This window comes from Borostomias antarcticus (assembly GCF_949987555.1).
Source record: "Borostomias antarcticus genome assembly, chromosome: 10".
Lineage (NCBI taxonomy): Eukaryota > Metazoa > Chordata > Actinopteri > Stomiiformes > Stomiidae > Borostomias > Borostomias antarcticus.
The window spans coordinates 13664626-13808804 of record NC_140243.1 but is presented as its reverse complement, the minus strand read 5'-3'; the positions used below and the strand labels follow the sequence as shown (position 1 = coordinate 13808804).

The 144179-nt window shown below is 45.0% G+C and overlaps 5 protein-coding genes across 5 annotated transcripts; 3 read left to right on the top strand and 2 right to left on the bottom strand.

Moving 5' to 3' along the window:
* Positions 1-6028: 6028 nt before the first annotated feature.
* gdf6a (growth differentiation factor 6a) lies at positions 6029-11686 on the bottom strand (the record flags this gene model as incomplete). The annotated part of the gene is made up of 2 exons (XM_084444042.1): positions 6029-6918; positions 11338-11686. The coding sequence occupies 2 exons, from the start codon at positions 11684-11686 to the stop codon at positions 6029-6031; spliced, it is 1239 nt and encodes a 412-aa protein (XP_084300168.1).
* A 15469-nt stretch (positions 11687-27155) lies between these two features.
* Positions 27156-34732, top strand: sybu (syntabulin (syntaxin-interacting); the record flags this gene model as incomplete). The annotated part of the gene is made up of 7 exons (XM_084444511.1): positions 27156-27179; positions 27415-27589; positions 28147-28365; positions 30974-31070; positions 31350-31505; positions 33023-33178; positions 33550-34732. 7 exons carry the CDS (start codon positions 27156-27158, stop codon positions 34730-34732), a joined length of 2010 nt encoding a protein of 669 aa, XP_084300637.1.
* A 4691-nt stretch (positions 34733-39423) lies between these two features.
* ebag9 (estrogen receptor binding site associated antigen 9) lies at positions 39424-44491 on the bottom strand. The gene is made up of 7 exons (XM_084443986.1): positions 44196-44491; positions 43733-43827; positions 43413-43491; positions 42997-43155; positions 42611-42718; positions 41871-41962; positions 39424-41384 (listed from the first exon to the last, which is right to left on the bottom strand). The coding sequence occupies exons 2-7, from the start codon at positions 43813-43815 to the stop codon at positions 41267-41269; spliced, it is 639 nt and encodes a 212-aa protein (XP_084300112.1). The 5' UTR covers positions 43816-43827; positions 44196-44491; the 3' UTR covers positions 39424-41266.
* Positions 44492-44863: 372 nt separating this feature from the next.
* ttk (ttk protein kinase) lies at positions 44864-58813 on the top strand. Its single transcript, XM_084444510.1, has 25 exons — positions 44864-44975; positions 45453-45554; positions 46053-46275; positions 46403-46509; positions 46637-46780; positions 46915-47032; positions 48660-48741; positions 49873-49934; positions 50471-50618; positions 50838-50937; positions 51205-51427; positions 51568-51674; positions 52382-52528; positions 52692-52867; positions 53089-53312; positions 53476-53605; positions 53849-53941; positions 54108-54265; positions 54809-54960; positions 55229-55353; positions 55475-55549; positions 55643-55819; positions 58182-58278; positions 58428-58513; positions 58716-58813. The coding sequence occupies exons 2-25, from the start codon at positions 45467-45469 to the stop codon at positions 58800-58802; spliced, it is 3129 nt and encodes a 1042-aa protein (XP_084300636.1). The 5' UTR covers positions 44864-44975; positions 45453-45466; the 3' UTR covers positions 58803-58813.
* Positions 58814-61382: 2569 nt separating this feature from the next.
* bckdhb (branched chain keto acid dehydrogenase E1 subunit beta) lies at positions 61383-108249 on the top strand (the record flags this gene model as incomplete). Its single annotated transcript, XM_084445086.1, has 11 exons — positions 61383-61578; positions 62206-62283; positions 62675-62743; positions 64566-64699; positions 65160-65315; positions 66718-66826; positions 67971-68068; positions 69210-69320; positions 96899-96985; positions 104639-104789; positions 105232-108249. The coding sequence occupies 10 exons, from the start codon at positions 61383-61385 to the stop codon at positions 104777-104779; spliced, it is 1179 nt and encodes a 392-aa protein (XP_084301212.1). The 3' UTR covers positions 104780-104789; positions 105232-108249.
* Positions 108250-144179: the final 35930 nt, after the last annotated feature.

Below are 144179 nucleotides of genomic sequence, written 5' to 3'. Positions count from 1 at the left end.
TTAACTGCAAGAAAAGAGAGCTCATGATTGTGGCACCCAAGGCGCTGCTCCCGAAGGTTGGAGATTTTCTCCTCTAAGTAGGCGATTGCTCCATCTCCCCATCTCCTGAAGTTTGTAACCTGAACTTAGCTGCCAGGGCTCTCAATCAGACCAAGCCCTGGCAGCACATCCCCCCTACCCTCATCCAACTCCAATGGCTTCCGATCAAGTCCTGCATCTCCTACAAACTCCTCCTCCTCACTTACAAACCCTCCATGCCCTTGCCCCCCAGTACCTATCTGACCTTCTCCACCAACATACCCCATCCCAGAACCTGCGGTCCTCAGAACAGAGGACAGAGCTTTCAGTGTGGCAGCCTCCACCCTCTGAAACTCTCTCTCCACAGAGATTCATAATGCCCCAACCCTGGACATCTTCAAATCAGCCCTCAAAACTCACCTGTTCACCAAGTCTTCTGCCTGTAGCTAGTCAGGTGTTAGTCATTTAGCTAATTAGTTAATCAGTTGTTCGTTAGTAGGTTTATGTGCTCCTTTTGGTTCTGGTCTGTCTTTGTTGTCTGTCTGACTTCTCTCCCTGTAAAGCGTCCTTAGGTGTTTAGAAAGGCACCATATCATTTCAATTTATGATTATTATGATTATGATTGATATTAATATTGTTGTTGTTGTTATTATTATTATTATTATTATTATTGTTGTTGTTGTTGTTGTTATTGTTATTATTAGGCCGTGGTAGGCTGTGGTAGGCTAGGGTAGGTTATGGTAGGCTATGGTAGACTGGGGTAGACTATAGTAGGCTGTGGTAGGGTAGGGTAGGCTAGGGTAGGGTAGGCTATGCTTGGCTGTGGTAGGCTGTGGTAGACTGGCGTTAGCTAGGGTAGGCTGTGATAGGTCAGGGAAGGCTAGGGTATGCTGGGCTAGACTGGAGTATGCTGGAGTAGACTAAGCTGTGGTAGGAATAGGGTAGGGCAGGCTATGGTAGACTGTGGTAGACTGGGGTAGGCTATGGTAGACTGTGGTAGGCTGTGGTAGGCTAGGGACAGAGCTATGTGTAGACAGGGTTAGGGTCAGAGCCGTGTGGAGAACACTGACCTCTGGCTCTGAGGCACAGACCAGTGTATGATGGGACCTGCCCCTGTCTTTGTGTCCAGGCCAGGGGCTGCACTGCAGGGTGGCAGGAGGGGTCAGCCCAGGCATCTGCTGCTGCTTTGCAACACTCCGCTGCCCATCTGTGTACGCTGCTGTCCTTCTGTCCCCCAGCGCACGCATACATACACATGTGTGCACACACACACACACACACACACACACACGCACACACTCACTGATACATCATAATACTCATGTATGTGCATGATAGTGCATATATTTGTATGTGTGTATATGTGTATATGTGTATGTGTGTTTGTGTTTGTGTGTGTGTGTGTGTGTGTGTGTGTGTGTGTGTGTGTGTGTGTGTGTGTGTACTCTGGGGTTCTGAGGTACTCTGTTCTCTGTCATGTAAAGGGAACACACCTAGCTCTGGCCAGTAGGATGGAGGAGAGTGACCGTCCTCACGCTGGGGGGAACAAACCTTAACACTGACTCTGAGATGGAGGAGGAGAGGAGGATGGAGGGAGGAGAGAGGAGGGGAGGGGTGGAAGGATCTCTCCAGAGATAAATAGAGCTCTCTGAGAGGAGAAACAGACACTGGAAATCCTTGATAAAGAAATTCCAATTTGATGTCATCTGCAGCGTCCTGGTCAGTCCGAGTTCATGGTTAGGTGGGTTCGGGTGTCCGGGACATCCCTGCACCCGGTCCTCAGTCACTCAGAACATCCCTCCATCCTCCTCACCATAAATCTCACAGGGCTTTCTTCTCATGCTCCATTTTCACTTTCTGCTGCTTGCCGAGGAGCCCTGGCTTCCTGAGGGATCAGTTTGATTTATCTCCCGGCCGCAGCTGATGAGGACATCCCCGATAACAACCGGGGTTAAGTATGAGAAGGGTTCCTGTCTGTGCAGGAGCCAAGTAGTGTTTCTAAACTTTGGAGAGACTCCCGGCCCTTCCTCTTGGAGAGACATGTCGTAGATCTTGACTAACTAAGTGCTGAATCTGGGGGGGGGGGTGGGGGTGGTAAGAATGGGAGGGGGCACCCAGAAACCCAGATGAGGGGTGTCACGACTGTTTGTCTTAAACATTGTCCACATTTCTGATGAGAGGGACCTGTCCCTTTGCCAAGAGAAGTTTGATTAGGCAAAACCTTTAGAGAGAAGTTTCAAATAAACAGAAAGACCCTCAGAAGGACTGATGGAGAGACATCCAGGCTCATTCTACTGCAGGTTGCGATCGAGGCTCATAAAACATAACATTCCTTCTTTTTTGTCAGCTGGCTGCATTCCACGTCAAACCCTGTGTCCACTCCAACTGACATATTGCCATATACACCTACATCAAATATAGGAATGTATAAAGTTCGCTTAAAATCACCTCAGATCTTCCTTCATCACTTCAGTCCACCTGCAGGGACACAATATGTACCTGTCTTTCCTGTTGGAGCTGACCACTTTAGCTGGTACATAGGCTGCCCTGGAGAGGGCTGGTTAGCTAGCATTAGTGTGAAGCTGCAACAGCCATAGACACAGCCTGGAGGGCCATTTAGCTAGACTCAGGGGACCGCTTGTTGTGTCAATCATTTGGGAGGGCGGCTAAAGAGTGCACTTAGCATCCTGTGTTTCCCCCAGCAAACATGTGGGGAGTGACATGATACTGTACCGGAGCCTGGACAGCATATAACATTTCAAAGCCATTTTCCTAATTGTTTCCAGGCCAAGGTCGATGGTCTATATGGAAGCAATCCCTGCTTTCAATCTGCCTCTCCAGCCCCAGATTGGGAAACATTAAAGTGTTAAATCAACTTGACCCGGGCGGGCTAATTCATTGGGAAATAGCTGTGGTTCCTCTACACGCAGTACCATATCACTGACAGCCTGGCTCTCTCTCCTCCTCCTGCTGGGATGGCCACCATATGTTTACATATTTCCAAGCATGACTGAGGCAGCCATGTCGGGAACAATGACACTCATTGTCTGTGATGGGAGGGAGTCTGAGCTGGTTACATGCGGTAAGAACATAGCAGCTCAAAGCCCCAAAGGCTGTGGAGCCTGGCTGGCATCTCCTAACCATTCACCCATACCAGACCCTATGGTACATCACTACAGCTACACAAGTGGAGGGGTCTTTACTTTGCATACCCTCCTGTTAAACCCTTAGGATTCTATATTACTCACAGAGCTGGGGTAGAGGAGTAGTCATGTGAACAGAAGGGTTTTATGTGCAGTTTACACACTAATTTGTGAATACACACTGAGTATGCTCACTTTGTTAGCAGCCCTGACGCACATACCCTTGGATGTGGCTGCTTTGGCCCCCATGCTGCAGTTATCTGTGTGAATCGGACCAAAGAGATCCAATAGAACATTCTACAACAGCAGCTTGACTTCAGCAGCTGTAAATGTGTGTGTAGTCATACATGTATTATAGTGCTATATAGAACCATGTGTAACAGCTGTGCTAGCCTCTGAAAAAGGTTCCAGATAGAGCCCTTTTTAGTTCCTGCTGTTTGGAACCCAAAATGGTTCTGTTTGCCCTGGAAAGGTTCCATTGGGAACCTTTTTACAGAGGTTCCTTCAGTTGTTACAAATGATTCTAAACATTGTTTTTTTCTACAAATGTATATGTATGATATTTGTATTATGTTATATATGTGTGCCATACACACACATGTGGGCTGTGGTCATCATTACAAGGGCCTGCTGTGTACCTGTGTGTGTGCAGCGTGCAGGGCCGGCTCTGGGAAGGTGCAGGGTAGGGCGCTGTCCATCCACAATGTCATGATGCCCACCCAAACCCATCATGTTTGAGTCTTGTGGAACTGCAGTAAATGTGTTTCCAAGCAGACCTGAGGTTTTCTTGACCACACACCCAATAAATATCCCCAGTACACCCTACTGCACGACCATGACAGGAAGAGGAAAACACTGTGGTGTGCTAACAGCTTATGTTGTATTTCAAGCGCATTTAATGGTTAAGATTGGGAAATGTATGATTAAGATTCATTATGATCTGGCAAGGCTGGTATTAAATATGCATAGAATGGATTGATAAATAGCAATAGCACAAACAAGATCTTGCACACTCACATATACAGGCTTTGGGGGATATTAGAAAACAAGTTATTATTTTCCCACAGTTAATCCACAGATGAAAGGAAGCATTCTTGGCTTCTTATTCGGCATCACCATGAGGAGAATGCAGAGGGCTGGTTGAAAGGTAAACCACTGTAGTCCCCACTCAAATCTAACCCTAGCCTAGTAACTGCCACACCAACCACTGGTGTTGCATCCACTAACACCAGGCTGCCCTATCTCCATCTTAAACCAACTTGTATAACTGTTAGCCTCTCCATCTCTCCCTTTTTTTTCTCTCTATGTCTCACTCTATCCCACCCCTTTCTCTCTTTCTCTCTCTCTCTCTCTCTCTCTCACATTTCGGGAAGTGTACCAGGTTTAGTCACGAGAAGAACAAAAGAGGAGGATTTGTTTGCATTTTATTAGTACAGTAATGGTGTGGAATATTATCCATTAATATAATATGTATAAACGTATGATTTTATATATCATTGTAAAAGAACTTAACACTAATTGAATTTACCTCAAAACTCAGAACCTATATGTAATTATGAGGTAGACAACAATAATGGTATTTCCACCCTCTGCAAAAATATTGAATACAGCTTAAATTACTCTTATCAATGTAAGAAATATATGATTATCATGAAACTCTGTACATCACAAATAATACAATAATCATAGAATAGAAATTATAACGATTTGAGTGCATTTGTATATTTACAAAGAAATGCCTTTTCTCATTTCTCCATTCCTTGCACCTGTAGAGTTTTTGACTATACAAATATTTACATCTCAAATAACGAACAGCAGTGCATTCCAAGCTAATGTGCATTTAAATATCATCTCGTTTGCGAGTCTTTTCTGGTCAGTCGATTTAACATGGAAATAAAACAACTTTCTTCCTGACTACGTGTCACTGGCGCAGTCAGTTGTGAAGTGCATTTCGTAAAGATGCAGACGTTGAGCACAAGCTCGCCTTGATAATTAATAATGAGACCTCGTGTGTCCCCGAGTGCTCCGTGCCACCGGGTCCAAGACCGTCCGGGTTCACGGGCAGACACGACGTGGCCTACGGTCGATACAGTCAACGTTTATTCATAAGAATTGTCTCCACTCCTTAGGACCACGCCACACACAACCTGACTTGAGCGCGCACTGAGAAAGCAGCTCATGCTTGGGAAATGTCCTTGGCATCCCATCACGCTCTCTCTCTCTCTGTCTCTCTCTCTCTCTCTCTCTCCTCTTCAGACCACTGTGTGTGAGTTGGTAGATTACATTCACCTTTTGGACGGAGGGCCTTGAGGCGGGGCCTATTGATAACGCATCAGGAGAGCGCAATAGCCCCAGCTGGGCTCGAGCAATTATAGCATGGAGACACCCAAATGAGACCTCGTGTGAAATCACATGGGGGGAAGCAACAATGCACAACAGGCTGGCCGGTGTGTCCGCGAGCCACGGTCTCAACAGGTGCTTCTCTCAACTCCTCATAGGCCACCGGGCTCTTGTCTATGGCCCAGCAAACAGGACTGGCAAACAGACCGTAGGCTCATATAAGTTGATAAATAATAACTGTTGGATGGTGGAATATGTAAGCGTATCCGTTTTTACGCACACATTGAAGACAGTTGATGTCACTGTGCTGTGATTGTTGAGTCTGAAATGATAAAATAAATATCAAAGTATCAAATATTGACTCTTGGATCCCTTTTGAAAAGATTTTGCGCCCCATTTTAGGCCACGAGACTATGTGCATTAGAAATGCTTTACCAAACTCTCGTTTTTTCCGACCAGGACTCACTGACTCATCTTTGATTTGACAGAGTTCAGATACTTTACAGCGCGACATCGAAACGGGCCGCTACCTGCAGCCGCACTGCTCCACCACCATGTCCTCATACTGTTTGTACACCACGTTGTTCCCGGAGTCGATGTAGAGGATGCTGATGGGACTGAGCTTAGTGGGGACGCAGCAGCTGGGCGGGGTGCTGTTGGGGTCCATGGAGTTCATGAGAGTTTGAATGATGGCGTGGTTGGTCGGCTCTAGATGGGACCTCAAGGGGAAGTCACACACGCCCTCGCAGTGGTAGGCCTCATAATCCAAGGGCGCGATGATCCAGTCGTCCCAGCCCAGCTGTTTGAAGTTAACGTGCAGTGCCTTTTTGCTGCATCTTGATTTGGACTTTTTACCGTGTCTCTTACCGTGCCGGTTGTTGAGCGCGGTCCTCCGTCTACGGCGCGCTTTGAACTGCAGACCCCTCTCCTCCTCCGAGCGGCCTGAGCCACGCGCCTTAATCTTCTCCTTCATTTCGTTGAACAGGTTCTCCCTTTTCTTGGACCTCGTATACACCACCAGGATAGCCTTCTCCTGTTGGGTTCGACCGGTTCTGTCAAATCCCAACTGTTTCAAGTCGATTTCCGTTTCTGATTTGCCCAGCGTGACCTTGAGCTGGACACAGAGCTGGCCGTCCTGGCCGGAGGGGTGGCGGCTCTTAAACATTTCCCACACATCCAAAACCTCCCATCCTGCTTTGCTGGAATCCAGGGGATCCAGTGATCTGGAATCCAGCAGGCTCTCTGATCGACAGGGGGATAATTGGATGTCATAGAGACCTGTCGGGGACGTTTGGAAATCCCCGGGCACTTTCCTAAATATCCTTAACTCCGCTCCGACCAGCTCCTCTTTGTCTGAGAGGGTTGAGACATCAAACAGATACTTTTGTCTTCGCAAAGGAGAGTGCAAGAGATCGTCTGCAAGATAAACAGAAATAATTGCAGTCAGATTCACTTAGTGTGTACAGTGTTCAACGGGGAGAGGGGGGAGGGGGGCTCACATTCTCCCTGAGAGGCCAGATCCGCTGGCCTTCTTTCTTGTTGTTCAGTGGTCACTCACACACTAGGCCTGAGACAAACCATGTCTGACATGTCTTCAAATTAGATAAAAGGATGTAGTGGTCAACATCATGCTTTATATGTAAGGCTATTAAGATTAGGTAAAAAAATAAAATAATATACTATAATTCCACCATAGTAATGCGCAACATCCACAACTGCATGTTGCTTGGCTAAGTGTTGATAAAAGTAGTCTGCATAATTAATAAGATATAGACTCGTCCTTGTTGGTTTTGAATAAGCTGCCTGCGTCTGTTTTTAAAGTTGCGTCTGTGGTTAAAGCTGTGTCTATTTAATATTTTATTTGAATTTGTATCAATACATATTTGATTTACGAGCGATTGTCATCGTTATTTGTTAAGTTATTTTCACACTGGAGGAATGTGAAATTAGAAGTCCCTATGTAGTCCCATAGGCTACTATCAGGCATCGTTCCCCTGCGTAGTGGTGCATGCTGAGCGCTCCCATCGCTACCCCACTTAGACCGATTGAGGCTTTACATTTGTAGGCTTTTAGTTGCCAGATATTATTATTGCTGTTAAATATATGGAGCCGTATTTTTTAGGTTATAGTTTGTGCACCATTACAGCACAGATATTGCTTCCTATGCCGATGTCGTTCTGTTGTTTTCTTTCAAACGAAGAACTAAATGAAACTCGTTCACTCTTCATTTTAGTTGTTGACAGATAAATGGCTAATTTCCACCTCCCTGACAGAAAGCATTGTTCGGTTCTATTTTCCAGTCTCTACTTCCGTTTGGGAACAGGTTAAACCCATTCAAACAAGATATTCTTCTTCTATTGCTACTTGCTGTTTTAGTTATTTGTCATCTAAAACGATCGAAATCGAAGTTGTGAGGCAGAAAAACAAGAGCCCTCAGTCTCGGCTGGAGGCTGCAGACACAACGGGGCAGAGGCGACACACGGTAGCCTGGCCTTCACTCTTCTGAACAATACACAATTAAGGCATTCCCTGTCGAGTCCAACACATAATTCATTACAGAGAATGAATGATGGCCTAATATTTGTTATAATACTGAGCATTTCTGGTCCAGATGAGTGATATATATATCATTTATTTTATTTGTTTTACATACAAGGCGATATTACACGTTATTTTGTCCCAGACTTTGCAGAGGTCTCTGAAAACACAATTGTTTTAGACAGTTTTCGATTAGCCTTGGCTATTAATTTGTTTTAATTTCCTTTTTCTATTTTTGAGAAGGAGGGGCATTAGATTATTACTGTCGTTATACAAATATCTTTACATAGGCCTAGATAGAATCGGATACGAAAATAGGCTATTAAAACAAATCACTTAATTTTACTTAACTCATTGCATTACGGTTAATATTAAATCTACACGGGAGTAGGCCTTCCGTTTATCAATTAAATCCCAATAATAATGTAGGCCTATCCTATAAATAAATAATAACTTTAATAAATGTACAACACAATTTCATTTCTCTGTGTGTTTTTAGGCAATTTAAGTCGTCCAAAACTATTATATGATTTCTAATAAAATGTTATTCGAAATAGATATTAGGATGTGTACGCCAGTTCTCTTCCCTCGGGGAACCCTGCGGAGTTTAATAGTAAAACCAGATTGAAACCGTGTGTTTGTTTCACAAACCTTGCACGTATGGTCTGCATTAGGGTTTTTTATAAGACCTCAAACAAATCGAATACAAGGTTACCAAATAATTAACAGTTCTGAATTCCCGTCTTCCTCATTAAAATACTTCGCCGCTTATATTTCATCTCCCCCTGCCAACGACAACATTCCCGGTTCAAAAGTGCTCGGCCTGATTACGCTCACTTTTTAAGTTATAGTGAGAATCTCTCGCATGGAATATGAGAATTGTAATACATCAACAAATTATGCTGAGGTATAACACTTTTGATTTGCCACAAGTTCTTGTAAGTTAGGCCACATGAGGAAATGGTGAAGCCTGTGCGTAATTACAAAGGTATTCGCCCCCACAAAAAGTGATAACGCCTCATTCTCTTTCACGTTTTGGCCTAGGCTACTAGTTGTCTATATCTGAATCGGAACTATTGCAAAACATGGGCTTTACGCTGTCATCTGTATATGACAACCTTCTAGAGAGCGAGAGCGCGCGGGCCAGAGAGAGAGAGAGAGAGAGAGAGAGAGAGGGAGAGAGAGAGAGAGAGAGAGAAAGAGAGAGAGAAAGAGACTTATGCTGTGGCCAGCGAGCACCATCTGCGTTTTAATGAGTTACTTCAAGTGCCAAAAGTAATTTTCATACATTCGGTTTGTTCTTGTCTGATCTCGCGACTCTAACGAACCTAAGAGGCTCCCTGGCTGTTCCACTGACTCTGTTCATTTTACCTGCAGAGGGGGAACATTATCACAGTCTGTGCGGGATCTAAAGCATTTCATTATACATCTAAAGTATTTCAACAATTTCCCCTCGGGGATAAATAAAGTCCATTTCTATCTATCTATCTATCTATCTATCTATCTATCTATCTATCTATCTATCTATCTATCTATCTATCTATCTGTCTGTCTGTCTGTCTGTCTGTCTGTCTGTCTGTCTATCTGTCTGTCTGTCTGTCTGTCTGTCTGTCTGTCTGTCTGTCTATCTAAGGTGCAGTGTTTTGGTAAGCATACAGTGTAGTAGGCCTACTGACTATATGCATCCAAAAAATGATGCCCAAATACGCTGGCCAAATACGTTCAATTCAGCCTATAACCTACTTTACGCATGAAAGTTGTCGCACGTGTTTTGGTAAAGTGAAAGAACGTCTGGTTCTATTCTGTGATGCCGGTCAACACTCAGGGTCTTGTTGGAGCCGTAACAGAGCCCACCACTGCGCGGGGAGAACGGAAGAAAAATAATTTTCCGCAATTAAAGTGGCGGTCGCACAGGGAGGTGCGCAGTAAAATACTAACCACTTCTTAGTGAAGGAAGTGCTCATTCATTTTTTTCCTCCCGTTGTGTTTGGTGATGTGCCATTGGCTGTGCTGGGTCGCTCTGGGAGAATAGACAGTGTTTGATTATGACAAGAACACTCAATTAGATCACTGGGTTGAAATCCTCCGATTTGCGTCGCAATGCTAAGCAACCCTTGGAGAGTCCAGCGAGAGGTCAGAGCCAGTGACCTATCAAATCAAACTCAGAGTGGAGAAAGTGAGGCTTTCTCATGAGAGCAGTCAGTCTGTCTCTTTCAGCTGGGCGTCTTGATTGGAAGGGAATGCCAACAATGGCTTCAACAGACCACTTTTATTTCTTCACCAAAGATTAGCCTAACTTCCTTGTTGGTTTTGTCTGTGTTCGGTTTTGTGTTTATCTTGTTTGTCTTCTTAACTCCGTCCACCCAGCTAGTTACACAGTGAACTGAGCCAGACACCTGCTGTCCACACCAGCCCATTCTGTTAGGCCCCATCTTAGCTTGCTAACTGAGGTGACCATGTCTCGGCACAATCAACTAAAACAAACTGTTCATGGATAGCCTACCTTTATCTCCACTAAAGTCTACAAACGACACTCTTTTGTAACTGCAAGTAAGTATCCCCTGATGCAGGTAAGATAATTAGGCTATATTTAATTGTAACTCAACGCAAAATATTCTAAAATAGGGTCCTTAACCGTGTGAACTTTTGCTGAACGTATTTCAGTTGGCAGTGTATTGTGATAGTCTCCCCGCGCGGCGAGGCTGGGAGCAGGATGGAGATGGTGCACGCGGGGACCCGGAGAGAAGGATTTATAGCCTTCATTTAGAGACCGCCTCAATTAGTGTTTTACTGTTATGTTACCTGGGGGTCAATTTAAGTCCAATATAACTTAATACTTTGCAAAACTGACGTACTTCCACGGCTCTTTAAAATGTGTCCCAAGGGTTCAAATGAACCTGAATGCGACAGCAAACCTTAATGCGTCTCTAAAAAGAAACGATACAGTTAGACTGCACCTAGTGCAGGCCTAACTTTAGAGCTTTTCACATCACCATATATTTTCTCGTGCTTCTAAGTTGTATTATAGCTACGATGATAAATTGAACATCGGATTATATTATTTTTATTGCAGTATCCTATTTTGGAATATTGAGAGGTTAATGGAACAAGCCTAAAACTATTCCTACATTTAGACTAGGCTTTCCACCAAGTGAACCATGAAAAATGCATGTGCAGACACAACAATCGACAATTTTCTAAGATACAAAATAAGATATATTATAGAACATATTTGTATGCAAATCCAATAGGCCTACATCATGATTCTTAGGGAAGGGCGCTCTAGCTGACACCAACCTGTTCCTCTGTCCACAAAACTTGTTATGGTGTTGGCGGACTTGGAGGAGCGGAACAAACTGGCGTTTAGTCCGAGTCTCTCCGCTGCCGAGTACGTCCTGTATATGGAAAGCATATAATCGTGTGGCACAATAGCGTCCTTAAAGTCCTCTCGCTGATGGCTTAACACGGGAGAAGATGAGAATATCTCTCTGAGCAACTTGGTTGACCTTTGTCCGTCATGATGGATCCGGGTTCCCTTGTGCCTCCACGGCTCAGAGGGAGATATGATAGCAGCAGACTGAAAACATGGTACATTCCAAAGAAAGATGAATAGCAGATACAGCGTTAGTGCTCGAAATGCGTCCATTGTGGTAGCGTCCCGGAGTTGTCTCGAAGCCCTCTCCACTTGCGTAGCCGATTTGAGCTGCAATAGCCACAGATCCACGGCGCGTCAGAGCAAGACTTCAGTGCGTTCGCGCTCTCGACTTCACACAAGAGCGGAGACTGTTGAATCAACAGGGAAACACGCCCACTCAGACGCGGCAGTAGCCTACTTATTGGAGAACTTTTACCGAGTCTTTCTGTGGCCGCTGAGGCCGAGGAGATATTTGTGAGGGGCGAAAAGTCGTTTCTCCAAGCCATAAGTAACGCCACAGGACGCCAAGTTTAAAGCCAAAATAACATGTTGACAAAGGTCATCAGGTCGACGTAGAGTGGAGGTCACGGGACCAGTCTGATGTGAGGTTCCAAGCAGAGAAGTTTTCCCGTGAATTATGTAAAATGCAAAGTAGGCCTACACACACGCGCGCGCGCGCGCGCGCACAGACACACACGCACAAAGGCCTTGGTGTTGCTGGGCTATAGATATAGTAGGCTAACGACATACCCAAACATAGGGCCTGGCATATAATTATATAGTTTACTTAACATATATATATATAATATTGCTAATTTCTTATAACTTTTTAGGCAGCCTCAGGCAGAATAAAAACCACCAAGAGCTCTATGTCTCAACCCTGTGTGACTGTAGGACATATAGGTCTACAGTATGTTTTAGTGTGTAGCCTAAATCCAAGAGGTCCTACGGTGGACTGTACTTGAAGAGCTCCTCTGTTGAACTCCTAGACAGACCAAGCCTCTGCCTTTGCTCTATCTCACAAAGGGAACTACAGGGATTCTGTCACTGCATAGTGACAATAGTGTCTTTTTGTTGGACTCTACTGCTCCCCAATGGTATTGGCGTGGACTGCAAGTGAGACCCATGTAGGCTACCTCTCATGTGAAGGTTTAGGCCCTAGCCTACAATGCAGGTCTCCAAATCAAACCAAATCCAACTTTATCAATAAAGCACCGTTTGTGCAAATTACAATATAAAGTGCTTTGGTAGAAAAAGATAATAACAAAAGGCTCATTAGCATAACTAACTAACTAAATAACACAGGGTAATATAATGTGAATAATAAAAAAATAAAAAATGTATAACAAGTATAAATAAATAAACAGAATAAAGTATAATACAAAGTATAATAAAACAGCTAAAAGGTGTATATTAAGGTTCCACTTAAAAATGTCAACAGACAGGACCAGAAGGGCGGCTATAGCCTAATATAGGATACAGATGGTCCTAGAGTCGGGTCTTATAGTTTGAGTGACAGTGATAATGAGGCTGACTTTCCCGCACCATTAAAAATGTTGATTATTTATTATCTTTATTTAAAAGCATCATGCTGTTTCAGCCCACACAAAGTCCCTTATAGTGACAAGGATACAACAGCACCTGTATCTTTGATGAATCTGACCAGCGGACGTCTTTTCATTGTCATGTGTAAACTCCTTTCTCAATTGAATGTGTAAAATATCAGCCTCATTGACTGGCACACAATATTGTCTTGACTGTTGATGAGATTAAAAAGAAAACATCCTTACCATTCTTACCATTCTTGCCATCCTAACATGACCAGGTTGAAGTGGTGTTGCCAGGCTTTACTGGGAACCCAGGCCCAGCATTTGGGCTAAGAAGATATTTACTGGGTATGCAGTCAGACATTTTTGGCTGTTCTTGAGTAAATTCCTTTTACATCCTTTTACAATTGCAGTCCTAATTATTTGTGTGAGGAACATGCCCCAACCGTATGCAATGCCTCAATCCCTAGCACCTTAGCCCTTTGACGCATGTGTGATCGTTCGAGAGTTGTCCATGCAGCGTATGATCACACGTGTGATTGGAACACTGACAATAGAACCATCACAGATAACGCAACAAATGTGTCTGGTAGGTCAAGCTTGACTATTAAAAGGTTTGGACAAGTCGAGCTGACCACCCATGATGTAATATTCAAACTAGATGTAGGCGACTCCTCATATTTCCAGATTTATGGCTTTACTTACTTTAACAATGCAGTTCTTCTCGGTGTATACGGATAAGTTCACTATTTTGGACTTAGGGGCCTATTCTCATTGGCCTCATTGACTTCCATTTTAAGGGCCTATTCTCATTGGCCCCATTGACTTCCATTTTAGCCAAGTGTGCACCTGCAGAACTCAGTACTGAAGCAATCGCAATCAGGGAAATGATAGTCTCTACATGTCCGGTTCATTTAAGACCCTTAAGGCCCTAAAGTCCCAAATAGTGAACTTATCATTCAATCTATTTATTTCACAAGTGTTCAAACATCTATGTAGCCCGGATTCATGTCATAAAACAGTCTGAACTACTGGAGAAGGGCACGTGGAGAGCGTAGACCTTTGCCCATGATGCAGGACGTCAGTACAGTTGTTGAATGTGTATGTGGGCTTTTCTAGTTTAGAGAAGGACTTCTCACAATATCAAAAATAAACACCAGATGTCACTGTGGTGCATAAATATAACAAAGTGTATGCCATATTTGGCAATGTTACTGTAAGGAAAGTGAATAAATAATTTGTGGATCCGCCCCATGATTCGGATCTGTTCCAGGTAAAGGGTTCTTCCTCGGACCATGCTACACCCCTTCACCGAGTTTCATGAAAATGGTTTGGTAGTTCTTGCATGGGAAGGGAAGAAATAACCTCTGACATAGAAAAGTGCAATAGAACATCATTCAAATCAAAATTCCTAGTCGGCAACTTGGGCAAGATTCACCAACCCCAAGTTTGCAAACATAAACACACCTGACGCCACAGCATGTGAAACGTGCTGCAACAACTATGTAGTTAACATTATTTGTGTTTGATAGAAGTCTTTGCAAGCATGTGGTACTAGCCTACAACTCCTGTCTCTTTTTAAAAGTGTGCTAAATCTGTTAAATCAGCTCCTGTAGTGTTGGTTTAGAATGAAACCCTGCATGTACATCAAACATGATTGCCCATGCATGCTCTAGGTGGATAGAGCAATCTTCCTGAATAAAATCTCATTGTGTTCACACGGAACACACTGCCATTCAAATGGCTACACTTACATGGCCAAGCCTGTTGTGAAAATTACATAAGTAAGGGATAACATATGGCCAGCTAGTCATTATCCAAACACAAGAGCCCGGCAGTGCTCTCGGAACCAGGAGGTGAAGCCAAGGGTTTTGTAACACACTGAAGGGCTCTTATTTTTCAATAATGACCGTCTGGCCAAACGTTATCCCACTAATTACAAGGCTACTTACCAACAACATTAATACTAATAGACCTACACTTTTTATTTTGCCAACGCAATTCCGTGTGCTTGGGTAAAGGGTGTTTTCAGAGATTGGCTTGATGAGAATGGGTTCACATACAACAAACAGGTAAAACCGTTAATGGCCAGGTTTCCCGATAAAGAACCTTCTTAAGGAACCCTTCTTAAGCAACCCTTTGCATGGGAGTTAAGAAGTACTTTGGAGTTAAGTGCTCCTTAACTCGTTCGGGAAACCCGGCCATTAACTGTTTAGAATATTCACCAACTTTCAGACAACTTTCAACTCTCGCCCATAGACATAATGTGTTGCCCTTAGCAACAGTCAATATTGCTCGGTTGCCTTGACGTTGGTCGATTATCGAGAAATAAATTACCAGTAGAATGCACGATTGTCCAATCAGAATCGAGTATTTCAGAGAGCTTTGTAACAATACGTGCAAAATGAATAACTAATAAGAAACAAATAAAGCTTGTATTAATGTTCTTAAGCAGTTTATACTGTAAACTGTTAACACATTTCTTATAATGTAACATTTCTAAATGTCCTATAATCTAACAGTAAAATATGTTTATAATGCTATTGACACTAAATGTCTTATTAACACATATGAATGTTGATAAGCATCTTATAAGGACCTTATTATCTATTAACTAATGCTTAATAAGAGGACCTTAATATAAAGTGTTACCGTTCTGCATTTCTACCTGTCACAGAGCACTACCATGACAAAACGGTCTAAACTCTAAAACTCAATCAATCAAGGTCCACTACAGTCAACATTGGCTGGCTAGTATGCTCTTCTTTTTTACTACAGGCTGTAATAACAATCAAACATTCACACTCTGAGATAGCGTGGGCTGGGAGGACCATTGGAACATACACTTTTACAAGTCGAAAGGCTAGAGGCCCTGATGGTGATTCTGTGATTTGTCCAGCAGAGGGCAGTAGTTTCCCATGGCCCTGTTAGTGGCACTGATGCATTCTACAGTTCTCATGAGGACACCACTCTATCACTCTGATGTTTCCCTCTTTGGGCAGCTAGACTACTAGGCTGTAGGCACTTTTTGCACCCCCAACCCTCGGGAAGATGTTTTATCTCATCTATTACAACTAAAGCTGAACATGCTAAGTATCAGTACAGGGTTACTCGGAAAATAGTCTGGCCCCTGTCTAGAGGGGCACGTTAAACAACTGGAGAATTTCTGCTGGCGAATCGGTAGAGGTCGGTCTCCACTCGCATTCGCACGCACTGACGCCCTGCCCTGTCGCTTTTCTCATGGTAAAACTCATGTGGACCTCTGGTGGGATACCGTCGGAAGCCCGCTTGCATGGCACACCCTCCCCTGTCCCTTTCCCCATTACATGGTGGAACTCGGTTGGGATACCGTCAAAATTCCGCTTGCAACCGTCACTGGAGGGTAGTCTTGAACAACCTAGTCACTGGAGGGTAGTCTTGAACAACCTAGTCACTGGAGGGTAGTCTTGAACAACCTAGTCACTGGAGGGTAGTCTTGAACAACCTAGTCACTGGAGGGTAGTCTTGAACAACCTAGTCACTGGAGGGTAGTCGAGTCACTGGAGGGTAGTCTTGAACAACCTAGTCACTGACGACCAGCTCAACACGACGCCCCAGACAGGTCAGGTAAATTCTGGTTCAAAATGTAAAGCTGTATACAAACATCACATAAACCATGTTTTAAAAAATGTCCGGTGTATTGAGGGAACATTTGCTACTCAAATGTTATAACGCTACTTCACGTTACGGCAGCTATCTTAGCTAGCTGACACATTTAGGTTAGCTAGCTAGCGTTACGTAACTTTAGCCTATCCGCCATCTACGGTGTTGTAGCTTTTTAGTTCTAAATATTGTATGAGTATAGAGGTGGATAACTGTGAGGGATGATTATATTTGAACAAGGTGGTGAAAGTGTACTGGTTCATGAGATTCTACCACAATGTTTTATCATTGCTTAGAAATGGTAGATTAGTGTTAACTCTATATTGCTAGCTATATTAGTGTTATCCCTATGTTGCTAGCTATGGCTTCGGTAGGGATTTTGATAGCTTCTTCATACTATTATTATAATGTAATCTCTGGTTGTAGGCTATTGGTAGCTAAGAGTAACTGTACTTTGTTTGATTTTTATGTTCATTGCGTTCTGTTGTCCAAGTATGATTTAGTCATGGATGTATTAATAGATTTAGTCCACGTTCTTGTCAGTTGGCTACAAACGTGTATTACCGGTGATAGACTGCATACCGTTTTCGGCCACAGGAGGGCAGCAACCAGTGTTGCCAACTCTTCAGTAAGGGAAGTAGCTGGCTGTCACAGAAGTCGCTAGAAGTAGCTAGATGGCGGGGGGGTTAAAATACAAACAAACTATTTTAATATTTACAGACTTTATTATTTTATTTTTTTTGCTGTATAACAGTAGCTTTTTTCTCTCTTTTTTTACAGTGCAACACTAGTAGTCTACATCAGCCATGTGATGATGATGGGCATGGAAAAAACAATCTAACTATTTACCTATTTACAAACTTGTTTTTTTGTTGCTGTATAACATTAGCTTTTCTCTTTTACACAACGTAGGTCTGTCAACCTAAAGAATAACAGAAACATAATATAGCCTACAATTTCCTTAATTATAAAGTAGGCTATTTACAAACATGTAATATGATTATCTAGGTAAACTAGCCGTTTCTCACAATACGATTGGTTGTTGCGGGAGGGATCCCAGCGCATGTGGTGTGTGTGTGGGTGAGCGAGGGAGAGAGGATGACAGGACGTGAAGGCATCAAAAAAAGTTCTCTCTCGTCGTGACTCGTGAGCTGAGCTCGCTTCCTTGTCAACACAATAATTCCCCAAATGACCAGAAAAAGTAGCTAGATTTGTCACTAGTCGCTTTTCATGAAATAAGTCGCCAGGGGGGTCTGGAAAGTCGCTAAATCTAGCGACAAAGTCGCTAAGTTGGCATCACTGGCAGCAACAGGCTTAGATAGCACTGTGTTCCTTGTTCAGTTTCAGCAATTCAATGAGTATTTGAATTAGGCTATTTAGTTATTTGTGTAAGTATTTCTGTTAGTTATATATTATATTTCTTTATTATTTCAGAGACCACACACACTGTATATTTATGTAAGTGAAGATAATTGAAATGTCAAATAATGCTTAAAGGTTTCAAAAGTAGTAATATTGTCACAATACTGAGGAAAGCTTGTGTGCAATGAGCGCAAGTATGCTCTCCTCTCACTTAAAGGTACCCCGAGGAGTTTATTTTTGGTTACAAAACAGTCTTATTTTAATGTGGGTGAATCTACATTACCCACACTTGTTTATGTGTCCATTTTCTACAAATGTCATTTCTTCTATGTAGTTTATTTTTAGATTATTTCGTGGTCGGGTCGTCCAGAACTTCCTTGGAATGACTAAACAATTTACTGCAGTAGCCTACGCCGCCGACAAGTGACAGCGCGAGCAAATATGACCGTTATATAATGTCAAAAGTAACGTTACTACTAAGACCTATGTAATTACCTCGTCGGTGGCCATCGTTCCGTCTTCAAAACACCCGGCTCAGGTAGCTAAGGTTTACGACAGTGCGCGGGGAGGCTCATGGGAAATGTGGTCTTTTTGGGCAGAAAACACTTCTGCTTCCCGAAACTCCTCGTAGGGCCTTTAAGAAACTGGGCTCAGCATCATGATCATGATCACAAGTTTATACAGTTAACATATTTTTAAGCAATGGTAGTGTACTTTTCATGCGAGTGAGTCTAACAAAATTGTTAACGCATGGGCTGTGTCTTTTGTCTTTTCCCACATGTGACCTTCATTCCTGTCTGGGCTGATCATCGACCACTATGTTCCTGTGATCTGGAATAAAACAAGTGCAGAGGTAGTGTTGTTTTCTCTTTCAATGTCTAGTTAATGGAGTAAACAGTGAAAAATTCACCAAGGGGTGGATCAGGATCTGCTTCAATTAGGTCCTCAGAATTTTAACAATCAGAAGTGGGCCTTACAAAAGGTTGAGAATCCCTGGTGTAATAGTCTGTTGTAAATAAATCATGTTTAGAATTTAAAGCATGAAGCATGAATTAATGGGTACCTTGGAGCATGAAGGTGTCAGTCCCCTCCTCTCCCAACTTTCCTGTCCTTTTCTACTGTCGCTGTGCCAATAAAGGCCTTACCCTAATAACCCTAAAACCCAGTCATGAGGGGAACCACTGAGGAGACACTGCAGCAGGAGGCTACCAAGTACCTGAAGGGGGCGTCAGACAGGGAGGGTGGCTGGAGGCAGCGCAACAGGCTAGCAGAATCACTCCTAGCCCCACAGCAACTCAAAATACTGAACTGCTTAGGAGCACCTGGTTCCATGGCCCCAGACACTGGGCTGACTGTGATGTAAAACAAGTCTGCAAGTTTTTTTATTTTTAAGAAAATGTACAGTCTGTTTTTCAGATGAATTAACTGTGTCAAACTGATTGCAGAAACTGGGTAACCAATTTAGTGATCAATTACTAGTCCCATTGATATACTAGACTTAAGCAATTGACCACTCAAGGCAGTGGGTTACACAGGATTTTACAACAGCTACGGGGGTTTTAGTCCCTCCGCTATCGCGTCGGGCCTAACAACGCCCTGTAGCTGTTGTAAAATCCTACATAACCCACTGCCTCGAGTGGTCAATTGCTTTTCTACAAAGGTTACTACATATATATATTCACAAAAAACACACAGAAGTAACATTCAATCATTTATTTACCGATCATTCTTATAATTTTTGTATTTAGCCTACATAATCGTCTGCGATCTGAATTAAATGGTTGCCAGGCAACATAGGCTATCTCGCCTATTTGGGTAGGCCTTGTTCACATAAGCCTGTATACAGTAGGCATAATTGGGGTGGTTCACGTTTATTTGAACATTTCCAGCTATGGTGGAGTTATTAAAACAGTTTTTGCTGGTAGGGGTGTGGAAGTGTTGGAGTCGGACTGATGAGTGCATTTTTGAAATAGGATACCTACATTAGGTAAACACAGGTGTAATTATTAAAAAGGCGAGGTTGCTGTGAGTGGTTGTTACGCAAAGCATAGTAGCCTACCGCTAGATCTTATCAATAGCCTCGTCAATTAGATTGACGGCGCATTAATTCTAATTGTTATGTGGTCGCAGCCGTGGGTTACAGAGTATTTTACAACGGCTGCTGGCCAATCAGAATCAAGTATTCAAACTCTACGTTGTAGAATTGTGCTTACTGTTATGTTTCTCTGTGTATGCAACTCTGTGTTTTGTTTTCTGCTCCTCCTGTTCTCTGTCCCACTCCCAGATCCAGTTATAATTCATACTGTATAATTCAGGCATTTTAATAAATATGAGCATTGTGATTTGTCATTTCTGTTTGTCACTGGATGTTATAGAAGTTATGTAAAAATGTGGTTACCTGGTGGTGCTATGTCAGTTATTGCATTAATGTGCAGTAATTGAACATTTGAAATACTCCTGTTTTGAAATTATACCTACAGTATAGTTGTCTCATTATTTACCCATTATATTTTAGGCTATACTGTACTTTGCATGTATTTACCAGGTAAATGTTTAGTAATTGGGGGACTATCAAAGGATGGGTTACCAAACAAATATTCAGAGTAAGTGAATTTAGCAATAGAAATCCATTAGCCTAGGACCAATGGGCCGAGGATATAGACAATAAACTACCGGTGGAAGGGTGGTGGAGCAATAGCGGGAGCATTTCGGATTACTAGCGGACCGCTGTCCCTGACGCTTATAATCCGCCAGAGGTCCGCTTGCCATTCGATGTGCAAATGGCCAGGAACTCGCCAGAGGTCCGCCAGCTCATCCTCGGGGACCCGCTGTAGGTCCGCTAGCCTTGTGTTATCTGGGTTTATCCCTTTTTTCCAGAAATCTCACTCTTATTGTGCTGGATTAGCATTGGAACTGATGTGTTTCCTCTTGAAATAAAGTTTGCCACTAGAGTGCCGATTTGTACACCTGTAGACGCAACAGCCAGACATCTTGATGGTATATAAAATACAAGTTTTTCTCACAATCTTCGCGGTGCTAGGCAGAGATTCCTGCCACTCAGCCACCGCTGACCTGGGAAATCTGTGGAGTCTTTTTGTTTTGATGTTCTGGGACCACGGTCTCTTGTGGTAGCGACATAGAACTGCAGGTCAACAACGCCAGGACATACTTACAACCCGACATTGGCTCTTCTAGGTGCGCTGGCTTAAAGCCAACGCACAAAAATAAGTATCAGTACTGGACTTAGCCATTACAAAGGCTACATATTTAAGAAGGTTTTGTCACAAAATGAACCATTTATTTTTTAGAATTTCAAACCACTTATTTACAGATGCAGAAATGCTCATACACTGACACTATGCTTACCGCAGAAGAAAACATGTCACCACTAAGCCATGTTTAAGACCTCCCCTCAGGCCCTGTGTCTTCCTCCTCTCAATCCTACTGCTGCCTTCCTGCTCCTAAAAATATAACATGGCTGCAGTGATGCATGTCTAAGGTAAAGCTCCAGGTAGCCCATTTTATGAAGGCCCAAGTCATGGAATCAGAGAATTGGGTCCCTGCCACTAAGATCACAGAGTTGAATAGCTATTCCTTGTCTGTTCTCCTTTCTGGTTTTAACGGATCCATTTTAAAACCTCACCTCACACCCTGCAGCTCCACCTGCCTCCTCTCCTCCTGTTTCTTCCATTGCATCATCAGGGTTCTCCTGATAAGATAACATTTGTATTCTACCTACAGTAATCTGTAGGCCTATGTGCAAATGCTTGATAAAATAATTTGGCTGTTTCAGATAAGGGGTATGTCTAAATAAATCTCATTTACAGTACTATATTTCAGTATTTGTAGGTAAATTACATTCTGAGTATTTGGTATGCATACTAGTAAAATATACTACATGTACTGTAGGGCAGACACATGGTTCTTACCACAGCAAATCTGCTGATGAAGATAAGAATGAGCATTCTCAAGTTATGGGCTTTTTTGTCAACATTTCCCTGTTCGGACTGGTCTAATTTGGCTCTTTTCAGAGATTAGGTCAAAAGAATAACCCACAAAAATAAAAGTCCACAACAATCCATTTCATCAATGGGAGACATATGGGATATGTATTTTGTTCTAACTCAGGTAGGGGTATCTCGAAAACTAAAGCCTTTTTTGAGGACTTGTCGCTAGACTAAAGGGTTAAACAACATGCTGCGTTATGTAACGCACTACAAGACCGCTCGCTGTAGTCTGTCATGTGTGAGAGCTTCATCGTTTGTTCCGCCCGCGCACTTGAATAGCAACACATGCGAGGTCTGTCTCGTCAGAACAGCCAGGCACACGGAGGAGAACGGACCCTTTGTGCTTCACTCAACACGCTCATCTTTCGACTGGAGGAATCAACACTTAACATCCAGGCAAGCATATTTTATATAAAACATATAGTTAGATAGCCTATATATGCAGCTTACAATTATAAGCGATGTACAATGAAAGCCTATAGGGACCGGTTAGGAATCAGCTACCTATGCTATTGCATAACACTGAATATTGATTGTAGCTAAATTTGTTCTTCAAAACAAAATATAACGTGGCAAATAAAAAAAAAAGAATATAGTCAAATGTTGAGCTAGGATATTTGTTTAGATGCTGCGTATACAGCCTGCTAGGTGGGGCCGGTTGAAAGGCGGGTGAACTGAAGTTTGAGCACGGCTCATTTCAGCACCAGGGGTCATTGGACAGCGCCACTGATTTCTAGCTTTATAAACAACAATCTAGTCGACTGTCTTCAGGATGCTGTGATCTTGAGGTTGGAGAGAGGACTCAGTATCTATGACAATATCGAGAGTGGAGCCTGTCACGAGCAGATGTGAAGGACTACAAGACGACGCAAAACAAAAACATTAGTCTACTAGATAGAGGTAGAATATGTGTATTCTGTAGTTGCAGGAGTCTACATACATCGAAAGGAAACGGTGCGCTCTTATTTTTGGCATAACCTGATTTTGATAAACTCAAGCGTTGCGTAGGCTATCGGAATCCAGAAGGTCGTTGCCTACTGTTTACAACAACATATGTATTCAAATCAATGTCACTTCTTAAGAAATGATGCATGTGATAGGCTACATTATACAGCACACGTTAAATACCCTGATATATAATAGCTAGATCTAGATCGAGGCATATGAGCATGATTAAAGGGAATCTCTGTAGCCTGAATAGAGCCTATGAATTACTATAACGTACACATGCTGTAATGACGTTATGGACAGCTGAAGCACCCTGTAGTTAATAAGTTACCACCTCAACACACAGCAGTGTCACCAGAGACACTCAAACTTCAACACAGTGGTCTCCCCAGACACAAGCACCTACATGGACTGCACTGGCACTCACACACACACACACACACACATTGGCGATTTTATAGGGGGGGCAGGGGGGGCAAGTGCCCCCCCTGATTGGACAGCCCAACTCTGCTCAGATTCTTAAAAAAACAAAAACCAATTGTTGCTCCAACAATTTTACTAATAAACACAATTATTAAATACATAATTGTGGTTTGTACCAGTTTGTGTTAGATCATCATTAATTTTAAAAGTGTATTTATTACTTAAACTAGGCTACCTTTAAAAATATATATATATTCATAATCCACTAATGGCACAACTCGTCCATCGAAAAAAATGAGATCTGACTGTACTGCTCAGTGCTCAACAAGCTACAACTAGCCATCCTGCTCATAATGGCAAAAAGAGCTATAAAAACAATTTACCACTTCTTCATAAAATAAAATCTGGCAATGCTAATAAAAAAGCTACCACTCGAAATGACAGCGCAGCAGGTGCAATCGAATGCAGAAGTGCTCCAGAGGCTATCGAAGCAAACTAGCAACATCACCATCGGCGAGGAAGCTAGCACCAGCAGGCAGTTGCAGTTTGATGTTGTGATGTTGGGTATGGCCTAGTGCTCGGTCATAAAGTCATATTGACATGCTCGTGGTGTCTAGATGAAGTTTGATGCGTTGTACATATTGAATTGTCATACGGATTTCTTATTAGCATACTGTTCACAACTGGTATTCTTTGTAAATTGATGGGACCAGACGACAGAACAGTTTTGTTTTTTTTCTTACGTCAAAATGTTGCCCCCTCTACTCTCAGAGGGTAAAATCGCCTATGCACACACACACACACACACACACACACACACACACACACAAAACAGAGCATAGCACACAGGCTTAGGCCTACTGAAAATACCACATCACAGATTAGTCACTGACATGCAAATCTTGACAGGTGGACAGTAAATTGTCTGTTTGAAGACCAGCTTCCCAGCAGATGAACACCATCCAGGTGGAGGTTCTGCCAGAATGTTCTGAATCACAGCAGGTTCCAGGGGTCAGACTGGTTGGATATGAACATGTGGGTTCTGGGACCAGAACCGAAGCCTTAAGCTTGACAGATTAGCAACACAGTGTGGAGTCATGCAGACACAGCGGAATACCTGGGTTGGATCCCCAACCAGTTTCTTCAGTGTTCTGTGGGTTCAAACTAGTGACGGTGTGAACCTCAGCCACAACAGATTAGAGAAGCAACGCCAGCAGCCCCAACAGCTGGAGCACCTTGTAGTTCATAAATTGCCACTACAATGCATAGTAGTGTCACCAGATAAACAATAACCTATAGGCTATTATGTCTCAGTAGTATTTCCTCTCATCAATCATCATTCAGTAGACTTCCAAGCAGCACTGGCACATAAATGCACACACATGTACTGTATACACACACACACACGCACAAACACACACACACACGGACGCACACGAATACACCAATGTGCGTGTGTCTACAGTACTTCATGTCACAGCAAAATACATACATGACGTTCAATAACTTCTGATGTGTATAACGTCATCATCACAGAGATTACATAACCTTCCATATGGTTCAGTACCCTTAAGTGCACACTTAAGCCTAACGCACACACACAAACAGATGCACACAGGCGCGCACACAGAGACTTATTGAATTAGTTACGGATACAGAGTATTTACATGCAAATCCTGACATATTATACAAACGGTCTGGTTGAAGACCAGAACAGCTTCCTACTCAGCAGATGGATACCATCCAGGTGGAGTTTCTGCCAGAATGTTCTCTCTCTAACACACAGCTTTGAAAATGAGCCTCTTTGTTATCTGAAGGCATCTGTTGTTGTTGTTGTTGTTGTTGTTGATGTTGTTGTTGCACTAACCTCCGCAATTGGCCGAGTGGTTATGCAAATTGCTGGAGTTAACCGTAATCGGTCTGCTTCATTCAGTCTCTCGGGTGTACATGTTATGCAGACCTTTTTGATCACATGGCCACACGCTCCACCATACTGTCTCACTCTGGAGGTGCAGGAGTACAGAGTAGCTCAGCCATGCAGCCCAGCACCACCACCGCCATCACCACTCCAGGCTCTCTCTGAGGCCAACAGACCTCCACAGCACCAGGGGGTGTGCCACTCAGGGGCCGTCAAGTGGAGGAAACTCCCAGACACTGGAACAGGTGATGGTACAGGTGCAGGCAGTGGTTCTGGTGCTGGTACTGGCCTTGGTGCTAGTAGTGGTTCTGGTGGACCAGCATTGAGAAAGCTGTCTCTATGATTCTAATCCTGCCCCCTCCTCCCAGATGGCAACGACAGCTTTTCATATCAAATCCAACTTTATTTGTATAGCGGATTTCATACACAGAGGCAACACAATGCGCATAAGGCCTGTCTTATGAGAGCATGTTCCTTCTGCAGTTGACAGTACATGAATACTGCGGTGGTATTGCTAATACTCTCACCCCATCTCAGCTCACCTCCCGGTTTCCCAGTAAAGCACACTGGCAGGGTTGTGTTGCTGCGACGCACTCCCAGGAAGCCGAAGGCAGGAAGCCTGTTGTCTGTGCATATAATTGGTCCCACATAGCCACAGCGGTTTGTGCAGTTCTTTCCTCTGTTGCTAAGTCTGTTGCTAGGGCATGGGTGGTTCGGTGTCTGTGCTCTGCCAGTGCCTGATCTGGCCTAGCTCTGGGGTTGTGTACCAGCCTGCCAGGGACGAGGGCAGAGACAGGAGAGGCCTCAGTGTACTGTGATAGTATTGTGAGTATAGGTAGTATTGTGTTGGCTGTAATGCATGCTGATAGAACTGTTGGATGCTTATCTATCGGGTCTTACTGTACTGTGGGGATATGCTATGATAGAGGGTACCAGGGCTGGGCTACATTATATATTCTGGTCTTGGTCTGTACTGCTCTCAAAACTGTGGTTATTGTGTGTTCTGTGGTGGTTACCTAGCCGGACACATCCGTTTAAGGGTGGCATGGTAGCGTGACGGCATAGTACAGAAACAGGTAGTCTCTGTGTGCGGACAAGTGTGTGTGTGTGTGTGTGTTCAGGGACAGGAGGATGCACAGGCTATATCTACCAACATCCTGGGTTCCACAGAGACACCATCTGTTGTGCGTGAGAGGGAATAGATGCCTGGGTGCTCGGAACAACAGCTCAGAGCTCAGGGGTCACTTACGTCATCCCCATGAAAAAAAGATAGAAAGAGAGAGAGATAGAGAAGCCCAAACACATACACACTTACATAACCAGCCCCTTGAACCGACACAGGAAATTGAGAGATTGTGTAAAACGCAGTTGAGCATAATGGGAACTTTGAATTATTCAGCCATCAAACATCAGTACAACACACCAGGGTTGTATGAGGAGACACAAAGAGGCAGGACATATTCAACACACAGCAGCTGAAGACACCCAGGCTGACAGTTTGATGCACTGTATCTGGTTTGAAATCTGTCAGGTTTAGTCTCTGTACAGTACATAGTGTGTATGGGCTATATTTAAGATTACTTTATGTGAGGTTCTTTACCGTTGCTGTATTATACTATGACATGTCAGTTATTTCAGAACGAGGGTTCACAGGACCGCTCATTGGCAGACGGAGTCAGCAAGGGGTGCCAGCTGGCGCTGCTGTTTAGGACAGAGACTCCCTTGTTAGAAGAGGTTAGAGCGTCACGTCAGGATGCCTAGCACAGAAACACAGCTCACCTAGCCTCTCTCTCTCTCTCTCTCTCTCTCTCTCTCTCTCTCTACCCACAGGAGGAGACGCCGCGTGAAGCACAATGGGACCATTCCAGGAATATGAGGTGAGTCGCTCTCTCTCTGAACAAAAAAACAGTAGATTATCTAGCACATTAGAGTTGGCTCTGTTACGAAGGGCAGGCCAGGCCTAGATGTTCATCTATATTTAGCTTGCCTCGCAGCAGTGACAGGAAACCGTGGTCTTTTCCGAGGATGCTAAAAAAAATGAATCCAAATTGGAGGGGCAGCAACGGGAGAGTGAGTTATCCCCTCTACTGTAACTGTAACTACGGCTCACAGGAGAAGAAGTCTCCGGAGAAGGGCAGCCCCCGCAGCCGCATCCCTCGCCTGGTGCTCCATCCCTTCCAGCCCAAGGAGAAGGGATCGCCACCGTCCGAGTCACCGCTCTCCGAGGAGGAGGGGGTCAGCTCTGACCACTCCAAAAGGACCATCAGCACCAACAGCTTCTGTTCAGGTAGGCATGTGCTCAGCAGTAGAGGCCTAACAGGCCTGCATCACTGAGACTGTAGGCCTACAGTACTTACATTGTCTATGTAAGTACATAGGTTCATACAGTTTAAGCATCTACTCTAGACTATAAAGTTATGCCAGCAGACTGGCATGTAGACCTATTAAACATGATTGTGTACAAGATTGTAGGTCAAATCCAGGTACAATCCACATTGTAATACGCTATAATAATTATCAGATGGATTAGCTTATACGTGTGTGTGTGTGTGTGTGTGTGTGTCTGTCTGTATGTGTGTCTGTCTGTCTGTCTGTCTGTGTGTGTGTGTGTGTGTGTCTGTCTGTGTGTGTGTGTGTGTGTGTGTGTGTGTGCGTGTGTGCCTGTGTGCGTGTGATGAGCACTGAAACAATAGACGTCCCTCCTATCTACTGCTACAATAACAAAGCGCTGTTAGAGAGAAAGCTGTTGGAGGACCTGCTGGTTCCAGAGAACAATCCTTGAACCTTGAACTGTGTTCCCCGTCCGCCTGCCCGCCTTCCTGACCTCTGTACCTCTCTACGTAGATGACACCGGCTGCCCCACTAGTCAGTCTGTGTCCCCCTCCAAAACCCCAGCAGGCTCCGACCACAGCCCACACACCTCCCCCCCGCCCTGCACCTCCCCCCAGCCGCCCAATCACAGGACCAAGGTGAAGAGGGTGCGGGTGATGGCTGAGAGGGACCCAGAGCACGCCCTCCCGCCCAGGAACAAGAGGGAGCAGCGACCAAGCACACTGCCCAGGGGTAAGCACACTGTATGAAATGACTGACTGTATGTATGATCTCAGATCATGCTCATAGGGGCAGAATGTAGCTCAGGAGGTAGATAGAGCGTCTGGCTGGGGATCGTAAGGTCCCCAGTTCGATCCCAGTTTCCGGAATGTGCCAAATTGTCCTTGAGCAAGACACTGAATACCAAAAACGCTCATGTGCAGCATGGAAGCGCAGTGCCTAGTACTGTCGCTTCACAGCAAGGTCTTTGGGCCTTTCTGTGCTGGGTTTGCATGTTCTCCCTGTGTTCACTAGGGTTTCTCCCATAAAGAACCCAATACAAAAATGGACAGGAGTACTTGGTTGGTCCCCAGGTGCGTCCCATGCACACAGCCTACTGTTTGCTCCCAGCTGCCCTGGGAGAAGAACCACGGGATGGGTTAAAGGCAGAGAGAAGTTTCATCAATGGACACTCCAGTCATTTGTGTGTGTGTGTGTCCCTGCACCATGTGTGATGTGTGTTTCACTGCGTGATAAATACAAAAAATCTTCTACTATAAAGTTATGCCAGCAGAAGTCTCCGTGTTTGTGTGTGTTCCACTCATGTGTGTTCTGGTGAATGCCATATCTCCCAGAGGAACAAAGTGTGTGTTAGTCTGTGTTATTGCATGTGTGCGTGTTTGTGTGTCTGTGTGTGTGTGTGTGTGTGTGTGTGCGTGTTTGTGTGTCTGTGCGTGTGTGTGTGTGTGTGTGTGTGTGCGTGTGTGTGTGTATCAGAGTGTGCTAATGTGTGTTAGTCAGCTGCCAGCAGACACTCAGCCATGCTGGACTAAACAGCCTCTGGTTGGCAAGCAGCTGGTCAGATGATGGAGGGATAGCTAGACTGAGAGGTTAGGATGAGACAAGAAGGACTGTGCAGTGATGACTTTTCGGGATGCCTATCCTGTGTTAACATACAGTTCTTCTAACTCTAATCTCATAGGGGAGTGGTCTGCTTAAACAGCACACTCCTGCCTCTTCTCACCTGGGAAGTACAAGTCATATTGCAGGTGTGCAGACTCCACCTTCATCAAGAGAAATGCTTAACATCCTTGGCATAGTCTCGCAGTCTCTCCTTGGCTGCGCTCCGAATCGCATACTTTCATACTATATAGTATGCCAAAAATGGATGTAGTATGTCCCAATACATACAGTAGTATGCCACATGCAGTATGGCACAAATACCAGGATGTCCTACTACATCCGGTCGTATTTTGCAGTATTCAAGCCAGCACACTTTTCTGGCTATTCTGACCTACAGTTCTTTGCTCAGCAGAGATTATGTCACATGTGCGAGTCGCGCAGGAGGCGTTTTGATGAATCCCAGCTGGGACGAATGTCGCTTTATAGATGACGGATGTGGAAAAATTTCAAGGTGCAATGGTATGACAAGGTAGTATATCCCAATCGGATGCATACTGTGTGCAAATTACGTACTTTCTATGAGTAGTTGTAGTACATATTGGTAGTAAAAAGTAGAAGTATGTGATTCAGAACGCAGCCCTCTCTACTCATTTGAGAGTAACAGCATGCCTCTCCTTCCCTCAAATCTGAGTGCTGATTGGCTGATGAGCAGGACCTGGAGTTTACCAATTAGTGTGATTGGCAGGCAGGTGTGTACATCCCTGATGGCATGTAGCCAGCAGCAGTATGACTCAAGAGTTGAATGGTCAGTTAGGAGATGAAACACAGTTTGTTCTATTGTTAGTCACATGCACAGCCGATCACTGGAGAAATATGGTTTTATCAAATGGAAAGAGATGCTTCTCAGGTAGGCTCTGGGTTTACAGAACACATCTGTAACATCCCAGACTTCTCATGCATGCTGTTCAGACACATTTGGACTGCCCTGCTGGCCTCCGTTGAGTTTCATTACACTGGTTTGGAAATAGATTATGGTGGAATTAAATGTGGTTCCTAATCTGTCTGCTGTAGGTGATAGAGGCAGATTAGGGTAGGCTCCATTTGTCAGATTAAGCTCCTGTTGTGGAGGGCTGGATGACATCATGGTGTAAGTTGGGATGCCTCAGCTCGAAATGACCTCTCCTGCTGAGCTAGAGCTGGATCTGAATATTGACTGAGACGCTCTGTAAATCTCACCAGGGTTAGCTGATGTCGGTGTTTACCACTGGAGGGAGGGAGGGATAATTGATCGAGAGAGAGAGGAATGTGTTGGTTTTGGAGTGAGTGATGCAGAGGCTCAGAGAGACCGTGTTCATCAGGTCATGTGTCATGGAGGAGGAGGAGGAGGAGGTGGTCAGGGGGCTCCAGCCTACCCCCGTACTGTAATCTGATCTGACCACACAAGCATTATGGAAACACACACACACACACACACAGCCCTCTGAGGCTAACTAGGCAGGACTAGTCGGATGGAGTGAGGTGGTCGGTTCACTGCTCAGCGTTCTGTTTGGGTTTAGTTTTCTTGGTCTTGACTTGTGAAAGTGGAGGGGATCAGATCATGTGACGACTAGGAATACAAGCATGGACCATAGCTGCCCTGTGTGTAGCCATGCTGATCGTAAGTGTGCATGCGTGCGTGCGTGCGTGGGTGCGTGCGTGCGTGTCCTGCCATTAACTGTCTTGTCTGTGTGTCCTGCAGGTAGTGAGGCAGACTTCAGCTCATCCAGCAGCACCGGCAGCCTGAAGACCAGAGAGCTGCTGGGCCCCAGCTCCACAGGGAAGGTTTCCTCACGCAGGTACCTACTGTACTGTATAGGCCTCCTCACGCAGGTACATACTACTGTATAGGCCTCTTCACGCAGGTACATACTACTGTATAGGCCTCCTCACGCAGGTACAGTACATACTACTGTATAGGCCTCCTCACGCAGGTACAGTACATACTACTGTATAGGCCTCCTCACGCAGGTACATACTACTGTATAGGCCTCCTCACGCAGGTACATACTACTGTATAGGCCTCCTCACGCAGGTCGTTCCCTGATCCATTCTCATCTCTACATTCTCCCTCGTAGAGGTGGCACCCACATCAGGAGCCTCCCAGTGTTCAGGCCAGCCGGGATCCCCACAGCCAATCGCGACGCAGCGCTTTATGCCCCCTACAGGACCCCCCCGAAAGCGCCGCCCTCCTCCTCCACCAGCAGCAGCTGCAACAACAGCCCCTCCTCCAGGTACACATGCTCACTCTCTAAGGCGAGCGCACACACATACACACACACCTCCAGGTACTCCTGGTAGGTGTGGACACTGGGCAGAGATGTGGGACAAGGGCTTAGTGGCGGTCATGAGTGGGATGGATGGGTGGATGGATGGATGGATGGGGCTCTGTGCCCAGAGAGTTTAATAATTTCCCTCATTATCTAGGTCATGATTGGGCTATGCTGAGATTAGATTTGCGTCACATGAATTCATGCAGGAAGGTGTGTGTGTCGGGGGGGGGGGGGGGGATCTATGGGCTCACTCTTCAAGACCTTGGTTTGAAGTAGAGAGGGGTGGAATCATGAATATTTCAGCACAACTGGATGGATATCCTGGCAGCTCGCCCACTGGCCGGTCTCAAGCTGTTGTCTCATATTTCCTCGGTGGTTCTGTCCTCTTGTGTTGCTGAGTAGCAGCCTCTCTTGAGGGTAAATAGTGCGCCGCTATGTCTGCTGCTCATCACCAGAGCCCCAAACACAACTTGACCTTGTCTTCACGCTGACTGCAGAGCCACCCACACCCCCTTCATCCCCAGCCCACGGGGGGTGAGTCATAACACCCCCGTCACGACAACACGGCGGTCTCTCTGCTCCTGCATCGGATGAGAACACATCAATGATAACTGTATCAACGTTTCTCCTCATGGCCGTTTTGTTCTTCTGGCTTTTGTTTTTATATCCTTTCATTCCCCACTGCCCGGAAGGAAGTCACGTGACATGGCTGTTCTCTCACTGCCTGCCTGTTCTATTTCTGTCTGGGACACCGAGCTGGCTTCAAAGCTGGAGTCCTAGGTTGCTAGGATATAGTGTTATCTGTGAGGCAGGGTGGTGGGAGGTTTCTCTGCATATTGACCAAATCCTTTCCTCTCATCTCTGTCAGACACACACAGACGCGTTTCATCAAGCCTCTTAGAACATGATAAACACTTGACCAGCTTTCCTCAAATGCAATTGAAACGCAGGACTGTTTCGGTGTCTAACAAAGCATTTAGCATTACAGCGATTCAGATGTTTTTTATTGTAATCTATGGCATGCTGAGCACAAACATGTTTCCCTTTTTTAGAGGCAATTGTGGGAGATGTTTTTTATTGCCCGACTCAAATCATGTGCAGTCCAGGCTCAATCATGTGCAGTCCAGGCTCAATCATGTGCAGTCCAGGCTCTCTCCATAGTCAATAGGGTTTCTGTCCATCCCTGGAACAACCCTAAGGTTAGTGTTTTAGGTCCAGTCTCGCAGGCTGCTTATCCTAAAAGACAGAGACAGCACTGCCTGGCTTCACTGAGCAACTGCTCCTACAGCACTCTCTGTTCCTGCTAGGTCCAACTGACTCAGTGATCTCCTCCTCCTCTTTAGAAAGGCCTTTTAAGACTTTCACCACACAAACTTTGTCAAGCCAGTGTGGTGTGCCTATCTGCTGTATACAACATCACCTTACCTCATGTTCCTGTCTAACATTGTGAAACGTGTCACCCCCTCCCCCCCAACCAGGAGGGCGAGCCTGGGCAGGTACCACTCCTGCGGAGACAACCATGGCATCCACCCCCCCCACCCTGAGCAGTACCTCACCCCCCTGCAGCAGAAGGAGGTGGCCATCAGGCACCTGAAGAGCAAGCTGAGGGAGTCGGAGAACACCGTCCATGACAGGTACTGGGGCTGGGGTAGGAGCAGGGGCAGGACCAGAGGCTGGGGTAGGAGCAGGGGCAGGACCAGAGGCTGGGGCAGAGGTAGCGGTTGGGGCGGCAGGTGTAGAGGCAGCTCCGAGTGCACCATCAATGGCAGGTACTGGGTTCTGAGTTCATACCTCACATTGCTGAAGACTTCAGTGTTCAGTAAGTTACCTGAAGGGTGGGGTACACATGGTGTTACTGAGAGCGCACACAGCGCAGGATGGGCCAACAACAGTGGATTAGAGTCTATGAACAGTTCATGTGTCATGTTTCTAGACAGACATGCAGGAAGACGAGGCATGTCCATACAGCTATATCTGACCCCGCCTCCTCCATCTTCTCCCTCAGGGAGTCAGAGATCGAGGACCTGAAAGGCCAGCTGGGGAGGATGCGCGAGGACTGGATCGAGGAGGAGTGTCACCGCGTGGAGGCGCAGCTGTCCCTGAAGGAGGCGCGGAAGGAGATCAAGCAGCTCCGCCAGGTGGTGGAGACCATGAGGAGCAGCCTGATGGAGAAGGACAAGGGCATTCACAAGTACTTCATCGATATCAATATCCAGAACCGCAAGCTGGAGTCTCTGCTGCACAGCATGGAGCTGGCCCAGAGCGGGAGCGGGTCCACCCTGGACATCTGTGACGGCTCCCCCAGCCCGGACCAGAGCCCCAGCCCAGACCAGAGCTCCGGGCCTGGGGAGCAGCATGGTGGCCAAGCTGGGGGTCTTGGGCCTGGGGTTCTGGAGACGGGGGCTGGGATTCTGGAAGAGGACCATGGCGGAGAGGAGATGGCGGACAGTGGGCTGCTGGCGAGCGATGAGCTGGCCAGCCGCGCAGACGCCCTAGAGCAGGTCCTGATGTCTACCGCCATGGAAACCAGCAAGCTGGGGGCGCGGCTGGGGGCAGGAGTGTCCACGCTGCTGCTGCACAGCGGAGGAGAGGAGGAGGAGGAGGAGGAGAAGAAGCAAGAAGAGAAGACCACACCACCCAACTCCCTAGCCGCCACCACTAGCTTTTGCCCCAGCCCCCCCCCTCGCTCTGTGGCCACACCAGAAGAGAAGGGTGTGCAGACGGAGCTGCTGTCCATCCCTCCAGAGCTGAAGGCTCTGCTGCTGCAGCTGCTCAAGCTCCCCGGTGGAGACACGCTGCTCCCATCCTCCAGCGGCCTCCTGGGAGTCCCTGCTCCTGCCCCCGCTCCTGCCCCCGCTCCTACCCCTGCGCTGCGCTGTCTGGAGCCTCGGGAGCCTTCCTCTGGCCCCCAGGTCCCAGAGCCCCCCAGGTTCATGCAGGAGCTAGACTTCTGTGCAAGGGAGGGGGAGGAGTCCCACATGGCGCTGGGCGCGGTCGGCGAGCGCCACTGGAGCAGCAGCTTCCTGGTCGACCTGGTGGCGGTGGCCGCGCCGATGCTGCCCACGGTGGCGTGGCTGTACTCGCGTCACGGCGTGGACGGCGGCGCCCCCGTCTACAACATCGCCGCTCTGATCCGAGGATGCTGCGTCATGGGGCTGCACTCTCTCCGTCGCGTTGCTGACGCGTAACGACCGCCCACCCGCCAACAGGGTCGGCTACGGCCTCGACACCCCACCCCCACCACAACTACAGCACTTCAGCATCTGTTAAGAGAATATCTGTTAGTTTAGGTTCTGTGAAGATTGAGTTTCTCTACACTTACTGTAAAAATGCAGTTACTTTAGTCTCCCACGCTGTTGTTTTGCACTGTGTACAGTTGCCATGAGTTTAAGGCAGACGGGGTGATGTGAAAGGGATTCTATTAATTGATTGTTTATTTATTGTCTTTAGTTTTATTGCCATAATATTGTGTGTCTTATGTGTATATATGTGCTCTACATACACACTGATCATCGGTAGACGGTTATGTTCCATCGTTGTCCTGCGCTGGCATTAGCTACCCCTAATGTACGTTTAAAAAATCCACCATGTTTTCCTGGCAGTATTGGGATGTTTTGAGAGATTGGGGATGAGACTGTTTTGTTGAATGTTTTGAGTCAGGGTTTCTACTGGTTTGGGAGTTTTGTAATAGTTGGTTTGATAAGTTCACCTGCCCCCCCACCCAAAAAACAAAAAAAAAACAAATCTTCAGCCAAAGCTTTAACATTTGTTCACTGTCAATGTTTAGTGAAGATGTATTTTTCCCCTGGGGAGTAGAGCTTTTTACATGTCTGTGTTTTGACTTCATAGGAGTACAAAGTTGATGCTTGAGAACAACTGACACTTGTAATGTGCCTGAGCGATGTGCAATAACGTTAGTTTACACCAGATGTCTGTTATATTTATTATTAAAGCATGAGAACCCCCCTCCTTGGACAGGTTTGCATGATTGTTACTGGGTTTCAGGTGGGTCTCGGGGAGACCCTCTCATACACGAGGGTTGCTGAAATGTGAAATGATTTTGTGATATTCATTTAATGTGAATAGTACTTAATTGCAGAGACATCCAGACAATTTCAGCCATGCCCTGAGGTGTGGACAGCAGGACAGTCTGTCTGTCCCCCCACTTTCTCTAACAACACCCCATGTTCCTCCAGATCAAGCTCAAATGATTTTATAAACGGGGAGATGTCCCCATCTGGGCCCAGCTAGGGGTGATGTCTCCTGACGTCTTACATAGGCTTTCTCAGCCTGGCTCAGGGTCTCCTGGGCTGAGCTGAAAATAACAGTGCATTAGAGTCACTCAGGCCTGGCGTAGCTATCTAGAGCCACAGTCAGTGCGTTACCTACAGTAAAGTACTCACCACGCTGTGCCTGGGGCCCTAGTGACTATTAGTTACCGTTAAATCGGTAATATGCAGGCTTAGGAACAACATGATTGGTCCCAGTGTTGCGCCCATTAGCACACATTTGAGATACTTCATCACAGCAACACAAACTCTGAGTCCCTCACCTAGAGCTGGCTGTGCCCACAGTACCAGGGCTCGTCTATGGCTGCCTGAGACTCCCCTGGCTCGAACGCAGGACTGGAATCAGGGTGTCAGCAGTATGGCTGCTCACCAACACCCCACCAATGTTTAAACTCTCGTCACATAACATCTAGCTTTAATCAGAGGATTAGAGTGGAGCCAACCAACACACTCACTAGGAGCCCCTAACCCTAATGCTGTTCCACCACTGCACTAAGACTGTGGAAGGGAGCTACTCTATGCAGAGTAAGGACGCCTTCCCCCCTTTCCACCCCCCAACCCAGGCCATATGGAGGGGATGGGTTACATAAGCACCAAGGGTTGGCAGACTGATGAGTCTCTGCAGCTGCTGTTATCTCAGCCGTCCAGGCTGGCCTGACCGGCTACCAGGCAGACAGACAGACAGACAGGCAGGCAGACAGACCACTGTCAGAGAGACAGATAGCCTGCTATCTGACAGACAGACCAGAGGATGAGAGGATGAGAAGGGAGCTGGGATAAGCTGATATAATCATCGGGAGGCCAGCTGATGCAGTGTTAGGTCAACGTGACTCTTCACTCTCACACAGACCAGACATCTCATTTAGAAAATGGAAAAATAAATCAGTAGAGAGCAGATTATCCCTCTGAGATGGCTAGTCTGGTACCCCTTCTCCCGAACCTCCACAGGGGGAGAGGTTCGCCCCAATAAGTGGATCAGGAGTGTGGGCGTGCTCAAACACAGATGGTGACGTTATGTGTTCCATCCAGAGAGGAGGTGAGAGGAAGGACAGTCTGAGCTTGGGTCTGTGAGCGTGTTTGACCTGGGTCTGTGTGGGACATTTAGAGGTACACAACAAAGGTCACATGACTCATCATTCCATTCCATTCCATTACAGTCATTTAGCTGATGCTTTTATCCAAAGCAACTAACAATAATTGCATTTAATATAGGAAAAGCCAATGTACTACTACTTGCCAGAACTCACAAGTGCATCTCCTTTCTAAAACAAGTGACTAAGAGCATAATCTAGCACTGAAGGCAAAGTGCAAGAATAGCAATCTAAAATACAATAGGTGCTTAAGAGGGAGGATCATTGTAGTACTTCTTGAAGAGATGAGTTTTGAGCCTGCGACAAAAGATGGGTAGCAACTCTTGCGACGCTGTCCTGACGTCAGTGGGCAGTTTGTTCCACCACTGCGGGACCAGGACAGAGAAGAGCCGTGACCGTGTCGATCGACCGTAGGGGCCTCGGAGTGAGGGGGCGACCACTCACCCCGAGGTAGCAGAGCGTAGCAGTCAGGAGGGGATATAGGGTTTGATCATGGCCTGGAGGTAGGAGGGGGCTGTTCCTTTCATTGCCCTGTAGACTAGTGCCAGAGTTTTAAACTGGATGCAAGCCGCTACAGGGAGCCAGTGTGGGGAACGGAGAAGGGAAGTTGTGTGGGAGAACTTGGGGTGGTTGAACACCAGGCGAGCAGCAGCTTTCTCGACAAGTTCCAGGGGTTTAATGGCTGACGCCAGGGCCCCAGCAAGAAGGGAGTTGCAGTAGTCCAGGCGGGAGATGACCAGGGCCTGGATGAGCACCTGCACCGTTTCATCAGTGAGAAAAGGGCTAATCCTCCTGATGTTGTAGAGCATGAATCTGCAGGAGCATGTGACGGATGTGATGTGTGCAGAGAACGACAGTTGGTCATTCAGGGTCACACCCAGATTCCTCGCAGTCCGAGTGGGCATCACCACTGTGTCTTCAATGATGATATCCAGGTCCTGGTGCGGGCAGCCCTTCCCCGGGTGGAACAGCAGCTCAGTCTTGTCCAGGTTGAGCTTGAGGTGATGTGTCGTCATCCACTCCGAGATCTCAGCCAAGCACCCAGCTACTGTATGCATGTCTCCACTTGTGTATCAGAAGGAGGAAATGAAAGGACCAGTTGGGTGTCATCAGCATAGCAGTGATAGGAGAAGCCATGCAAGTGAATGACAGAGCCCAGGGATGTCCTGTTTGAAAACAAGAAGGTGAACTGTGATCTCTTTCCCAGGGATTCTGTTTACAGTCTTACTGTATCTTGGCATATTGGCATTGAAAACGATGCAACCAAACCGGAAAAAGTGAATATTGTTGTGAATAATTATACAGAGTGGAGCACACTTGAAATTTTCAGATGTGAGATGTGAACCAGGTTGAACTTTGGGCACTGTGCCCCATGACCAGCGGTGAGGGACGCTCAAATCGTGTCCTGTCTGAATAGCCCTTCAGTCTCCCAGCCCCAGCCCTAGTCAGCTGTTTGGCAGCCAAGTTGGCCTACGTACATCCTCAGGATGACCTATGCCCTATGACCTATATATTGTAAGCCTATATTGTGCTTAATTCATGGGTAGTGCATCCTGTCAGGTAAGAGATGTCTATCAGAATACCCTACTACACATTATATTGTGCTTAATTGATAGACCACGATGGCTCCACTAGTCTAGTCAATTTGGTACACAAACTGTTAACAGGTCTCCCAGTACTCTTGCTTGTGAAGTTTATAATGCAAAATGGAATGAACATATTAACCTAAGTCATATAGACCATATTAGGTATATTTCATTAACTTTAAGTAGTCTATAAGTTAACTAAATAAATATAACAAACGATGTATTAGGCTAAATATGACTATTCCTTAGTCTAGACTGCCTAAGTGGAAGCAGGAATAGCCAACCCATGGGACCTTATTTCAGAAAAAATATGTACACTAGTCAACGGCGATAAACAGGCTATAATTTTTCGATCCTGTTTGAATTGTGCCATGAGTAGCTTAATATAGAAATAGTTGCTAAATAAATAAATAGCTAGCTGACAGCCCACATTATAAATAGTGAGATAACTAAGTGGCCGCCCACATAAAAAATCTGAAAGTCACACTCGTTCTCCTCTGCTGAGATTCTAATAGACAGTTTTGGCAAAGAGCCTTCGTCAGGGTGTTTTGAGACTTTTTTTTTTTTTACTGTGAATAATTAATTTTAGAAAATGCAATCAGCTTTCCGAGGAAGGCTTGATGTTGAAACGTGTCGGAGTTTGTTAATCATGCTGTGATAATAGAGGCATTTTGATTCTTCTAAAGAGAGTGGGGCCTTTGGAGCCTTGATTTGGGCTTTTTTTGTAATGTTTATGGATACGCTAATCAGTACAGATTATGCAAAGTAATTTATCTATAGTTTGTGTGATTCTACCCATCAACATGACAGATATTCTTCCAGACACACAATAAAGGGGATTATTGAAAATAAATGAATGTGGAAATATAAATCAAAATCATTTATTGACAAACAAAAAAATGATCATGCAACTTTTCTCCATCATGCTATCAGTGATAACAGTTGGCCCTAGAGCATTTCAAACAAACAAAAATGGACAGAAATGTGAAGGGCAGTATTGTCATAGACTCTTCTTTTGAACCCGTTTTGGAACGGGTTCAAGAAAAAGTTTTTGAACCCGTTCATGTAAAAAAAATCCCCAAATCTCTGGCTGTGAATGATTCCCTAAGCGGAAGACCTCCGTCTCAAAGGACCATCAAAGCAAGATACATCACTGGTATTTAACATTCAGTAAAAACCCTCGTCTTCCCCAGCATCCTCCCTGTTGGAACCTCAATGCTGGCAGAAGGCCAGTGTCTGATTGGTCCAGCAAATCTAATCAGGCTTAAGTCGAACTGGTCTGTTATTTTCTATAAAAGCCATCATGTCGGTCCAGCAGGTCTGTGCAACAGCCAACAACACATCTCCTCTCACAGCTTTTCTTCTGCACAATGACAATGTTGATGAATGTTTCCATGACAACTGGACACTTGTTTGACAATTTTCCTCCCTCTTCTTCCTTCTCTTCTGGGAATCTGCCACCACACCTAACCCAGTGCAAGCCCAGTGATGTATAACAGGTTGTCCTATATGTTCAGTCCCCCTGTGATCCAGTCAGAGCAGAACCTGATCAGAGCCATCTGTATGGTGCGGTTCTGACTATTTTAGGACATATCGAGCCTCTTGAGGTCATCAGAGGAGCAGGTCTGCATCTCCACAACAGCTTTCTCCACAGACTAGGCCTGTGGCTGGCTCTCCAAGCCTGGTCTTCAAGTAGTCACTGAGCTGGCCAGTGAGGCCACTAAAGGCGGGCGGGAGGGAGGGAGGGAGCGGGAGAGAGTGCGAGCGAGCATACATAGTGGAAGCTAAGAAAACAAATAACCAACAAAAAAGGACTGACATGGTCCACACCCATGAGACAGTCTGCAGTATTTTGGTTGTATTAAAAAGCCACAATCATTTAAGAAAGATGAAGTCATAGATGGAGACCAGCAGGCCACTAGCCATGAGGTTACCATAGGAACTCACAGCTAACTCTTAGGTAAGGCTGAACATCATTCTCAGAACCCTGGAACTAGTTTAAACACATGTTAAAGATCTCCTCAGGCCTTCCCTCTAGCTCAGATTACCAGTGTACTATGGCGTGAACAGTAGAGTACATGGGACATCAAGCAACATCGGTGACAAAATGTGGTTTAAGCCAGGAAGACAAATGAAATACAAATCAAAAGAAGCAATTGAACAAAGGGATTTCACTGATTTTACAGCGAAAGTTAACAATTAATTAATTCATTAATTACACTCTTCATACAGGCTGATATAAATAAGACAAAGCAGAAAGACCGCCCTTGTGTTTGTTCAGTCCTTGTGTTTTATACAGGAGGTACCAGTATATTTACACTAAATTAAAAATGTAAGGTTTCTTAGTATTCTACATCTACCATCTAGATCTACACAAATCTGAACCAGGAGGACAGATGAGGATCGATCTCTTAATTATCTCAACCACTGATGATGGCGACTAGAGCACAGCAGAGTAGGGCAGAGCAGACAGCCTCCAGAGAGCCAGCATGGTAGCCCAGGTGTCTGCCACACAGTCCCAGCTGTAATCTCCCACACTGCACCGCCATAAGAACTGCAGTGATTGCTGGTATTTAAGAGTTTAAGGAGAATGACTGTTGAGGACTGATGATGACGATGATGATAAAGATCAAGATGTGGAGAGGGTATCTGCAGGGGTATGGTGCTCGATTCAGTGTTTGTGTTTCCCTGGAGCTCACAGCAATCCACCCTGAGGTGGAAGCAGAGCTTGGCTGCCATCGTCTGCCCATGAGACGTTAGGAGAGCTTGACGGCCATCTTCTGGTCCTTCTTCATCATCCTCTGGACCTCCTTCTCCATCTTCTTCCTCTGCTGTTCCAAGGAACGCTTCTCTCTGTCCGCCAGCTTCTGCTGCCTGGTAGAGGGGGAGGGAGACAGGGCGAGGGGTTACCATCAAAGGTAGGGCTTTTAGCACTGGCCAGAGCCAGCTTCTCTGAACATCCCTCCCACTTCACAGGCTGGTCCGAAGTTTAACTAGCGGTTATCTAAATAAATAAATAAATAAATAAGGTTTATCTAAATAAATAAATAAATAAATAAATAATTAAAAGCAAGTCATCCTTTGAGAGAGGCTGGGGCAGTATGTTAATGCATGTGTAAACAAACTGTGCCTCCAGTTCATGAGTCATCAAAGTCAAAAGAGTGTATACCGCCACCTGCTGGAAATGTAGTGAAAATGCAGCAATGGACTTTAAAAGTATAATTTGACCAGCAGAAGGGCTTTATTTTTCTGTTATTAACACGTTTGCATTTTCCCTATGAGTCATAGTTTGATTGACTGATTGATTGATTGACTGATTGATTCAATATATATATATTGGAGCAGGTCCAGGTTCAGTACCTGAGCACCTCCTCTGCCTCCCAGGCAGCGTCAGACTCATCCTCCCAGGCACTGGGGTCCTCCTGCCAGGCATCCATGTCTCCCAGCTCAGACTGACAGGCAGAGAGGAGAAGAGGCAGGGGGCAGGGAGGAGGAGAAGACGCAGAGAGAAGAGAAGGAAGAGAGGACGACAGACGTCAAGGGTCATCTCAGGACAGTGACATGTCTTGGTGCTTTGTGGTCAAACTGATACATTACGTTCTAACCAGCTTTCAGATTTTTATTTTAGTTATCATGGCTTTCACATGTCTGGCATTCAGTGTGTGCTGAGCCTTGAGAGTATTGAAATTGCATCATGCCCATCATAAACAGCTAGGAGTAGGTTCACACTCAGCTCAAATTAGCCAATTGCACAACTCCAGTACTTCCTGAAATTAGACATGCTTCTCTATTTCCTGTCCTACACTATTGGATGAAGTGATTAATCAGATGTGCCTGACTGCAGCACAATGATCAGGCACACCTGAATAATCATTTCATCCAATAGTGTGAGACAGGAAATAGAGAATTTCAGGAAGTACTGGAGTTGTGCATATAGTGAATTGTGTAGTCAAAGATACTTATGCATACCGAACGAATGACAAATATTCTTCATACGCAAGACCTTTTTTTTGCCAAAAACCTGAATGATAAAGATATCTTCTGCATCAAGAATTTCCTGACTTTTGTGCAAGAAAGTGCTGCTGTGTGCAGTTACTCACAGAGGGCTGGATGAAGGATGTGTCCTGGGTGGCGGCCAGCCGACTGGAGAACCCTGCAGAGCCATCAGGAACCAGATAGTTCAGAGGTTCCCTCTTCTTCAAAACGATCTGCAGAGGAGAGGAGCGGAAAGCGAGCAAACGTGAACAGGTTGGATCCAAACCGCTTCAGACCTTCCACATGGGAACCCAATCATCAACCGTTAGACCCAAGGTGGACCTCAGAACCTCAAGGTCCAAGGCTGTCATGATATTTGAGACGTCGAAGGCTGCTAGAGTTCGATTTAGTTCAGGACACAGTTGGCTTCATCCACATCCACAAAGAAAAGGACAGACATGAAGGCCAAGGAGGGGAGGACAGAGGAGAAAGAGGAGACCGCCTAACGTACCTTCTGTGATTTCCTGATGGTAGGGGCCATGTCTTTGAAGTAGTCTGGCTCCTCCTCCTCCTGGTCAGCAGTGGGTGGGGCCACGTTGCCGTTCCCACCTTCGATCTTGATGCTGGTGGGGCCGTCCTCGTCCCAGGAGCTCCACTCCTCTATCTCCGGCTGCACGACCAGGGGGCACAGGGGGAGGGCAACATTGACACATCAAGCAACCCTCCGTCAGAGCAGAACTGTACATTTACAGAAAACATCTCTTGTGGATGAGTTTTCAGAAGATGTTTCCCTCCTTTATATTGCACCTAAATCTGCAGAATGTACCATGTTGTTTTATTCCATCTCTGGTGAGTGCTGCCTATAGCTCTTATCATGAGGCATGTCATATACTAATACTAGCATATACAGTAACTTATATCGCTGACCTGTTTGGCTACTGATGAGAAATCCACTGTAGTTGGCAGAGTAATCTGGTCACCGCTCAGCTTGCGCAACCTCCCTGTCCTGCAGACAGACCATGAGGATGCATAAAGCAGAATACTCGATAGTTAGAGAGACTGGCACACAGGCCCAGGCCAATGAATGTGGAGCTGAAAACAAATTAAAGAGCTACCAAGTTAGCACAAATTATTCAAATACTTTGATCCAGTACACATGGCCCAGTAATATCCCTGGGAGCATCACCATATGGTAAAGCACAGCTGGTACTGGACATCACATGCTGCTCGGCTTTACGTCCTCTCACCTGCATATCAGCCTCTTGAAGAATGACAGCAGAGTAGCAAGGCATGTGCAGATCTTGAACAGGCGGAACTGGGGGATGGCCATGGTGAAATTGACCTGAGGATAGATTATAACACAACCACGATGAGCAAACGTGACAATAAAGCATGCTTCCACTGGACTAGCTAACGTTATCAATAAGACATTGTTACTGATAAAAACTTGGAACAAAACTGGGACTTCGTAATAGCATTGGGCTAACGTACAACATTAGTGCCGTCTTTGTTGGTGTAACTGTAAATATTCCTGCAGCTAGTTAGCTTCCAAGCCAGTCAGCTAGATAGCTAGCAATTATCAAAGCGAACGTGAAAGCGTATTAATACTATAAGCAACAAACAGCTGTCTAACGTAAGTAGAGGTGCATATGTGGTAGCTGTCAGTAGATAGATCGTTATAGACAATTAAAAATATGACAAGATACTCACCGTACAGGTCAATAATGAACAGCTAGTTGTTTTAGCTTGCTAGCTAGCTAGCTACGGCAGGCAGATGCGCGGAAGTCAGGGATTCATTTATTTGACAAGCTAGCACTAGCCCACATAGCAAAGCATAGCTACAGAACGTAGATATTTCCCTTACACATATCCATACAGAAACAGTGCATTTGCAATGTTCCTACAGATCTTGTCGCAAAACGATGACTGACAGATGCTACCTCAAAGGTGATTTCATGATTTAATATCCTAAACCCGTCGTCGCTTCAGTGCCCCATCCCTGCCATCTTTACACCGAAGACAGGGGTAGACAGGATGTACAATCAAAGGTCTTGCAGAATCAAAACCGGAGCACGATCGAGCTGCTGCTGGTCTGCAACCGTCTCTGGAGTCTAATTAATCGTTTACCTCACTCAACATGACATCCAGTCAGGCATTGAAGCGATTCAAATCGCTCTTGTCATGTGTGGTTCTCTGCACAAAAGGGTCTGTGTTGTATCAGTGTTGTATCCATGGAGGTATAGGTTGTATCGGGTCGCTTTGACCTAGCTAAGCGCCGCTCCTATGGTAGGAGCCGACACCCAAAACGAGGATCTTACGGCGGACCAATCAACGCCCAACGTTATTGGGAGTGGTAGATTTGAACAGGGAAGAACAGGCAGAAGAACAGGGCTACACGGACCTTCACCACAGCCATATTAGCATGACTACGAAACAGCCAAGTTTCATAAAGAAAAGAAGAAGCTAATTCGAGTAAAAACGTGTGATACGGTTAGGGGCCTTTATTAATCTCGTGCATGTATTTTTAATTTTCCCTATGCATATCTATTAAGTTACGAGTGCCGTAGTTACAAAAACAGATAACGTAACGTTAGCTAGCAACAGTAATTTAGCTAGCGTTAGCTAATGTTAGCTAGAGGAATTTTCTGAATTGGAACGTCACGATTTTTTTTTTTTACTATTCTACGTATTGCTGATTTTGACGATAGTGTTAGCTAACTGTTAGCTAGTTAATGATTTTGTCTAACACCACCGTAATAACTATCTAACTTTGCTCTTATGCCTTATGTTATGGCTACTGCTGTGCAGAAAAACGGACTTGCACGGTTCAGTAATACAGTAACGTCACGTCTCTGAGATTGTCGATCTCAGATTTACAAATTGTTGTGTTAATAGCTTTAGCTTTCTCTGCGAGCGACCTTCCACCATAGTTGCCTACGTTAGCTGACAGTTGTGTGATTATTTCAGACGTCTGATCAAAGATGGAGGGAGAGGAGGATACGTCCCGAAAGCAGCAGTTTGCCATGCTGTATCAAAAGCTCAACAAAATCAATAGAGATCTCCACGAAGGTACACTACGAAAGAACTAACGTTAGCTACGTAACTTTGACATCAATGGATAGCAGCTAGAGCCTAGTCCCACAACGGGACACCTACTTCTATACTTTGACTTTTATCAGTACAGCCAAAGTATAAGAGATATGTTCCATTGAAGGGCTACTGTGACCCTACACTCACAATGTAAGGACTATTACAATCTGATCAGGATTGTACACTAATGTGAGCGATTTCAACTTGTCTGCATTGTGTAATTTTTATTGTCACCCCGCTAAACTCACTCCATATACTAGAGTGACCCCAGTGGGTCGAGCTGAGCCCAACTGTGTATCGGGGTCACAGCTTCAGTGTGACCGATTTCAACGTGTCTGCGTTGTGTTTTTTTATTGTCCAAGGGTGGATTTGAACCGGGGTCTCCTGCGGTCTAAACCACCGTTCTAACCAGGTACGCCACCGAAAAGCTAGCTATCTATCGTTATCCTGATTTTATTCATTCACTCTTTTCTACAGATAACACTGATGATATCAACCGGATCATTGGCTCAAACAATCCTGCAGTGTGCCTGTCCTACCTGATGGACCTGGAGAAGAAGGGGGACCCTCGGCAGGACCGTAACCATCTCAACAAGCTTGTGGACTTCTACACACGAGTGTTCGCCAATATGCCCCTGGGAAAGCACTGTCAGACTGAGAGCTATGCCAGGATGCTGGTCCGATTTGCAGAGCTGAAAGCGTGAGTCTGAAACAATGCTCACAATGTTCAGTCTTCAGCTCTTGCTCACATCAGTTTATAAATCTGACAGTATCAACTGTAGGTTTGTCATTGGTCCTGTAGCAGTTTTAGTTTTTCTTCCTCTCAGAACTCAGGATGTCAACGAAGCGGAGGCCAACTTCAACATAGCCAAATCACACTGCCAGGATTTTGCTTTCGTCCACATCGCACATGCTCAATTTGAATATTCTCAAGGTACAGATGCTCAAGAATATGTTGCACTTTTCTAGTTAGATAAGACTATTACTAGACTCTTTTGAGGCGATCTCATTTCTTTATAACTTCTTTATAATTTCTAATAACTTCTATTCCATCTTCCCAGGCCACACAAAGAAAAGTACTTCTATTCTGCAGGAGGCGTTGAAGCTTGGTGCCAGACCTACAGAGTTGTTGGAGGCTGCTATACAGAATCTGCAGTCAGGCAGAGGTCACCCCCTGTCCTCCGAGGACAAGGAAAACATTTCTGGTCAGTTTCCATGCATTTCAGATTAGCTGTTTTTACCAGGCTTGGCTGCTGTTGTAATGGTAACATCGCTCAACTATTTTTACATCGATCAAACACTGGTGAACAACTTATTTGTGTTGGATGTTGTGTTTCAGCACTGCCTCATAAAAATGAACACGATTCCGGCAAGAATATCGGCACTGAATATCGGAAAGTTTTCACAAGTTCAGACGGGACATGTGACCTGCAACTCTCCAATATCTCATGTCCAGGGTGAGACTGTACAGTACATTACAGGCATTTAGCAGACACTTCCAAAGCGATGTACATTAAGTAGTAATAGTAATAACCCATTATGCTTATAAAGTATGTAAGTAATTAAAATTAAAAATGCTTTTGGCCAGTGGACTCTAGGCTACAGAGAGCAGGCAGTACAGAATGAGCAGGCTAAGTGTACCTCAGAAAAATTGTCAAACTTTGCAGAATGAATTGCTATGGACTGCAGGTCAATTGCTATGGTAGAAAATAAGGGCTTAATGGAAGCATTGCAAATTACGTCCTCCATTGCAACAACAAGCTGCCGTCAATAGGCACAATCATTTAAAAAATTCACGGACATATTGGCACAAGCTGAATATGTTGCTCAGATTGATTTATAGCCTGACACAGCAAGATATTGCAAATAATCATTTAATAAAACAATATATTGACTTCTAAAGCCACCTTTTGTAATGTCTATTCAATGCTTTACTTGTCTGCCACAATAATGTAAAATCTTTTAATTTAAATATCTTCATTTGGGGACTTTTCCCAGCAAAATTGATATGTGATTAATTGCTATTGAGTTAATTTAATTAATATAAAATAAATTAATTATAGCTCATGTAATTAATTAGATTCATTTTTTTATCAATTGACAGCCCCATTATAAAGCACTTTTCATTGAGAGACAATCTCAAAGTGCTGACAAAATGGTTTAGCTACGTTATCTCTTTCCCGAATAGCTAATGTTAACATTTCCTAATTTCCTGAACTTAGCTTAGCTTAACCCAACCCATCTTAAAGGGGTAGTTCAGAATTTTGGGACATAGAGCCTCATTTACAACTTACCCATAATGTTGTTGATTAATGGAGAACATTTTCAGCGGATTCCATACTCTCTTTCCGGCATTAGCGGCATGCTATTGCTAGTGCAATGCAGTAGAAATGACTAGCATAAAAAAAAACTCACTTAAGCCCTCCACAGTGCACCAAAATCATGTGCACTATTGCGTCTATTGTTAATGGGGGCTCACTACCATCATTTTTGAAGCCTTAGTATCGTTGAGCTATTAGTTTGTTCAGACCTATCTGGCTCTCTAAATAGGGAGGCGGAGCGATGTGTAACTCGCCGACACTGTTGTCTTTACAACAACAAAGAACAGAAGAGTGGACTATTCTCTTACTATCAACACAACAACAAGTTGCAATGGCCACATTTGAAAGGGATATGTCTGACTTTGATGAGGAGTTTAGTTTATCTGGCGATTCTTACTTGTTTGGAGTATTTATAAAAGTTTTCTTTGATTGCACTAGCATTAGCATGCCGCTAATGCCTGAATGAGAGACAGCATGGAACCAGTTGAAAATGTTCTCCATCAATCAACAACATTATGGGTATAGTTGTAAATGAGTATATTATGTCCAAAATTCTGAACTACCTCTTTAACTTTAGCTTAACCTAATTTAACTAAACCTAGCTTCTCTAAACTATAACTAGTACTAGAAGTAGTCGTAGTAGTAGTACTAGTAGAAGTAGTCATGTTTGAACTCAATGATAGACTATGAGTTGTTTTATTGAGGTCCATTCCTTTTTCTCCGTGTTCTGATCCACTCTGCCTCTTTGCTGTCTCATTCTCAGAACGGACCAAAGGAGCGGACCCTTGGAGGACCAGCTTCCTGTCAGGCAGTCTGTGTTACAGCGCCAGAGGGCTATTGGCATGGTAATGGCTAGATTTGACCGCTCTATGTGTGTTGTTTCTGTTTGTGTGGACTGCAGTTCTCAGTATATGGTGATGTATATAGCAGCTTATACTGTAGGGCATATATACAAAACAGAGGCTTTTACACTTTTGGCTGAACCCCAGATGAACCCCTGACTAGAGGTCTTCACGGGTCCAAAATGATGGAGCTGAACCCTAATGGACCAGAGAAATTCATTCCGAGATCCGATTCAATCCGATGAAAAAAAAAAAAAAAAAAACTACATTTTATTTTATTTTCCATTTTCCAAAATTAATTAATTATTTTATTTATTTTTTTAATATATATATACCGATCCGATTTTGTCCAAGATATTACAGATCTTAACAATGCATGTCCGAAAGCAGGAATAGTACAGAGACCCAGGATCCGATACTGGTCGGGTATTTTACAGACCCGATAATTAAAATTGCTACTAAAAATGCCGTTCTAGGCTACTGCAGTGCTAAAAACCGTTAAGCATGCTGGATACAACATCGTAGTCTAATAAAAGGACATCAAAACGTGAATAGGCTATGGTCTGATGTTCCTAAGGGATAGCGTGACAAGGAAATTAAACTGCATGGGTGATTAAAACAATAGTTGCAGTAGCCTACATTGTTTCTATTGATTTCGCATTCCTGCAGTGATAAATTGGTTGTAATACCACGTATGGCTCCTCAAATAGTATGTTTGGAATGCATGCCCCTTTCCTGTGACTCAACTCGCCGGTACTGTACGTGCTGCTCAACGTTTCCCCCCCCCCTCCTGTGTTTGTTTCACTTCATGTATTTCCATTTACAATACACAGCACATATGCGTTTATCTCGTGATCAGCACCATTCACAGGTCTTCTCGGATCCACTCGGGTATTACACATAATGATAAACAGACCTGGGACCTGTGGTAATAGAATGGGACCCGACCCGAACCCTGTCACCATAATAAAATGTGGACCCAAACTGCTACAGGTCCCGGGCTGGGTCTTGGAGCTGTGATTCGGGTAGACCCATGAAGACTTCTACCCCTGACCCTAGTAGTGTTAGCTCTGCTCTACACATGACCAGCTGGGAGAGTGCCCATACTGACTGTGTGTTTTGCCCCCCCCCCAGCAAGGGAGAGGGCCCATAGTGCCAGTGAAGAGAAGTGATGCTTTCATCCCTAGCCTGTCCAGGTAGGTGTTGGTCTCTCTCATCCCACGCCTGCCTATTTACTGCTGAAGCTGGAACCACATGACCAGACAGTTGGGTTTATACTCATGGAGACAGTGGGGGATAACTACTAAGTACCCACTCTACAGCATTACTAATGCTGCCCTCAATGATCTTAAGTATAAATAAAGCAATGTATAACTTTCAAAGATGTACGGTACACCACCTCAATAGGCAAAGTGGAAACCCGAGTTTCAGCAAAACATTCCTGAGAGATTTTCTGTTTACTTGTAGCAACAAGAGGTTGTGGGTCTCTGGTGGAAATCTGTTACTGTACATACATTTTTAACAAGCACAGTGCTTACACTGGTCAAAGTCCCTTAGATCTCCAGAACTACACAGGACTGGGATGGTGTGTTGGTTTGGGACAGAGCTATAGTTTGCCCATATGAGTTACTCACACACAGGTTTTATCAGAGCAAAGAAAATTAATCATGAGCTTTGCTATTATATGAATGAACATTACAAAACGATCTGAAAGTTACGTGGCTTTTTCTAGGCAAACGCCTGGTTCATCTAAGTTCATCTTGTCATCGGCCAAGAAGAGTACTGGACATGGGGACTCTGGACATGGGGACTCTGGACATGGGGACTCTGGACATGGAGACTTCAAGAAAAATGCTGGAGATGGAGACTTCAATCTGAAGGTTCGTCTAAAAAAAAAATGCATCTGATTGTTTTAGTTTTTTATCAGATCACATCTAGGTAGAAGAGAACCTTCCTCAGTCATTTCTTATGCATAGTCCTTTATCAAGAGATCATAGGATGATTCTTGTCACAAAGTAATCTCCCCTGGGGAGTCAGAGAGCCTTTATGTGTTTGTCGTTGGTCATATGATAATTGTTGTTTGTTTTATGATCCCTCAGCCGCCGTCCATTAGCCCTGAGCCTCGCCCCTGGGAGGAGCTAGCCATGGTGGACTCCACCACCACTCTTATGAACAGGAGGGACGCCTCCAGGATGGAAGGTACCATTCTGAGACACCGATGGGGGTGGTCATATAGACTGCAGTCCAGTCAACACCCATGAGGACTTCGGTTCTGAAGAAAACTACTTAATTTGTATCTATAAAAGGCATAGCATGTCAGAGCACAACAACCACATTTAGACAGTAAGACTGCTGTGCTGAGTGAGGTTCAGATTCAGAAAACGTCATTTAAACTATTTTTTTTGTTTTTGTTTTGATGAATCTGATTGTGTTAATTGGTGTTTTCCTCTCCCGTCTCTGTGGCAGACACCACTTACAACTTTGACCAGGTCCTCAGCTCCAGCTCTCCAGAGGCCTGCCGGGTCTACCTGCTGAACATGGAGAGGAGAGGCGACCCCCACACCGACTACAGCCTGCTTGCCAAGCTCAAGCACTGCTACTTCCGGGTGTTCACCAGGATGCCGCTGGCCAATTACAGCAGGAATGAGAGCCATGCCAGGATGCTCATACGGTTGGCCGAGCTCAAGGGGTGAGCGGGCCCACGCCCCTTCTATGTCACATGTGGATTAGGATCAGGAATGTTGTTCTCTAGCCTAGTTCAGGTATCGCCTCCGGTTTGTAAGAGGGTTTGATGACTGTCCTAAAGCTGTGTTGACCTCTGACCCGCAGGATCGAGGATGCGGATGACGCCAGAGACCACTTCATCATGGCCAGATCCAACAGCAAGCTCTTCGCCTTCGTTCACATTGCTTATGCCCAGTTTGAGGTGTCCCAAGGTAGACAACTCCCTGTAACATAGTTATCTGTAACATACATACAACACCCTGATACTCATAAAGCATGGTCTTGAGACGCTCAACTAACTATCCACTAACCCTAAACCAGCTGTTCTTCATCCTCATCATCAGATGATACAAATAGTTTTAGTAGTTTGATCGTTTTTTTTACAGATCATCCATAGTGGCAACTAGGGTTGCAAAATTCCGGGAATAGTTTACAAAGTTGGACTTAAGTTGGACTTAATGGGAATAAAAAGTTCATTTTAGTCTCGTGAGTCTAGGGTTATTTATACCAACTGTATTTGTCATATACAGACATAAATATAAAAATTTTATTAGCAGACATGCAGGTAAACATTTCATGACATTTTTGACTGAGGATGCTAGGAATTATCTGTGCATGTGATGGAAGAATGCACTGCACATGTGATGGAGGAATGCGTAGCATGCATTGTGGCCTGTCCGTCTTTAAATGCCTTCTTCAAACCCACCTTTTTTCCCTGGCCTTTGACACTTTGTAAGGCGTTGACCTATTTTGTGACCTATTTGTATTTGTATATATACCTTATGCCTGTGTGAGCTGTGTAAGGTCAAAATGTCCAAAATTCCTGGGTTTAACTTCCCACTGTAAATTTCCGGAATGTTTTGGGAAATTGTCCACCCTTTGCAACCCTAGAGGCAACTCCTGTGTGACCCCCTCCCAGGTAATGTGCAGAAGGCCACGTCCATCTTGCAGAAGGCCCAGAGTCTGAACGCCAGGCCTGCTGAGCTGCTGGAGAACGCCATGAGGAACTTGAGGGCTGGGAAGAGCCAGCTGCTGCCCCCAGACCACTCAGACACCCCTACCCCTGGTATGCTACACCTCTCAGCCTCGCACACTGCCAGACACACACACACACACACACACACACACATACATTTATGGTATGAGTTGGGTACAGAGAGAAACATGTTACATCAGGGTGTAGTGTTTAATTGGTTTAATTCTCATAACTCCTGCTATCTCTCCTGCAGAACCCCAGGCCCAGGGTGCTTTTTTATCCTCCGTCTGTGCAGCAGAGAGGGAGCAGGAGGCTCCGTCCAGAGTGTGTGTGAGCCAGGGGCCCCAGGGCCAGCCCAAACCCCCCGGCAGGGAGCCCTTGTCTGGGTGGAAGATGCCCACCTGCGTCAGCCAGCTGGTCTCTCCAGAGGTCAGAGAGCATCACTCTCCTACCAACACTCCTGTTCTGCTCCATGACTAAATCAAACATACCTTGTGTCATTATCTTGTGACTGTACGAGAGTAGCTCAAGAGAGTAGTTTAGAGCAATTGCTAGATACTTTGTGGTAACTGATGCCATCCTAATCAACTCTAAAAGGCCCTGGCTCCTGCCACTATGACCTTCAGCTGTGTTTTGTTTGTCCTCCGCAGGAGAAGCAAACCAGGGGGGCTGAGCCCATCCATCGCCTGCTGGACATCCCCACCCTGCAAACCACGCCCCCAGAGCCTGTCCCTCCTCGCCTGCTGGGCTCCCTGTCCACCCCCTCCCTGCAAACCACGCCCCCTGAGCCTGTGGACTCCATGCCCCTCCCCTCCAGATTCAATCCCCCCAAGGTCTGCGAGACACCCAGTTATAAAGACCCAGCTGCCAACAGGTGAGGCCATGAAGGCAGGGACAGTTCATCCAAAATATCTAAAACAATATTGTGTCATTGAAGATAGTTGACTCCCTCAGACAGATTTTATTTGACCTCTCTCCGTCTCTCACCAATCTCTGGCCTCCTCTCTCTTTTCTCCTCCTCTCCTCCCCCCTCCCAGCTTCGTCACCCCTGTGGTGAAGAGGATACCCCCTGCCTTGGCCCCTCCCTCGGCACCACACAGAGCTGGCCCCGCCCAGCTGCCCTGTACCCCCGTCAACCAGGTGTCCTTCAGCCAGCAGCCCCCCCAGGTACACAGCCCCCCCCCCCAAACACACCATCTCTGTCTGCCCCCTGTAGGCGGAGCCTCTGTTTGTGTGTGTGTGTGTGTGTGTGTGTGAGAGTGTTTTGTTTTCAGATTGTTTTTTGTTGTTTGTGTGTGTCTCAGCTCAGGTAGAGGAGTGAGGGTGTTTTGTGTTTGTGCATTTGTTTGTGTGTGTCCAGGTAGAAGAGTGATTGTGTTTTGTGTTTGTGCATGTGTTTGTCTGTGTCAGGGTCCTGTCACAGCTCTGTCCAAGGGCTCCATCACCATCAAGGGCCGACAGTTCTTCATCCTCAAGATGATTGGTCGAGGAGGATCCAGCAAGGTAGGGCTGACATTAGACAGAAAATAACACATTAGATTTTGTACATTTATTACATGATTCAGATAACATGTTTAGTTTATTACATGATTGAGGTAACGTTATCATATTTATTACATGAGCGTGTGTGTGTGTTTTTGCGTGCGTGTGTTTGTGTGCACATCTCCAGGTGTACCAGGTCCTGGACCACAAGAATCAGCTGTTTGCAGTGAAGATTGTGAACCTGGAGGAGGCAGACGCCCAGACGGTGGAGAGCTACCAGAACGAGATAGAGCACCTCAACCGCCTGCAGCAGCACAGCGAGCAGATCATCAAGCTCTACGACTAGTGAGTTGTTGAGACAGTCACAGCTACAAAGCATGGAGAACAGTATGAGTCGTAGGGAGATATGGACAAAACGAGCCACGCAGCTGAGAGGGTTATTCAAGATAAGTGTATCAAGTATTACAATTTTCACGGTACACGCACACATTACAATTTTCTTTCCACGACACTAACAATTTTCAAGCCCCTTGTACTGATACATTAAAAAAAAGTATATATATATATATATATATACACACACACACACACACACACATGTATATAAAGCACAAAGGAAATATACAGATCAAGACAGGAAATAAATATATAAAATGAATGAACCATCATTGTTACAGGGAGTTGTATTTTCAGCTCTATTTTTTAATTTTCAGAAAATTATGTATAGTATCTCAAATATGTATTGTATCGTGACACTATTGTGACCCATGTATCGCGATACGTATCGTGAGGTCCTTGCCAAGTTGCCAATACCCAGCTCTAGTACAGACGGACACACAAACAAACACACACATACACTGGTAACTCTTTGTGTGTGTTTATGTGCAGTGAGATCAGCAGCAGCCACATCTACATGCTGATGGAGTGGGGAAACCTAGACCTGAGCAGCTGGCTGAGGAACAGGAAGACTGTCAACCCCCTGGAGAGGAAGTTTTATTGGAAGAACATGCTGGAGGCCGTCAGCACCATCCACAAACACGGTTAGTACTCTGTTTGTATATGTCTGTCTCTCTCTGTCCACCCCTCTCTCTCTGTTCATTATCTTGCTGTGCACCACCTCCTCTCGTCATCTTTTCCTATTCTCTCTCTGATACAGTAAACTCTCTCCCCCTCTGCTCTCTCTCTTTCTCTCTCCCTACCCCAGCCAGCTCCACGCATTTGTTCCCTGGGTGCCTCACAGCGAATCTCAGCATAAACCAACGTCTTAACACCCGACAACATGTCTCTCTGTGTGTTCTGATGGTGTAGGGATTGTCCACAGTGATCTGAAGCCTGCCAACTTTGTGATCGTGAACGCCTCGCTGAAGCTTATCGACTTTGGCATCGCTAACCGCATCCAGCCTGACGTCACCAGCATCATGAAGGACACGCAGGTGAGATGCTCGCTGTCTCGTTAAAGAGACTTGACTGGAGCCTTCCCTTGTCTGCAGTTGATGTAGTTTGACCTCTAGGGGGTGCTGTAGTGTAATGTGGATCTCTCTCTCACATGCACAGGTGGGGACCTTGAACTACATGCCTCCTGAAGCCATCAAAGACACATCCTCCAAGCCTGGCAAAGCTAGCTCCAAGGTAAGCCCACCTCACTATCCAACCCAAACAGACATCATCCAACCGTATTATCTGACCGCGTGTTTGTGTGTGTGTGTGTGTGTGTTTGTTCAGATCAGCCCTAAAGGAGACGTGTGGTCGATGGGCTGTATCCTCTACTCTATGACCTATGGGAAGACGCCATTTCAGAGCATCACAAACCAGTTCGCCAAGCTGCATGCCATCATAGACCCCTCCCACCACATCAAGTTCCCTGACCTCCCAGAGACGGACCTGCTGGATGTGCTGAAGGTGAGCTTCCCTAAGGCCAGGGAGACGCTGTGCCACTTTTAAAATCGTAATGTCGGTGAACACCTCACACTGCACTAGGGCTGTGAGTCCGAACTTCGGGATTCGAATATAATTCGAATATTGACAGAAATACTGGTATTCGAACGAATATTAGGCAGCCCTTAATATTCGAACCTGTTATAGGCATAATTTTTTGTAAATGTGTTGGCTAGCAAACGTTGCTTTTGATTCAGATTCAGAGGGTTTTTCACGCCTGGTGAAGTTGCAATCGCGAGCTCATTAGCAAGGCTATTGGACACCTGGGCTCCTGTAGGAGGTGACGTTAGTTAGCACGCGTTCCAGGCAACCCGTAACTCGTGTTTTTCCGACCTCCTACACGTGACAATGCTCTGGAATGGCAGTCAAACCCGTAACTTCCCACCCGTGAACTCGTACAGATCGATGTAGGCTACTGCCATTCCAGAGCATTTTCACGTGTAGGACGTCGGAAAAACACGAGTTACGGGTTGCCTGGAACGCACCATAAACCCAAGCATGTAGTCATGCCTAAACACTGACTAAACTCTTAGTTGCTACTAGTTAGTCGCATATTAGTTTGGTGTCTAATTTCGGTTGCACCACGGCAATTTAGGCGTTGTCTTAACTAGTAACTACTAACTAGTTACTAAAAAATAGTCGTTGTATGACTGTGACGGCAGGATCCAAATAGCCAATCGGTAAGCAAGTAAAAATGTAAACAAGGAGGTTGATCGCCCTTACCCAGCCCTTACCAAGGAGCTTGGGCCGTGTCCCAATGTCCATATTACATACTATATAGTACATACTGCAACTCGCCTACTACATGCGATTTAGTACATACCTGTACTACTCCACGAAAACATGTTTAGTATGCGAGATAAATGAAGCATGCTTCACGAGTCATCCAGTGAAAGCGACGGGCTCCGGCTCACAACAATATTGAGCTAGCCAGGCATTTGAGTTGGTCATCCAACACGCTCGATCCTCACCTTTCTGTATAATCCCAACTGTGAAATGGATGTGATAATAGTCCACAAAATATTCTTCCTTTGCCTCGTTTAGCACCAGCTGCAACTCTCCTCCAAATGCATTATCTCCGTTAGCAAGGCTAACGTTGCACTCGGTAGCTTGTGCTTATTATTATTATTATTATTATTATTGGGGTTGGTGCTTGTGCAGTGGAGGGGTTCTTTTGGGGGAGTTGGAGCCGTTGGATTGTTATGCTTAAATGATCCTAGCCAGCTAGTTTGATAACCTTCTTTGATTCAGACATAGCGTAGGCTGCCTGGTACCGTCCACTGACCAGTTGCTGGTTAACTATGAGAGGCAGGATCCCAGCCGACCGTTGCTTCCCCCCAACCCGCAACGGAGGGTTATCAGCTGGGCTGGGACTCCCCTCGCAGTTAATCTTGATATAACTAAGACATCTGATAAAAAAATCATTCTGAAAACATCATTGCTTATCGATATTGCCTATGATACAATGCCCACTAGTGGACAGAATGTGCACAACTTTATTTTAAAACCTAGGTAGGTCTTTCTGTAAGAATTTAATGGTAAAAAATATTATTAATAATAATTCGAATATATTCGAATATTATTATTAATAAATAAACGAACTTCGAATATGATTTTTGGGCAAAAGTCCCAGCCCTACACTGCACGACTGAACGTTTCAGTCCTACTGTCTCAGCCCTGCACTGGCTGTGCGACGTGCTCGCTCACACTGTACGATTGCTTTGTAGTCATCCAAGATTGTGAAGAGCTGCGACTTTTACATCTGTTGAAATTGTTTGATCGTGAACCGTGACTAAAACAAAGGTTCCCACCTTGCTATTTTGAGTGGGTGTATATGCAGAATCGTGTCGCAGGACCACTCACACTTGACGAGCCACGGCGAAAATTTCTGACATGCCAGGAATTGGTCGAGAGGTCGCAGCCTCTTCTTTAGAACGTAGGAGCAATTAGTCGCTGATCTTGGACTCTCTCACACTGTGTGACTCACAGCCTCCAGATTTGGCCTCACAACGCTAGGATTTCTCTCCGACTACGTAACGTAGTCTGAGACAACAAAATTGTGGCAATATCGCAGTGTCTGCCCGGCTTAAATGGCTGGCTAGATGAACCCTCTCTGGCTGTCTGGCTGTCCGTCTTCCTCTCTGGCTGGCCTGCCTATTTGTCCTATCCTACTGTATGTCCTCTCCTGCCTGTTTATCTTTCTGCCTACAGTACCTAGTACCTAATCTATCTAAACTACCTACCTAACCTAGTAGGTACAGTAACAGAGAGACATGACTGATCAATGTTAAATGAACCTGACCAGCTGCTATGTTTGTCTCCTCAGAGGTGCCTGGTCAGAAACCCCAGAGAGAGGATCTCGATCTCAGAGCTTCTGGAACATTCTTACCTGCAACTGCAGCACCAACCGTCCTCTGAGCCTGGTACACGCACACACACGCACACCCAGCTTCTTACCTCACAGTTGTCATCTAATATGCAAGAATACACCTCAACAGTACAAAGTGATTATTGTATTTACTGTGTTGAGAGCAGCATTCTGTCAATATCCATCTGGTCTCTCTGTCCCCAGCCCCTACTGAGAACAGTGAGCTGAGGAGGATTCTGAGTGAACTGGCTGCCCTCAACTCTCCTGGCAGCATTGTCAGGGCTGTCACTGTAAGCACCCCTCTCAGTGGAATACAGTTAGAATAGTTACTAATATGCGTATGGTAATACCGGCCTATAGTGATCCAATGGGGACATTTTACATGTTCTTCTCAACCCTCTTCTCGTCATCTCTTCCTTCTCCTCTTCTCCTCTCCCTCTCTTCTCGTCCTCTTTCCCTCTGCTTTTCTATTCTCTCCTCTGCTCTCCACAGAACCTGGGGAAAATGTGCGACAGTGGCAGGAAGCTGGACGTGGCGGAGTGTGTGAAGCCATCCAGCCAGCCGTCCTGGAAGATGTGATTTATGATTCCAACTATTTGTTTTTCTGTGTTTTGGCATTGTCAAGTTACCACTGTTTTTCTATTTTTATTTTTATTTTTACGCGTTCAACCTTCTGTCTTTTAATGCAACATACTCAATAAACAGCTGCTTTTGTGAGCTAGTGAATTAGTCAAGTGTTTACTAATCTTTAGTCATAACAGAGCTAATCATTAGACCAACATAGCACATTGTTCTCAATGAATTACACAATAAAGATTTTCAACTTGGATATTTTGTTCATTGAGATACTGTATGTGATGATGATTGATGATTTAAGTGTTCCCTTCATTTCTTTGAGCAGTGTATATTGTAGTCTGATAAAAAATAAAAAAAATAGCCTAGCCTACATAAAATATGAGCTACATACAATATATGAATGTCTGTATATGTGTATATAATTGTACTAATATGCGTATGGAAATATATGTAGCTCATGAGATGCATATTATATTAATGTGCAGCAAGGTTGCATGTAAGCCAGCATCATAGATGGCGTTTGTCACTCCCTCCCTTACTCTGGTCAATGTTGACCTGCATTACTCTGTTGGCACCACAAGAAGCAGTAGTCCCAGCACATCAAAAGAAAGGACATCAAAATCAACCCGCCGATCTCCACTGCACAAGTAGCCCCTCACACAACTGCTAACCTGACGGACTAGCAATCCCTTATCCCCCCCATTAGCGAAATCAGGTTCAACAGTCACTCCGCCTGGTTATCGGATCAAAACTACTCGATAAAGTATCGCAGAGAACATTCAAAGGTACTCGCAGAAGCAGGAGGGTTGCGTCTTCAAAAATGCATGGTTTTGAAAGAAATGTGCTGCTAATAAACATGTTCAATCTTACGCTCAAAACCGGATCATATTTTCACAAAATGAATCACCGGCAAACGCTTGTCTTCTATGCTGCTGTCATGGGTGGTGCGCTGTGATTGGACGGCATCACGCAGCAGCGTTGAGAATCCCTGGTGTAATAGTCTTGTAAATAAATCATGTTTAGAATTGAAAGCATGCCCTGAATTAATGGGTACCTCGGAGCATGAAGGTGTCAGTCCCCTCCTCTCCCAACTTTCCTGTCCTTTTCTATTGTAGCTGTGCCAATAAAGCAGACGTGTTTCTGAGCTAATATCTTCTTTATCCCTGGGCCACGCGGAAAAACAGTCACGAGGGGAACCACTGAGGAGGCACTGCAGCCGGACGCTACCAAGTAGGCCTACCCTGTGGTTGGCAGGGAATTTAAAGGTATAATATGTAATATGTGGATGTTTCCCCCATCTAGTGTCTAAAGATAAGAACTGCAACAACACAACCTATTGGTTGCCAAAATGCCAGAGAATGTTTCAGTCATACTGATAAGATCTTTACTCTGAGAGGAACATACCGTTACACAATCAAGTATTTCAGAGTGCCATGTAATAAGTTACGCTAGATGCTGTAGTGTGGAGTTAACGTTAGGTATGGCTATGCAGATTCCAAGAAAGATAACGATAGCTAGTTAGCTAGCTTACCGGTCTAGTAGAAAAGTAGCCATGTCACCATGCAACTTTATCCCATGAAACTCCATAAACTCCGTCCAACGAGCAAAGGATGGCCCGATATTTATCCAACTTTTGCTCCTTCTTCGGTCACTGAGATTTTGACATTCGTATCCCACGGTTCGCTGGGGCTCAGGCGGAGAAGCAGGACGACGAAACTCGCATTTTACCAAACGTTTAGCTGAAAAGAGTGAGCGGAAGTGGACGGAAAAGCTGCCGTTTTATAGGCGCACACACACTTGATGCTAACCAACATCTATAATGCTGCTAATTCATGGAAGTAAAACGTTAGCTGGCTACTGCTAATCTCACAGTGGTGAAGCTAGAATAGTAGGCTACTTGGCAACCCAGCGCGCATTTTCGGGCCGTCAAAATTTCAGAATGTAATAATTTCAGACAAAATATCATTTTTTATGGAAAAGCAATACTTTTACTCTGCAGCCTTCGCAAAGCCCTATGGATGTATTACTATTTTTTTTTTTTATGTTTATTTTAATCCACATATTACATATTATACCTTTAAGCTGCCTTCTTAGGTCGACGTGAAGCTACCTGTCACGAGTGGTGGCGAGGACCCCTTCTGAGGAACTAGGCTGATTAAATTCAGTGAAAAAAGAGAAAACATTTTGTAAACCTGTGTGGATAACTGTATCAGTCTATATAGAACGAGTAATTTGTATAGTATTTGTGCATATTTAATTGTATATTTTCATAAATATAAAATCAAAAAACAGTGAGATTGTCATGGTGGGAATTCCTGCTGATTTATTATCTAGTAAACGCAAGTGTCAACTTGAAAAAGTGAGTGCATGTCACAAAGCTAATACTGCAGCACAGGTTGCGCATCAACTTGACAGTCCAAAATGGCGGCGGCCCGGCTCCTTAGCAGGATTAATAGGAGTGTCCCCTCTTGGTATTCCATAATCTAGCGCCACTGACACCACCCACCTTCGCAGCCAATCGTAAAACTCCTTCCGTCCACATTAATTCTGACGTCTTGTCCTTCCTGGTCAGTCACAACAACGATGGCGGCCGCTGCACGGTTTATGCTTCGAGGCTCCAGCTCTAAAGTCTCCCTCGCTAATGGAACCATCAGTGCCCAGAGCTATCTTGGGGTCTCTTTGCTCAAACTATTCCCTAGCTGCAGCTCTCTTACAAAAACACAGCGGAGACATGTTGCACACTTCACCTACCACCCTGAACCTGTGCCCACAAACTTTGGTAACGTTAGCTGTCGTCCAGTCTATGCTAGCTAGTTAGCTACGCTTGTGCCCTTGTTACAAGCGTGCAAAGTATTGGTATGCAGTATGCATAGATGTTGGGTGGACGGGTTTTGTTCTGCGTGATTGATGGTATTCTCTCCCAGTGAGATTAGCATTATGTTTTGTGAGGACACCGTTTACGCAGATAAGGGCACTGCCGGTTATAGAACTATCTAGCCAGCAAGTGTCTAGTTTGTTTGTAGATAACTAGCTACCACTAGCCAGTCCGAAAGATCTGTTAGCCTACGTGTTATTACGCCGGTTATCGCACAAAATGCTTGAAGACTGTGTACTTAATCAGAAAGTAAATCAATTCAATTACACTTCCACTCTGCAACCGTTAAAACTGAAACACTGGATTTGTTTAAACACTGAACAGTCTATGAGGGAGACCTGAGAAAAAGCCTTCTAGAGCTCATGAAGTGTCTACCTTTCCCCACTAGAGTGTATCATTTTACAAGTTACCAGCCATTTTGGATTTTGTGGCCATGCGTGATACTCGTTAAAACAATAAGCATTCCTTCTATGGCGATATATGTACCCATTAAATTAGATCTATATTAATGTGTTGAATTAATTCTCGCAGGCCCCACTACGAAGATGAACCTCTTCCAGGCTGTGACCAGTGCCTTGGACAACACTCTCGCCAGTGACCCTACAGCAGGTAGTTAAACGTTGGACTCTTATTATACTCAAACATAGTTCACATAAGCTCACTCACTCACTTACTCACTCCCTATTCCCTATGTAGTGTAGTGAACAATAAATTGTAGGGTACCTCCTCAGTTCACTAGAAATTGCTGTGAATTGGGGGTATTTTCTACTGGACTACATAGTGAATCAAATTTACCGTTGAGAATTCGGACACTAGAAATGGCGAACACACATAGTCCAGTATTTCTGTAATAGGGAACGGTTTTGAACACAGCTATAGTGTCTCAGAGGCCACATATTATTATGTTATATATTATACTAATTTGTCCAGCTTGTCATACCGTCAGTAGTTTTTGTTGTGGGGTGTATGATGACCTTGTGTCTCTGCCCCTCTCACTCAGTGGTCTTCGGAGAGGATGTTGCGTTTGGGGGAGTGTTCCGTTGCACAGTGGGACTCAGAGACAAATATGGTAAGAACTTCCTTCCTCTGCACTCACTGTTTAGGTAAATAACAGGCCTAGTGAGGTCACACCTGTTATCCTACTGATGTCCAGCTGACTTAACATTGCTCTAACACTAGGGGGCAGCACAGGATAAAATTCCTGCTCGTTAGACTGATCAAGCTGCTAAAATCTCTGGACGAAATTAACAAATAGGCTACATTGCAAGACAGTTGAGGGAACTATCATAATATTGACCTGTCATAATATTGAACCGTCATAATATTGACCGTTCTGTAACAATTATAGCAGAGAATGTCGCTTCATGACAAAGATGACAAGGCACCTAATGACTAATCCTTCCCTATGCAGTCATACATGTTCTGACATGGTTGAGTTCCTCTTACCATCCATTCACTGATTTGTCATCCAGTCATCCCACTTATCCCACTCGTCCACAATCGTTGCAGGCGTCAGAGAGCACCCAGGTCGTGCTGTGTGATTAGGTTTGGGTGAGGATGCTGCGCCAACTGCTCTGTTTCCCAGCTGCCTTTTGTGTCTGTTGACGTCAAACATTTAGAGGATCATACTTTTCCATCTCATCGTCGTTGGTGTGTAACGTTAGATGTTTTCATCCCTTTTCATACCCTGTGTCTATCCCTCTCTGCTGAAAAGCATGGGAGCTGTTTCTCCCCCCCCTCTCTCTGGTGAAAGAAGAGGTCAGACTCCTGCCTCAGAGGTTATCGGAGGTTAATGCGACAGGACTGTGATGTTACTGACAGCTTTGTTCATGGCTTAGTCAGCCCCCCTCCCCGGCCAGTGGGCAGGCATGACTCCAGACGTCCACGTCGACTCACTTTCGCTGTCTCTCTCTATCTCTTTCTGTCTCTTATCTCTCTCTTTCTCTCTCTCTCTTTCTCTCTCTCTCTCCTGGATGAAGTGAGCCTCAACCTCCACTCTAAAGATCACAAACTCAGGCAGATGAGGTGTGTGGTGTGCGTGCGTGCGAGCGAGCGAGCTCATGTAATTGTCTGGATCAGAGGAAAAGATGCTGAAGTACACACAACCCACTGGTGTTAGTTCGTTGGCTGTGATTGTGAAGTCATTGCAGCTGTTACTGGCGAGAGCCTACAGAGGGGTCGGGTCACCTCTGATGTCCCAGTGAAGGTCACCTGAGGTCAGCTCTGAGTTGACAGCTCAGCTCTGAGTTGACAGCAGGATCTGGCAGCAGAAAACACTGCTTGGCAATTACACAAACTGCCACAGAGGACAGAAATCCCACTCCTCCCTGATTTAGAGCTGCTCTGCCGCGGCTTCCCCTGATTATAGACTGGGGGACGGAACATAGTTTCTCTGGTTTTTATTCTGAGCGGGTAGTGTCACACGCAGTAGGGTTCACCACAAGCTCACTGATTGACACTTCACTAACTGGAAATGGAGTCGTTTGTATTTTAGAAGCAGGGTGTCAGCCCTGGTCGTTGCTCTACATACCCTGTAGGTAGACACTAACTGTAAACAGGACGTGGACAGTGTTTAAAGTCCTCCTCCATCTCCCTCTGGTCTCCACCCCTCTGCTATCAGCAGCACCATGACTAAATGACAGTAGTGACGTCTCCTCTTCTCCCTGTCCCGTCTCCCCTCTCCTGTGCATAGGACGCACCTCACTCACATATCACCTCACACCCACTGTATACACAAGCATCACATAGTATGTTAAATATACACATTACACTTTGCACACTCACATGTATATATTTTGTATGTTGGTTTTATTTTAGCATTCGTGTTTTGTACTTTTGTACTGTCCCGTCCCTGCACCCTGTCCAATGTTCTCTCTTCCACTCCCCCCCAGGTAAGGACAGAGTGTTCAACACCCCCCTGTGTGAACAGGGTATCGTGGGGTTCGGTATCGGAGCAGCGGTAGCAGGAGCCACGGCCATCGCTGAGATCCAGTTTGCCGACTACATCTACCCCGCCTTCGACCAGGTCAGACTCCACCCCCAGCCTCCTCTCTGCCCTTCTTTATCAGTCTCTCTCTCTCTCTCTCTCTCTCTCTCTCTCTCTCTCTCTCTGTGTCTGATGATGGTGTGCCTGCTGCAGAGACAGACAGGCCTGAGGAGGAAGACGTGCATCTGCTGTTCATCATGTCTGTTAATGAGGCTGATCATGCACACCTGGCTCCCCTGCCCACCCCCGTCATTCTGCTGTGATTGGTCTGCCCTCTGAGAGGCCCCTCCCTGCTCTTGGCTGATTACGCCTCACACAACATTGCTGTGATCAGACAGCATCAGACCACCAGGGACACAGAACACCACTGATGACGTTGATGGCTACCTTGGTGTGCATGTGGTAGCTTGGAGGGCTGATATTGTTTAGTCTAGCTGGAGTTACACATACCCAAACTCTCTGCTCTCCCTCTCCTCTCCTCTATAACCCTGTCTCTCAGATAGTCAACGAGGCAGCTAAGTACCGGTACCGCTCGGGGAACCTGTGGGACTGTGGGACCCTGACGATCCGTGCCCCCTGGGGCTGTGTGGGCCACGGCTCCCTCTACCACTCCCAGAGCCCGGAGGCCTTCTTTGCACACTGCCCCGGCATCAAGGTCAGGCCCTCAGCCTCCTCCCACAGCTCTCTCTCCCCTCCCCCTCAATCCATCTCAGCCCTCTCTCACCATCTCACGGCCTCAGTCCCGCCCCGGCTCACTCTCTCGGCCCCTCTTGTGACACTCTTTACCCCCCTCTTACCTTCTCTCATCCTCTCACCCCCTCTCATCCTCTCACCCCTTCTCATCCTCTCACCCCTTCTCATCCTCTCACCCCCTCTCATCCTCTCACCCCCTCTCATCCTCTTTTCCCCTCTGTCTTGCCCCTTCTCCCCCTTCCAGACTGGCTGTCTCAGAGAGGTAATAGGGTGAAAGCTCCCAGTCTGAGTTGTCACTTGCTGGCTAAACACACGTGAACTGTGGAGCCATGGAGAGTTATAATGAGCGGAGCATTCAGCGGAAACATTCCGACTTCAGATTCTGGTTACAGTTCCTGCCTCCGCCCCCCTGAACACTCATCTTCCTGCCATTTAGCAGCACGCGGTGGCAGAGAGTGGGCGGAGCCGATTGGACGTACAGAGAGACCTGATCATTAGACTGGCATCCTGATTTGAACACGTGGAAACAAGCGTGTGTTAGAACTGGCAAATGCCATAGGTCAGGTGATCAGGCTTTTCAGACGTACCTGTATATTCATTTTTATTTAACTACTAGACTGATATCAGGCTTTTGGGGTGGGAAAAGTGAAAAGTGTTATAAAAATAAAGTGTATTTTTATTGCTTATGATGTATTGTGCACCATTGTGAATGTAACCTTGGACTCAATGGGCTCCCCTGGCTAAATTAAGGTAAAAATATTATTATGATTATATCAGACAGAATTGTCAACTTGTTAAACAATATCTTCAGTCTAAGATTATCTAGATTCGATTTTACAAGACCAACGACTGACGCCTTGACAGCGGTGTTAGTCCCACCTGGTTTGCTGATTAGCTAAGCGTTAGTCCACCGCTCTGCTCATCGGGCTGTTCATTTTCAGAGAAATCGCTATTTCATATCCAAGAATCAGTCAACTTGGTGGAATGGGCTGATTCAAAGCTCTGGACCCAGGCTATTGAACTACCTCATTGTCAAAATATTAGAAAAAACAACAAACAAAAAAACACCTGAATTAGGAAAGATGTCCTACAGGAAAGATGGGCCCAGACACAGGGCCACAGACACAGGGCCACAGACACAGCAACTACAGACACACATAACTACAGACAGCTACAGACACAGGTTAGCTGATCCCCTGGGATGGCTCTGTCTGTAGCTCTATTAAATTAAACAGTAAACACTGTGTGTGTGTGTGTGTGTGTGTGTGTGTGTGTGTGTGTGTGTGTGTGTGTGTGTGTGTGTGTGTGTGTGTGTGTGTGTGTGTGTGTGTGTGTGTGTGTGTGTGTGTGTGTGTGTGTCCCAGGTGGTCATCCCCAGGGGTCCGGTCCAGGCTAAAGGTCTGCTGCTCTCCTGTATCGCTGACAAGAACCCCTGCATATTCTTTGAGCCCAAGATCCTTTACAGAGCTGCATGTGAGAGATGGAGAAAGATCACCCTCTATGCGAACATGTGTGTGTGTTTGGGTTTGTCTATGCGTGCGAACGTGTGTAAACTGACTAGAGCCGTGTGTATGAAGTCACATACATGGCTCTAGTTCCTATGACCACATCGCTGTTAGTGTGGCGTGCGTTGAAGTTTTGGTGCTGGAGGTTTCCACCAGGAACAGTGAGGCACTGAGACCCACTGGAGATGGAGTTTTATTATGATGGAACTCAAGACCGCTCCAGTACTGTCCAAATGATTATAGCTATGGCTCAGAACGCCACACGAAACAAAATTTATGGCTCAGAACGCCACACGAAATTTACTTTGGCTCCTGGTTGTGTGTGTGGTGGAGGAGGGGGGGAGATCATGTTTAGACTCATGTTGAACCACAGCTCACCCCACCAGTGTTTGGTTGTGTGTGTGTGTGTGTGTGTGTGTGTGTGTGTGTGTGTGTGTGTGTGTGTGTGTGTGTGTGTGTGTGTGTGTGTGTGTGTGTGTGTGTGTGTGTGTGTGTGTGTGTGTGTGTGTGTGTGTGTGTGTGTGTGTGTGTGTGTGTGTGTGTGTGTGTGTGTGTCGTGTGTATCTGGTTCTGCTGGGTCTTAGCTCATAGATGGTCTGATAGAGCAACCCTACACTACTGGTGATGGATGAGTTCTGGAAAACACATTTCTAATGGCCTAGTGTGTGTGTGTGTGTGTAGAGGCGGGGGCGGGGGGGGGGGGAGGTTCTGTTTGTGTTCCTTTGGGAGGCTGTGCGTGTGTGTGTGTTTCATCCATCCCTCCCCCCCTCCCAGCTGTCAGGTCCTCCATCATGGGCAGGTATGGGTGGCCTGGGACCTTATCATGACAGGAGACCCTCCGTGGCCAAGACGCTCTGACCATTGCAGGGTGATTCATGCAGACTGACCATTGCAGGGTGATTCATGCAGACTGACCATTACAGGGTGATTCATGGAGGTGTTTAGAATGAGCCCCAGCAGTCTGGAGGTGGATGAGCACAATGCTGTCTCTGTGGTGGTGATGGAGGTTCTTTTGTACTCTCTCTCTGTCTCTCTCTCTCCTTCACTCTCTTTCTTTCCCTCCATGTGTGCTTGTATTGATATTCTGTGTGTGTGTGTATGTGCGTGTCCAGCGGAGCAGGTCCCTGTGGAGTCCTACACCATCCCCCTCTCCCAGGCGGAGATCCTGCAGGAAGGAAGTGATGTCACTATGGTCGCCTGGGGAACACAGGTAGGAGAGCATTGCTCTCTCTCTCTCTCTCTCTCTCTCTCTCTCTCTCTCTCTCTCTCTCTCTCTCTCTCTCTCTCTCTTTCTCTCTCTCTCTCTCTCTCTTTCTCTCTCTCTCTCTCTCTGTTTCTCTCTCAAATCAGTCTGGACACTTTCCATAAAGATCCATTTGTGCTCGATCAGAAAATGATCTGGCCAATCAGCCTTCAATGAAGAAATACGAACAGCTATGCTGGGCGGGCTTAGGTGTGACGACAGCGAGGAGCGGTTGAAGTTAGCGTGTGATAGACAGATGGTTTATGCAATCACCTGCCTAGTATTTTTGAAAGTGCTTGCCGTTTTCCAAACAGTTTCCACCTGAGAGCTCCCAGAGGTTAGGTGGGTGGTGGTATGTTTGGACTGCTGCTGTGTCTCCTGCTGTGTCTCCGGCCAGACAAGGTGATCAGGACAGGACTCCTCCATCATTCTCCTCTCGTTTCCTTTCCTCTCTCCCCTCCTTTCCTCTCCTCTCTTCGTTAATCAGTCCGGTATGAAAAAACGATAATGTGCGTGGTTGGCGGGCAGTCAGTGCTAGACTGGATTCCTCGGGGCGCTCATGTACCTGGAGTGACGCTGAAGACGAGAGAGCTCGTGAGGTGGCAGGCAAAAAAGAGGGGGTGGAAAACTGGAGGGAGGAAGAGGGAGTCATCCCTCTGTCAAAGCTATTCTTTAATGAGAGGAAAGTAGCAAGATCCTCCTAGAAAGTAGTGGAAACTGGGCTCTCTGTCGTCTCTCTGTCTTTCACTCCTCCCCTCATCCATCCATCACTCCTGGGGGAGTGGAGAGGCGATGAGAGGACGCTGAGACCTGTCTTATTTATTCCCTGTGTCTGCCTTTGAATGCCCATTACACACACACTAAACACTCGGATTAATGCATTTTAGTGATTTAGCAGACACTTTTTTGTACATTTGTCTAGAGCAAGTCAACCAACTGTACATCAGTCATCAGTGCCATCAGTGCCATCAGCAGTCACAGTGCTAGATCACACACATTGTGTGTGTCAGTACGCCTGTCCCTTTGGAGTCAGGTCTGTAGTGTGGACCTGATTGTCTGCCCCACACATCCTGTGTGTGCCTGACCCATGACCTCTGACCCCTTGCAGATACATGTGATGAGGGAAGTGGCCAGCATGGCACAAGAGAAGCTGGGCGTGTCTTGTGAGGTCATAGACCTGCAGACCATCCTGCCTTGGGACACCGAGACCGTCTGCAAGGTGAGACGCGCACACACACACACACACTGCACTGGTACTCCCAAAACCATCTGAGGTCAGGCCACGCCTACTTTCCCATAATGGAGGAGCTGACAACTGGGAGGGATAAAAACACACACACACACACACACACACACACACACACATATACATATATATACGAGCTGACAACTGGGAGAGATGAACAACACACACACACATACACACACACACACACACACACACAAACAAACAAACTGCCCTGATACTCCCAAGACCCTCTACAAGGTGTGGTACTATGGACACACAAACAAAACTACGGACACACATTTGCTTTCTTGCACAGTCCTCTTTCACAGCACAATCATCAGTGACATCTGTACATTCCCGCTGGTTGGCTCGTCACCGTCACTCGCGGTGAACGGAGCCACGTCTCCATGGTGGCATCTCCATGGCAACCCCGCTACGTCTCTTTCAGTGTCAGCGACTCTATGATGCTTCACCCAGTATTGTTGCGTTATTAGTAACATGATTTACACCGTGTGTTGCTGTGGTATATGCCATTAAGACACAGGGAAGAGAATATGTTGTGTGTGTGGGTGTGCATGCGTGCGTGTTAAGTAACAATTAAAATGGGAAAGGAGCTTATCGTCTCAGGATAATAATTTTATAGTCAATCCAAATGGCCCTGGTGCAGGATTACGGTCTTCGCTTCGGAGGCCCGCAGTAGAAACTTAACGAGCTTCGCCTCCATGGGAGGTGTTTGTCTGCCAGAAGTCTCATAATGATAATGATAATAAATGTGGTGATCTTCTGAAGTGTCGTCCTGCTCCATGGGATGACGTGTTAAAATACAGCTGACTGCTCCCTGGGGTCAGCTGCCATATTGACCTGATCAACTACAGCTTTCCTCACCCCCCATCCTCTCCCCCTCCCACCTCCTTTCTCCTCTCCTCCTCTTCCCCCTCCCCTCCTCTTCCCCCTCCTATCCTCCTACACCCTCTCCTCCAAGGGTGTATTTTTGATTTAAACTTTGGTGGGGATAGTTAATGCGAGCACATAGCATGCAAGCAGATTTTTTGTACTATATAAAATAAAAAAGCAGACATTTGAGCTGCAGTCAGATCTGATTGTCCTGATGGCTGGTTCTTCAACCTCCTGAACTGATGATCGTGCATTTGGCCCACATGTGCACTTGCTGCATACAAATTGATAACAACAGACGTTGACAGAGGCTCTGAGCTTTGTAGCTGCGCAACCAAATTCAACTAGATACTACAGCCAGCCTCTCACACGTTAGCAATAAACGGCAAGCCAATCATATTAGCGATTTTGGGCTAGGGAGGCGGGACTAGTAGAGAAAGAGACCTGTTAAGCGTTTGTGTACCAAATTATTGCTGGGGACAATTCAGTAGTTTCTGAATATCGGTGGGGACATGTACCCAGCGTCCCCCCTAGATTCTACGCCCATTCTCCCATCTCTCCCCTCCTCCCGTCTCCTCTCAGTGCTGTTATGTGTGGAGATGGCAGAGCAGAGACAGTTTTTAATCAGCCTATTAGATCTGCAGGCCAGAGCAGTCATTAGAACCAGGCTGCCATGCACATGTGGTTAAGCTTGTTTAAAATATCAAAACAAGAGCTTGTAATGTGCATTGATACGTGGCAGCCTGAATAAGCTGAGTGGATACACTTCAAAGCTGTTTCCTCCAGATGTGTGTTCATGGTAAAAGAAACATGTTTTTTGACTGAAAAGCTGACCCTCTCCTCCTGCCTGAGGAGAACAGTGGGAACTTAGATGTCTGGAGTCCAATGCCTAGCGTATGAAAACCACTGAGGGATTTCCAGAGGCAGGCGTTTCCGATGTCCACTGTAGGTTGTGGGTGTGTCATGTGTAACACATTTGAAAGCTATGTTTGCGCAATGCACATATTTGTGTCCACATACTGTCTTATTTCTGGCAGAACAGCCCTGGCAGAGTGCTGGGGAGCCCTTCATCCCAACACCCTGCCAGGGCTTCATCAAAACAGTGCTCCCACAATGCTCTGTGAACGTGACAGTGATGTCCAAAACGACGCATTTTTGAAACATTTGTGGACAAAAATATCTCTGATGCGAGATAATATTTTGCACATTTGTCATCTCTAATGTCGCTGACCCGAAACACTTGAAAGCACAACAGTTCACAGCGCATCGTTGCTGTTTATGAGCAGCCGAGTTTGACACAGCTGGCATTAACGTTAGCTAGCCGATCGGCTAACCATTGCTAGTTTCGTGACAACGTCCCTTAGCAGCCAAGCACAACTGTGTCAAAGTAACCACTTAGCTAGCTAGCTAGACACAGTAGCTAGATGAGAAATCCTTTCAGTAGCTGAGCACAGGAAATGTTTCCAGAGGTTGCAGATTGAATTGTGAAAGGATTTCTCCAGAGAAATCAGTGTACACATGCACATCTCTTTTCCAGGTGCCAAGTCAAAAGGTAACTAATGTGATACAGTCAGGAAGACTTGTGATACTTTACCCACGTGACCGGACGAGCCTGTGAGAGCTCGAAACTAATTTTTAAATTTTAGAATAAAACAAGAAAACTGGGAGCTGCCAACAGTGTCGCAAGCCGTCCTGTATTACAAAGATTTTTCCCACAAATTAAACTGTCCCACAAACACAGCTTCTCCTTAAACTTTAGGGCGATAAGTCCCATCCCCACCATAGTACAACATTGGTGCCATCCCCTCTAATACACGATTGGTTGTCTAAAAGGAGTTGGAGTGCTCTGAAAAAAGACGCTGGGTGCAGCTCTTTTTCTCTAGGCAGCCTCAAATGCTCTGTTCATTGGGAACAATTGAAAAAAGGCGCTGGCGCTCAGAAAAAGACACTGTGTGGACACACTCCCTCTACTCATAGGGAAGGCAAACCGACCCTACAGCTCCTACAGACCTAATACACACAGTCTAGCTGCAGCTCCCAGACTTCTCAGATAAATGGATAGATTAATGTATTAAATGCTGTTTTAGCATCTTGCCCTTGTACGTCAGAGACGTGCCTCAGCAACAGACTCTTAACACAGAGATCACCCGCCAGGGATTCAACAGCCCACGGCATTCTGGCAACGGCAGCCTTGTAATTGGTTGATTAGCACTCGGGCAGACCCTGTATGTCCGACTACGAGTGGCCAATTAAAACCTACAAAGGGCTGTGTGTCATTGTGGGATCTGAATGTCTGCATCTCCTCCCACTTGTTTGTGTGCGCCCCCCATCCCTCCTCTCTGGTCACCAGTCACACTGGGACTGAAAGCCATCCAGGGCCTGGGTGACAAACGGAAGGAGCTGCTGTAAAAACGGAGACAAAACAATGTTTTCCCGTCAGACAGTCTGGAGCTGGCCAGCTAAATATAATTGTTGTTCAGTTACTGGATCAGTGGAATGGGACGTTAGGCCTGCCAGACCCACGGCTCTGCTGATATCGCATGGAAAGTCTCTCTCTGGGGTCAGGGTTTCCCTGAGGACCGAGGCCTACAGGGCAGACTGGACGGGTCCAGACTATCACCAGAAGATTCCTCTCTGGTGACTCACTGACTGACCCTCCTTCTGCTGTTAGAGCAGGTTTCTATGCACTCTGTGTAGCGTAGTGTACCCTGAATGCTCCTCAGACAGACTATTATGAAATCTAATATTCATCTGATGTTTCCTCCCATGCTTCTTCAGCTCTTCTGCCCAGCTATGGGTTGGCTCATCAGTCATTATGTCCTCTCCCTGTTCCAGATACTGTATTGTGCGGGCTAGCTAGTCAGCCCTGCCTGTTCCAGTGTTGTAATAGTGTCAGTCACCAAGCCTAGCTTCTAGATGCAGACCCAGATCCGGCCGGTGTGGGCGATTGGCCTACAGTAAGAGACCGGCTCAGCCAGTCATTAATAGAGCTATCAGCCCGTCTGGGCTGATTGGAGGTGGCATTTCCCATGATGCCTCACTCCGAGCACTGACAGACAGCCACTCTGGGACCTGAAGCACCTCAGACCTCTCCGCCATGGAGCTCTTGTTCCCCAACTAGCCCCAGCCCGCCTCAGCCAAATTCCAGTCTTAGCTTCGGCCCTTTACCCCATCCCTAATTTTGGCCCTTTACCCCATCCCCAGCCTCTCCCTCAGAGCCCCAGCTCCAACCCCAGCCCCGACCTCAGCCCCAACCTCAGCCCTGACCTCAGCCCCAGCCTCAGCTCCCCAGCCCCAACCTCAGCTCTAACCCCAACCCTACCTTCTAACCCCAACCCCCACACCCTCCCTTAGCTCCCCAGTTTCTGCTCCTGTCCGTACAGCTGACTGGACTGCTCCTTGCTCTGGGGGAGACATCACTGCTCCAGCACTGACTGCTGGTTCAAAACGAACCCACGCTGTCCCCAGTTGGCTAACTGGCCCAGGCTGTGGCTTGGGGCCTGGAGGAGCGCGGCTCCGGCTCGTGTGTCCCCAATAAAACGCATATTACAGGAATTTATGGTAGATTAGGAATTTATTGGTTTGGTTTTACAGGGTGTCCCCTTCCTTCTCGGGGGGAGTGAGCTGGAGCAGAACTACTGAACTACATACCCATGTAATCTCCATACACTGGGTCATGCAGGCTGTCATGCATAGCTGACCTTCTGACCATCTGAGGCTGTGGCTATAATAGACTGGTCTCTCCTGAGTCTGGGCTGGGAATAGCCGATTTAGAACTCCACATTGAGATGGTATCTCTTCTCTCGTTCTCTCTCTCTCATCGCTCTCTCTCGAAGCATGAAGAAGGCTATCTCTTGGTTAAGCTCTTCACCTCCTTTCACACGTTATCCTTTTCAGAATGTTATTACTGTAATTTCACTGTTTTCACAAACACTCACACACACTCACAGACAGAAAGAGAGAGAGAGAGAGAGCGACAGTTTCCTCAGCAAGTCACTGCTGGCTTGTGGATCATAAGGTCCTCCTATAAACTAGTAAACATCCCTCATCATATTGTTTCCATGAATGACCTCTGGAACGTGAGGGCAGGAGAGAGCATGTGAGTGAGGTAGCATGGCTCAACAGGGTTACTATGCCACTCAGGAAGTGAACATCCTGGCTTTCAACTCTTCTCTCCTCTCCTTTGGTCCTCCTCCCATTCCTCTCCTTCTCACCTTTCTCTCCTTCTCCCTGTCCCTCTCCTCCAGTCCTCTTGCTCTCATCTCTCTCCATCTCTCTCCAGGTAGACTGGAGTATTAACTAGCTAGACTAGACTCCTGTCTCTCCTGAAGTACTTCACTGATCATCTGTCTCCTGTGTTCACTGACATCTTCGACACCTCATTGTAGACATGCCACATACATTGCACTATATTGCCGTGACTAAAGAGACTACAGCAACTGAAACGGATTGTGCTAAGTGCATGGCTGATTTTGTTAGTTGGCTCTAGTTGCTTGGCTATATAGTGCTACAATAGCATTTCCAGTGAACGGGCACGCTTGCTTCATATGACTCAACCAAGATTGCATGACTTATGACATTATGGAGGCCATTTGATACAAATAAATGAATAAAGTAGGCTATTCATGTTTTTTATGTCATTCATGTTTCTTATTTATTGGACACTGGTCACTGACTGAACTACCACTTTAAAGTCGTTATTTATTTGTACAGTATGCTCGAAATTCTCTTATTTCGCTTAATGGCCTTTGTGTCTTGGAATGTGGCCTTTTTGACCTAAAAAATTGAGTGACACCGTAGGCATGGCCTTGCCCCTAAACTGTTACCCTGGTGGTTGTCCTTCTGGAAGGTTCTCCCATCTCTACAGAGGAATGCTCTGTCAGAGTGACCATTGGGCTCTTGGTCACCTCCCTGATCAACACCCTTCTCCCCTGATTGCTCAGTTTGGCCGGGAAAGCCAGCTCGAGGAAGAGTCCTGGTTGTTACAAACTTCTTCCATTTACGAATGACGGAGACCACTGTGCTCATTAGGACCTTCAATGCTGCAGAAATGTTTTAGACCCTTCCCCAGATCTGTGCCTCAATACAATCCTGTCTCGGAGGTCTACAGACAATTCCTTTGACTTCATGGCTTGGTTTGTGCTCTGACATGCACTGTCAACTGTGGGACCTTATATAGACAGGTGTCTGCCTATCCAAATAATGTCCAATCGATTGAATTTACCACAGGTGGATGTTTGTAGAAACATCTCAATGATGATCAGTGGAAGCAGGATGCACCTGAGCTCAATTTTGAGTGTCATAGAAAAGGGAGTTTTTCACTGTCATTATGGGGTATTGTGTGTAGAAGTTTGAGGAAAAAATGAATTTAATAAATTTTCAAATAAGGCTGTAACAATGAAATGTGGAAAAAGTGAAGGGATATGAATACTTTCTGGATGCCCTGTAACAACACCATATTCCAGCACAGACATAACAGTGGCTGCAACCAAGTCTCTTTTTGGCCTTATGAAAAGCACACCTTATTCATAGAATAGAAACCCAGTTTCAACAGTTTTTTCACCAGTTGCTGAATGAGACTTGAATGAGAGAATAATCAATTACAATTTCTACAATTCCTAGATAGAGTCAATCTCAGAGCCCTGAAAAGCGGTGATAGATGGTTCTTCTTGCTCCATGCCAGCTGACCACCCATCTCACTTAGGTCTTACATAGCTGTATGTCTCCATGTCTTCTTTGGCCTCTCTCTCTTCCTCTTTCTACCCTCTGGCACCCAGTCCATTGCCACACTTGCCGGTCTCTCTCTTGGCAGTCGGAGTACGTGCCCAGCCATTCTCCTTGTCTCCTGTCGGACAATGGTGCCACCCCTGCCCTTCTCATCACCTCCTCATTGGTGATGTGGTCTCCTCAAGATGGTTCTGAGGCATCGTCGGTGAAAGACGTCCAACATGTTGGTGATGCTGTTAATGAAATTTCAGTCTCACCAATGTGTTACCCCCACAAATTGTTCTTTTCTGTTTCCCTACCTGACTGTTTATTATTTTACAACTTGTGTGAACTTACTGTTTAGTTCGTTCTCATAAGACCACTACCATTTGCCCTGTGTGACATCACTTCCCTGTCCTGTTTGTCCTGATTGACGTCACTTCCTCTACCACGACTATAAGACGACAACACTGTTTCATTCATGCTATTCTAAGCTTGAATTTACTTCCTGTTTGGAATCCTTTTTGCAAACCGTAACACCAGAATAAAACTATTGTCTTTGTTTTACAAACAGCTTGATCGACGACTCGCGTGTTCTTTGATTCTCTAACTTAAACCAAGTTAGATTTTCATTCATAATGCTGGCTGTCTTCATCCACGTGTCACAGGCGTAGGTCACTGTTGGGATGACCACTGACATGTAGAGGCGTAGCTTTATGGCCGTAGCGATGGCTTTGGACGACCAAATGTTGCTGAGCCGTTGGAACACTACTGCAGCTTTGCCAATTCTGGTTTGTACGTCTTTCTCCACGTCTCCCACACTTGAGATGTTGCTTCCGAGATAAGTGAAGTTCTCCACGTACTCTGTCAAGCTCGCCTAAAGTGAGTGGTGGGAGGTGTTGATCTAGTGCGACGATCATGGCCTTGGTCTTTTCATGGCTTATCCGTAGACCGACCATTTCTCCGTGCTCATGGACATTGTTGGTGTAGAAGCAGAGTAATATATCACATCACAATGTTGTCGACATACAAGTGGAACTTTGCATTTGACACATTTCGGTGAAGACTGTTGATATAAATAATGAACAGTAGTGGTTCCAGGACCGATCCCTCTGGCATGCCCTTGGATACACCAAGGCAGCTAGAAGTGATACCTTCTGCCTGCACGCACTAAGATCTGCCAGATAGATTATTTTCAAACCAACAGTTTGTTTTGACAGTCCTACACTGATACAGTAAGTCGTTGCACCAATACTGTGTGATCCACAGCATCAGAAGCCTTAGATAACTCGGTGAAAAGGGCTGCATAATGGTGCTTGTTGTTTAAGGATTTACTAAAATCAGGTACTACTTTTAAAGCTGCTGTTGCTGTGCTGTTTTTTCCTAAAACCTGATTGAAAGTCAGATAAAATATTCCGTTGCTCACTCACAAGGGATTCCAAAACTTTAACCAGCACAGACAGTTTAGAGAGGGGCCTGTACACTAGTTGTTTAGGACAGTAGGGTTACCTCCTTTCAACAAGGGAAGAATAAATGCAGATTTCCATATGTGAGACATTTCGTTTGTGTCCAGGGAGAGATTAAAAATTGTGTCAGATGTGATGCAATAAAATAATCTCCAGTGCTAGCTTTAAAAAGTATGGCTCCAGTTTATCTGGGCCTGCCGGTTTTCTATTGTCTAGAAGTTTGAGGGCTTTACACACCTCTGAGACTGTAACTGGATTAAAACTAAAAGCTTGACCCACTGTGACGTAGGGTTTTTCTTGGCTCAGAATGGGTCTTTGGGAGGTGATGCGCATTCAATTTTGGGGGGACACCTCAGTTTTATGCCGAGTAGCCTACCAGCATGTATAGGCCTATACTCTTCGCTGTCGTTCTGACTGAGCTCACTTTTCACAATCACGGGAAATCTCCCGACATGACACAAAATGGATATGAAGCCTAAATGTTTAAGATACTGATAATTAGGTTATCTTGATTACTAGTGGTCCAAACCATGGGCAATGCGAGAAAGAGGGACGGGCTGCACTTGAAACAAGCTATCAAACACATTTGGAGAGGATTTGAATTAATATTTTTATTCTCGATTTTTAGCATTTTGGCACTGGTGATTTTCCTTTGGCTCTGCCTAAAATCTCTTTCGGGGGCGCCAAAAAATCCTCTATGCAGGAAAACCCCTGATCAGATGAACACACATCAGGGGAAAGTCCATGGTCAAAGTTGAGAGACTCAAACAAGGAACTGGAGGCAATGAAGGGCTCATTAAAACAGCCAAGCATTTCACCCTTGTCCAGGATTTTATGCGAGTCTCTGACAATGCATGGGGGAAGCTCAATATCATTTTTATTCCCAGCTATGGATTTAAGTGTTCCAGATTTTCAAGGGAATGTTTAAATTAGTTGAAGTTTCGCTGAGGAAATTATCAGCTTTGGCTTTTCTAATGGCAACTGTGCATGTTTTGTGCAGACCCATGAAAAGCAGCCAGTCTGAGTCAAGTCCTGTTCTCCTAGCTTTTGCCCAGGTCACATTGTGCTAATGGAGTGAAGCTTTCCCAGGTGCATGTGCCTGACTCTACCTGCAAGTGGATCACCGACTTCCTGTCTAATAGGAAGCAGCATGTGAAGCTGGGAAAAAAAGTATCTGGCTGTGTCTGAATACCCAAACTACATACTATAGTATATACTGCATACTAACATAATACATACTTTTTAGTACATACTATTCCATTAAAACACATTAAGTATGCGAGAAAATTGTAGTATACTATCCAAAGTCATCCAGTGTATGTGACAAGCTCTGGCTTGCATAAAGTTGTTTACAACAATATTGAGCTAGCCAGGCAGTTAGTGTTTGTGTGGTATTTATTAAGTTTGGGAAATCTATTTGAGCCATTTTAAAACACCGGTGGTCCGCAGAGCGCCATCAAGTGGGCTTCGGAGGCAGGGGTAGCCTACTGCCAAATGTTTAGAAAAATAAAATAAAGTTAGGTAATTTAAGTTATTTTAGTTATTATAGTTATTTTTTTATATCTAAATGTACTCAAAAATCCACAAATAAAAAAAAAAACGTCAAGTTAAAATTAAATTAAAATTATGAATTCAATTCAATTCTAAATAAAAAATGTTAAGTTAAAATGCATAATTTCAATGACCAGTTACTTTTGAATATCACCACAGCAATCACATCCATTGGTGTTGAGACAAATGTGTTCAGCTAACGTAGCTAGCGAACGTTCCCTCGGATGCAAACTTCAGTCATGTTATGTTTTTTTCTCTTGTTCTCCTCAGAAGTTTTTTTACAATCAAAAGTGGGCCTTAAGTTATAAAAGGTTGAGAAGCCCTATCTGTTTGATCATTCTCAACTGTACTTGTACTAATTGCTGAGGACTAATAAATCAAGAGATGAGCGAGCAGGCAGTGGCTCTGGAGAGCGGAGCTTGGTGTACGTTATGGGCTTATAAGCCCAGGCGAGCGACTCGTTGCCCTCAGTAACTTGTGCTTCTCATTAACATTGGGGGTGGTGAGAAGCTTGTGCAGTGGAGGGATTATTTTGGGGGAATTAGCCGTTGGATTGTGTTGAGAGACATAACGTAGGCTGGTACTGTCCACTGACCAGTTGCTGGTTAGCTATGAGAGTCAGGATCCCAGCTGACTGATGCACTCTCTCCATCCCGCGACCGAGGGTTTATCAGCCGGACTTGGATTCCGTCTCTTAACCAACTCAAGCTAATGCTAGTTAGCTAGCTCGATCGTAAATTACCGAAACTGAATAAATACTACACACATAAACACAAAACTGCCTATAGCTATCTTAAAGGGCAATGCTCGTTTTTGACAACCTGGACCTTATTTACGACATATTATAAGAAGTTTGACTCACCGAGATCACTTTTGTGTAGTTCGGAGGCCTGTAGAAGAAATTTAAAATCCAGCGCGAGCCAGTATATCCATGTAATGACGGCGATCGGGGCACCGAGAATGCAGTTTCTCAAAATCCATTTTCGGCCGCTAAACGGTTGTTTTCATCAATCAGATTGAATGAATCGACAGTTGAGATTCCTCAACGCGAGCCATTGTTGTGGTTTTCAAATACTAGGTCTTTAGCCTCTGTAATATGATCTTTACACGCCTTTCCCCACTTGCTCCAGCACGCATGCGCACAGGCCAGCGCGCAGACTGGCTATTCTCCGGCTCACATTCTCTGCGCTACGATCGGATTGTTGCTGACGAATGACGACGACAATATTCTCGGCACCAACAACGATCGTAGCGCAGAGAATTGGGGAAAGGGGATTGCGTGCTGGAGCAAGTGGGGAAAGGCGTGTAAAGATCATATTACAGAGGCTAAAGACCCCGTATTTGAAAACCACAACAATGGCTCGCGTTGAGGAATCTCAACTGTCGATTCATTCAATCTGATTGATGAAAACAACCGTTTAGCGGCCGAAAATAGATTTTTAGAAACTGCATTCTCGGTGCCCCGATCGCCGTCATTACATGGATATACTGGCTCGCGCTGGATTTTAAATTTCTTCTACCGGCCTCCGAACTACACCAAAGTGATCTCGGTGAGTCAAACTTCTTATAATATGTCGTAAATAAGGTCCAGGTTGTCAAAAACGAGCATTGCCCTTTAATCTTGATATAACTAAATTTATTTTTTTGCTAAAAAAAAAAAAAAAAAAGGTGACAGATTTAGCTACAATATCAGCAAACCTTTAAGCTAAGCTGACAAATTATTGTTGGCTTGATGTCCACCATCTTTGTGATAAATTATTGACAGAAAATTACACGGTGACGTACCACAATATTTCACGTCTTTTTTCCAGAATAGTATCCTCTCGATGCATCTGGATTTTGGGGTTAAAAGTAGTACTGTTCCGGGAATTTGTAGTATACTAGGTTCCTCCATACTACAACAATATTTTGATTTAGTATACTATGTACAGTTAGTAGTACGTACTTCGGATGTTGTATGTGTATTTGGACATGACCTTTGACTCCCGGACCATTGGTAGCAGTTCCCCTCAAGGTTGTGTCCTTTTCCCTCTTCTCTGTGTAAATGAACAGCTGCATCTCCTCCCGTCACAAATCAGTCAAGCTCCAGACACCACCCTCATTGGACTCATCTCTGAGTAGGATGAGTCCACCTAGCCATCTGTTGTCCGGGCATGGCCAAAACTACCTGGGCCGTGTTCCGAATCGCATACTTCCATACTCTATAGCATGACAAAAAAGATTTAGTATGTCCCTTGTCCCAATACATAGTATGCCAAAAATACCAGGATGATCATCTACATCTGGTCACATTTTGCAGTATGCGAGCCAGCATGCTTTTCTGGCTATTCTGACCCACAATCCTCTGCGCAACGGAAGTCACATCCACTGAGCCGCTGAGAAGGCACAGACGGATGACAGCACATTGACAGTGCAATGATGATGTGGTGTTTCTATCTGTATTTTTAGTATCATCATTATCAATTTATTAGTTGTCAAAACGAAATGCCAAGAAACTGGTTATGCCGGCCAGCTACAGTACGTGTTCCCAAATAAACATTAAGCTTGTTGGATATGTTATTTGACTACCTATCGCCATCCAGACAAGAATGACGGCCCCAGTTTATAGTCGTCTTGCCAAAAACTGACAGTTGTCGTCTTCAGAACAGAACAGCCTTTTGCAGGCAGACGTAATTTTAGCTACCCTGCACTTCAGCCAAAAAGGTTGATGGACACACCCTTACTCCTCTCCTTCTCCTCTTCAGTGTGTACTCCTCTCCTCCTCCTCAGTGCTTACTCCTCTGCAGGGTGTTCTCCTTTCCTCCTACTCCTCCTGAGTGCGTGCTCCTCCCCTCCACCATTCCAGTGTGGAGGAGTCAGCTCCCCCAGGGGCTGGTGTCTCTCCTCGTCCAGCAACCCTGTGAAGCAGCAGCTCAGTGATGCAGAGTTCTGGCCCAGCAGCCCTCCTGCAGATGCAACCTCCCCAGATGAATCTGCTCAACCCCACAGCACAGCCAGGAGTCATATAAGGACTCTCTCCTTCTCCCTCAATGTGTTTGTCCCCAGTCTGCACTTCTGTGCACATATGTTTCTGTGTGCGTGTTTATCGTTTGCCTGCTTCCCTTTGTGTGTTCTTGTGTCAGTCTCTTAACTAAATGAAGCTGCGTGACCATCATTAGAGCTTGGTGAAGACAGAGGGATGGATACGTGGATGAAGGGATGAGGAGGGGGAGGAGAGAGAGGTGCAGGTGCAGCATTGTCTGTTCCACAGCTCTGTGCTTCTTGGAAGCACTGCTGTTTGTCTGGCTGGCTGGCTGGCTATGGAGAGAGCTGTGGAGCCTGCTGGCTGGCTGACTGCTGATAAGACACACTTATCAGTCCTCCTGCACTAAGTGCCCGGGGGTTTCATGTGTGTCTTAGTCAAAGACAGCTGGCCAGTAGTACCTGGGAGAAGAGAGCAGTGCCACCATGTTTGTTTATGGGTGGAGAGCAAACACTTGAGGACCTGTGTTTGGGACACAGTGTCCAGTTCAACAGACAGTTCCTGATACAGTAGCATATGGGCATAATATTTCTTTTTTGCACTTTTTTGGGGAGGGGGGGGGGTTCTGGAAGTCATTTTCAAAAGGATACTTCAGACGTTGTTTTTCAAAAAGCTGTTTTGAAAGGGAAGATGGAAAACAGGCAGTTTCCTACATCCACTTCTATAATTTATTTATAGAAACAATTGTTTTGAATCTTAAGACAGAATCGTTTTTTGATTGTTTGTGACTGTGATCCTGGCATGAAGACAAAGGCCATGTTCTGATGACAAGATAAACATCTACCCAGAATGCCGCAGCAGCGGTCTCCAGTATTCTAATGGAATCCAAACCTCAGTAATACTGATTAATCACTGCTTTCAGGAAAGACCCTGATGTTTTACAAATACCACATATTTAGTTGTATTGATGTTCCCTTGGCAGGATCAGGTTTAGTTAGGCAGTTTTCTTGTGAGGTTTGTGGTTAGCTATGCCTCTGAGCTTTCCTTCTCCAGTTTGCCATATCCTTCACAATGGCCCATACATGTCTCCAGGTCGATGAGGTGTCCAGAGAAACCCAGAAACGGACAGATCCAGCAGTATTGTTGACCATAGTGTGCTCTGAACAGCAGCTGTTCTATTCTGAGCAGTGTGGAGAAGAGGGAGAGATCCAGTCATACTGCTGCTGGGCCCGTGTTCGGTTCTGAACATGGCAGAGTGGAGCAGAGATAGAGATCCAGTCATACTGCTTGGGCCCTGTTCTGTTCTGAACAGCGGTGTGGAGCACAGCCAGCCTCTGCCTCTCTGGAAGGACGCATGAAACATGTTGGATCACGTCACCTGGCAACCAAAGGACTGGGTACGCCTCTCTCTTAATTCATGAACTGAAAACAACAAGGTCGAGAGGTGGCCAAGCTTATCCTTGCGTGCTTGTCTGCATATGGCTGTGTGTGTGTGTGTTTGTCATACAGACTGGGGTGGCAGGATACTGGAGCAGCAGATTTGAGTTAGTTTGATTACTCAAAAAATAGAGTATGCTTGTAGCCAATATCTCATCATCAACGCCTCTCATTGGCTGGGACCCAACTGTCAGTTAAGGTATTCATAGCTACTTCAAACAAAGACAAACAAACACAGTCCCAGGACTCAACATGATGTCAGAGACATGCCTTTTCAATTAGAGGAGTCATTTATTGCAAGCTTGCTCCTACAGAACCCCCTGAGACTTCCAACCCTCCAACTCGGTGTAGTTCCATGAACTACACAGTTGTAGCCTGGGTCCAGATGTTCAAATCCCCCCACTAAAAGTTTGATTCTTGGTCTGGTGTTGCTACGTGAAACAGCTGGTTCTCAGAGTAAGTAAGTATATAATAGGCAAATGAGTGCTGCAGGTTCTAACAATTAGTCAATCCACACCAAGGGCAGGACTAACACCGCTGTCAAGCTGTGCGTTTGGACAATGAGACGTGAGAGATGCTGCAGCGAGAGCTTCTTGGAAATCTGATTACCTGAGAGGAGGATGATTAGTGGTAGTAGAAACAAAGTAACACAGTAGTCTACCCCCCGTTCTTTACAGTAGCCTACTACGATTCCATTACTGTTTCACTTCGCTCCGCGTTGTCATTGTTGTCTTTGGTTGTCATGGCTATGGTTGTCATGGCTGTGCATCAGCAATGACATTATAATCGTATCTCCCTCCCCCATGGAAATTGGTTAGAATGGAAGCAATGTCAGACTGAAGATCTCAATGCAGCGTAGCGAGTTGAGAATTCTGTCTGATATCAGGCTAGTATATTAGATTACCCAGGTGTTTGTGTGTCACTGGACAAGGTATGTGTGTGTCTTTGGACCAGGGGCCTCACTTATAAAACTGTGGAGGATTAAAGTTATGAAGGTTGCGTACTGTACATACGCTAGTGTGAAGAAATATGCACAAAAATATTCTGATTTATAACACTGTGCCTGTCACATCCCATGCTAGTTCCACGCCAGTTTCCTTTTATAAATCACGATCAACTCCCAACTTGGCGCATGTGAGCGTGTCTTGTCCCACCATTTTAACCGCCCCATTCATCCATCCATAACTGTGTGAAATAGAAGTTATTGTAGCGTAGGTTGAACCAAGACTAGCGTGGTGAGTGGCAAGGTGTCGGTCTCGTAAACCAAAGATCATAGATTCAATGCCCATCCTAAGCCCATCCTAAAACCACCTTTTGTAATGTATATTCAATACTTTACTCATCTGCCACAATAATTTAATGTCTTTTAATTGAAATATCTTCATTTTCCCGGCAAAAAGTGATATGCGATTAATTTTTATTTAATTAGATTAATCGTAATTAATTACTGATCATGTAATTATTAGTTTTTATTTTTTATCGAATCAATTGAGAGCCCTAAATATTATATTATTAAATTGCCATGTGAGGCTGAGGTGTTGAAAACGGCATTAGTTTAAATGCTATTTTTCCTACTGTTCACTTTATTATTTATGAGAATGTCATAACATGCAAGTATTGTGTAAATAATTTAGCTGGGCTAAATTATTATCCTGTCTTAATTATGAGCCAACATAGGCTACCTGTACATGTGTTGGTGACGTAATAGTCAACAGGGTTTGTTTTTCTAATTAAATTTAACTGGCCACAAGTTGTGTGCCTACTGTAGATAAAGTATTGGGTCCTATGAATCAGTACTTTTTCACAAACAAGGAATTTCACCCGATGGATTGTGCACATACTTTCATATAAAAAGAAGCACAATAAAACAAGAAGTTCAACATAATAAAAAGGAAATTATGAACAATAATTGTGTTCACACATTTAGTTAGATTTTAGTAGACTGGAAATGTGAAACTTACCTTAATTGAATTTTTCTGACTGCGATTATGACATGCAGAGTGCTCCACAGCAAATTATTTGAAAGATGCATTTCTCCTGCAACATCGAGGTATTTGATTAATGTTATTTTTCCCTTTATGATGATGATGATTGTGATCTGGAGGTGTAACTTTTTAACTTTTCACTACTTTTCACAATACCATAAAGTCACAATATAATGAGATTTTTGTCCCAGGGACATCTTATAAGATAGCAAATCAAATTAGACCCGCTCAAAATCAGATGACTCATTTCTGCTTTTGGAATGGGAAAACGCATAGAAACAAGCATAGCCCGCTCCTAATATACCATCATAGACACAGAGAAGTGCAAGGAAAATCACACTGTAATTTCTGAGTATTTTAACACAAGGCTATTTCAAATGAGGTTACTCTTTTAAATAGCAAGATTTTGAGCTTTGCATTTTTATGCGACCTCCAGCATTTTCAGTAACAGTGCCCAAAGGCACATTTATATCCATGAAGGGGATTTAAGGCTTTCCAACGACATTTAGGTGTTCAAAAAGTTTTGCATCTCTCAGTATATCTGTCTGTTGACTCATCGAAGTCTGCTGTGTCTGCCATTGACTTCTGCCAAGCTGTTGAATGTGAGAACAAGTTAGAAAATGAGATCACTTTTCTTTCTTAGATAACCTACAGTAATGAACGGATGAAAACTTGGATGCCAAAAATGTAATTTAGCAAATGGTGGGGGAATGACTGCTAGCCCAGCCCAGTCCAAAATCTTTTTATTTAGTCTGTATCTCAAAAGCATTGTCATGAAGCACAAAAGTAGTAATGTAATGCTAAAATGTGCGGGCTGAAAAGTAAAAAAAAAAAACTGCTCTAGCAGACAGTTCTAAGATGTTGCAAACATGAAAGCTTTTTCATGTTTTCATATGGGATGTATCGTATTGCGATATTTTGTCACATGCCTAGTCTGGAGGTTGTAACTGGAGGCTGGAGGTCTGAGGCTGGAGCTGGATGCTTGGACCAGGGCCTGGGTAGACTGAGATCATTGAGGTCAGTTGGAAGTCTGGGAGGCAGATAGCAGGCCTGAGTGGAAAGGTTGGAGCAGAGGGCTGGCGCTGGGTAGTCAGGGGTGGGGGACTGGAGGACAGGAGCAGATGGGCCTCTTCAACAAGGCGTGTGTGATATTGTTGAGGGCTCGCGCCGTGCATGGGTTATACGACCAATAATTGGTCAACAGTTCATATAACTCACCTCCAGTAAATAATGAAAAGGTAATCTACCTGAAAGACTTGGATATGCATTGCATTGACTGAATAGTTACCAACATAGTCACATTTACGTTTGCTGTCATTTTGCTGTGTCAAATAAAGTGATGTCCAAAATGTAGACCTGTGGGTTACTCACACACAAGATAATGACGATTCAATTTAATTGCATTTTGCCAACACACAATATCAACAGTATCAACGTATATACTGTATATGGAACGGAAAAACACATTGTATACGCCTACTTTTCATCTTGTGTGTGTTTTCGTTCTATTAGGCCTACCTTTAAAGAACTGAGCACTGTGAATGCATAATCTGTTACCCTTCCTTTTAAACTATGTTTAATGTACTGTCTACATTTATATTGTAAATATAGGGGGCTCAATACACTGAAGCAGTTCACACACTTCCTTATATGGGGAACCGTCAGCACGTCATCCTAAAAACCCTTTGTCACCAGGCCACAAATCTACTGTGTTATCTCATTAATCCCCAGGCGTTTTTGCAACGAACAGCCTTCTACAAATCAAACCAGCTGCAAATGTCTAATAATGACGTGTGGCCTTCTCACTTTACACTTTCAGATTGTTGAGTAAGACGATGTATGAACGATTCAATTTAATCAACAGTATCAACATATGCTATAGAACGAAAAAACGTAATGCGCCTACTTTTCATCTTGTTTTTTTTCCATTTAATTAGGCCTACCTTTCAAGAACATGAGCACTATAGGAATGTATAATCTGATACTTTTAAACTATACCAAGTTTAATACATTTTAATGTAGCATACTGTCTTATTAACATTTATATTGTAAATATAGGCTTTTTTTTATGTCACAGAACATGCAAGAGCAGTATTTGCAGTGTAACAAGCAAGACAATTCCAATCAAGTAGGACTATAAAAATCAAATGGAGATTATCAAGTAGTTTAGTCACTGCTCTCCTACTTGGTATGACGTGACCATACATTAGGGCTGGGACTTTTGCCCCAAAATCATATTCGAAGTTCGTTTATTTATTAATAATAATATTCGAATATATTCGAATTATTATTAATAATATTTTTACCATTAAATTCTTACAGAAAGACCTACCTAGGTATTAAAATAAATGTTGTGCACATTCTGTCCACTAGTGGGCATTGTATCATAGGCAATATCGATAAGCAATGATGTTTTCAGAAGCAAATACAAGTCTTTGTCAACAACCGTTCTTTTAATTTATGTCAGACCCTGGCTTGTACAGTAGGTTTTCACTGTTTGACAAAAATAAATAAAAATAAGCCAGTCAGGCTAGGTACTGAAAGACAAATAAAAGATAATTAAAGGTAGTAGGATGTATATCCCATTAATCAAACATGTAGCCTAGGCTAAATCAGAACTTGCCATTATGGGCTATCTGGCTGCAGTATGTAAGACTCAACAACCCTCGTCAACCAGGAGCCGGTTGCACCAGTCATTACTAAGTGGTGACTAGGCCTAGTCATAGCCTAAGTGTTGACTAACTCGAGATTTGGTCACTACTAAATTTAAATGGGTTGCACCACTCACGACTAGTTCCTAGTAACAACTAAATATTTACACCACCCTGGGAGGTGGTGTAAGTGATGACTAGTGCGAGGAAGTAGCGTCTTCAACTCTGCTATTAGGACGGAGGTGGGCTGAAACATTGCAGCTAAATCTGTCGGTGGAAAAATTATTTTTTTTAGCAGATGTCTTAGTTATATCAAGATTAAGCTAACTATTGGCACCGGTGTGCTTATTGGTGTCATATTTAATAGGTTTGAGTAATTTCACGATCGAGCTAGCTAACCACCTTTAGCTCAATTGGCTCAGTTGCTGGTTAGCGATGAGAGGGGGAGTCCCAGCCCAGCTGATAACCCTCCGTTGCGGGTTGGGGGGATGCAACGGTCGGCTGGGATCCTCATAGTTAACCAGCAACTGGTCAGTGGACGGTACCAGGCAGCCTACGTTATGTCTGAATCAAAGGTTATCAAACAAGCTTGGGAACTAGCTGGCTAGGATAATTTAAGCATAACAATCCAACGGCTAACTCCCCCCCAAAAAAACCTCCACTGCACAAGCACCAACCCCAATAATAATAATAATAATAATAAGCACAAGCTACCGAGTGCAACGTTAGCCTTGCTAACGAAGATAATGAATTTGGAGGAGAGTGTTGCAGCTGGTGCTAAACGAGGCAAAGGAAGAATATTTTGTGGACTATTATCACATCCATTTCACAGTTGGGATTATACAGAAAGGTGAGGATCGAGCCTGTGTTGGATGACCAACTCAAATGCCTGGCTAGCTCAATATTGTTGTAAGTTTAACATGAATCGCATATGCGAGCCGGAGCCCGTCGCTTCCACTGGTTGACTCGTGAAGCATGCTACATTTATCTCGCATACTAAACATGTTTTCGTGGAGTAGTACAGGTATGTACTAAATCGCATGTAGTAGGCGAGTTGCAGTATGTACTATATAGTATGTAATATGGACATTCGGACACGGCCCAAGCTCCTTGGTAAGGGCTGGGTAAGGGCGATCAACCTCCTTGTTTACATTTTCACTTGCTTACCGATTGGCTATTTGGATCCTGCCGTCTCAGTCATACAACGACTATTTTTTAGTAACTAGTTAGAAGTTACTAGTTAAGAAAACGCCTAAATTGCCGTGGTGCAACCGAAATTAGATACCAACTAATATGCGACTAACTAGTAGCAACTAAGAGTTTAGTCAGTGTTTAGGCGTGACTAAATGCTTGGGTTTAGTCACAAGATAAGACAAACTGGTGCAGATTTCGATCTCCTCCAGCGTGGTTGTGGGCGTTGGCGAGGCCATTGTTCTGCTAACTGATGGTGCGTTCCAGGCAACCCGTAACTTGTGTTTTTCCTACCTCCTACACGTGAAAATGCTCTGGAATGGCAGTCAAACCCGTAACTTCCCACCCGGCAACTGGTAGTACATCGAGCTGTACGAGTTCACGGGTGGGAAGTTACGGGTTTGAGGTCGGAAAAACACAAGTTACGGGTTGCCTGGAACGCGGCATAAGTGCTAACTAACGTCACCTCCTACAGGAGCCCAGGTGTCCAATAGCCTTGCTAATGAGCTCGCGATTGCAACTTCACCAGGCGTGAAAAACCCTCTGAATCTGAATCAAAAGCAACGTTTGCTAGTCAACACATTTACAAAACTTACAGGTTCGAATATTAAGGGCTGCCTAATATTTGTTCGAATACCAGTATTTCTGTCAATATTCGAATTATATTCGAATCCCGAAGTTCGGACTCCCAGCCCTACCATACATGAAGTTAAACAAATTGTATCTGTTAATACAAATTAGAACTAGGAATGTACGGATATGGACCCACTCGGGAGACCAGAGAACGTAACATTTATACCAAAACGGCAAACATACAAGTGCTTACATGGAAGCATGGAATCGTGTTTATGTCTGTCTGTCTGCTGTTTGTTCCTCCGGCCTGTCTGTTTATCCGGCCGCCTTTCTGTCTGCTTGTCTGTCCGTCAGGTAGTCTGCTAGCAGAGTTGTATAGTGCCAGATTTTTAGGTAGTCACGGTTGCCGTTGGTATGGTTCCAGGACAGGGAGGTAGAGCGTTGGGGTGTAATTGAGCTGAATGGGCTCTTATGTGTCTTTATGGGTTGTTTGGAGCTATTATGGGATGTTCAGAGCTATTTCTGTCTGAGGTCTCCCGTGGCGTCCTGGCTCCCCTGAGGGCTGGCCTGGCCACAGGCCCATTGCTGAGACTCTACTTGTGTGTGTCCCTGAGTGTGTGTGTGTGTGTGTGTGTGTGTGTGTGTGTGTGTCCCTGTGTGTGTGTGTCCCTGTGTGTGTGTGTCCCTGTGTGTGTGTGTCCCTGTGTGTGTGTGTCCCTGTGTGTTTGCACACGTTTCCTCCTCCGCCCTGCCTTTTAACTGGCCGCTGGTCCGTCCCGTGTGGTCTCCCCCCTCTGGCTGATGATGCAGTGCCACTTTGAAGAGCCGTGCTACAAACGCCGCCACGGCACAGCTCTCTCTGTCACACCGATCACATAGGGTGCGTTAAGTAGCTGAGCGCTCAGTGAGCAGAATTCACTTAACAGGTTACGCTCAAACTGAGCTGCTCAGAGCACAAGTGAGCAGTTTTGAACTACGATCAGTCTGAGCGAAACCACGTTATAGTCGTCATCATCACCTGGGAAAAAAAAAAAACAAGGATGGATGTTGAAAGGATGCTCGTACACATGATTGACAACAGGTGAAAAGTTCTCGTCTCCTAGCAACTCAGGGCTCAGTTAGAGCAGACCGTTAAGTGGTTTTAAAAACCGCTCAGCGCTCACAGTGAGCATTATAAGAGTGAGCGCTCAGCTACTTAACGCACCCATAGTGACGCTGAGTTAAGACCTTGCGGCGGCCAGGTGATTACAGGGTCTGCAGAGGTGTGTGTGTCCCCCTGTATGTGTCCCTGTGTGTGTGTGTGTGTGTGTGTGTGTGTGTGTGTGTGTGTGTGTGTGCGTGCGTGCGTGCGTGCGTGCGTGCGTGCGTGCGTGCGTGCGTGCGTGCGTGCGTGCGTGCGTGCGTGCGTGCGTGCGTGCGCGTGTGTGCGTGTGCGCTGGCGTGTGTGTTAGTGGCCGCTGTGATCCTGAGCCTGACTGGTCGAGCCGACTGAGCTTCAGGCGGCTTGCCTCTCAGTAGGGTAGAGCAGAATGGAGCAGAGTACAGTACAGTACAGTAGAGCAGAGCCAATCCTACAGCTCCCAGCCTGGGTGTGTGTGGGAATGTTAGTAAACATGATCTTCTTGGCCAGCCAAAGGCCAGCTTAATGACAGCCCTGCTGCACAATGAGCAGTTCAGCTGAGCCACCAGCACCACTGTCGCCACGCAGACACTGCCCCCCTCCCTCTGCCTGCATGCTTGCCCAGGACCAGGACTTTCCTCCTGCCTTCCAGACCCAGCCTAAACACCAGACCCCCCAGCCTCAGGCCCAGACCCAGCCCAGAGCTTTGGATTGGTTCTAACCTGAGCAAACCTACGTCCTAAAGATGTTGGATTGGTTCCGCAGTGCAGGTCTCAAATTGTTTACACCCAATGTCCTCAGTCTCAAGTTGAGTGAAGCGTTTACTCTTGAGTCTACCATCCCATCCACCCACCTAGTTCTGCAGCTATACCTGTTCCTGGCCAGTCATGCCACTCTGCCTCCCACAACCCCCCCTCCCTCTAGGTCCCCCTCCCTCCCTCAATCTAGCCCCCAGTTACCACCCCTTCCCTGACCCCCCCCCCCCTTCCCTGACCCCCCCGTCCGTCCGTCCGTCCTTCCCACCCCCTCACAGCTGGTCTCTACCTCTTCCTTCCTCTTCTCCCCCTCCCTATAGACTCATCAGGCCTGTTCACTGTGATATACTGCTAAGGCCTGTGTGCTATGTTGAAACTTTGTAGGTTTGGACAAGTCGATCATAATTCTTTGCGTTTTTGTGGAAACTATTCATGGGAGCCACTGAGTAAAATTCAATACTTGACAGTGGATCGTACTGTAACTGCATTGGAACATTGAGTGTGTTTATGTCTACACTGTTGGTTAATATATAGATTTTTTAATTTTTATAAAGGCATATGTAAATTGTGTGACAGTAAATTGTGTGATAGTATGTTCTGTTTGATTTAGTGCAAGCCAGTTGGCTATTGTTAGCTTTCTAGCTAACATAAGTAGTTTTGTTGAGTTCTGGCGAGTAGTCATCATCGGGTCGTCCACAGACGGCCTCCCATCTTTGTCCCCATTTATCCTGGTCCTCCATACACCTGGCGATCTCATAGGTGGTCTCCACTTCCACATCCATCTTATGTCCATGCATGTTTTGGTAGGACATTCTCACGACTTGCATCCGCACCATGGAAATGGCTCCCATAACACCAGCTTGCTGACCAGAAGCTCACAGTGTCTGTAGCAGAGCCCAGCCAGCCTCATTCTCCTTGCTGCCATCTTCCCACTCACCCTTGGCCTCTCTCTGTACAGATCTTCAATACTGACTTGCGTGTTATGACTTATGTCCAGTGCTGCACGTAGCATTCTGATGTAGCATCCATCCAGCTACCTCTGCAGGGAGTGGCTCAGGGACCAGCACTCACGGCCATACCGGAGAACGGCCTCAAATGTGGTGTCGAAGAAGTGGAGCTTGGTTTCATTGGGGAAAGTTCGATATCCACATGTTGCTCATGCCATTTAGAGCTCTCCATGTTGGAGTGTATCTGTGGGAGTTTTTTTGCCCATTCATCCAGAAGAGCATTTGTGAGGTCAGACACTGATGTTGGATGACAGGGCCTAAAGCTTAATTTATACTCAGTCAACAAGTGTCGTACGACAAATGTCTGTCCACAGAAAAAAAGTGTAGACCGACATTTAGCATTTATACTTAAGCAAAGTGTCTGATCACCTCCATGGTAACTTGCCGACATGTGGCTGATTGATCCATGGCAACGAACGTGCCTTCTATCTAGCTATCCAATCACAGCTGTGCGACGAAAGTGACGGCGTCTGCGACATTAGAAAGTTTGGTAGGTGCAAGACACCTCTGTCCGACACAAAAAGGTGTCGACAGTGACGTCATTTCTGTCTGTCAACGCTGTCAAAAGTGTCGTACGACGAAGTATAAATTGGCCTTTACTGTACATCACCAAGCGCAATGCCAAGCGTGGATGGAGTGCTGTAAACACGCCACTGGACTCTGGACCAGCGTCTGATGGACGAGTCTGGGTTTGGCGAAGGCCAGGAGAACGTCACCTGCCTGATTGCATCGTGCCAACTGTAAAGTTACGTTTAGTGGAGGAGGGATAATGGTCTGGGGTGGTTTTTCTGGAGTTGGCCTAGGCCCCTTAGTTCCAGTGAAGGGAAATGTTAATGCTTCAGCTTACTAAGACATTTTGGAGGATTCTATGCTGCCAACTTTGTGGGAACAGTTTGGGGAAGGCCCTTTTCTGTTCCAGCATGACTGTACCCCAGTGGAAGAACTTGATGCGCCCACATAGAGCCCTGATCTCAACCCCATCAAACACCTTTGGGATGAACTAGTATGGAGATTATGAGGCCTTATGGTCCAACATTGTGTCTGACCTCACAAATGCTCTTCTGGATGAATGGGCAAAAAATTCCCACAGACGCACTCCAAAATCTTGCGTTCCCAGAAGAGTGGAAGCTGTTATAGCTGCAAAGGGGGGACCAACTCGATATTAATGCCTATGAGTTTAGAACGGGTTGACATAAAAGCTCCTGTAGGTGTAATGTGTAGGTGTCCCAATACTTGTGTCCATTTTTTTTCTCTTTTTCCCCCCCTTTATTTATACTTGTGATGCACTGAGGTTTCCATCATTTACAGTGATGATGAGTTTATGTTGCCATACTGTAGGTGATGAGTTCCATGCATTCCTCTGGTCCCAAAGTACTCAGAATTTCTGCATTCTGATGTTGCTGTTGTTTTGACCTTGTATTACTCAACCCAACCTGTGTCCAGGCAGTGAAACGGGCCATATCCTGCTGCCAGCGAGCCCCAGTCTGCGAACCAGTCAGGGAGAATCATGGCCTAATGGTTGTGTCCATCCCGCGGTAGAGAGCCTGTAATTTTCTGTTGTATATAGCCTTCTGCTCATCCTCATATGTGGTCTGTCTGCTGCAGCCCTACCCCACACGCACACACGCACGCGCGCATACACACACACACACAACTGGTACCACTGTCTCTAGGGCTCTGGGGCATCATGGTTGGTCAGCCAACATGAAAGGCTGTTTCTGACGGCTAAATGAGAGGGGACTGTGGCACTGACTCCCGGTCAAGCCACACAGCCAGAGTGGGTCTCTCTCCTCTCTCTCTCTCTCTCTCTCTCTCTCTCTCTCTCTCTCTCTCTCTCTCTCTTTCTCTTTCCCTCCCTCCCTCCCACCCTCTCTGTTCTCAGAATCACCCCTCTGTCCTACGGAACGCTCTGGGTCTAAAGACCCACCACAATTACTATGCTGAGTACACCACACTATGCTGTTGTCAGTCCCCTGGTACACAGAGAAAGTGTGCGTGTGTGTGTTTCTGGGACATGCTCTCCCAGCAGAGTTAAATGAGTTGAACAGTTGCAGGGCTGAGGTCAACATTGTGGTCTATATACTATATCTACCCTCTCAGCATACAGTGTAGATCTGACTCACGCACGCAGAAAGACAGACGCAGGCAGTCAGGCAGACACAAATTGACAGGCAGAATAATACTTAGCTCTGATCCAGGGCGTTAGAGAGTGAGTCGCAATCTCTCCTTACTCACCAAAGTGAAGACAATTTTTGAACGATGAAAGCCTTTTCTCAGAGGAGGCTTGACTTTCAACCTCCCACCCTTTGTATAAAAACATTTTTGCACTTAAATAGCACATATCCACTACCCTGGCTTTTCTCTATCGTGGAGAGAGATCACGTGACCAACTTTTTATATAAAAGTTGGGGCATCGAAAGTCATTATCTGTAAATACTGAAGAGTAGACTGAGTGAAAAAAGCAAATGGAGAAACGTTTACCTCCTTTATTTACCGTTTGTTTAAAAAAATTAACTATTAAGAAATGGTTTATGAATCATGATGGTTTATGAACCATTTCTCCATTATACACAACCTCTGATTGTTCCACATATCTCAACGGCACACACATTGCACACAGTGTATACACTACACAAAACATTGTTCATCTAACACACTACACATACTGTACACACTCACCACACTCCATTCTGTACGTAATTGCATTTGTGCCTCCCTTTTTAATAGTATATCGTATTTTGTATGTTGAACTGTATTTTGTTAGCACTGTATTTTGTATTCGCACTGTTTTTTTTGTATTGCATTTGCACATTCATGTCTTTGCACCGTCTTGTCCTGCACCCTGTCCTGTGTCGTCTGCAACAGTGTATACCATTACCCTAGTCAAATTCCTAGTATGTGTGAACCATATACATGGTTAATAAAACAGATCTTGAATCTTGAATGAACACATATATATGGCCAGTAAATGTTTAATAAATATATACAGAACCACTGCATGAGGTTGATGTCAGAATCAAACCCACAACTCAGTGGAGCCTGACAACTGAACCCTATCTACTATATGGAGGTCTGGATTTGATTTCAACCTCATCCAGTGGTTCTGTGTAGTCAATAATCATTTTCTGATCATTTATAATTGCTACAGACATTAGTAGCTATTCAATCATTTACAATTCCTATGTTACCACAGGCAGTCAGACAGTAGACAGACAGAACGCATACAGTAATCAGCTTTTCCTCTATAAAAATGAGAGTACCCACTACCTGGCTCCAGTCTCCTGCTCCAGAGATCAGATGGAGGTATAAATCATATTTATATTTGCATTGTTTCTTTGTTTTGGAGTGCTTCCAGCATTGAATGGCAGATACAGACCGGTCTCTGTCCAGAACCCCTAGCAGTAGTTCCAGCCCCAATCCTCTTCAGCCCGCTGGCTATAAAACCTAACCTCCTCGTAAAGGCAGATTGCCGAGTAGCAGCAGGAGGGGCAGGAGAGGAGGAGAAGCCTGACCATTTGCAATTGACAGTTTGCTTATTTTAGACTGATTTACAGTGACCTCTAAAACACATTCACTAGCCACTAGTCTCACTCCAACTCTGCAGCAAAACACTACCGCATAGGACTGTCTGCCTGCCAGTCTTGTGTGTGTGAGAGAGAGAGAGAGAGAGAGAGAGAGAGGGGGGGGGGGGGGGGGGGGCGTGTTCAGGAGCAGGGCACTGGGTGTGGACCTGGGTGCTGTATTTACCTGTGGCTCATCTACAGTCAATCATATTGGAAAGTTTGCGCGCTTGACTGGAGGCTTAACAAGGTGTGGGCCATGTGTGAGACATGCATAATCCAGTGTAATTAGAAAATGCCTGCACACTGACAAAAACTGTAGAGGCTCTTTGGATGCAAAAATAGACCTAACCCTAACCCAAAAATACAAATGAATAAAAATAATCTATTTTTGCATTCAACAAAGAGCTTCAAAAGCTTTAGGCAGTGTGTCTGATTACATTGGACTCATAGACTGTCACCTGGGGGCCACAGCAGATCTGTGCTCTCACACGCCAGCACTTTGTACTTCTGACATGCATGTAGCCCCACTCACACACTCACTACCAAATGCACATGCACCCAGTTTGAAACGTATATGGTTGCTGTCTATTAAAACATGCTCTGAAATATATCATTGCATATTAAGTAAAACCATGTGCTCTAGTCACAGATGGGGAGCAAAAGGAGGGGTATTGTATTGATCTTTGTGTGTGTGTTTGTGTTTTACAGTCGGTGGCAAAAACTGGACGTCTGCTCATCAGTCATGAGGCCCCAATCACTGGAGGATTTGCTGCTGAAATCAGCGCCACTGTACAGGTACTGTAAGAGTGTGTGTGTGCGTGCGTGCATGCGTGTCTCCACTTGTACACGTGAGTGTGTGATGGTTGGTCCAGGTGGGGGTTTGAGGGGTGTGAGAATGATTAACTACTACACCGAGAGCAACGGAATATGGATGGTGGGAGCAGGTGCGAAGGGTTCGGGGTTACGGAGGATCTGGCTCTTTGAAAGTGAAGCCTGTCTGTCAGTAAAGGCTCTCGGATAATAAGCCAGCCTGTAAGAGGCACTGACAGATCTGCCAGCCTGCAGCAATTCTCATGTATATGAGATTTACTGCCCGTCAGTCAGAAGGCTCCAGAATGAACCTCCCGGAAATACGGGGCCCTACTGAGACACAACCGTTCTACTTAGATTACAAATCTGTAATAACCTGTCGACATGACCACTGTACTCTGCAGAGAGGAGTTGAGATGTGATGAGTCAGGAGATGGACCATGAAAGAAACAATCAGCCCAGTACAGGAGAGCAGAGTACAGTGAGTAGAGTAGAGTAAATGGTAAATAGACAGCACTTACATTGCGCCTTTCTCCAAAGCGCTTTAAAATGGCCTCTCATTCAGCCATTCTCACACACATTCACACACCAATGGCGGTCAGCTGCCAATGCAAGGTGCTAGCCTGCTCATTGGGAGCAATTTGGGGTTCAGTGTCTTGCTCAAGGACACTTCGACATGTGAAGCGGTGAGTGGACAACCCGCTCTACCTCTTGAGCCACAGCTGACCCACAGCCACAGCGGCCCCGTAATGGAGTACAATACAACAGAGTGGAATAGAGTATAGTACACTACTAACAGTATGTATGGGACGCCATTTTTTTCTAAAAAATGATCAGTGATTGTCCACTCTCTCAGACACACCACAACCACACTCAGCCTTGACAATGCCCTGGCAACCCGGTTTCCGTGGTAACATGCTGCCCACTGTGGAGGTCACTCACCCCCATCCAGATGGAGGGGCAGCTAGCCTGTTGCCGTGGTGACTCATACGGAAAAAGCGGGGATGAGGCACAGGTCGTGATAACGGGACGCTGAGGAAAAGCTGCTAAATATAGAGCTTTTGGCGGGAAGGTGGCGAGATAGCAGCGCTACAGTAGGTCACAGGCTGCTAGTAGCCAAAACAACAACTACATAGGAACTCTCCACAACGACACTGAGATCAGAGATCTCTCCACAACAACCACAGCAAGATCAGAGAGTCAGGCCTACCCTGTCCTGCCCAGCTCAGCCTAACCCAGCCTAGCCCAGCCCTGGTCATCACCCAGAGAGTCTGATATAGAAGGAAGCTATCACTACACTTCAGGTCTGCTGCTGTGGTCTAGACACTCTAGTATATGCCCTGCTCCCTGGAGGTGATCCTGAGGGCGGAGGGAATGTAAGGACATTTTAAATCCATTTAAAACATGAATAATGTGTCAATGATTGAACTGCATCCTTCATTTATATATTTATACCTTGTGCTAAAAATCCCTGTATCGATACAGTACCACAGAAAATCGATACAGTATCGCAGAAAAAAATATTGCGATGTATTGCTGTCGGTTATTGCACAGCTCTATGAACTACTACTGCTGATCTGCTACTGAACTATTACTGAATAGAGTTAAATACTTTTCCCGAAATTTAGACAGTTATTGAGGTGCTATTCCCAGGATTTCCTGGGAAATGTAGTTTATTTTTTCTTTTCTGAGTGTGGAGCCCACTTTGAATCAGTCAATAAAATGCAGAAAATAGTGAAGCTGTTTGTTTCCACTACTTTATATAACAATATGATATATTTTTCACACAATAAGAGGATTCCACTGTATTTACTGTTTAAAGGCCTATAATCAGCAGCTTCTACCTCGGTAATGGTAATGTTATCTGAGAGGGGGAATATACAGTACTGCCAAATTCATTAGGCTGCCTGTGATCCGTCTGCAGGGAAGAACAGAACAGCCTTCTACCTCATGGAAGTGATACTGTATAACACAATAAACTAAGAAATTCATAAAATAAATCAAGTAGGTTGCTGCTCCTAAATGATCACTCAATGCTCAATGTTTACAGAAGATTTATTTATTTATTACATTCAAGATACACTTTATGTGCAAAATCTTTTTATAAAGTCACAAGTACAAAATACTCTATGCGCAGCTTTGCAAGTTCTTGACTCTGGTCTTTTAAAGTTATCTACCTCAGAACGCAAGTTCATTTCTCAGACTTAGGCATTAATGTGGATAAACCAGGCTACTAATTTCCAGTCCAGCATTTCAAGGCTGAATAAGAACACTGCGTAAAAGTAAGATGCCTTGATTCATCCGCATTCTCTCTTGCGATTAGGCCTATGGGCCAGACGGCAAGTCAATAGGTTTTACTTTAGACCTATAGCCTAGGCTTAAGTTAGGATATGTTTAATTTGTTTATTTACTAATTTTAGTTTGCACAGATTGTATTATTTATTTGAGAAATACAGTAGCCTAGGCCTAGTAGCCTATGAAGTTAAGCTATGGTGTATGAAGCCTACACTGTACTGTTCAGCTATTTAAATATGCCTCAATTTAATCTTGCATAATATCATGTAGCTCAGCTTTTAAAATAATCATTGAAACCCATGCCAATGGATTTTCTGGTCGAAGACAGCCCTAGTATTAACTGGGCAATTCCCGGTTTCCCGCTGTTCATTTCCTTGGATTCGGGGAATGTTTTGAGGACCGGAACCCGGGAATCCCAGGATCCCGATTTAACCGTACTACTGAACTATACTGAACTACTGCTGAGCTACAACTACTGAACTACTACTAATACTACTACTACTACTGATGGTGAACTATTACTACTGAACTGCTACTGTTCAACTACTACTGGTGGATCATTACTACTGAACTACTACCACTACCGAACTACTATTGCTGCTATTACTACTGAACTACTACCACTACTGAGCTGCTACTGATGAACTACTACTGGTGAACTTCTATGGCACTGGATGGCAGAGTGCAGCCGTGTTCTGTGACGCGCCTCATGTTTGACATGTCTGACGAGGCCTTGTTTATGTATTCCTTAGTGCTAGAGGGGCCTGTTTGGCTTCTGTGTAGCAAGAAAGAAGTCTGAGACGAAAGTTTCTATCCTCCTTATTGGTTGCAGCACGTACCAGCCCTGGAGTAAGATGGCTCATCATTTGCTAAGCTGCCCATACAGTCACTCAGACTGGGGGAGGAGGAGGAAAAGGAGTGAAAGGGGGAGGAGGAGGAAACGGGTGAGGAGAAGTGTGTGGGTGGAGATGGACCGAGGGGGGAGCCCATGTTTGTTTTAGTGGACCTCAGGGATACACGGACTGCCGTGGTGAGGAAGCTCTCCCAAATCCTTTCCTTGGACGGGTTATGTCAATATTTAGACCACATTATCACCCAAGCTGCAAGCTACAGAAGGGTCCCACCACGCAGCCAGGCCTTGAGATGCCCTGCCTCCTCCAGTCAGGCTCGCTTCCCCCAGCAGTGATAGATGACAGCCTGGCCTTGTACTCAGCCGCTAGTAGCCTAACGCTGCAGACCTCCCACTGTCAGCCCTATACCGGGCTCTGGGTCCTAGCTTTCTGTGTGTGATGTGAATCACAGGATCCGATCCATCCATTTCCCTCAGGTATCCAGCTCATTGTCCTCCTCCTCTTCATTCTCTGTATCCTCCTCCCCCTTCTCCTTTTTATTCTTTCCATTCTCACCCTCTGTGTTCCTCCTCAAAAAATCATCTTTGCACCAAAATCATCATCTCGTCCGGCCCTTCGGCTGCTTGATTGGTACTAGAATTGCACATTTGTCTGTGGTCATTGTTGGTGGTGCCGTCTGTCCACATACTTGCCTGGCCCCTGATGATGCGTCCAGCTCACAGTGTCGTTGTTGTTGTGTTGATGTATATTTGGCTCGTATAGCTAGTGAATCGCTGGTATAGGTATGTAGGGAAGTACAGTAGATAGTACTTTATTGATCCCCGGGGGGAATTGTGGTGTTGCAGCAGCAGTAACGTGCAAGCACAATCAAGACTTAATACAGATTTAAATACACATTTACAGTAGATGCAAAATATACAAGAATTCCAAATACACAAGTATAAAAAAAAATGTATTGCCTACAGTACGTTGTGCAAACATGCCTTGGTTGTACAAGATTCAAGTATCAAGATATCAAGTAAGAGTTTCAGTAAGTGCCCTGTCCAAAGAGCCTTAGCATCCTGCAAGCAGTCTCAGGTCCATTGTGTCCAGCCAGTCAGGGGATGTATTGAACAGTCTGATGGTGGTTGGTAGGAAGGACCTTCGGAAGCGCTCTGTCCTGCACCGTGGCAGAATCAGCATGTGGCTGAAGGTGCTCCTCTCCCTGACCAGAGTGTCAGTAGCTAGTGATTGGCTTGTATGACTGGTGATTGGCTGGTGTGGCCTGTGATTGGCCGGTATGGCCTGTGATCGCGGCATGTCCCTGTCATGAATGGGTGACTGTACTACGCCCCAGTCTGCGGCTGTCGCTGACAACCTCTTGTTTGCGTGGAACACGAGTCTAAACACACAACTGCTAATCTGAACGTATTTTTATACGGAGCCCTATCACAGCAGGAGGCCGTCCGCATATGACCTGCCATGTTGTGATATTTTTATTTTGCCTTTTAAGTATATTGCATATAATGATGCACTTCCCCATAGATAAACAGCCATTAGACTGAACTGGGAGCAGTGTGGCCATGTGTCTGTCTGTCCAGCTGTGGCGGCCAGCCTGCTACAGTAGCAGACTGTACTTTGCTCCCGGTTTCAGTAAGACAGCGGGTATTTAGAGGAGATTACAGTCTGGGTTGTGACTCACGGAACGTGCCTGTGGTGCTAACTGGACCGGACCTGTGATGCTGCCTAGGTACTCTCTCTCTCTCTCTGTCTGTCTGTAACCTGGACACTGGACCTTCTCTCAGACTGAGATGGAGAGATGAAGGTATGAGAGAGAGAGAGAGAGAGAGAGAGCGAGAGATAGATGGAGGTAGGAGAAAGAAAGAGATGGAAGGAGGAGACTGAGATAGAAGAAGGAGAGAGAGATGGAGGGAGGATATGGGAAGAGGTGGAAAGGGAGAGAGAGAGAGATGAAGCTAATGAAATTACCATATCTGTCATGTTGGTGTGCAGGGCGTGCACGGCTTTAGGATGTGTGATTGTTATTCTCAGTGTTCTTTCTTCATTTGGTGTGATTCTGTGATTCTCAATGTTCTTTCTTCATTTGGTGTGATTCTGTGATTCTCAATGTTCTTTCTTCAGTTGGTGTGACTTTCAGGGTGTGCTCGTAAATGCGCTTGGAGCGCACCTGGAGTGCTCTCTGGTCGTTGGGAAATTCAGAGCGCTCCGAGCGTCCCCGTTCGAAAATTCAGAGCACTGTGCTTTGGGAGCGCTCAGAGTACGCACTGGGTGCTCTCACTGAAAAGACGGTTTGTCCAAGTGATCTGACCGTTCGTAAATTAACTGATTTCAGAGCGCTCTATGACTTTGGAACCAGAGCAGATTCTCAGAGTGCATATACGAACTCTGTGTTTCTTCTTCAGTTGGGGTGATTCTGTGATTCTCTGTGTTTTTTCTTCAGTCAATGTGATTCTCTGTGTTCTTTGCTGGACCCAGTGAGAGAGGCTGGCTCTCCCAGTGTACCCTGGACAGAAATGGCGAAGTGGAGAGTTGGTTCTCATTCAGAGCTGGTACCTTAGATGAACCAGCATAGCAACTGTCAGATACACAAGCCACCACGACAAATCAACCTTGGTACCCCACTCACTACACAAACACGCAGCCTGACTCGGCCTGTCTTTGCGAGCGTTGGGGTGTATATTTGTATATCCTCTCTCTGCCAGGCTTGGCCAGCTGGCACCCAGCAAGCCCAGCCCGGCCCTGACAGTTCTAGCCCAGCCCTCTTCAGAAATGCTCAGATCCTCCGCTTCCCTGTCAAGAGGTGTTACTAACAAGCTTGGGGGATGGGAGGGGGCGGTGCAGGCACCAAAGGTGTACATCCATTAAACCTAATCGCTGTTAACAAGATAGGCAGAGCAAGGAGGAGCACGGTGCCAGCGATGCCAGGGTGACTCATGCTCACCAGTGCTGACAGACATGGAGCAACGCAGTTCCACACAGCTCTCTGGGCATCGCCCATATTAGAGATAAAGTATTACACACACACTACAATCTACTCTGTCTGCCAACCAGGCAACCCTCCCCTCTCTCTGAGACACTCGCTGCCCGACAGCCCTCTTTCTCTGACCTCTGTTTCCCCCTCTGGCCTCTTGCCCTACAACCCCAGGCATGGTTCCATGTAACAACTGGATGGCGAGCGCGTTACAAATGCGGTACCTATACCTATACCTATTGTGTGAAGGAAGCTTGCCTCTTGTTCATGTTTGGCCCTGCCCCATGTCAGAGCCAGCCCCATGGCTGCTCTCAGAGTGCTGCTGTAGTCTCTCCCAGATGCATATACAGTAACCACAAGTTGGGAAGGAGATAGTCTGACTAAACGGATGTAGGTTTTGGCAATAAACCTTGTCATTCGTTGTCACACTGCCCAATCAGTGGCGAAACTGGCGACGCAAATTAATCTGATTCGGGCCAAGAGATTCTCTCGGCACCAATCAGATTCGATCCAGACTATTTTGCAAGAGCACTGTCACTGCGTCCGGGGCTGGCTCTGCCCAAGACGACCATGATTGGATTAAAGAAATACTGCGTCCCCCCCCCCTATTGCAGAATGGTCCAGCCAGACCTGTCTCCAGCGCTGGCACAGCGTAAACGAAGTGTGGAGATAGATCTGGCTATGCGAGACTAGGAAGGAGGTAACATCACAATTGGCAGGGTATTGTTGTGGAGCCTGTGAGTGATATAGTTCATATAATACATCTCCAACAAACCAAAGCAACCCCATAACACCGGATATGAAAGTGGCAACTACAGTAAATGTATTTGGCCACAGGGAAAACAGTAGTACAGTGGTGATGATTTGGGACTGTCAGACTCAACATGACAACACACTAACACCGTGTCCTAACTGCTTGCGACGCGAGCAACAGAACGCGACATCGCAGCTTGCGGTCCTAACTGAAACCGTTAAATTTCCTGTTCTGTTACGTCATTTGTCTGTATTCCCAACTGAAGACAGTTAAAGAACGAACGCCTGTCAACGCGAGCGACAGGAGGAAAATCGGAACAGGGCGAGCGTCAAAAGGGCAGTTAAAACGTAGCGCCGCTTCGCGCTGCGTCGCTCGCGTCCAGTTAGGACATAACAACAGAAAACAAAGCAATGGAACGTCCCAGTGGTCACATTCAGCAAGCTCGTTCTTTGTCATGCCTAGCAACTACAGGTGTAGTTGAATCCCACCCTTTTTCTTAGCTTAAGTTTTCTCCTCATTCCTTAGTAAAAATGGGTCTAAGCAGCTTTGTGCATTGCTTTTTAGGGGAAACTCCGAACTAGGAAGTGTTAACACTAGTTAGGAGACCTACTAGTGATTTTTTTATAAATACAGCCCCCACTTGGACAGCTGCAGCTACATCTATCTGCTGAGTCTGTGCTGCCGTGTCAAGCTGAGTGACATGTCCTGCTGACACCGACAAACCTGTGTGTGTGTGTGTGTGTGCGTGTGTGCGTGCCTTCCTGCAGGAGGAGTGTTTCCTGAACCTGGAGGCGCCCATCGCCAGGGTGTGTGGCTACGACACGCCCTTCCCTCACATCTTCGAGCCCTTCTACATCCCTGACAAGTGGAAATGCTTTGATGTTGTGAAGAGGATGATCAACTACTGAAGCTCACCTGGTTAGGGAGACTACCTCCTCTGCTCTCCTCCACCTCTCTTCTCCTCCCTCTACCATCTCCTCTCCTCCCACCCAACTCCTCTCCTCCACCTCTCCTCTCCCCCCTCTCCTCCACCTCTCCCCACCTCCTCTTCTGCTCCCCACCTCCTCCTCTGCTCCTCTACCCTCCCCTCTCCCACACCTCCCCTATCCTCTCCTTTCGTCCACCTCTCCCCCACCTCTCATCCCCTTTCCTCTCTTCTCCCCTCTCCTCCACTTCCTGCTCTCCCTTTCCTCCACATCTACACTCTTCCACCCGTCCTCCACGTTCTTCTCGTCTGCTCTACTCTCAGCTTGTGCTTTCTCTCTGCTGAAGCAAAATATTCTGATCCAATATGTCATACTCATCTTCTCTACCTCCCTCCCCCTCTCTCTCCTCTCTTCCCTCTCTCTTTCTCTTCCAGGGCCAACTCAGACAGAATTCTCATCCTCTCCCCATCGATTCCACCAATGGGAAGCCACCACGATATGTCCACCATCCAGTGGAGGAGGCTATATCCAGATGTGTCCCTGTGTGTGTAGACTGTTACCCCTAGTTTAGCTGTGATGGCACAATGTAATAATGTAATATTCAAAATAATGATAAAAATAATGATGATGATGGTAATGCTGTAGTTCTACTTGAATGCAGCTCTTTGACTATAAAGGTCTTGGTCAGGCATATGAGGAGTAAAACAGGAGCTTTACTCCATTCTGCAGGTCATTCCCTTCATCTTTTCCACTGCCACTGTTTAGATGCCAGCACCTGGCTAAGGCCTGCGATATACGCAAGGGATAATGCTCGGCGAGGTGTGCTGTTATCGAAAATTAATGCACGATGCGGAGTGCATTATTTTTCCGATAACAGCACACCTCGTCATGTATTATCCCTTACGTCTACCACGCGTCTCCTGCGTTTCTTAGGAGCCTCAGCTGCAGTTGACTGTGCAGGTACGCAGAAATTAACACGCCACAAAATACGGGCTTTACTATGCATACCTTATACTTGCTAAACAGCAAGTATACTGCTGGCTTAAAGCAACTACAGGGAGTTTTCAGTTTGTGTGGATTTTAGTGGTAGTGTTTTCCCAGAAAGCATTTCATGCATTTCCCATGAGCACCACCGCTTCCTGTCGTAAAGATCTCGTGCTTCGCCTAGGATTTATTTTGAAAGCCAGCAAATGGACACTTGTCAGGATGACTAGTGACAAGTTAAGCTAGAAATGGTGCTCAGAGAGCACAGACCTACGCCCCTGAATGCATTTCGTGGCTCTGTGCATGACAAAATTGAATGCGCTCTAAATCCGCCCATGCTCCACCGAGTTTCATGAAAAGCAGTCTGGGAGTTTTTGTGTAATCCTAGTCCAAATATTTAATGGCATTCCAGGCCATGTTCGGGGGGCTCATGATTCACTGGGGCGGAGGTAAAAATGACGGGAGGTGAATGGGTGGCTTTATTTGGCCGGCTCTGTCGCACCCCCCTCGGGTCACAGCCGACGGGGGGCAATGCAGTGCACTCCGGGCTCTCCCCCGCACACCTCAGTCCAAACCCAGTGTCTAGCACCCCCACACGGGGAGTAAGTTTCGTTCTAAGCTTTGTTTTCATTCGTGGATACAGCGCGTGATTCGGATCTGTTCCAAGTTTTTATGGGTTCTAAGGTGACACATGATACACTCCTTCGCCGAGTTTCATACGAATCGTTTTGGTAGTTTTTGCGTAATCATAGTCCAAAAAATGAATGGAGTGTATGGGCAGTCTTGCTGTGTTTGGGCAGCCTGTGGACCGGACCCGTGATTCTGATCCACTCCAAAATGTAAGAGGTTGTAAGTTGGTCCATGCTACACCCCTCCACCATGTTTCATGAAATTCAGTCTGGTAGTTTTTGCGTAATCCTGGTTCAATAAATGAATAGAGGTGAATGGCCTGCCATGTTTGGGTGGCCCGTGGACCCGACCCGTGCTTCTTATCCGCTCCAAAATTTAATGGGTTCTAAGTTGGACCATGCTACAACCGAGTTTAGTGAAAATCGGTCCAGTAGGTTTTGGTTAATCCTGCTAACAAACACACGCACGCCACCGAAAACATAACCTCTCGCCCTGGGGTGGAGATAATAAATTGTTCGTCCTTTCTGGACGACCCGACCAACCAAGCAGATATCGAGAATAATAGACAGACAATATTCTTGCTGAGGGCCACATTTGCTAATGTAGGGGCATCAGTATTAAACTTGTTTTATAACCAGTCAAAAACTCCTTGTAGTTGCTTCAAGAGTTCTAGTGTCACTTTATAGATACCAGCACCTGGCTAAGTTCTACCACTGGAGTTCTACCATAGTACTCTAGTGTGTGACTTAAGTACTCACAATAACATGTTCTGTACCCAGAAGGCCTCTGGTCTGTATCTCTAGCCTGTCTAGTCCATAGGCTGCACCAGGGTTGGGGTCTGTCTTATTTCCATCCAGGTAGTGAGTTCAGTTCAGTAAAGATGCAAAAAAAAAAAAAGGTTTTTGATACCAAAAACCTTATTATAAATCTATAGCAACAATTTGATTTGAAATCAATAATGTGTGATTATGAATTGGTGGAAGTGAAAGGGGATTAGGCCTCATTCACCAATATCTTCCTAAGTTCCGTTCTTAAATTTCTTCCTAAGAACGCGTATAAAGAAAGCTTCCGTTTGATTCAAGACGTGTTCGTAAATTACTGAATGAGTTCACACCTGCCTTCTCTTAATGATGAATCTCATGGTTTCACAAATTGAATGTGTGTGGCCGTACACCCGAATTAGCATAGGTCAACTCCCCAACAGCCCCATATAAGAACATGCAACTACAGGGTCGTGCTCAGATGTCATTACTCAGTATGAATACGTATAATCTGCGCCCTTGACCCGTCAACTTCTCAGCATAATTGTTAAGGCGGGTTGTGTCATGTGCGTTGGCAAGTCGGAAGACAACAGATCAAATCGAGCGTGGGAAATGGAGATCTGATTTTTATTTAGCCAAGTAGGCTTCCTCCTATGAGGAATTTGCATTGGTGCATGGCAGTAAACATAGCGAGACAGGACAGTGTGAAATACAATGTTGAAGTGATAGAAGACAATATACAACAGCCTACAGTCTACAAAAATGAAGGCTATAAAATACACAGCATTCAAGCACGCCCAAACAAAAATCTAAAGACCGGACTCCACCTGTCATATTTAGTAGCTCAGTAAGATGCATGAGTTGATATACTGTAGAATATTCCTATTATATAATGTTATGCAACTAGATTTGAAGTAGGCTACTTAAGACTGCTCTTCTTTGTTCATATGTTCTTATTTTCCACGAGAACATTGGTGAATGTGTCATTGCCTTTCTAATATCTGTTTTGTTTGACATGAACTTGACCCGTATTGTACTAAAATAATGGACCAGTGGTTTTTATTAAAGTATTTGCCCTTGTCGTGGCACGGTCTCTGGTGTTGGTGTTGATGACTTAAGCAGGCTTTGAGGAACTCAAAATCTGAGATGAGCTATGGTAGAGAATGCAAACTTCCTGTTGGGATTCTTGGAATATCCAGTTGACTCTTGTTTTTGGAAGCCTCCCACAAATGCTGCTTCACATTCTGATACTGTTACTTTATGGTTAGTACATTAGGCTGCTGTCCAGGGTTTTCACACAGTGTTACTGTTTACGGTAGGTTGCTGTTCAGTGTTAGAATTTACAGTAGAGCATGACAGGTTCAGAAGGGCAAGCTAATCATTCACCATGGATGGATAGTGCTACTATATCATTCTGTGTATGGGGTGAGCTGTAGTATTGGGCCGCAGAGATCAAAGAACATTGACATTGGCATAGGACCTTAACGTAAGCCACATGCTCCAACGTTTACAGTACCTTACATACTGGCTACTTCTCAGGAAAGAGTGATTCAGAGACAGCTATGGACTCAGAAACATACAGAAGAAGCTACATACAGATGAATCTTCACACGCAGACAGACACAGTAGAGCACATGGCCTCTTGCTTGAGGATAATTTATTTTTTATTTGCTTTTCAAAGTAAACCCTGTTAGAAGATTGTAGAGAGAGGTGAGGGTTACAGCACAGTACTTCAAAGCAACACTAACAAGCTCTGAACAGACTCAGATGTTCGTCATGGCTAGAGCAGGCCCGTAGGAGGGCACAGGGAGGGGTGGAAAGAACGAGGGAAGAGGAGAGAGAGCGAGGGAAAGACTGGGAGATTGAGGTCAAGAGGGGATGGGTAAAGAGTGGGATGGAGAGAAAAACCGAGGTCTGGCTGGTTGGATGAAAGGAGAGACGTCTGGAGGGGATTGAGTAAGGGATGGAACAGGATGAAGGGTGAGAGAGGAAGCGATGGATGGATGGAGAGAGATATCTGGCTTGTAAGAGTGTTCTGACCTGGGGTCTGCTCAGCAGCTAGTCTGCATGTTCTAATGTCTGGACCTTCGTCCGAGCTGACTGGATTGTCTCACTCTCCACTGGCCCTGGTCTGTCCTCTGATTGGACAGGGAGATGAAGAGGACGTGGCATGTTATCTGAGGAGCAACTGTTCCCGATGCGTTGGTTTTCGCGCATGGCCGTGTGCGAGAGGCAAATGTGCTGACGTGAAGTGCAAGCTGACCAGAGAGGAACTTGCTATCTGGTGGAGATTGATTTACAGAACCACCAGACCAGCACTGATACTTCCCTCAGGAAACACATACATCTTATATTATTCTGAGCAGGTTTCAGACAGTACTGTCTGAACCCTGGAACATGCAGCAACTGTCCCCATGCCAATGGCTGTCTCTTAGCAACACCCATGTACTCTGGGATGTCTCCATGGGCCCTCCAGTCTAAAACTACACATCCCATCATTCATGTGTGGCAGTTCACAGAAACAGGAAGCTGTGGCCATGGCCTTCAAAGGAGCCCAGATAAACAGACACGGTGACAGAGATGCAGCACAACAGCGAATCAGGGATTCTTAGAGCTTCTCACCACAAACCCCAGGGGATATTTGAAGATGAAGTCATGTCTCTCATTTTGGTTCTGTAAGTAAGTAGATGAGTAGATAATCTCTGAGAATGTCCCGCGTGGGAGTCCAATGCTGTGACCACTACTCTACTTTAATTTAGGTAAGGGATAAAAAGGTTTTAGTGAAAGGATGAACGTGTGGAGGTTTGGGGTATAGTCCCATAAAGTCATTCCCACTGGGTCTTGAACCCTGGTCTCCCGGGCGGGAGTCCAATGCTCTGACCATTACTCTACTTGTGCAGTGGAGATTGGCAGGTTGGTTTTGGTGTCCTTCCAGTCCCTAGTGTGGGTTGGGGTTAGAATAAGGGTTGGGGTTGGGACAGGATCTGACCTGTAAGGCCAGGGGTAAAGGTTGGAGTGAAAGGATGAACTTGTGGAGGTTTGGGGTTTAGTCCCATAAAGTCATCCCCTCCGGGAACCCCGGTCTCCCGGGTGGGAGTCGAATGCTCTGACCACTACTCAGGCCCGTAGCCAGGGGGGGATCAGGTGGATCGAACAAACCCCCCCTCACGACCAAAGGTCCCAAATTTAAGACCAAAGGTCTTATACATTATTTTCAGCTGTAATTATTGTAGAAATTTGTCTACTGTTGTTTTTTACATTAACTTAAACACTTAGGGCTTTCGAAAATATCCTCCCATTTGTTATAGGTGCCGTATCAAGGTTCAAGATTTCAAGATTCAAGATCTGTTTATTGACCATGTACAGTATATGGTTCACACATGCTAGGAATTTGACTAGGGTTAAGGTATACGCTGTGCAGACGACATAGGACAGGTTGCAGGACAGGACAGTGCAAAGACATGACAGTGCAAAACAGTACAAAAAACAGTGCAACAAAATACAGTGCAATGTACAAATTACGATGCACTGTTAAAAAAGAAAGGGGAGGCACAAATAAATTATACTTACAATATACAGAATGGAGTGTGGTGGGTGTACTGTATGTAAAGTGTATGGGCAGAATGTGCCCATACACTTTGTGTGGTGGATGAACGGTGTACATTCAATCAGAGGTTGTGTGCAAGTGGTGCAGGGGGTATAGAGTCAGTATGGGGGGGGGGGGGGGGCATCGCAGGGGGACACAAGGAGTCTGATGGCCAGGGGAAAGAAGCTGTTTTTGTGGTGTAAGGACCCAGTCCAGATGGTCTGCAGTCTCCTGCCAGAGGGGAGTGGACCAAAGAGACCGTGGCCGGGATGGGAGGGGTCGGCCGTGATCTTATTGGCCTGTTTTAGGGTCCTGAAGGCGTGCAGGTCCTGTAGGGATTGCAGTCTACAACCATCTCAACGGAGCGGATGATGCGCTGCAGTCTGTATGGGAGAACACTTAAGGGTCTAGATGTTAAATCACTTTTGTAAAATACATGTTATCTTATTACCTTTTAACTACATTGTGTTTCCTATAGCAGGCTGGCATACTAACAGTTTTGTCATCCCCTTACTAATCTTTTGTTTCCTAAGGCAGAAATCAATTGATTACAGTGTAGGAATGAGGGGAACAGATAGAACCATGCATGTCAACAAACTGTTTGTACGTCATAATTTTCCAATCTTCACATAAAATATAATTTATAAATAAAACACCCTGAAGAACACATTCTTCCAAAATATTGGATACCTTTCCAATGTTCTGGCTGAATCTGTAGGAAAGGGTATAATCTGTTTTGAAATAATACTTTCCAATAATCTGCATGAATTCCATTCTTTATTTGAATATATTGGCAGTGCCGCCATTGGTGTGTGAATGTGTGTGCTAATGGGTGAACGAGAGGCCATTGTAAAGCGTTTTTATCCAATAAATAAGTGCAGACCATTTACCATATTTTTTAATTGAGGAGGCTTTTATAGAAGAGCAAAGAGCCTCCAAATGTAATAGTTGCAGCCCACAACATTCATAATTATTTTTAAATAACTCCTCTTTTGATTTTTTTTTTCTGTTTTGCTCTTCCAGATAAATTCCAAAATCCTCTGCTCATATACAGTAGCTTCAGAAAAAGACTGATGGAGTAGGGAGGGACATAAAAAGATAAATTGTGGTAGAACCACACAATTAACTACTGAGATTTTCCCAAACATTGTTAAAGTTTTCCCTTTCCATGTTTGTAGAATCGTGTCAATCTTTCTCAACTATTATTTTACTGTACTTCATTGCACAAAAGGTCTTCTAAACTCTCAGGAATCACAATACCTAAAACATGGCCCATCGGTCCAAGGAATTGATCATTTACATACAGTAATATCTGTAGCTTGTTGCTTTCAGTCCCCCAATCCTGAGAATTTTACATTTTTCATAGTTTGGTTTCAGACCAGAATACTGTGAAAAGATATCTAAAAATTCAAGCAGAGTTTGCAGACAAGAAGGTTTTGAGCTGTCATCCGCATACATATAGTAGACATTTTTGCTTGCATAATCCCCACTTCAAGTCCCTCTATGTCCATGTTAGACCTTACTTTGATGGCTAATATTTCCATTGCAATTATGAACTAGAGCTGCTAGCAGCAATGAGCGTGCCCTCGCACCCCACCACCCCACGCGTGTTGGGGTGCGGCGCCGTTAAAGGGTGTGCTATTTCGGTGTCCAGTACTGAGAGAAACTTCCTGTCACCAGTAGGTGGCGCTCTAAGCGTGACTCAATAGGCCTACCAACGCATAGATGTGTTCAGGACGGAACCTTGATGAAGCATGAGAAATGTGAGGCAAATTGGACAATGTATGGAGGAGTTATGAGGACTTCCTTTTTCACCAGTAGGTGGCGCTGTAAGTGTGACTCAATACCGATGCATAGATGTGTTCAGGATGCGTCCTTCATCAAGCGTGAGCAATTTGGTGTAAATCGGATAATGTATGTAGGAGTTATAAGGACTTCCTGTAAGCAGTAGGTGGCGCTAGAAGTATGACTCAATGCTGATGCACAGATGTGTTCAGGATGCGACCTTCATCAACCCTGAGCAATTTGGAGTAAATGGGATAACGTATGTAGGCGTTATGAGGACTAACTGTTTCACAAGTAGGTGGCGCTGTAAGTGTGACTCAATACCGACGCATAGATGTGTTCAGAATGCGGCCTTCATGAAGCATCAGCAAATTGGTGCAAATTGGATAATGTATGTAGTAGTTTTGAGGACTTCCTGTTTCACCAATAAGTGGCGCTATAAGTATGACGCAATACTGACACATAGATGTGTTCAGGACAGAACCTTCATGAAGCGTGAGAAATAACGGACAAATTGGATAATGTATGGAGGAGTTATGAGGACTTCCTGTTTTATGGCGAAACGTTAAAATTCGCTGTGGGGCCACGGCAAGGGTGTTTATTAAACTTTTTTTTTTTTTTATAACTTTTTTGATAACTTTTAATCAGAAAGGTTTTCAGATGAAGCAGACGTGTGAAGTCGATCGGATGAAATCTGTAGGAGGAGTTCGTTAAAGTACGAGGGATGGAAATGTCCAAAACGAACAAAATGGCGGTCTTCCTGTTGGACTTAGGTTATGGCTCCAATAGACTTTTTTTGTGTGTGGATAAATTAGCTATGTCTATCAACTTTCGTTTACCTACAAAAAACTGGAAGGTGGGGCTCGCCATTTTAAACTTTCCAGAGGGCGCTCTGGAGCCGTTTTGCCACGCCCATTTCCATTTCTCACCAAATATCAATAGCTCACCGATGCACGGGACAATGCGAGACACTGTGACATGTAGGCTAGAAATAATAGGCCACAAAGGACACATTCAAGATGGCACAAGAAACTGCATGTAGCCTATAAGCAACAAAAAATGGCCCAGCTGATAAGAGTATGAATTCATCAAATCAAATCAAACGTTATTAGGTGGGCTAGCTTGTAAAAGCTAGCCCAGCTTGTGATATTCCCACTATTTCTTTCTTTCTTTCTTTCTTTCTTTCTTTCTTTCTTTCTTTCTTTCTTTCTTTCTTTCTTTTCTCCTCAGTTTTTTGGCCCTTAACTACTTCTTCATACTTTGTGCTAGAAACTTCATTCAAACTTTAAAATGATCATCATATTTAGCTGTTTCCCGGATGTATTCAGATTTTTTATAGTTTTTATAGTTTTTTAATAATTTAACTTTTAATAGTAATTTTTGTGCCATTGAAACTGCTGGTGGAATGTTCAGTATCCTTATGTTTTTAGAGTGGAGGCAGCTGTTGCTTTGAAAATATTTGCACATTTTGTAAACTGCTGGCACTCCTACAGTTTTGAATGCTCACACACATATTATACATCAAAACGTTCACACAACTGTGCTGATTCGTACAATGTAAGTATCTAAGCTGTGTGACTTATAGTTTTTACGGTATGACGATTTGTTCGGCAAATGTGCTCCTCATTGAAACGTATGGTGCCAGACTAACTTTTGAGCTGCTAATTTGGCATTTTTACCCCTTTTCTAACTTGTCGCCATGCCTACAGTTTTAACAGCTCATACACATATTATACATCAAAATGTTCACACAGCTGTGCTGATTCATACAATGTAAGTGTCTAAGCTGTGTGACTTATCGTTTTTGCACATTCTCAGGATTCCTATGGTATCAATATATAATCTGTAATATTTATAGTTTTCGCGATAGAGCTGTCTGAAGTGGACCATGTCTAGGATCAGACTGTCAGTTGGGATTAGAGTGTTGGCAGCTGTTGCTTTTTTTTAAATTTGTGTGCATGTGCAGCCTCTCTTATAGGTACAGGCACCCTATTATAACTAATGTGGTAGCACAGGACTCAGCCAAAGTGGAATAGAGACACATGATCTTGACTGGTGGGGGCCGGGGGGTAGCCCGGCGAGGAGTACACCGTCCCTGACTGGCTATGACCAAAAGGGGCGGAGCCTCACCACCACGCCACTATTCACGCCACAGAACCCACTTTTCAGCCCCTGAGTGGGCTAGAGACACACAGTCTTCAATGGTGAATGCATGGAAATTGCCCGGAGGTCACTGTACTGCCTCCGACTAGCTGTGACCAAAGGGGGCGGAGCCTAACCAGCACGCCACTATCCACGCCACGGTCCCCACAACTCAGCCCCTGAGTGGGTTAGAGACACACGGTCTTCACCGGTGGAGTCAGGTAGGTTGACCGGAGAGGGCTACACTGTCCCCGACTGGCTGTGACCCAAGGGGGCGGATCCTAACCACCACGCCACTATCCACGCCACGGGCCCCACAACTCAGTCCCTGAATGGGCTAGAGACACATGGTCTTCACCGGTGTGGGCGGGTAGGTGGCCCAGAGAGGGGTACACTGTCCCCGACCAGCTCTGACCTGAGGGGGCGGAGTCTCATCACCACCCCACTGTCCACGCCACGGACCCCACAATTCAGACCCTCAGTGGGCACGGTCTTCGCCGGGTGCATGGAGATTGCCCAGTCTGTAGTAGTTCTAGCAGTAGCTGTTAGATACAGCTGCAGCTATCCCACCCCACATTTTCTCCAGGAAATGTACTTTCTAGTTTGTATAGTGCATTTCATAAACAGAGGCAACAGAATGCACTTTACAGAGAGCAATGGGAGGGTGGGCATAGGTCCCACCCCTACATACTCCAGAGGGATGCAGAAAAACAGTTTCATCCGGGGGCCAGAAAAGTGAGCTGTAAAAATTCTTCCCTGACGTCTCTCAACAAGACGATTGAGCAATCTCTTGGAGAATGTTTGTTTATTGGCTAAGAACATATACAGAGCAGTAAACATGAGCTAAATACTTAATAAGAGAGAAAATACTTACAGTAATAAGAGAGACATGACTAACAGTTAAGTGCACAAATACTTACAGATAAGTTACCTACATGGTAGGCCATTATGTGTTAGCTATCCCTGTAGTCTTTAATATGATATTTAGGTGAATCATATAACAAAGCACAGTAAGAACAGGCGCATAGAGAATGTGGGAAACAGAAAGCAGAGACAAAGATTTTTTTTTTTTTTTTTTATGTTTTAAAATGGGGTAGGGTCACAGAGTGGGCAGGAGCTAGTCACAGGGAGGCAGGGGGCCTTTCTAGGGGCCATAAGTTGGACTTTTGGCTGAGGACGGGGGGGGGTGTTCTCTGGGACCTGCTGGAGACAGGGGGACCTGTATAGAGTATAAGAGGGAGAGACACGGGAGGAGGACAGGGTTAGTGGCTGTACTGGACATCCACAGCAGACACAGGGGTATCTATCGGACTCAGGGTGCTCTGCGGGTGACAGTGGGGCATACACTGGACCTGGTTAGAAGGTAGGAGGTAGAGTGAGAGGCACTAGGGAGAGGGAAGGCAGAAAAGGGTTAGTAGCACACAGAGCCATAAAAGCAACACGGATATTAAAACAGAACATGCCAGTTGCAGGGCAACCAGTACCATGTACTGTATACAGAGGATTCACAAGCAGGCTACATGGCCAACCTGTGGTGACCTGCAACCAATGCACCAATTCCCCGTTGCTCATGTGTGTGTGATGACAAACAACAGGTGTATCCAAGTGGCAATCACATCCAATTACGCACAGCTATTGGTTAATGCAGACTATGGTGTATGATGATCCGGAGGTAGTGCACACATTTGATGGGGATGAACTACTGTATCTCCTACTGTATGTGCATGCAGATGTGGGATGGTTGCAGAATAATCATGGTCATGATGTTAAACTTAATTAAACTTTATTTATTTCAGACATGGACTGCAGCTCAAATTGCTTTATATATAAAGCCTGGTAAAGTAGGATGCAGTAGGCCTTCATCAAATAGCGAGAAAAACTCCAGCATCAAAATTTAAATTTAAGCGACCTTGGGTTCTGTGAAAGGTGCTATATAAATCCACATCATTCTTATTAGAAAAGGCATCCATTCTGATTAGAGGGATATATAGCCTATGGTAAAACATTGAAAACACATGTAACCATATTACATAGAATAGAGATTTTCAAGTGTTCTCCAATTTTAAACACTAAAGGGTACATGGAAGAAAGGAAAAAGGGGAAAACACAATAAGACGGAACAGTGCGCGTTAGATAAATATCTCCTTTTGCCTGACACGGCTGGATCTGCGAGTGTTTGGTCGCTAAGATGAGTGTTAAGAACGCCCCAGAGCCTTCCGAAAGAACGTCTTTGGCTAAGAAGGGTTTCGGGAAATGCGTTTTCTTCTTTCAGGAGCCGTAAGAAGACTCAAAGAGCTTCTTAGCGCTAAGAAGGGTTTCGGGAAACGCGGCCATTATCTATTAAAAAATCATTAATGAATCTCTTAGTCTTGTAAATAAATTCCTCATCTTGGAGAAGACTGATTAAACAGGGATAGAGAATGAATGGGGAAATGTATTACTTTACTTTAACTGTTTATTTGGACGGGACAGTGCACATTGATAAGACATCTCAAGCATGAGTACATGATTAAAAGCATAAAAGTGCCGGATTTAGCACAGGGCTAATTTCCATCCGTAGTCCCCACAAATACACACATAAGTACACACAGGTCAATACACACATAAATACACACATAAGTACACAGAGGTCAACACACACATAAATACACACAGGTCAACACACACATAAAAAACATAAATACACAGAGGTCAACAACATGAGACATATTGACAACATAAACATACACACATAAGAAATGCAAAAAACAAAATACAAATTAGCATGGCAACTAATAGTGTCCGCATTCTTGATTTGTTAGCAGCCATTTTTTGGTTGGTTGGTTATTGTACCAACTGAATGGCAGTCAATGGGCACTTGATCGTCATGCTTATAATGACAGTTGACTCCAAACTGCTCAAAAGCAGATAGCTAGAATCTAAAGGCCAAAAATAATCCAATGATGTCCACCTGTTGACATTTGGTTGATTTTACTCACTGCGAAGATGACCAATTTCATGCCACAGCTGTACATGCTTACATGTACACGTGTTCTTTCATGATCTCCGATGCCTTCCTAGGGGAAACACTGTAATGTATATCTAACACATACAGTAAAGGCGCTGCCCTCGGCCTGCTGGCCTCTCTGTCTCCTGTCCATCTGTCCCTCTATCCAGACTTTCCTCAGACACTGTCGCCTGACACCATTCATATTTGGCAGGGGTATCCGCAGGGGTCCCAATTACACCATGACAGGGCTGAATTTTTAATTAAATTATGTTTTGGCTAATTTTTACATAAAATACACCAGCCAATAGAAATGCTGCTCAGAATAGAACCCAACATTCCCGCTGCCTACTCTAGAATTAGGAATTACTCTGAATGTCAACTTCATACATTGGCTGGTTGTCCATATAATCGTGGACAGCGTGCGTACGGTCCGGCTGGCCAGTCATCCAATTCTGCCACTAGAGTAGAAGATGTGTCTGGCATCATTAGCTGTGGGCTGTAGTTCATTAGCCAGAAGCAGTAATTCTGTAAAAAAGTACAGTTGCCATGTTCCTCTCTCTCTCTCTCTCTCTCTCTCTCTCTCTCTTGCTCGCTCCACACATGGACAGCATTATAACTAACTCTGACTCAAAGTCAGTAACTAATAAGCTGAGCTCTGGTGAAGTCAATAAACAATCACTATGTATTTTTCAACGCTGCCCATAGCTCTGGGTAACGCTGATCGCAGTATGAAATGCTATTTTACCTCTATGGTCATGACTGATTTTATTGAATGTATAAGAAATGCACCAGTGCATTTTTTCACCTTACAGTATGTGATAAACTTAGTTGATCATTTTAATAGCAAACTTAGGGCAAGTATTGATACCTTGGTTCCAGTTAAGCCAAAAAAGGCCAAATCAAATGGAGAGTCCCATGGATAAATGAGGAGACAAATTAATTCAAAAGAAACTGCGGAAAGGTAGAGCAGATGTACAGAAAGTCAAAATTACAGGTCCACTATGATATCTTGAAAGAGAAGCTCAGTATACAGTATAACAAGGCTATTAGAAATGCCAGATTCTCATTTCTCCAACTTGATCACTGTGAAGCAAAACAATCCCAGGGTGCTTTTTCCCTTCTCCCAGCAGCCATCTCATTGTAGGGTAAAGGTAGCCTATAATTAATAACATGAATTATGGCCATGTTCCAATTAGGATTTTGGTGTACCATGTCCCTGGTATTGTGCATGCTGGCTCACTGGAATTGCTGTGATACACTAAATAGACCAGGCCTTAATTAATTATTATCAATTACACTGGTGTTTATCCTGCTATGACATGTCAAAATGGTTGCTGGGAAAAGAGTCTATTCTCATAAATCATATCCCCCACAAATCCTTGTGAATTGTTCCTCACATCTAAATGTGAGGAGTTTGCAGCATATTTCAGGGAAAAGATGACAACCCCTTGCTGAGAGTTCTAACGGTATGTTCCCCAGCCAACCATGCTAAGGCATTGCTGTATGTTTTCCCTTTCCCTGGTTGACACAGACATGCTCAAGAAAGTCAACGTAAGCCTTCCACCTGCCTGCTTGACCCCATTCCCACTACGTTTTTCAAAAAGGATTTTAACTGCATGATGAATTGCTTAATCACTCCTTGTTCACTGGCACTTTTCCCAGTGTTCTTAAAACTGCCATGGTGAAACCCTTCCTGAAGAAACATAATTTTGACTCGTCAGCACTTAGCCACTTTTGGACAATGTCTAATCTTCTGAATTTAAGCAATATTCTGGGAAATTTGTTTTTTGTACAGCTAAATGTTTTTTTTAATGCAAACTGTCTCTTTTGAGAAATTGTATCTTTGAGAAATTCCTATCTGGTTCCCAAGACCACCATAGCACAGAGGCAGCCTTAGTTAAAGTAGTAAACTATTAAACACAGATGCCAAAAAGCTCTCAGTAGTCTCAGTTGTACGTACTTGATTTAAGTTAAGTGAAGATTTAAGTGCAGCATTTGACACTGTAGAGTAGACCTTGATATCATCATGGAGAGACTTGAAACCTTTGCAGGCCTCTCTGGCCAAGTTCTAAACTGGTTCATGACCTATATCTAACAAAACTTCTTTGTGACCCTTGGTGTATAAAGTCTAAGATGGTACAGTAGATATAACCTGTGGTGTTCCATAAGGTTCAATTCTGGGCCCTCTACAGTTTGGAGTTTGAAGCACGTATTAAGAATATGACCAAAACCCGAGAAATGCAGCCAAGGTGTGCCCATTTCTCTCTTTAGCAGACACTAAGAAACATATCCATGCTTTTATCACAAGCAGACTTGATTACTGGAATGCTCTCCCGCCTAGCTTACCCAAGAAAGCAATTTCATGTGGGTGCTGCGGGTTTAAGGGGATGATGTGTGGGTGGGTCGGTAAATGACAGCCTCTATGTACGTATTGTACAGTATGTGGTATGTGATCGTGTTTATTGCATTGTAGGTTCTTTTGTCGTCCCCCCCCCCCCCCCCCCCCGGAAAACAAGATGGCCCATCTCAAGGGGTTATCTATTCATAAACTTTACTTTAGTTTAAAAACAATTGGTCAGCTGCTAAACATAGAAAATGCAGTGACCAAGACCATACAGAGAGCATGCATGACCCCAGTCTTTGCACTGGCTACCTGTGAGCTTCAGAATTGATTGTAAGATCATTTTATTAATTCAATCGAGATCACTTTAGTCAAAATTGACCCATTTATTAGCATGCAACAATATATACAGCATATGAATTTTGGCGGTGTGATCTGTTCGGGGGGCCTGTGGAAAGCGGCAATCTAGATGTTCCCCCCCTCTTGGCCCAGAGTGCCGGACCGGAAGAAGGAACGGCATCTAGCCCCCTGCCTCTATGACGATCAGAGTGGGCCGCGATCGGGAAGACGCTCGGAGGTAACTCAGCCCACTAAGACCGTCAAAGAGCAACACAGGGGGACTGCTGTACATTATAGTCGCTGGCCTCCACGGGCCAGCGCTTCATGGAGTCCGAAGGAGATACAGCCTAGTGTCTCTGCCTCTATGGTGACCGGAGGGACCGCTGGATGGCCCTTCGGAGATGTTTCGGCCCACGATCACCACGGAGCGCCACAGAGATTAAGCTAGTGTAACTCCCCGGCTTCCACTAGCCGACGCATAGTGGAATACCAGAAGAATGCAGCAATACCCCTGGAACAGAGAGCAACGACGACAACGGAGACGACATTGACAGAACATGGGCGGAGCAGGGGAGGAGGTGGGGCGAGCACTCAGATACGAGCGATCAGCAGTAATGGCAAGAGCGAACAATGACATGTTTTAACAGCTTAAATACATGCGCTCTGCGAGCTGAACCAATGCTATGACAGCTGACAGTCAGCTGGTGGGTTGCGTCATACGGGGTGTGACTGATTAGCCTCTGCCGATTAGCCCGGCGTTGACATCCGTGCCTCGCCTGAAGTTACGTCGGAGACTTTATTTTTTAAATAATTTTATGACAGTGCCCTGCAATTATGTCAGACATGCTTTTGAGGTATGAGCCCTGTAGAGTCCGGCAGTCCTCTGGTACTAGCCTTCTAACTATACCAAGACCCAGAACTAAGAAATATGGAGAGGCAGCCTTTATGCCCCCAGTCTCTGGAATAGCCTGCCAGAGAGCTTGAGGAGGACCAAAACTGTAGGGTTTTTGTTGTAAAGTGCATTGTGTTTCCTTCATGTCTGAAATGTGCTATACAAATAAAGTTTGAATGATTGATTGATTGGTTGATTGGTTGATTGATTGATCGATCAGCTGTGCTCTGGTGAAGTCAGTAACCAATCAGATACCAGGCTCGTTAGTTAAAGCCTATTCTTATTCTAGCCATAAAGTATGTTCACCCTCCATCCTCCACGCCCCCTCATCCCTCCTATTCTCCAAACCTCTCCCCCTCTCCACCCCTCCAATCCTTCCCACCCCTCCCTCCTCTTCACCCCTCCAATACTCCCCATCGCTCCACCCCCCCCACTCCATACACCCGACATCTTCACCCCTTCATCCTCCCCATCCCTCCATACTCCCCACGCCTCCATCCTCATTATCCTCCATCTTCCCTACTGCCTCTCCATCGCTCTTTCCTCTACCTCCCACCATCCTCCTCTCCATCCTCCCCACAACTCCAATGCTGTCACCCGCTATCCCTCCATCCTCCCCACCCCTCTGTCCTCCCCACCCCTCCATCCTTCCCCACCCCTCCATCCTCCCCACCCCTCCGTCCCCTCACTCCTCCATCCGTTCCTGTCAGTCTCCAGGCGGCCACTCTGAGCTGGAGGTTCAGGGAATGTGGGATCTTGGGACCGCTAATGAAGTCCAGGTTGCTGCTTATATTACTTCCATGTACAGCAATAGGAGAGGAATGTAACCACAAAGGAGATCTGAACTCTGAGACCTTCTCTTGAGGTAAGCTGTTCAGAGTTTGTGACAGGGGAAAACATTCTATTCAGATGTTAGTATTAGTAGGAGGTCTGTGACTCTGATAGTCTTTAGAAGCTGAGGAGATGGCCAGAGTGTTCGAGCTTCTCCCCAGAGACCCAGAGTCTCATGCTGAATTATTGATATGAATCTCGGCCTCAGCAAATAGAGAATGTTAAGAATCTTGCACGTGGTGAGTATTTGTGAATAATAATATTTAAGCTCCACACTCTGCTGTAGAGAGACTCAACTCTCCTTGGGATTCTGAGACTCAACAGCTGGAAACCAACCAATAAGCAGCTCCATCTGAACTCAAACACACAGCCACTCCCTTCTCTCTCTCCCTCTCTCCCACCCCCTCTCTGTTTGCTCTCTGGAGTCACAGGAACACTGGAGGAGAACACTGATGAAGAACACTAGAGGAGAACACTGATGGAGAACACTAGAGGAGAACACTGATGAAGAACACTAGAGGAGAACACTGATGAAAAATACTAGAGGAGAACACTGATGAAGAACACTGGAGGAGAACACTGATGAAGAACACTAGAGGAGAACACTGATGAAGAACACTAGAGGAGAACACTGATGAAGAACACTAGAGGAGAACACTAATGGAGAACACTGGAGGAGAACACTGATGAAGAACTATGGGAGAGAACACTGGAGGAGAACACTATCTATCCTCCCCTTTATTTTTTATTATTTTTATTATTATATACTGTATATCCTCCTATCTCCTATCTCTTTTATTATTATATAATGTATATCCTCTCCTCTCTTTCCCTCACCTGCTCTCCTTCTTCCTCCTCTCCTCTCTCATGCCTGTTTACATGTGATGCCTGGCGATGAGGGCAATATTCCGTTGCTAGGGAGAGACACAACACCACCCCAGCAAGTTGAAGTCATGGCCCAACTGGCTGAGTGTTTACAGACTGTTGACTTCCTGTCAGGGACCAAGGGTCAGTCATGTGATGTACATGCCATTAATCTCAGTGGCAACAGAATCATTTCCAGTTCGGACTGAGGGGACAATAACATGGGAGTCTAAGACCTTACATCTGTGTGCTGGAGCTTGTTAGAGGAGGGAGCGTGGTGTTAGAATGGATCTAGCCAGGTGAGAGGCTGCTTTGATGGGGACCTAGCATGGAGTTCCTGCTATAAGCTGACTGTAAAACACCAACACATCGTGAGCGTGTGATGCAGGGGCAGGATGGAGGTGAAGCAGAGCTGTGTTTGATGAACGGGACCTGGAATTTCTGGTTGCAATCTCTGTGAGTAAGTCACAAAAAGGTAGGAAGGTTGGTAGGTACTATTCTTCCCAAGGGGGGAAATTGCAGGGTAATAGCAGCAGTATAAACTAAAGAAAGAAGCACAATCAATCCTAAGTACAATTTTACAAGTGATTCAAAATATAGAATGCATTCAAAATATGCAAGAATTAAACTTAAAAAAATAAAATGTATAAAAATATGCAAGAGTATAACAGTAATTGTGTAAACATTCCTAGATTGTGCAAGATACAACAGTGTATCTCAGTACATAATCAAAACATCGAATAGACATTACGATCAAGTAAGAGTCTTCAAGTAATTATGCCATGTTGTCCCAAGAGCCTGATGAACAAGACCACACCCAGCCCTGATGAACCAGACCATCCCCAGCCCTGATGAACCAGACCATCCCAGCCCTGATGAACCAGGTCACACCCAGCCCTGATGAACAAGACCACACCCAGCCCTGATGAACCAGGTCATACCCAGCCCTGATGAACCAGACCATCCCCAGCCCTGATGAACCAGACCATCCCAGCCCTGATGAACCAGGTCATACCCAGCCCTGATGAACCAGGTCATACCCAGCCCTGATGAACCAGACCATCCCCAGCCCTGATGAACCAGACCATCCCAGCCCTGATGAACCAGGTCATACCCAGCCCTGATGAACCAGGTCATACCCAGCCCTGATGAACCAGACCATCCCCAGCCCTGATGAACCAGACCATCCCAGCCCTGATGAACCAGGTCATACCCAGCCCTGATGAACCAGGTCATACCCAGCCCTGATGAACCAGACCATCCCCAGCCCTGATGAACCAGACCACCCACAGCCCTGATGAACCAGACCATCCCCAGCCCTGATGAACCAGACCACCCACAGCCCTGATGAACCAGACCATCCCCAGCCCTGATGAACCAGGTCATACCCAGCCCTGATGAACCAGACCATCCCAGCCCTGATGAACCAGACCACCCACAGCCCTGGTGAACCAGGTCATACCCAGCCCTGATGAACCAGGTCATATCCAGCCCTGATGAACCAGACCACCCACAGCCCTGATGAACCAGGTCATACCCAGCCCTGATGAACCAGACCATCCCCAGCCCTGATGAACCAGACCACCCCAGCCCTGATGAACCAGACCATCCCCAGCCCTGATGAACCAGGTCATACCCAGCCCTGATGAACCAGACCACCCACAGCCCTGGTGAACCAGGTCATACCCAGCCCTGATGAACCAGACCATCCCCAGCCCTGATGAACCAGACCATCCCCAGCCCTGATGAACCAGACCACCCCCAGCTCTGATGAACCAGACCATCCCCAGCCCTGATGAACCAGACCATCCCCAGCCCTGATGAACCAGACCACCCACAGCCCTGATGAACCAGACCATACTTACTAATTGTCTTCATTAAGAATGTCATAAGAACCAAGACACCATTTATTTTTTTATAGAGAATTACATTTTAGTGTAGATGTACACGATTATCCAACAAGGCACGCGGCTGGAGGTTATTTTACTCTACCAAAATCCAAGACCATAGCAAGTCAATGTACAGTAATGTACAGAGCAATGCTACAATGGAATCCACTCCCAAATTATATTATACAGCAAAATAATATACACAGTCTTAAAAAACAGCTAAAAGATTACTACCTCAAAATCATTTTTAGTAAACATCTATGATAGTGATAGCTTGTCTATTGTTATAATCTAGTTGTAGTGTTTTTGTTTAGTGTGCTTTGTGTCACTTGTGTTATGTGCGATTTTTATGTATATATTTTTATTTATTTATTATGTTTTTGTATGTCCAGTGGATTTATGTATTGTCAGTGTATTGTGATGAGAGATATGATAGAATGTGTAATGTGACTATGTTGTGTCTGTGACTATGTAGTTTGTGTAATGTGACTATGTTGTATCTGTGTCTGTGTTGTGTTGTGTCTGTGTATTGTTTGTACTGTGATGTGGAGTTGATTGGATTAAGTGTATTGTCACAAGGCTATGGAAATATTGTAGACCCCAGGAAGAATAGCTGCTCCTATGCAAAAGCTAATGGGGATCTAAAATAAACAAACAAACAAACAAACAAACCAGGTCATATCCAGCCCTGATGAACCAGGTCATACCCAGCCCTGATGAACCAGGTCATACCCAGCCCTGATGAACCAGGTCATACCCAGCCCTGATGAACCAGGTCATACCCAGCCCTGATGAACCAGGTCATACCCAGCCCTGATGAACCAGGTCATACCCAGCCCTGATGAACCAGGTCATACCCAGCCCTGATGAACCAGACCATCCCCAGCCCTGATGAACCATCTGGGGTCACCACTTTGGCTCTTCAACCGGTGTACGGTTGCTATGGCCCGGAATAGACTGGGAGGGACAAGTATCTTCATCATCACGCCTGTGTATCGAGTCAAATGCTTTCCTTTTTGAAACTGATAAAACACAGAACTGCTGTCAGGTTGTTTTTTTTCCACCTCCTTGATGATCCTCCATAAGGCCAAGATCTGGCTACCGTGATTCTCCCATCTCGAAAGCCATTTTGGTTCTCTCTCAAGTGAGGGTCGATGGCGCACCGTATACAGTTTAGTATCATGCAGTTGTACATCATTGCAAGGATACTGTACATGTCAGACTGATGCCACAGTAGTTTTCTGGTTTTGAGATATCTCCAGATGTATAGGCACTGGGATGATGCTGGAGCAACGCTTGCGCGCTGTGCGCATGCGTGCTGGAGCAAGTGGGGAAGCTATTTCGTTTCTAAAGATCATATTACAGAGGCATGTGAAAAACCACAACAGGCCTACGCTCTATGTAAGCACAACTAGCGATTCATAAAGACAGATTGATGAAAACAACCGTTTCGCGGCAGAAAATAGATTTTTTAGAAGCTGCATTCTCAGTGCCCCGTCCACCGCCATTACATGGATATACTTGGCTCGCGCTGGATTTTAAATTTCTTCTACAGGCCTCCGAATTACACCAAAGTTATCTCGGTGAGTGAAACGTCTTATAATATGCCGTAAATAAGGTCCACGTTGTCAAAAACGAGCATGTTTTGTCCTTTAAGATCCCAATTCAAGGTCGCAATTCCTAAAGACCTCTGGGGGATTGTCGTCCGGCCCTACACTTTTCTTTCAGAAGTCCTCAACTGGCATTGTGGGCCAATAGTCCTGATGGTGGCGCTACAGCAACCGTCTAAAGTTTAAAACTTTTTAAAAAAAAATCACAACAAATCAGCCGTGCTATAACTTTGCAACCACCACCAAAATGTAAGCCCAGTTGAGCAGAAACTTCACTTCGAGCTGGCAGGAATTATGAATCCATCACTCTGTTTTTCTCAAAAACTGTAAAAGCTATCATATCCTACTCTCCTTCCAAATGTTTTGGTTAATTGACACTCCAATTGCTACGCTACATCTTCAGACTGTCCTCCACAAATGATCTTCACAGATTTTTGAAATATCAAAAATTGAGCCCACAGCGCATCAAAATGTTTTACTGTAAACAGTATTGTATGCAGCTACTGCAAATGCTCACTCAATAAATCTCCAATGTTCATGAAAAAAATGACAACATTTTCATGACATGGTAAAAAAAAAAGATTTTTGTGACAATTTTCAGAATTTTATCTCAAAAACTTTGAAGTTTGGAGTTTTTGACAGTATTTTGAAGTCTGTCCGCATTTTGTCCGCTCAAACTACTGCTGTTCATACAGGAAAATACACTACCCACAATCCTGATTGAGAGGACACCTGTGCCACTGATTGTTTGATTGGTTTCCACCTGTCTTGTTAGTCTGTGTATATACTGTATGGTCTACATGTAGCTCCCCCAGTTTAGTTCTTTGTCTATTCATTATTTGCTGTAGCTGTCCGATTTCCCTGGTGTTTCCTGTGCCAGCGTGTACGTTTTATCATTTGTTTTCCACTTGTTGAGTGGGTTTTATTGTTTAGTCTTTGGTTTAGTTTTTTACCCCTCGTGGTGCCTTTAACATTTTGTGGCCACATACTACATACATACAGTTTGCCCTTGGTGACTTCATGCCCAGGATGATGGAGAATAAAAATGTGAATGCATACTCATTGTGCTGTGACATGATTTTAAAGATATTTTAAAGTTTGAAATTACTGCTGACGACTCTTTTGTCTTTTGTCTCCTCTTCCTCCTTCTCATGCACACTTCCCCATAGTTTCATTTAGCTTAGTTGATGGCATTTATGCACAGTTTTTCCTCAGGGGACTATCCCAGTATAGTTTTACTTGGTTGTATTTTTAAAATGTGCACCCTCTAAATGCTTAGTACAACTTCAAGCTAGATCAGGCCAGCTTGTTCCTAATTTATAGCAGGTACTGTTAATGTATGGAGGAGTTATGAGGACTTCGTGTTTTATGGCGAAATGTCAAACTTTGGTGGGGCGCCACGGCAAGGGTGTTTGGTGAAAACTCAATTTTTTTGATAACTTTTGATCACAAAGGTCTTAAGAGGAAGCTGACCCGATATGAAGTTAATCAGATGAAATCTGTAGGAGGAGTTCGTCGAAGTACGAGGCATGGAAATGGTCAAAACAAGGACAAAATGGCACATTAAGAGCAAAATGGCGGACTTCCTGTTGCATGTTGGGTATAGCTCCAAGAGACATTTTAGTGTGGCTCGACGAAATACATATGCCCACCGAATTTCGTTCGCCTACATCAAACTGAAAGGTGGGGCTCGCCATTTTAAACTTTCCAGGGGGCGCTCTTGAGCCGTTTTGCCACGCCCATTTCCGTCACCAATGAAATATCCGATTTTCACCGGGACTGATGTATCTGCAAAGTTTCATCCGTTTTCATCGATGTTTAGGCCGCCAAAAAGGCATTTGTTTGGGGAGAAGAAGAAGGAGGAGAAGAAGGAGAATAATAATCCTTCGAAATACAATAGGGCCTCGCACCGCCAGTGCTCGGGCCCTAATTATGTATCTCATACAATTTGACAGTATTTTGAATTCTGTCCTCATCCCCCCCCCCCTCAAACTATTGCTCTCATATGGAAAAATACACTACCCACAATCCTATCGTACACATCGTGACCTTGAACTTTAAGAAGCATATTAAAAAACGAGCCAACTCGCTGAAGTTCAACATGGCAAACTATCACCACATAAGGAGCTCTCTGACACTGGATGCATCAAGCACATACCTGAATGCAATGATACTCTCTCACCTCTCTTATTGTATGTCAAGCTGGTCTCAGGCAGGCAAAACAACACAAAGACCTCTTGAGTCACTATATAAAAATGCTCTCAAAATACATGACAAGAAATCACGATACTATCACCACTGTAATATACTTTACAAATATAAAATGCTAAACTTTTAAAATCTGATCATGTACTCAAATGTCTGTCTTATGTTTAACATCATCCATAATGCTGCTCCTCCCCCCCTGAGAAAGTTTGTAACACTCAGCTCTGAATTAATGACTCGAGCCGCTAGGTCAACAACTCAGAGGGCGTGCAGAATCCCACAACGTAAGACTGCTTTTGGTCAATCATCCTTCATCTTCACGGCCATAAAACAGTGGAACAGCCTTCCAAAAGAACTCACAACATCAACAAGCTTTCATAGCTTCTCTCACCTCGCAAAGCAGTGGATACTCGCTCAGCAAAGCTGCGCGAACCTGTAGTCGCACCTGTAGTCAAGTGTGTGTGTGTGTGTGTGTGTGTGTGTGGCACATATGTATGGGGGCTGTACTTAGGGTTTGTTTTTTAAGGGTCTGGGGAGGTTGGGATGTGGGTATGGGGATGAGTGAAATCTTTGCTACATAACTTTTTTGTATTCCTTCTACTGTATGTATGTAACTTTCCTACTGTGTACTATTTGCCCCACTATTTTAAGACTGTATATTTATTTGCCCATGGACTGCGGGTGGAAATTAGCTGTTTAGCTATAACCTTGTACAGTGCATCTCTCCCTATTCTATAGGGTAAATGTCTACTGTACCTTGTCCCTGTCTTAAAAATAAATAAAATCAATCAATCAATCAATCAATGAGCTCCACCAATCAGACGTCACTGTTGGCAACCCCACCTAACCGCCACCGAAGTCTACATCTGGCCAAATTGATTGATTGGCCACTGAGCACAGCTGCAGTTACTCTACAATTAGTGACTCTATAATTAGGGTCCGGGCAGAGACCCTCATGTATTTGTCATTTCTTTCCTCCCCTTCCTCCTCAAAATGCCCGGATCCAGTGCTGCACAGCAGCTATAATCAATTTTGAGATTGGTAAGGACTGCAGGTACAGTATCTCTTCCTTCCAGTTACTGTCAGCTGTGTGCCTAGGAGATTCCGGAAGTGAGCGAACCAGGAGGTCACTCTCTCCTCCGGGCTGCAACCCGTCCACCCATTTCTCATTTATGACCCTCCATGACTCTCCGTACTGTCGCCATGAGCTGCCTCCACTCTCCACTCACACCCTTTCCACCAGCTCCTCACCTTTATCATACGTATCGAGGAGAAACAGTTTGGCCTCATTCAGTACCTCATGACTTTCCGTAGTCTGCTCGTGATCAAAGCTTCAGTATGCTTCCTCCACTTTTTCACTCGCCAGTCCTGATGAACTGGACTTTCCCCAGGCGGTAAACGGGTCTCCTCACTCCTCCACTCTGTCTGATCTCTGCTGTTACTGCTTCCTGCCGGACAGATTTATATCAGACGGAACTCCCATCTCCAGTGAAATGTTCCCCAGATAAAGAACTGGTCTCCCTTTAAAATCATCAATCTTTGAGCTGAACGTGCCAGTCTGGGCTTGTGGCACAGCACTCTTTCTCTTTGTCTCTCTGTCTCTCTCTCTCCAAAAACTGCTGTGGATACATACACCACCTCCTGCAGGCATGATAGTGGCGTATGGCTGTGCCGGCAGTGGTGCTAAAGGATCCTAAGGAGCACTATTTCTCGAGGAGGGGAGAGGAGGGGAGAAGAAGAGGGAAGAAGCTAGGAGAGGAGAAGAGCCAAGAGAGGAAGGAGAGGAGGAGCAGAGAAGAGGAAGGAGGAGAGTATGAGGTGGAAGGAGAAGGGGGAAGAGAAGAGGAGGAAAAGAGAGGGCAGAAGAGAAGTCAGTTGAGGGAAATGTGTGAACGGTAAAAACATTCTTTCCCGGGGACTGAGTGACTCACAGTCTGTCAGGCCTGTGTGTGTGTGTGTGTGTGTGTGTGTGTGTGTGTGTGTGTGTGTGTGTGTGTGTGTGTGTGTGTGTGTGTGTGAGAGAGAGAGAGAGAGAGAGACAGAGAGAGAGACAGAGAGAGAGACAGAGAATCCGACTATGAACCATGCCAATATCAAGCCAGAGCAGTTACAGTATGTGGCAGTTATGTATGGCGGTAGATGTGGAGGTGTCAGGATATACAATAGTTGTTCTTCTGGCTGTATCTGAGAGAGCGAGGGAAAGGAAATGAGAGAGGGCAGGTCTCTGCTGGATCAACATATCTATTGTTTAGTTCTGTTGCTATGACTACTATGATCCGGGATTAAATAGATTGCAAAAGATCAGTACACTCCAAAAAAGAAGAGTGCTAAAGATTTTGTGACAGTAGAAGGCGCAAAAAAAAACAGCTATCTGGAACCCTACAGATCTGAAAAGGGTGCTATCTGCTATCTTTTGCACTGTTTTTTTTTCTATTTTACCAATGGTTGTACAGTATATAGCAACATTTTTTTCCAAGAGAGTTCAGTGCATCATCTGCAGCAGTGTGTTGGATCCTAATCCTGACCCCTCGTAAGAAGCAGCTCTGAGACCAGCAGACTGGCACACAGCACCTAATAGATACTCTACTATGAAGAATATACTCTCAATATGAGAAGATAGATAGCTCTCACCTCTGCTCTAAACAGTCACTGGTATCGGACCGGTGAGGTATGTGGTACACAATAGTGTCAGAGGATAGGCCCTGGCCCAGTTCCAATGCCCACCCTAAACCCTCAAGTCCAGAGCCCTCACAGACTTATTGATGTCACATAGTATAAAGTGATTGAGTGCGAGAGGCTGCAAGGGCTCAAACTGGTGTAAAAAGGAATGGGACAGCACTTGCAATATCACGTTATGTCAAAACATATTTCTTATTATTGTGGGTGTGGGACTTTTTATTTTACTGTTCAATTTTACCTGATGTTTTTCTTGTAGGCCTACATGTGAATTAATTTTGAGCAGAGTCAAATCCGCTTTACATTATCCTCTGTTACCCTCAAAACATTTCTGTTCAACTTGTTGAAATCATTTCATTTTGTGGTCATAAGCTAACTACATTATTGCCTGTGATTCTCGTTTGTGATGAATCCAAAAGTATTTACTCAAGAATGACAACACCCATTTTGACACTTCACAACTCATATTCATGCTGGAAATCTCAATTCAAAGAACACTGCACTGAGATGGATGATTAATGTCATGCAGCTTTTAACTTGGGAATCATATAATTTATCTGCATATCTGAAATCTACATAGCCTAATAACCATAGCACACAGTATTTTCAAACAAATCTAAGGTTGATAACATATACGTAAAAAATATTGAAACCAAAATAATTATAAGGCTACTTGTGCAGATAAGCAAGTCCAGCTGAAAACATGAAACATATTTTGTTTTGTAACGTGAACATTAGGGTTGGTTGAGCTATCCGTGCTTGTTTATTGTCCGTTCTTCAGGTAACCCCTTGTTTCACGTCACAACGATATGAACTGTGGGTAATTCCCTTAGGCAAAGTCTGCAGAAATGCAGACTTACGGTAAGGGGGCATAAAGGGCTGCCAGAGAGCCCTCATGCACTTGATGATTTGACAGTGGGACAGCCCTAAGCCCTCACGCACTAAGCCCTCACGCCCTAAGCCCTCACGCACTAAGCCCTCACGCCCTAAGCCCTCATGCACTGAGCCCTCACACCCTAAGCCCTCACGCACTAAGCCCTCACGCCCTAAGCCCTCACGCACTGGCGGGAATGCCTCAAAGTCTGTGAGTCCGTAAGGGTGGACATTGGGACTGGGCCCCTGGGTCTATGTCACACATTCTAACAAGATGGCCAGAGCATGATGGGAACCTAGATTACCAGGTTAGGACTTTAGATAACCTCCCTTGTTGCTGCTTCTCACAGTAGTAGTTTACTACTACTACTACTACTACTACTACTACTACTACTACTACTACTACTAGTAGTAGTAGTAGTAGTAGTAGTAGTAGTAGTAATAGTGTAGTAGTAGAAGTAGTAGTAGTAATAGTGTAGTAGTAGAAGTAGAACTACTACTACTGTACTACTACTAGTAGTAGTAGTGTAGTAGTAGTAGTAGTAGTAGTAGTAGCAGTAGTAGTAGTGTAGTAGTAGTAGAAGTAGTAGTAGTAGTAGTAGTAGTAGTAGTAGTAGTAGTAGTAGTAGAAGTAGTAGTAGTGTAGTAGTAGAAGTAGTAGTAGTAGTAGTAGTAGTAGTGTAGTAGTAGAAGTAGGATTAGTAGTAGTAGTAGTAGTAGTAGTAGTAGTAGTAGTAGTAGTGTAGTAGTAGAAGTAGTAGTAGTAGTAGTAGTAGTAGTAGTGTAGTAGTAGAAGTAGTAGTAGTAGTAGTAGTAGTAGTAGTAGTAGTAGTAGTAGTAGTAGTAGTGTAGTAGTAGTAGAAGTAGTAGTAGTAGTAGTAGTAGTAGTAGTAGTAGTAGCAGTAGTAGTAGTGTAGTAGTAGAAGTAGTAGTAGTAGTAGTAGTAGTAGTAGTAGTAGTGTAGTAGAAGAAGTAGTAGTAGTAGTAGTAGTAGTAGTAGTAGTAGTAGTAGTGTAGTAGTAGAAGTAGTAGTAGTAGTAGTAGTAGTAGTAGTAGTAGTGTAGTAGTAGAAGTAGGATTAGTAGTAGTAGTAGTAGTAGTAGTAGTAGTAGTAGTAGTAGTAGTGTAGTAGAAAAAGTAGTAGAAGTAGTAGTAGTAGTAGTGTAGTAGTAGTAGTAGTAGTAGTAGTAGTAGTGTAGTAGTAAAAGTAGAAGTAGTAGTAGTAGTAGTAGTAGTAGTAGTAGTAGTAGTGTAGTAGTAGAAGTAGGATTAGTAGTAGTAGTAGTAGTAGTAGTAGTAGTAGTAGTAGTAGTAGTAGTAGTGTAGTAGTAGAAGTAGTAGAAGTAGTAGTAGTAGTAGTAGTAGTAGTAGTAGTAGTAGTAGTAGTAGTAGTGTAGTAGTAGAAGTAGGATTAGTAGTAGTAGTAGTAGTAGTAGTAGTAGTAGTAGTAGTAGTAGTAGTAGTAGTAGTAGTGTAGTAGTAGAAGTAGTAGAAGTAGTAGTAGTAGTAGTAGTAGTAGTAGTAGTAGTAGTAGTAGTGTAGTAGTAGAAGTAGTAGTAGTAGTAGTATTAGTAGAAGTTGTACTAAAGATAGCACATGTATAGTAAAGATAGCAGCACATGTATAGTAGTGGGAGGCTACAGGTCATGGTGAATACACACAGATGAACCGGACGACAGAGAGGGGTCAAGCCAGGGCCAAAGAGTTGAGCGTGTTCTTCAAGAGTTTTGATACAGGGTCCTCTGCTCAGACACCCCCCAGGCCCCTGACCCACACTCCCAGTCATGATTGTCAATTCTTATCACAATCAACACATACGTGTACATAAAATATGTAAAATGTAACAATCCATCCCAAGTTCAAACTCCTACCTCTGTTTTTCCCACAACTGACACGTCTCATGCCTTGTTTGGCATAAACTCAGGTTATGCATTCAAATTGGCATATTTTATTTTGTAGGATACCTTTTCCAAACTTACTTCAATTTAGAAATGAACATGCAACTGACTGCCTTCATATATGTCCCACATACAGACGGTGGCACCTTTAATTCCTGCTGATCACACTGCTGTTTTCATTACAGTACATTTTCATAGATGATTTGACATTGATGTTTCACATGTTACAGTATTTTTATTTGGATTATTATCTGATTATGATAAAATGCGGATCTTAAATCAAATTCTGGACCTTTGGTCTTAAATTCTGGACCTTTGGTCATGGGGGTTCGTTCGATCCACCCGATCCCCCCCTGGCTACGGGCCTGATTAAGAATAACTTATGTGAAATAAGAAATTACTAGTTAGTTACTAATGCTAAAGAATAATCAGCCTGGACGCCTGAAGAAAAAAAAAAAGCTACTCAGTCGACCAAGATTTTCTTTGGTTGAAGACAGCACTACTGATGTGAGCAGTGAAATAGTGGTAAAGCAATAGGATATAAAATGGGTTCATATTAAGCAGGAGTAAATAGCATATTGTCTATTAATTAGTAGGCCTAATTGTTGTTGTAGGCCTAGTTTTGATTTGTTTGCAGGGCCGGCCCTAGCATTTCAGCAGCTCTAGGCGAGATTTGTTGACGGGGGGGGGGGGGGGGGGGGGGGGGGGGGGGGGGGGTGCTGCGCGATTTGTTGACGGGGGGGGGGTGCTGCTGCGCGATTTGTTGACCGGGGGGGGGTGGTTCTGCTGCGCGATTTGTTAACGGGGGAGGCGCCCGGCGCTGGGCGGAGGCGCCGCATCGCATTGCGAAGCGTAATAGAGACAGTAGGGATTACGGAATTAAATTATTTTAATAAAAATAAAAAATAATTTTTTTTTTTTTTTTTTTTTGGTGCTCCTTGGCCAGGCGCCCCTTGGCCATTTGGCGCCCTAGGCGACCGCCTATTTCGCCTATGCCTCGGGCCGGCCCTGTTTGTTTGTCTTCTTGTTTTCACTTTCACCTTTAGATAAATAACAGTAACAGTCTAGTAAAAATATTGTGTCTCATCATCAGTTTCAGACTACACGAATTCAGCCGATTTTGGACCGATTTTTTGTCGCCGACAAAGTGTCCAGTGACAGGCCCGAATATGAACGTCAGGAACAACAAATCCCCATGTAGTGTGACAGATCAGCGACACCTCTACGACACCCCGACAAAAAGTCTCGAATTTTTGGTATTTTCATGCCCAGTTCTCCTGCGACGATGCCTACCACATACCTTGATGTTGACCAATAATTCAGCACAACACCACGCCACTATAATTTCGAGTATAAATTAAGCTTGAATACAGTACTTCTTCCATGACTGACAATTTCTTGACCAGACTACCTGGACTCACGCAATAACGAGCATCATGAAAGACGATGACTGGTCGCGGTCATTTGTGTAGTGTTGCCAGTGTCAGAATTTATGGAACTCTGATCGTCTAATCACGGTGACCATCGTGAAAGACAAAAATATTGTGTAGTCTGAACGGGGCATTAGGGATACATAGGCTGCAGAAAAAACTGCTAGTTTGAAGCCTTAGCTGCGTTTACTGGAGATCACCCTGGCATTCACACAGGGGTGTAATGGGAAAGCAGGGAGTAATAAGTAAAGTAATAATATTACTTTTGAAAAGAGTAACATGTAGCCTAATAAGTAATATATTAAATTTTTTTGAGTAACGAGCCCAACACTGACTACTACTGCTAGTCCAGGCTGTGCCTGCCTCCACCATCAGATCTTTGCAACATATCCAGAAAGCTGTAGTCTGTCTGGTGTCTGGTCTCCTCCACATCCTTCACTGGCTTCCAATTGTAGCTGATTCATCATTGACTTGATTACAGTATCTGTCAGGGGATTGATGGATAATATGCCACTCTGTCTTTGTTGTTGATCACTGCTGTAAAGCACATGCATTTCAGGGCTGAGAGCCATACTGTATATGAAATGCTGCTTACATACGGTAGGCCAAATAAATACCTTTACCTGCTAAATTATACCTGAGTCTGCCTGATTCTAACTGCTGCCACTACTAATACATTCACTATATCATCACCTTCTTAAAATAATGGCCTTAGTAATTTTTGGAGGAAAACATTTTTCTTTGCTTAAGTCATCTCTTCTTGATGCTGGCCACCTACATATGGTAAAATTGACTACATCCTCAATTGAAAAGATCACACTGTTCCTACCCCAGCATATGTCAATCTCTGCCTATATGTTTTTTTGTGTGTTTTTTGAAAAACATGAAAATATGACTTAGGCCATTCTTTTAAGAAGGTGACAATATTATATTATTAATACTGTATTTTACATTACTTTATAACATGCAGTTTTACAGGGACAGTGCACATAGATAACCCTAACCCTTACTTTACTGAATGTGCCAGTATGAGTCAGTGGGCCATGCTTTTGCAGGTTATTAAAGTTGTTGAGTCTGTTCGATATGTGCCTGATATCCATGTGTGGAGCTGTGTGATTGGTCTTGCTCCTGGCCTTAGGGCACTGTGCCAGGCTGAAAGATGGAGATGCTCTCCATTGGCTCAGCAGAAACACATATTTAGAACAATGTGGCTTTCAGGAAACTCTTTATTTCAGTCAGACGGCAGAACAATGGAGACACAAGAGACCACAGAACACATACAGTACTGTCCTGTCCTGTCCAGCCTCAGACTCAGACAGACAGGCGGCAAAACGGACAGACAGACAGACAGACAGACAGGAAACAGACAAAAACCAGGCAGACAGGTTGAAACCCAGACTCAGCAGATTCTCCCTGTAGATATAAATGATAGTCGTTATAGCTGTGGTGGTGGTTGTTTCTATAAACCTCCCAGAGAGCCATGCCCCCACAGCCTGGCATGCTGCACCCAAATAGATCAGCCAAAGGCCTCAGAACTCTAACATTTACGATGAATGTTGGCTGCTTGTAATTAAGTTCTCCGTCTTAACAAGCCAGTCTCCCTGCCTGTCAGCGTGCCCAGGAGGGTGATTTAGAATGTAATAATAGTGTATTGTGGATCCCACAGCCAGATCTTACTCTGATCTCAGCCGCTGTGTTGATAGGGGGAAGCGCTGTCTCAATCCTGATAGCCGGTTGGCTGGTTAGGGCTTGGTGTGCAGTGGGGAGGCAGGAAGTTGAGGATGAGACCCACAGATATTTATCTGGTCTCTCTCTCTCTCTCTCTCTCTCTCTCTCTCACACACACACACACACACACACACACACACACACACGCACACACACACACACACACACACACACTCTCTCTCTCTCTCTCTCCCTCTCTCTCCCTCACACACTGTCACTCTCTCTCATAGTCTTTCGAGTATCTCTCTGCCTCTCAGTCTCTCTCTATCTCTCTCTCTCAGGCTCTCTCTCGGTCTCTCAGTCTTTCTCTCAGTTCAATTCAAAATGTATTTTTGTCATGACAGATTTGGAGGATAAAGTGTTGACAACAATAAATATTAATTGACAAGAATAAAATTGCAAAATAGAGAATTAATACATACTTATTAATTAATATTGTATTATTCTAATTGTGAAGAATATTACAATATAACAATACTACTACTACTACTACTACCTGTACTAATAATAATAATAATAATGATAATAATAATAATAATCATCATCATCATCATCACATCACCATCATCATAGTAATAATGTAAATTATTAGTTAAATGTGTCAGCAAATGACCCTGTCCCTAATATGACACTGTCCCTCATATGGTGGCAAATGTTCATATTTCTACTGTACAGGGTTTAAGTATTGAGAGAGTTACAGAATATAAATACCTTGGTATCTGGATTGATGATAAATTCACATGCAAATATCATATAGACAATCCTGTCATCAAATTCCGACAGAAGATAGTTTTTAGTATATAGAGCTAACTTTTGCCTATGATGTGTAGGACAAGTATTGTTGAATTTTTTTTTTCTCTCTGTTATGGATTATGCTGATGTGATTTATAGGCATGGCTCTGCCTCTAGTCCCGTTGCCCTTCAGGGTTATTTTCTTATTACTTAAATGTTATTGAACATTTTCCTTTTGAACACAGAACAACAACAAGCATATCTTAAACACACAATTATTGTTGAAAACAAAACAGTCCAAACAGAGCCCCCCCCCCCCCCAAAAAAAAAAAAAAAAATACACACAGAACAACAAGCCATACAATACTCAAATAGCAACACTCCTATACAAAAACAAAAACACCCTGTTAATATACTCTCCTTCTGTCAGGTAACCACTCATCAATCTTTTCTTTTCTAAGCCAAAATCATGCCACCCCATCTCACAGGTCAATTAAACTACAATAGCTGTGCCCTCACCACCTTCTTCACCACCTTCTTCTATTCAATCACATTAATATAGCTGTGCCCTCACCACCTTCTTCTATTCAATCACATTAATATAGCTGTGCCCTCACCACCTTCTTCTATTCAATCACATTAATATAGCTGTGCCCTCACCACCTTCTTCTATTCAATCACATTAATGATGCACCTCTGCCCTTGGGGAGTACCCCCCCCACCCACCCAGTCACTATAAGTGAGCCTCCAGATACCGCCCCCATTTACTCTTGTATTTTTCTCCTTTCTCTAGAATACTGAATGATATCTTCTCATAAGCAGCCACTCTACCTACTGTAGTTCTACGAGCCACTCTACCTAGTTCTACGAGCCACTCTTGAATTGTTAGACCTTCTGGTGCCCTCCATTTCCTCATTATTATCTGTCTGCCAATCATAATGCCAGGCTGTATCCAATCTGCCAAGGGTGTGGCTCTATGGCTGAGACGGCAGGGATCCCCAAGGATCTACAGGCCAGGACTGAAATCATACTCTGTCCCTGTTACCTCTATGAGATAATTGTGGATGTCACTCAAGAAATCCTGAATTTTGGAGCATGACCAAAGTGCATGGACTAAATCATCCTCCCCCACCTGACATTTCCAACAGTCTGGATTGTCTTTCCGACCTAATCTGAATAACCTTGAGGGGGTCCAGTAGAAACAGTGAAAGATCTTGAATTGTATAAATCTTATTCTAATGTCCCTGGGCACCTGTTTGGAGATCCCTGAAATAACATCCCACTCCTCCTCAAACGTCCCTTTCCCAGACCGATTTCAGAGCAGTGGTGGTCTTACTACCAGCCTTATCGACAAACATATAGTAATACATTTAGGCCCATTGATGTCCCAGCCCAAAAACAGTTGAGGACTTCTTAAGCAGATCTATACCCAGAGGGGGGTCTGTGAAGAGGCAAACATGCTCATGAGAAGATGCTTAAATTGTAAATATCTCCAAAATTTAGTCCTTGCCAGCTGAAATTGTTCAACAAGTTTTTCAAACGATTTCACTGTACCATCTTCATAGAGGTCCCCCAAGGTAAGAATGGCTTTCTCTATCCATTCCTTCCAAATAAAAGGGGATCTGCCTATACACAGTTTGGGGAAGTTGTTGAGTTCTAAGCCCTTGGATGCTAGCTGTTTATCACTCTGCTTAGGTTTATTACTGGTGATGTCTACAGTATAACTGATCTATACCTGATCAATGCATCCTGTATGAAAAATGTGGGTGGTCTTCTCTGTCAGAGAGATGTGATAAGCATATGTATTTATTTATCTACAAAACCCTTATTGAGAAGTTGCCTTCATACATTGCACTACATGAGGTCTAAGGATCGGCTTTTGCTGCAGGTCCCAGTTCGCACTGAGCTCAAGTGCTGCAGAATCCTATAATACTGAGGCAAATTCGTTGTTGACGAGACCAGGACAAAGACTACAACCTTTTCGAACGTCACATATCCAGGTTAAGTTTTGTTTTCTTCTTCCAGCATACATGATTTGTTTAGGTAAAGGGGTTTAGCCCCTACCCCGTTCTCAATAACTTTATAATATAGTCTAAATCGTCATGTCTGATTGAATCAAAAGCTTTTTTGACATAATTTAATTTAACTCTCATCATGATTGCTTTTCCAGTCTCTCAGTCTCTCTCAAGAGTCCCTCTCTCTTGGTCTCTTTCTCTGCCTCACTCTCACACTCTCTCATACTCTCTCTCAGTGTCTCACTCTCTTCTTCTCCTTGGAGCCTCCCCTTTCTCCTGAGGCTGCCCCACACACACTCTTATTCTGCGGCCACAGCCTCCAGCAGATTAGAGAGCAGCAATGGGGGAATTACTCACTTTAATTTACATGGTTTTAATTTCCTTTGAGCAGCGAGGCAGATATAGATGATATAAATGATAGCCCTGGACCCAGATAGTTCTCTGATCTCTGAGATAATTCTTGACTGTGCTGGAGCTGAGGCTGAAGCTTTTGTGTGCTCGGGCTGGGGTTGAGGCTTGGGCTAAGGCTAGTTGGCTGAGCATGGGCTAGGCTGGGGTCGGGCTAGGTTGGGGCAGGGCTACTGTACACTGGGGCAGGGCTGGGCTGGGCTTTTGCCGCACCTTGGGCTAGGCTGGGGCTGGGCTAGGCTGGACTTTCCCCCCAAAATCCTCCAAATCCCCCAATTAAAATATTTAATGAATACCTTTGTTTCCGATTGTATTTTTATTTTGCCAATATTACTTTACTCTCCTCAATTTTGTTATCGCTCAACAACGCGCCTCTGACTTCAGTTGTGAAAATGTACTATGCAATGTTAAGTCTATGGAAAGCTCAAGGCAAGCCAGAAGTCTTTGGCTTCCCTTGTAGAAAAAATATATCAATATTAGCATATTGTGCCTCGTGATGTCTTTATTTTAACAAACATTTTGTGGAAACTGGTGAAACCTCAATGTTACATGCACTTGTGACATTTACATGCAACCAATGATTGCTTAAGTCATAGTGTGAAACCATCTATGCCTTCTCACTTGGCAGGTAGTTTAAGAAAGATCATGACTTGGCATGTCCCTTGCTGTAATGTTGTGAGTTCAAGCCCAGGGTGATGCAGAATAAAAATGTGAATGCATACTCATGGTGCTGTGACATTTTAAAATGTAAAATTATGGTCTGGTCAGTTCTGCTGACAGACTCATTTATGTATTTGTCATCTGTCTCCTATTGCTTTCAAATAGAGAAGAAAATACACTACCCACAATCCTATAGTGCAACATTCAATGGTAACAGCGAGCTCCACCAATAAGACACGTCACTGTTGGCAACCCTGCCCCAAATTGCCGACCCTAGGACTACAACTTGCAAATTGACTCCAGCAGTGTCTGTGATTGAACACACCTGCAGTCAATTAGCAAGACAAGTAAAAAAAAAAAACGTTCCAAACCACAGCCAGCACGTCACTTATGGAGCAGATACTGTAGAAGGAAGATTAGATAGTGGCAGTTGGGACCTGAATTAGTCACTGCATTTTTTGACACTAGTTTGATGGCTGCGACTCCGTTGGAAACTGTTTGGAAAAGGGCAGGCACTTTTAAAACTACTTGGTGATTGGATAAACCATCAGAACAAAATCTGAAAAGGTCTATCATGCACCAACTTAAACCATTCCGCACTGTCATAATGGTGCCCAGCGTAGCTGTTTGTATTTCAAATTCCTAAGAACCAACACTGATTGGCGAGATTGTTTTCCAGTCAAGCTAAACAATTTGTCTATGGAGAGTATCCAGACTGATTTGCGAGTATAACATGAGCTTGTGACATCAGGATGGTCTCGGGAGGCTAAACCCTCATGTATTTGTCATTGGTCTCCTTCCTCTTCCTCCTCAAAATGCTCAGCTGTGACCTAGTGGTTGTAATTAGGCATATATCCCATATAGGCTTTACTAGAGGCAGGAAAGGGTCATCGTAGGAACACAGCCCCTCACCGTGCCACCCCCTGCTTGGCTTCCCCTTTTTTTATCCACACACCACCATTGTAGGGTGATTGGCTGGGCAGATGTGTAGTCATAAACACAGTGGTGATTAGAGTCTGTTAGAGTCTGACTGCCCTCTGATCTCTGCCTGCTGTTTACACTACAGCCAGACACTAAACAGTCACACCCTCTCTCTCCCTTCTCTCTTTCCCTTCACTCTGTCTCTCTCTTTCCCCACTTTCTTTCTCTTCCCTCCCTCCTCTCTCATCCTTTCTTTCTCTCCCTCTCCTCTCCCTTCCCGCTCTCCACCTCTCTCACTCTCTCTCCCCCACTCTTTCCTCCCTCTCTTTCTGTGTCCCCTTGCTGTCCCGACACTGCCCAGCCCTGTTCCCAGGGTAAATATTTAGGGGAGGCTAGATTCCTCCTCCTCCTGCTGCTTCTCTTGAAGTTATTCCTGGTATGCTGGCCTCCCAGAAGCCTCTTTGGCATCACCATCTGTGAGCAAGGTTAGTTTACCACCTCAGCAATAACTCACTGCTACCTACTTTCACCCCCCCCTCTCTCCTCCACACCTCTTCAACTCTTCTCTCATCATCTCTCCTCTGCTCCCCTCCTCCACTGTTCCTCCCCCCTCTCAGAGGCTGTTCAGGAGCTTGTGAGGAGGAGAGGAGGATGGAGAAGAGAGGAGGGGGAGGGGAATGGAGGAGAGGAAAGGAGAGGGGGTGGAGGAGAACAGCTGTTGGTGTAGTGAGCTCCAGGTGTTGAAGGTGTTCCGTCCATCCCTTCATCTCTCTGTTGAAACTTTTCATCTTCCCCCTCTCCGCATCTCCTTCCCCCCTTCTTGCATCCCTCTGTTTGTTTATGTTTGTATCTGTTTATCTTTTGTTTGTCTCTGTTTTTATTGACAACCTACACTGCTGATCACATCTCACATATTGTGTTTGACAGGCTACCAAATACAGCTGGGCCTCCATCCCTCCAGCTCTCCCTTTGTCCTGTACTCCACAGACACTATTTATCATGTAATTTCATGAGAGAATAAAATATAGAGAGGGAGCAAGGGAGATGGAGAAAGAGAAATAAAGAGAGAGGGAGGGAGATGGATAAAGAGAGGGAGAGAGAGAGAGCTAGAGGGAAAAAGAGAGAGGGAGAGAGATATGTTCATAGCAATGCAAAGCAACTCTGTACGGTATCACTGATATGACACATTCATTCACTTCCCCTCACACACGCACGCACGCACGCACGCACACACACACACACACACACACACACACACACACACTCTCTCTCTCTCTCTCTCTCTCTCTCTCACACACACACACACACACACACACACACACACACACATCTAAATAAACGGACCACACACACTCTCACAGAAATGTACACACACAGGGTGATGATAGGTGTATGGCAAGGATTTGGAGAGTCGGACGGCTCCAGTAACACATGAGCTATTTTATGAAGGCTGGGCTGTCAGAGGAACTCCGCGGTGAGGGGAGAGAGATACGCACTATAGCTGCACCACACATTGGGATGCCAAGTTCAAAATGGTATTCAGCGCATGATTTATTTTCATAGGTTTCTCCTAACTGCAGATACTTTACCATGACATGGTATTACCAAACACACACAACAGTCACCATCTTCTCTCCAGGAGAACTCTGAGCAAGACAGGAAACACCATGGAAACGTCATTTGCCCAGGCTGCCACTTCGTTCCAATCAGATAAGGAGAAGAGATATAAGAGGCAACTATGAATCAGACACTCCAATCACAGCCCTACAGTTAGCCACATGTACTGTAACCATGTTTGAATCACATGGGGCATGTTAGTGTTTTATGCTATGTTTGTGTTTTTATGAATGCTAAATGTGACATTAAGAATGTTTGTGTTGTTGAACAGTTAGGCAATGCCAAAAGCAGGAGAATGACTCATCATTCCAGGATTCCTATCACAACTGACACATGGGACTCCCTGCTTGTCAGATTAGGGATCCTTCCTCTTCCACCTCTTCCAACCTTTTCCTACAGTATGTCCTCCTTTCCTCCACACGTTCACTACTAGAGAGAAGGAGAGGAGTAAACTAAAGGATCAAATTTATGTCAAAAATATTGGAATTCTTAAGATACATCTTCTGATGCACCTGAACACATCATCAGTGATGTAACCTGGGGGTCGTCAGGTGTTTCGGGTCTTTCAACATCAGA

What these genes read in the sequence shown, in the direction of transcription:
- ebag9 (XM_084443986.1), bottom strand. Translation starts at nt 43,815, where the DNA reads ATGGCCATCCCCCAGTTCCGCCTGTTCAAGATCTGCACATGCCTTGCT. An exon ending in TTCAAGAGGCTGATATGCAG is followed by an intron (nt 43,492 to 43,732) that starts GTGAGAGGACGT and finishes GTCTGTCTGCAG; the next exon opens with GACAGGGAGGTTGCGCAAGC. An exon ending in CCATCAGGAAATCACAGAAG is followed by an intron (nt 42,719 to 42,996) that starts GTACGTTAGGCG and finishes TCTCCTCTGCAG; the next exon opens with ATCGTTTTGAAGAAGAGGGA.
- ttk (XM_084444510.1), top strand. Translation starts at nt 45,467, where the DNA reads ATGGAGGGAGAGGAGGATACGTCCCGAAAGCAGCAGTTTGCCATGCTG. An exon ending in CAATAGAGATCTCCACGAAG is followed by an intron (nt 45,555 to 46,052) that starts GTACACTACGAA and finishes TCTTTTCTACAG; the next exon opens with ATAACACTGATGATATCAAC. An exon ending in GCATTGTCAGGGCTGTCACT is followed by an intron (nt 58,514 to 58,715) that starts GTAAGCACCCCT and finishes TGCTCTCCACAG; the next exon opens with AACCTGGGGAAAATGTGCGA.